Source organism: Phocoena phocoena, chromosome 15 (genome assembly GCF_963924675.1).
Source record: "Phocoena phocoena chromosome 15, mPhoPho1.1, whole genome shotgun sequence".
In the NCBI taxonomy this organism is placed as follows: Eukaryota; Metazoa; Chordata; class Mammalia; order Artiodactyla; family Phocoenidae; genus Phocoena; species Phocoena phocoena.
This window is the reverse complement of record NC_089233.1, coordinates 72263203-72406506: the sequence shown is the minus strand read 5'-3', so window position 1 is coordinate 72406506 and position 143304 is coordinate 72263203. Positions and strand designations below refer to the sequence as shown.

The following is a 143304-nucleotide window of genomic DNA, read 5'->3' as shown; positions in this document are numbered from 1 at the left end:
ATAATTTAATGTGTGTTGAAATAACTGCAAATGAAAAAACTACCAGTATTTCCAAGAACTCTCTTTTGGAGTTCAGAATAGCATGGTCCTCCCCTCAGAGAGCTGAAACTCTCAGGGTAGGAACATGAGAAGGGAGGGCAGACATATTTAAAGATTATAAAGCTTCCCCTTGAAGAAGCAACCAGGTAGAATTCAAAGGAGGAGGTTTAGTTTCAAAGGGGCTGGTTCCTGACTGGTTTTATGGGTTGGAGGGGTTCTGTGTAGGACAGAAAATGGGGGCTCCAGGAAGGGACAAGAAATACAGATGTATGAATAAAGTGCATGTATGTTTTTTTAGATGAAAAAGAAATCACAGGCCAAAGTAGATGAGGAACTGAGAAGAGTTAAGAATCTGGAGAGAGGAAACTGACAGGAGCGCCTTAAAAATCTAGGCTAAGGGTGGGAGGGAGGGAGACACAAGAGGGAAGAGATATGGGAACATATGTATATGTATAACTGATTCACTGTGTTATAAAGCAGGAACTAACACACCATTGTAAAGCAATTGTACTCCAATAAAGATATTAAAAAAAGAAAAATCTAGGCTAAAAAGTTCCATGGGGTAAGGAACTGACAGTAAATCCTGAAGAGCATTCACGGACAGACCGCCCCAGACACAGCACCCACAGCACCGTCAAGTCAAAGTTACAGTCCTGGAGTCACTCTGCTGAAGGAAAAGCAGATGCCAAACTACTGTGGGAGGGACTGAGAGAGTCAGTGGGGCCAGGTGTCTAGTGGGTGTTACCAAGAAAAAATGAAGTACTCCTGGCTCTCAAAGAATTTTAATACTCAGTGAAAAACACCGCTCTAAAAACGGGTCTGTGTGCCATTCTACACACAGAGTCCTTTAATAAATTTAATTCTATTCACATGCTTGCAGGCTCTTTGTTAGAAAATGAAACACAGCATGTCTAAAATACAAAGGCAATAGCTCTGATATCGTGCCAACACTGAATTGTGGAGGGAAACATCACTTCTGCTTCAAAATCCCTTCCTTCTTTCATATCAATTGTTGAATATCATTGTTAATTATGTCCAATTAGCCAGAATTAAACCTGAAACAATGGAGGTGTTAAGTGATATGCCCAAGGTCATACAATGTGAATCAATAGCAGACATGACAATAAATTGACCTCTTGGCTTGAAGTGATCAATGGAACAGAATAAAAAATTAAAATATGCTAATTCTGATTCATAAAGATAATCCAATTGGTCAACCTTGTGAATAAGTTCAAAGGCTTTGGGCCCACCAACATAATGGAACCCAGTCCAATTTACCAGTACTACACACCAACTCCATACATTACCTGATCTCTTGCGAGTCTCAGTTTTCTCACGCATTAAAATAGGCAAATCTACCTAAGAGGGTTCTTGTAAGGAGTAAAATAGATCACGATGCAAAACATTTAGCACAGTCTCTGCACACGGTAAGCACTAAAATGGCAGCTACAGTACATTCCACACAGAAGTCTACAAACGGTCAGCCAGTGAAGGGACACTTACTACACACCTCATTTCTTTTCAACCCAGATGGCTTTCCCTAAGACTTTTAAAAGGAAGGCACATGTTAACTTACATATGCCTATTTCTAAAGTAGCACTGATCAGAATTTAGTGTAAATGTCTTTGTTGGCTCCCACATTGGATTGTGAGCTTAAGGTAGGAACCCAAACTTCTATCTTTGGGCACCCAACATGTAGCACAATGCCTGCCACACCGAATGTGAAACTACCTGATCAACTGATGCAGGTTTTTAAAGTGAAGTAAGGCTGCTGTTTCCTATGTGGCCAGAGGGAAGCAGACCACTTCTGACCTATAAAATACAGACTATATTTAAACTCTGTCTTAGACTACTCTTTGAAAAAAGCCATCTCAGCTCCAGTCAGGAGACAACACTATGCTCTCTGACCAATCGTTTCTCAGGTACCCATTGTTATATCTATAGGTTCAAACCGAGTTTCAAAAAGCCCTTGAACTCCTCTATTCAAAAGGCCAACCAATTAGTTATACAAAAAGCCACACCAGCGTATTGGTTTAGTAAATAACAACAAAATACCCATCATTTATGGTCTGCCTAAATGTGCAAAAAGTTAGGGGTTTATATCAACTCCTTTAATCATAAGTGTCCTAAGGGGCAGGTGTCATTGTCCCAATAACCTGTTACACAGGTATATTTGGTACACGCTCTTTCCTCTGTGCAGCACCGCCTCCTAAAGGTCAATATGATTCTTAATGATTACTTAAGGAAAAGAGAGAATGAACACTTTTTTGAAGAACCATACTAAGTTATTACAGTCAGGTTTGAGAATTAGACTTAATTTATCTAGCTTTACAAATCAAAATAAAATTAGTTTAAAACGGCATATGTCAAAAACTCATCAGACTGTCAAACAAGCTTTAAGGTGAGCTTTGTGGGCAAACAATAACAATGGCCGGGGCTCATATCAACTTTATTGTCTCCTCCAATCTCTGCTCTGGTCAAGGCCATTCAGAAATAACTTTTATTGTTGGGTCTCTTAGGGAAAACAATGAAATAAACTAACCAGTACAGGAAAAAACTTACACAATAGAGGGCTGGCCAGATTATTTTAAAGTCACCTTACCAACCTACAGTCTGCTGGATATGCCTTGATCTGAAGGCCATCAATCAATTTCATCTCATTGTAAGTATCAGAAACATATAATTATGCTTATGTTAGAAGATCTTTTAGCAGAGAAAGAGGAAAGATGATTGGCTTTTAGCATACACATGACAAAACAGAAAGTACTTTCATCCGTTTTTCCTCCCTAAATTAAGTAGTCCCTTTAGAAAAATCCCCTCAGAATCCAGCTCTGTTAGTTTCTCCATAATGACACAGAGAAGACTAGGATCTATTCATGTAGAGACCAAGATGGTTTTAAAGCTTAAAAATTGCTATTATGGACTTCCCTGGTGGTGCAGTGGTTAAGAGTCCGCCTGCCAATGCAGGGGACACGGGTTCGAGCCCTGGTCCGGGAAGATTCCCACATGCCGCGGAGCGACTAAGCCCGTGTGCCACAGCTACTGAGCCTGTATGCCTAGAGTTCACGCTCTGCAACAAGAGAAGCCACCTCAATGAGAAGCCCGCACACCACAAGGAAGAGTAGCCCCCGCTCACCACAACTAGAGAAAGCCCGCATGCAACGAGGACCAAACACAGCCAAAAATAAATAAATAAATAAATTAAAAAAAAAAAAAAAAATTGCTATTATACAACTAATTTCTTGCCTCCTAGCTAGTGTGAGTTGCGGTCACCTGTCCTTAGAAAAATGTAGGAACCTAGAACTTAAATTCCCTTTACAAGTAAATTTTAATTCATTCTCTATGGTACCCTCATTTAAGGAAAACTGCTTAGTTTAATGCCACTGAAATAGTGGATAGCATAATAGGACATTTTAATTTAGAATTCTTTCTCTACTTACGTAGATATAGATACTTGGTCCTGACCAAATTCTACTAGAACCTAGGATTGGATAAATCAGTGTGCCACAAAGCAGCTGATGAATTTTCTCCCTAGTATGAAGCAAATACTAGAAAAACTGGGTTTTTCACAAGCGTGCTTCCTAATGCACACCAGCAGTATCCTCCCTGTATGCCAGGATAAATATACTACCGCCCCCCAAGAAACTACACTATATCTATTTCCAAAAATAGCTAAAATTCCTGTCCAAACACATTTACTTGAATAAGATACAGGTAAAGAAAAATTAACTACTAGATGGTATTCACATGAAGAATATATAGAAATCTATCATTAGAGCCAGACTGCCTGGGTTTGATTCCTGGCTCCAGCACTTACCCAGTGCCGGGTGTGTGTATGCCCCCAGGAAAATTATTTAACTTCTCTGTGCCTCAGTTTCCTCAACTGTAAAATGGGGCTAGCAGTACTTACCTATCATTGGCTGTTATGAAGGCTCAGTTAATATGTGTAAAGTGCTTAGAACAAAGCCTGGCACATACAAATGGTAGCTGTTATTATTACAGCTTGATGCTACCTCATCAGTTGATGAATAAATCATATGGAAGGACTTTGTATGTGCCTATGCTCTATAGCATATATGCATATGTCTTATGTATATATATATATATGTATATTCAGGAATGTAGTCAAGCAACATTTATTAAACATCTGGTATATCTCACACCCTTATTTTAATTATTGAGTTTGTCACAATAATACATCAAAGACTATTACCATTTGCATTGATCAGATGAGAAAATGGGCTCAGAAAGACTGAAGATGCTCTACACAAAACTGTTCCAGAAAAATGTATCGTTTTTTGAAAGCAACATGTATACAAAGTAGAATGCAACCAAGGGGGGAAAAAGCCCTTAACAGTGAACTCTGTGATGAAAACACAAAACCGAAAGCTTATATTTAACAATTTACAGTCTGTAAAAAGGTCTCTTGACAACTCTGGAGACGGAGAAACCAGGAGCCAGAGATTAAGCAGCACACTGAAGACCACATAACTATAAAATGCTGCAGGCAAGAGTGGAATCAAACTTATCTGACTCCAAGTCCAGTGCACTTTCTGCTTCTATATCCACAGCCAAATGGGTAAAATGCACTTTTTGCAGTGGCCCAAACCTCTGGAGACTCTGCCTCCAGAACTAGCATTAGGGGAATGTGCTCAGCCTGGTTTTGTGGAGGCTGCTTCCCTGATCCACAGAGCTCCGGTTCTAAAATGGCTCCAACGTAACACAAGCACGGCATGATGGGAAATGTACAGAAGATTATAGGGTAGGAGCTGTACTCCAGGGGCTGATAGGCCGTAAATATTTGCTACTGATGAAAGAGGAGATTCAACCTGGAAACCAGGTGTGTGGTCTAGGTCAGATCATCTCATTTCTCATAAGGACTTCATCTGTAACATGGGTGAATGGTTTCTCATCTCATTGAAAGGAGAGGCTTGGGAAATAATTCAGCAGTTGCTACTGGTTTATAAGCATTCCACTGTGAAGATCACCTGTAAAATTCTAACTTGGGTCCAATAAAACTGACAGGTTTTACCCTCACCATGTGTGCTAAGGACACAGATCCTAGAAAAACGAGGGTTCCGGCAACTGATATATTCCTAAATAAGAAACGGGGTGCCCTAGAAGCAGTCAAGAAGGAAATGACTGAGAATCATTAACACATATAAATTTCTAACATGAAAAGGCAAAAAGCTGAGTACCCATGTGTCTAGTTCTATAAACTGCGTATGTGTGTGGTTTTATACGAACAATTGAGACAGAGTGAGAAATGCAGAAAATTTTTCATATTCTCCCAAGTGCTTCATCTTTCTGTTTTGGCTCCTGTGGCCGCCAGATTTTATATGTTCATAACAACATCTTGCCAGATTCTGTCTCTCACACAGGGCAAGCAAAATCAGAACCTGATGCTATGTAGCCTTACCAAAGGGAAAAGCAGTGACGACAAGGGCAAGAGACAGGAATTTTTACAGAAAGGTTGGCGAACTGTCTTACCAATACTGCCACCTTTGAAAACCCCATTACACGTGAGTTCTCCATTTGCAGTAGACAAAGATGTACTACTCATCTTGTGCAGAAAAGGGGCCTAATCACTCCCACCCCTTCGCCACCACCAGGGAGGCCACCAGGAAAATTTCAGTCCTAAAAACGTGCTAACACACAGTATGGGGGAATTTGGGGCGAGGACACAAAAGACTCTGGCATTAAATGACGGTAAATACCGTGGGAAAATATTCCGATTCTCAGCTTCCGACATTTTTTTTCCTGGGGATCGCGCCTGACTCAATAACCAGTTCCAACAAATGCATTTTCTTGATGCAAACCTCAACCCTGTGCCTCCCAGGGAATCTCGGGTCCTGCCAGGCTCCCAAACCAGCGAACGATGATGAAATGGCTTTACTGCAAAGTGGGAGGGGGTTTTCCCTCTGCTCTCTCCCAAGGTTAAACCCCTTACCCATCCAGAGGGAGTCCAGCAGGGGCATTGGGGATCGAGAGCTCGCCCGCATTTGGTTACATTTTCATTTGTGGAAACCGGAAAGCGAGGAGCAGGGGTGACAGGGCTGAAAGGGTCGGTTCTGGCTGCTCAAGGCGCAGGGAGGGGTCGCGCGGGGATCGAAGCTGGGTAGTGAGGGAGGTCGGGGGTCCGCGGCTCGATGTCCCTTCCAGCCCGGTACGGTGCCGCACCCCGCCCGCCGGGCGGGGACGCAGGCGGCGAGGGCGACCCGGGCCTCTCCCAGAACGAAGGGCCCGGCCCCGGAAACAGGGAGGGGCCGCGGCGAGGCCGATCCCGCGTCGCAAGCGGCCGCACGGGGCCGAGGAGGCCGCGCGCCGCCGCCCCGAGGGCTCACCCGCGGGGTCGACCTCGTCGCCACCGCCGCGGGTGGTGGGGGAGCTTTGGGCTCGGGCCCCCGGGGGCCCCAGGCGGACACCGCGCTGCACTCACCGTGGGAGGACTGCAGGGGGGCAAAGACGCTTGCGAGCGGAGCGAAGGAGCGGTGACCGCTTCCTTCCCAAGTCCACTCCTCCGGCGGCGGCTGCAGTGGCGGCGGCGGCAGCAGCTACCCCGGCTCCGGAATCGGCGGCGGCGGCGGCGGCGGTGGCGGCGGCGGCTCCACTTCCGCTCCGGTCACCACTTCCGCTCTGGCCCGAGCCCCGCCCCTGCGCCGCCTCCTCATTGGGCGAGCGGCGCACGGGGTTGCCCCGGCCGCCCTAGAGGGGCGCCGACCGAGGGAGGAGGAAGGAGAGCTGAGAGCTGGGATGCTGCGGCCGGGGGAGGGCGGGGGTCAGGGCCGGGAGCAAGGAGGAGGCGGGCGTAGGGGGACGGAAATGGGGGCGGGGAGCGGAAAGAGAAGGTGGAAGGAGTGGAGGCGGAGCTGAGGGGGAATCTAGAAAGGGGACGTGTGGGAACGAGGGAGACGGGGCGAGGTTTGGGGTTCGGCGGGCCTGAGGCTTAGGCTTGGAACTCGCCTGGGTCATGCTCAGAGTCTCCGAGGTCATCGGTTCCCACCGCACCCAAAAAGTAATCTTCACGAGGTCGGAGGTTGAAGTCAGTCCCCTTTTGCTGTGTACTTTGGGAATACTGGATTTAGGGAAGGACAGACATTGCTCATCCCTAAATTTTCGCTTAGCCCTCCCTTCAGTCCTTCAAGGTACTGATCATTTCCTCCTTTTGTGGACTGAGGAGGCCGGTAATCGGACCGGCGAAGGCCTTTTCTTGGAAGCCAGTGTGTGTGATCTCTTAATTGAATACCCCTCCCCAGGATCTTAGAGGAAAGCTTAAGGAAAGGAACCAGGTCTCCACGGGCCCCCCCACTCCTGTGACTGCTCTTCCCAAGGCAGTTTTTCAAAATGCCTCACCTCTACTCCTTCCCTTTCATTCATTCTTTTCAGCAGATATTTATTAAGCAGGCTTTATGTTTAGTGCTGGAGACACAAGACAGACAGGGCCCTGCTGTCTTGGAGTTTACAGCCTGGTAGGAGATAAAGTAAATGGCCTTTGTCAATTCTCCTTTACCTTTACTTAGCTTATTGATGACTTCTAACACATCACCCCAGCCTCAGTCCTGCTCCCATCAACTGCCAAAGTGATCTTTGAAAAACCCCATTCTGATTGTGTCCTTTTGCTTAAATCCTTTGGTGATTACTCAGACCTAGAAGACAATTGATAAGCTCCTTGAGTGCGACAATCAAGGTTCTCCAGAAGCTGCCCTTATCCTTCAGCTTCTCCCTGCTAGTTGTTCCCCAACACAAACCCCCAGTTCAACTGGATGATTCCTTATCCTCCCAGTATGCCAGCTTTCAGTCTTTCTAAATCTTTTGTGTTAGTTGCCAACATTTTTTAAAGACTGAGAGATTTCTTTGTGAACAAATTTGCGGTCTGTGCCTTGTCTGGCAACACTGTGTCCACATTTCTGTGTGGCAATTGGTTGAAACCAAGGAATGGCTGCCCACTCTAGATCAGGTCTGGACTTGTCAAAGTGCCAGGGTCCCCTCGCCCACCCCCAGGCTGCTTTCTTCATTTACATTGTCTGTCATATAGGCGTCTGTGCCAGTGACCCCTTACTACACCACCTTTTTTTTTTTTTAACATCTTTATTGGGGTATAATTGCTTTACAATGGTGTGTTAGTTTCTGCTTTATAACAAAGTGATCAGTTATACATATGTTCCCATATCTCTTCCCTCCCTCCCACCCTCCCTATATACCACCTTTTAACTTGAGCAAAATTGAAAGAGGGTGTTGGGTAATGTAAACAGCATGGATTTGACATCAAAACCATAGGATTTGGACCCAAGTGCAAAAACTTCCCCGTGGGAATCCATCTTTGGCAAACCAAAGATCCATAATCCAGAGACTGCTCAGGTCGAAGTAAACCTTAATGTAACATGACCTTAGGCCCCCATCTAATAAATACCCTAGAGGGTCGGAGAGCTCATGGTAATTACACCACAAATGACAACAGTGCATGGAGGGAACAGAATTGCTCTTTGCCAGGCATCCCTGGGTGCCTGCTAACGTTGCACAGATTAGCTGCTTTCACCACCTCTGCATTCTAGGCCAGGGGTCGGCAAACCACAGCTATTAACTAACAGAGACACAAAGAAATATTAAATACAATGTGGCCTATGCAGCCATAGGAATATATATGGCCAGGGTATTATGGGAGTCTGAGGCAAGGGCACCTAACCCATCTTGAGAATATGGTGGGAGAGCAGGAAAGACTTCCTTGAAGAGGTGATACTGGAGCCTTAGATTCCGTAATGAATTTTTTTAAATTAATAGGCTTTATTTTTTTAGAGCGGTTTTAGGTTTACAGAAAAATTAACCAGATAGTACAGAGAGTTCCCATATACCCAATTTCTCCCCACCCACAATGTCCCCTATTATTAACGTCTTACATCAGTGTGGTACATTAGTTACAATTGATGAACCAATATTGATACATTCTAAACTAAAGTCCATAGTTTACATTAGGGTTCATTATTATTGTACAGGTCTAAGGATTTCAACAAATGGATATTAGGTACCTACCATGACAGTATCATACAGAACAGTTTCACTGTCCTAAAAATCCCCTGTGCTTCATCTATTCAACTCTCACCCTCTCCTCTCACCTCAACCCTTGGCAATCACTTCTCTTTTAGTATTGCTTTTTCCAGATGTCATACAGTTGGAATCATACAGTATGTAGCCTCCACCGACTGGATTCTTTCACTAAACACTATGATATAGGATTCCTCTATGTCTTTTTATGGCTTGATAGCTCATTTCTTTTTATCACTGAATAATATTCCATGGTATGAATGTACCACCATTTGCCCATTCACCTACTATTATGGATTGGCTCAAGTCCTCCAAAAAGATATGCTGAAGTCCTAATCTCTGGTACCTGTGAATGTAACCTTATTTGGAAAAAAGTCTTTGCAGATGTAATCCAGTTATGATGAGGTCATTAGGGTGGGCCCTAGTCCAATATTATTGATGTCCTTATAAAAAGAGGAAGCGGCCATATGGACACACACAGCGGGGAATACCATTTGATGACAGAGGCAGGGATTGGAGTGATGTAGCTATAAGCCAAGGAATGTTAAGGACCCGTAACCACCACCAGAAACTAGCAATAAGCAAGAAAGGATTCTACCCGAAATCTCAGAGGGAGCATGGCCCTGCTGATACCTTGATTTCGGACTTGTAGCCTCCAGGACTGTGAGAGAATAAATTTGGTTGTTTAAGCCCTCAGTTTGTAGTACTTTGCTAAAGCAGCCCCGTGAAACTGATACACTTCCTGAGAGACATCTTGACTCAGCTTTTGACAGTTATGAATAAGGCTGCTATCCACATCTGTGTGCAGGTTTTTGTGTGGACACAAGTTGTCAACTCATTTGGATAAACACCTGGGAGCATGACTTCTAGATCATGTGTTAAAATTATGTTTAGCTTTGTGAGAAATTGCCAAGCTGTTTTCCAAAGTGGCTGCACCATTTTGCATTTCCACCAGCAGTGAAAGAGCTCCTGATGCTCCATACTCATGCCAGCATTGGGTATTGTCAAGTTTGGATTTTATTTTGTTTGTTTTTGATTTCATCGGTTCTTACATAAATGTGTAATGTAAGATCCTGGTTTGTCTCCCCCAATGTTTCTTTTTGTTCCTAATATTCTGAAATTTTTGTTCCTAATATTCTGATTAATGGCCTTGAGTCACCCAGTGGGTTTCCTTCCTTCCTTTCTTCCTTTTTTCCTCCTTACCTCCATCCCTCCCTTCCTTTCCCTTTCCTTCTTTTCTTCCTCCCTCCCTCTTTTTTTTTTTTTTTTTTTTTTTGGCAGTACGGGGACCTTTCACTCTTGTGGCCTCTCCTGTTGCGGAACACAGGCTCTGGACGCGCAGGCTCAGCGGCCATGGCTCAGGGGCCCAGCCACTCCACCGCATGTGGGATCTTCCCGGACCGGGGCACGAACCCGTGTCCCTTGCATTGGCAGGCGGACTCTCAACCACTGCGCCACCAGGGAAGCCCTGAAATATTTTTGTGAATTATTTCTTCAAGGATTTCCTTCCTTCATCTCCCTGTTTTCTATGTTTTCACTTTCTGGAACTCCAATTATTTGGATATCTGAGCTCCTGGAATGATTTTCTAATTTTATTTTTTTTCTCCCTCTCTCTTACTTTTTTACCTTTTTGTGTTTGGGTCTACTTTCTGCATAGTATCCTTCAACCTGTATTTGGTTAGAGTTCTGTGCAGGAGACAGGATCAGAAACCACTCTAGGTATTTTAAGCAGAAAAGGATTTATTATAGGGAATTCGGTGCTTGCAAACTCGTTGGAAGAGCTGGGGTTGCTGAAATCAGGGGGACTTTTGTTTCAAAGTCACCATAGCTGTGGTTGAGAGGTCACATTTGCTACTCTTGCTGCTGCCACCGTAACTTCCTGACCACATGAAGCTGGGGACTGGGCACTGGATCAGGGAGTCTGGCCACTGACATTTGGCTCAAAGGTAAAGTTCAAAGCCAGCAAGGTTGTTGTGTGGCTTGAATAAGAAGTTCAAACTATGGGGTAGTCTATGACATGTCAACTTACATGAGGACTTTGATATTCATCCAACTGATATTCATCCAACCAATTTTGGCCTTTCATTTTAATGAAACAGAAGCTGAACTCCTGACGGAGTGAGTTCTATAGGTGTAATCAGAAACACAGCTCCAATAGCTTCACTAACTTTGCCAGACAAGAGTAGGCTGTGTCAAGGAGGCCAGAGTTCTCCAAACTCACTGGGTTGAATTTTGGTCACATAATCACCCTGGCTCTCACATAAATGAAGCCACTGGAAAGGTAGGCATCATTAATGAAAACAAATACGAATCTGTGTTTCAGTTTCATGATAGCTGAATCAGAAATAAGTTTCACAGTGGTCTAGGTTTTGCAAGTTTCTACCTGTTGAGGAAGTGGCAAGGCATCGTCACATTCCAGTATTTCCTCTAGCCTTGGAAGGTTCACAGAACTATCCTCCTCCAGTCTCTTTCTTCAGAGTTCCAGCTGGGCAAAAAGAACCATGAATTATTTGGGTATTTGTGTGTGTATTTTAAGAATGATATTTTGTAGCATTTAATTTTAAGTAAGCAAACACCTGCTGTATTCATTTTAAATAATATATTTTTATTACCTGGTAATGCATGAATATATCTCACTGTAAGACAACTAAAATATTAAAGATAAAAACTGAAGTCTCCTGTGATCACCACCCTCAGTACCAGTTCTCCTCCCCAGAAAGTAACCAAGTATCAATTATATAGCAGCATGCATTAGTCAAGGGAGGTTAGGTTTTGCTGCAATAACAAACATCTTCAAAATCTCAGTGCCTTACAAAAACAAAGGTTTATTTATTGATCCTTACATGTTTGTCATGGGTTGGCTTCAGCTGTATCTCTGGACACAGGTTGAAAAAGCAGGTAGGTTATGCTAATCTTAAGGCAGAGAGAAAAGAAACAATGGTGGAACCTCTTAAATCTCCCGCTTGGAAGTCTCATGTCTCTTTCACCCACATTTCCTTGGTTAAAGCAAATTATATAGCCAAACCTACTTCAGTGAGAGTGTATAATCCTTCCATAGAGAGGGACAGTGAAAAATTTCCTGTAGTTTTATAGAGTACATAAAACTATAGAAACAGGTATCATTTTAATATAATTTATTGCAATACTGAACTTTACTTTCTTCATGCAAAAATATGTCTTAGAAGTCTTTCCACGTTATACAGATAGACCCATCTCCTTTTTATTTATTTATTTGTTTATTTTTGACTGCGTTGTGTCTTTGTTGCTATGCACGGGCTTTCTCTAGTTGCAGCAAGCAGGGGCTACTCCTCATTGTGGTGCACAGGCTTCTCACTGCGGTGGCTTCTCTTGTTGCAGAGCACGGGCTCTAGGCGCGCGGGCTTCAGTAGTTGTGGCACATGGGTTCAGTAGTCGTGGCACATGGGCTCAGTAGTTGTGGCTGGCGGGCTCTAGAGCGCAAGCTCAGTAGTTGTGGCACACGGGCTTAGCTGCTCTGCGGCATGTAGGATCTTCCCGGACCAGGGCTCGTACCCGTGTCCCCTGCTTTGGCAGGTGGATTCTTAACCACTGGGCCACCAGGGAAGTCCCTCCATCTCCTTTTTAAACAGCTGCATTCATATGCCATAATATGGATATACTATGGTTTATTTACCTATTTCCCTATTTGAAAACATTTAAGTTGTTTCTAATTTGTTATTACTGCAGACAAAATTGTAGCAATATCCCAGTACTTGCCCCTTGTACATATGTGCAAGCGTTTCTCTGGGGTGGGTACAGAGAAGTGGAATTGCTCATGAATAGCTCATGAATAGTTCCAAAGGAACTGCCAGTTTTCTCTCTGTATCCTAATACGGCATACTCATTAGGAGAATTTCAAAGGTTTAATAAAAGGACTACTGACAAAGAATAGGGTAGTATCCCAAGACTGATAGCAGTGAGGCTAGGCCTGAACGAGCAAGAGCAGGGAGCAGTTAGCAGAGACATGTGGAAAGAGATGGGTGAAGCCAGCAATATGGCCCTATAGTGAAGGAGTCAAGGGAATAAATGCCTCAAATCAGTTCTCCCTCTGGTCTCCTACTGGGCTGACCTCAAGCAGGTGACAGACAGCCAAGGATTCTATTTATCTAGCCCGTCCTGGCCTGCCTCCTGGAACACAGAGGAGGTGGAAGGAATAGAAAGCCAACCTGGAGGAGCAAATAGAAGATATCTATCCCGTTCTCTTCCCCACAGAACAGGAAATGACTTAATTGTTTGCCGATATGGTAAGCAAACAAAAAAATGCTACTTAAAAGTGCACTTTTAATTTGCGTTGCCCTAATTATCAGTGAGGACTTCTGCTGCTAATGCAGGAACCCAGACTGTCTTTTCCAGCACAGCTTAGGTTTAAATAACCTAACCCTAACTGATACAGCATCCTACTATTGACAGTTCATAGTCCTTACATTTAATTAGAAGGAAAGAGATCTTATTGCTACTGTTTGTAGGAACAATGGGGTTGATTTGGTGGTTTGTGCCATTAAGTCTTCTGGAACTTAGGCTCCTTTAGTCTTGTTGCTTCATCCTACATTAACTGCTCATTTGGACCAAGCTCACCTCATGGGTCCAAAATGTCTGCTCCAACTCCTGCCATTATATCTGCACCCAAACCAGAAGGAAAAAAGAAGAGACCAGGAGGGAAAAGGTGGAGGTGTGGGGTGCAACCCAGTGCTCTCCTAATGAAGGTTCTAGAATCTGCTATGTGATTACCTGATTTACACCTTGTTGGACAGAACTCAGTTACATAGCCATACTTGGCTATAACGAAGGTTGGGAAGATTTTAATTTTATTTGGGGAGCTAAGTGCCTAGGCACAAGGGAGATGATCTATAAATACTATTTTTAAAAGTCCAGGAATTGGACAGACACCCTTCTCTGGCAGGTGAGTTTGTCCTGCATTCTAGGAGGAGTGTACCTGTACTTTGACCTCCATGACCCCTGGCTCTTCCCTTGGGGACACTCTTCCTTGTCCAGTATCCTCATGGCCAAATTTAATAGATACTAGTGTCACCTTTTTGGGGACTCCACAAATATTATATCCCTGTTTCCTGATAGTTTGGGGTCCCTGGAGTTTCTCATTTTTTTGTAGAAGAAATAAATGTGAAGATGTTTATTAGGGGACATTTAGTGCTCTCTGCCACAGATGCTCAGAATAATGCCTGGCCCATGTTTTCCATGTTTAAGCTCAGGAGTCATATCCTATATGACTATATCCTATATCCTATATGGAGACTAAGGTCAGTTTTTAAAGAAAAATCATACACAGTCAAAATTATTATTGATACATCCATGTGTGTTATCCTCCACAACTTTGTAAATGTGTATCAATTAGCTAAGGCTGCCTAACAAGCCACCTCAAAACTCGGTGACATACCCATTCATCTGTCGATGGACATTTAGGTTTCTTCCATGTCCCGCCCATTGTAAATAGTGCTGCAAGAAGATGTGGTATATATATATACAATGGAATATTACTCAGCCATAAAAAAGAATGAAATTGGGTCATTTGTAGAGATGTTGATGGACCTAGAGTCTGTCATACAGAGTGAAGTAAGTCAGAAAGAGAAAAACAAATATCGTATGTTAACGCATATATGTGGACTCTAGAAAAATAGTACTGCTGAACCTATTTGCAGGGCAGGAATAGAGACACAGACGTAGAGAATGGACGTGTGGATACAGTGGGGGAAGGGGAGGGTGGGATGAAAGGGGAGACTAGGTTTGACATAAATACACTACCATGTGTAAAATAGCTAGCTAGTGGGAACCTGCTGTAGAGCACAGGGAGCTCAGCTCGGTGCTCTGTGATGACCTAGATGGGTGGGATGGGCTCAGGGAGGGGGTTCAAGAGGGAGGGGATATATGTATACATATAACTGATTCACTTCATCGTACAGCAGAAACTAACACAACATTGTAAAGCAATTATACTCCAGTAAAAAAATACTCAGTGATATAAAACAACAATCATTTACTTTCATGTAAAGTAAGTCTGCAGTCTGGCTGATCTAGCAGCCAGAGCATGTTCTCCTGCATAGCAGAAGCACTAGAGGGCAAGGCCAACCACGCAAGCACATTTCAAGCCTCTGCTTGTGTCAGTGACTGCTAACATCCCATTGGGAAAAGGAAGTCACATGGCCAAGCCTAAGGTCAGTGGGTGGGGAAGTATATACATACACGACCAAGGCCAGCATCCCCCAACATCAAATTCCACTCCTCCTATGGAGGTGGTGTGGGAGAGGGAGCGGAATGTTTTTAAATAATTTAATTTGCCATAAAATGATTTTTAAATCAATTGCTCTAACGTATTTGTCAACTTGTGGCCCTCGATTCTTCCATTTCTTATTTGAGGAGGTCAAGGAAGCCATCACCAACCACTTGCCCAGTTAGTCGAACATTGCATTTTACTTCTTTGTTAACAGCTTGACACCCATAAAATAATCTATATATTATTTCTGTATGAATTGGTCAAAATACATCCATTATTGCAGTTGGATGGCAGGTATGGCCTGGGTCACAGGTTCACTGAGTGGATGGTGGGTAGAAATATTTTCACTCTTCAAATCCCCCCTCCCACTACCCATGCCATTGACCTTGGCTACCTGTCAGCTGTTCCCCCTATCTGAGCAGCAGTGCAGATGGGACAAGTACATGGGTTCTGTAGTGGATACTGTGGCATGCTGCCCAGACCCCCCACTCCAGGACTGAGGCACTTATATCCCCCCAGCTGCTGCTAGCATAGGCTGCTGACAGCTCTCAATCGAGTCCCTCTTGAGGATTTGCCCTTGGTTGAAGAAAGCAACCTAGTCCAAGTTCTACATCCAATGACTGGATGAAGTGGGAGTCCCAAAGTCCTGCCTCCATGCCATCGTAGCTCCATCCATACCCCTTGGCATCAGCTAAGGCCTCTGCTGAGGCTGCATGCAGTTTGATTTTTCCTTTCCACGTATGATCATGAAAGCACTCTGTAATAATCTTCCTGCATGCATACCTCCACGGAGTTTTATTCCTGGGGAACCTAACCCACAACAGGCTCTGAAGTCAGACGGAACTGGGTTTTGAGTTTTATCCCAAATACCCACGAGCTGTGTGGCTGTAGACATTATACATTCACTATAAGCCTCAATAAGCCTCAGATTTTTAATCTCTAAAGATGAAATAATGATAGTATATGCCTCTTATGGTTACAATGAGGATGAAGATAAATAATGCTGTAAATCATATGATATCTGGCACGTGTTAGATTTTGCTGAAATGTATTCCATTTTTGCTCAGCCCGTTGCCTGCATTTCCAGAAGCCAGCGTCTTCAGGCCTCACTGAGAGAAATGGTCCTGTTGTGCTAACTTCTTTCCAGCAGATGGCGCCAGTGGACAAATCCTATCCAGCTCAGTTACAACTTTCCCTATTCACAGATTACATACCAGTGTCACATGCATCAGCTCATTTGATTCTCCTTCATCAATCATTTACCAAGTGCTGATTATTCCATCATTTATTCTTTCATCCCTCCCTCAACGCATGCTTGCTGAGACCTTACTCCAGCCAAAGTGCAGCTTTAAATCCCTTCTAAAACATCATGGTGACTAAGACACAAACAACAAAAGGAAAGTAAAAGAAAAGAAGAAAAGAAAGTTCCAAGCCCCAGCTAGAAAGCTGGATTTTGAGATATAAAAAGACAAGTTTTAGCCACTGATTTCGTTCTCGTCCTGACCTGGTGCCAACGTGCCTGATGGAGGCTGCTTTAATAAAACAATAAAGCGGAAGAAGCTTGATTTGAGTGAAACTGAGTCAGGAAGGAAATGATTCTTCTGCAGGAGCTGCTGAGGTGCCTCCCCAGAGACCATCCGCAGTCCTCCCCAAGGGCTATTGATCTGAAGGCACAGCAGTTGGTTCTTGGACTGGTTAAAATTGCCGAGTAGGAGAAAAAAGGAAAAAAAATCCATAAAGGAGGTGTTGAGGGCTTGCGGGGAGGAGGAGTTAGCTGGCCTGGATTCAGGAGCTCCCGATAGAAACGACTTTGTAGTTCCTTCTGCTTTGCAGCCGGCCAGCAAGCATTCCTGGAAGCCATGAGACCAGGCCGGCTGAGATCCTGGTGGGACAAAGGGTGCCCACCCTCAGCCTACTCTCACTCACTCCAGAGCCGTGGGGGAATAAACTCACCTGAAGATCACCCCAGCAGTGCAATTAGGGGTGCGAAGTAGGGCTCCCTCCATGGGTGAAATCCCTCTGTCTCTCAACAAGTCTCTGGACCCCAGATGCCACCATTAGTGATTCATTGTCCCTTAAAATGAAAACTGCAGGAATTAAGAGCTGAACTTCTATATAGGTGTGTGTGTGTGTGTGTGTGTGACAGAGAGAGAGAGAGAGAGAGAGAGAGAGAAAGAGAAAGAGTGAGAGAGAGAGATTATACTGACTTGGAGAAAAGTCTGTAAATGTTCACATCAGTTGTTGACATGGGTTACCTTGAGCCAGAAGGTGTGGAGTAAGTTAGAAAGATTAATGGAGGATGGGAAAAGAGAAGGAGAAGAATAGGTAAGAAAAAAAATCTCATTAAAAAAGGATGTCGGGGGCTTCCCTGGTGGCGCAGTGGTTGAGAGTCCGCCTGCCAATGCAGGGGACACGGGTTCGTGCCCCGGTCCGGGAAGATCCCACATGCCGCGGAGCGGCTGGGCCCGTGAGCCATGGCTATTGAGCCTGCGTGTCCGGAGCCTGTGCTCCGCAACGCGAGAGGCCACAACAGTGAGAGGCTCGCGTACCGCAAAAAAAAAAAAAAAAAAAAAAAAAGGATGTCGGAAATTCCCTGGCGGTCCACTGGTTAGGACTCAGCACTTTCATTGCTGAGGGCACAGATTCAATCCCTGGTCAGGGAACTAAGATCCTGCAAGCTGTGGGGCATGGCCAAAAATAAATTAATTTTAAAAAAAGGATATCCATGATTAAAAGTATTATTATTATTATTTTACATCACAATCAATATGACTTTACTCCAGGAATATAAAATTGGTTTAACATTAGAAAATGAACTCATATAATTTACCACTTTAAAAGAATAAGGAGAACAACCATCTCAGTAGATGCAAAGAAAGCATTTGATAATATTCAACATAAGTTTATGATTTAAAAAAAACTTAAGAAATTAGGAGTAGAAGGAAACGTCCTTCATATGGTAAAGATTTTCTACAAAGAACATATAACATATTTAATGGGAAAATATTGAAAGCATTTCCATTGAGATCAAGAAAGAAACAGATTCCCAGTATGCCGACTTCTATTTATTATTGTGTTTGAGATCCTAACCAGTGCAAAAATAAAAGATTTGAAAGGAAGAAATTTACACACATGAGGAAAAAAAACCCCCAAATCTACCAATAAGCTATTAGAATTAAAAGTAAATTTAGCGGGACCTCCCTGGTGGCACAGTGGTTAAGAATCCACTTGCCAGTGCAGGGGACATGGGTTTGATCCCTGGTCCAGGGAGATCCCACATGCTGCAGAGCAACTAAGTCCGTGCGCCACAACTACTGAACCTACTCTCTAGAGCCCGCGAGCCACAACTACTGAAGCCTGAGCCCTTAAAGCCCGTGCTCCACAACAAGAGAAGCCACTGCAATGAGAAGCCCCTGCACCGCAATGAAGAGTAACCCCCACTCACAGCAACTAGAGAAAACCGGCGCACAGCAACGAAGATCCAACGCAGCCAAAAATAAATTTATATAAAAAAGAAAGATCCATGGACTAAATACTCAGCCATTAAGAAGTATGAAATTTAAAAAAAAGTAAATTTAACAATCACCATACACAAAGTCAGTATACAAAAGTCAATTGAATTTTTATTTACCATAAAAATTTAACATAAAAGTTTGTTTAATAACATCAAAAAGAAAAAAAGTACCATTTACTTGTATCACAAAACCCAAATAGCTAGGAATAAATTTTAAGAAATATGTGCAAGACCTGTAAATTGAAAAACTTAAAACGTCACTGGGAGAAATGAAAATTCTAAATAAATAGATATTTCTTGCTCATGGGTCAGAAAACTCAACATTGTAAAGATGTCAATTCCCTCCAAATGGGTCTATAGATGCAGTGCAATTTTTTTCTTTGAAAAAGTAAGGAATATTTATTATTTAATTTCTGTAAAAGATTTCTTCTGTTGCCTGTGAGTGTAAAGATATGCCTGAAAGATGCCCACTAAAATATTAACAGTAGCTATATAGCGTGATAAGATTTCAGGGGATTTTACTTTCTTGCTTATAATTTTATATATTTAAAAATTTTATAGAGTGTGTTTAAATTTAAAAAACAAAACAAAACAAACTATTGCAAGCCAAATGGGAAAAGCAATGACAAAAACTGAGACTCAGTATCAGACAGGATTCAAATTCCAATTCCTCCATTCCGTAGCTGTGTGACTCAGAGGAAATTGCTTAACTTCTCTGGCACCTCAGTTTCTTCCTCTTTAAAAGCAGGGGTTGAGTGGACAGCTCTTGTTTTTGCCTGCCCAGCACCTTTCCCCTTGATCTCCCTTTGGGAAACATCCCACCTAATTCCTACCACAATCCATTCGATTTGTGCAAGAGTGGCGAGCTCAGGTACCCACGGGACTTGGTTTGGTGATGTAAATGAGGGAACTGGGCCAGGTGTGAGGAAGGAACATGGGTAAAAGAAATATTTTACTTTCTTCTTTAATCCACTGTAAAAAACAAACAAACAAACAAACAAACAAAACCAGTATTGCAAGATTTATGACAAATGGCTCTGACATGAGGCTTCAATGCTGAGACAACAGGATATGGTGGGGACTGTGGAGAAATGGAGAAACCATGCTCTATCCAAAGGGGACCCCCATCACAACGGTGAAGAAGTGCACCCATGTTGCTGGATTTCCAATTTGTCAAGAGAAGCCAGAAATCTGGATTTTAATGTGAAATCTCTCAATGTTTAATTTTTGGCAATGAATGCAAAAAAATTTTAAAATGTGATGTTGGCCCAAACGGTGCAGGCCATGATTCTGTCTGAGTGCCAGATCTGAGCCTGAGGGCCCATTGTATGATCTCCGGCCCAGCGGGAGAGACAGATGGGTGGATAGGTAGTTTTGACACAGCTTGATAAGTGTAAAGATGGAAACACATGCTGTAATAGGGCAGAGAAGAGGAGTGGGGGTGGGGAGGGGGTCTTTGAGGAGGAGCTGGCACTCCATCTGAGTCCTACATGAAGGCTCAGCAGGCCAAGAAACTGGGGTTGGGCAGTCCAGGCAGAGGTAACAGTCCAGGGGAGTTCCATGCTAGAGAACCTAGCAGACTGGCAAAGCTCAGGTGTCAGATGGGGGTGGGGAGCAGGGGGAGAGAAGGCTGGGGAGGTGGGCGGGGCCCAATGGAGAGTGGCCTTGACCATATCATGTGTCTGTTCAACCATTTCTCAATTTTCCCACGTTGTAATTTCTGCTGTTCTTGATAGAAAACCAGAGGTTGTTTCCATGCCCCCAAACCAACCATTTCCTGTGATAAAAAGAAGCCCTTTCAGCTGTCAAAGTTGGCAAAACTCCTCTTTCTCCCCCCCCCAACCCCCCCAACCCGCTCTGGCTCACCCTCATGTGCGTTTCACTCTCACCCCTGGAGTATCCAAGAAAATAAATACTTTTGACCTTTGTCAGAACACCTTGGACTGGCCAGTCTAAAAAGAAACAACTTGTACAGGAGGAAATGTTTCAATTCCTCCCAAATGGCTCTCTTCTCTCTAATGTCCAAAGCCAAATGCAGTTATGATTCTGAGACCACAGGGGTGGTGTACAGGGCCCTGGGCTTCAGGTCACAAGTCCATTCTCATCCTGGTCCCACAGCCTGACTCCTCCAATAAGACCAGGCCACACATGCCCAACTGGAGCACAAGCAGGTATGTTGGATGGTTTCCTAGAACCTTCTCCATCAGGACTCAGGGCCCAAATCTCTTGCACACAGAGCCAGTGTGGCTCTGATGTCAGTGATGGTGTCTCCCATCTAGCCAGCACGTGCCAAGCTCTCACCATACATAAGCTCATATAATCCCATAAAAGTCTCATCCCACTTTATAGGAAAGGAAGTTGAAGTCCAGGGAAGCTAAGTGATGGCTTGAAAGTCTGACCTCAAAGACTATGCTATTTGAAATGAAATGTAGTTCATTGTGATGATTCGTTCTATGTGTCAACTTGACTAGGCTAAGGGATGCCCAGATAGCTGGCAAAACATGATTTCTGGGTGTGTCTGTGAGGGTGTCTCTGGAAAAGATTAGCATTTGAATCAATAGACTGAGTAAAGATGGCTGTCCCCTGTGTGGATGAGCATCCTCCAATCCACTGAGAGCTCAGTTAGAATAAAAAGGTGGAGGAAGAGTGAATTTGCTCTCTCTCCAGAGCTGGGACCTCCATCTTCTCCTGCCCTTGGACATTGAAACTCCGGGTTCTCAGGTCTTTAGACTCAGACCAGATCTTAGATGTATACACATCTGTATCTATATCCATATCTATCAATACACATATATCTCCTGCTGGTTCTGTTTCTCTGGACAGCCTGAATACATTCATATACATGATAACATATTAAACAGCACGGGAATGTTTACCATGAAAAGCAAACTCTCACCCCCAACTCCCTTGAGGTGACCTCTTTTAATCATTTTAATTTTCTGGTGATTACCTCCCTAACTATAAACAATAGCTAGATAATATTTACTGTCTGTAAAGTGTGCTTATAATCCCTGCTTTCTCCAACTGCTTGATATTTATATACTTATTTTTCGTTCTCATTTCTCTTCATAAATTCAATAAGCATAACCTCTATCTTATTTTATCCCATGGACCGTATCTTTTGACACTCCACTTTCTAAGATGAAGGTATGAGCAGTGTTTCTTTTCTCTTGCTGTTTCTATTTTCCACATTTTGCCAGCCTCACTTTTGTTTTTAAAGCGTCATTTTATTTACTGTGGGAGAGACTTCCAGAGTTCCCCTCTATCGGGGTCTCTCCTTCCAGACACATGGAGGATTATGTTTCCCCACCCCTTTGAGTTGGTGTAACCATGTGACTAATTCTGGCCAATGGGTTGGGGGAGGAAGTGACCTTTGCTACTTCTAGGCTTGGAGCATTTAATGGCTGATGTGAGCTCCTCCCTCCCCCAACCCCCAGATGCAGATACCATGTTCTTCCACCTGCTGCCACACCTGGCAACATTCCATATGGAAGACCCTCTGTCAGCAACCCCCAACCCCGGCAATGTATAATCAACATGTAATACGAGGGAGACGTAAATCTTTGTTGTTCTAAGCCTCTGAGTGTTTGGGGATTATTTGTCACTGCAGCTTAAACATGCACTTCCTAACTGATGTAGTTAACATATTCTGTCCTGCAACTATTACAATCAAGAACTTTAATGTTTTTGTCCATCCTTTAAATGAACAGATTACAAAAAAGATAAACTATTTCTGTCCTGGCGAGTCTGAAAATGTCTTTATTTGCCCTCACACTTGATTATGTTTGCCTGGGAATAGAATTCTAGGTGAAAAATCTCTTTTAGAATTTTCAAGATACTGCACTATTGGCATCTGGCTTTTGAATTCTGGTGAGAAATCTGATACTGGTCTGAGTCTTTTTCCTTCACAGATGATTTTTTTTTTTTTTTTTTTTTGGCCATGCTGCGTAGCTTGCAGGATCTCAGTTCCTCTACCAGGAATTGAAACCGGGCCATGGCAGTGAAAGCACTGAATCCTGACCACTAGACCACCAGGGAACTCCCTAGATGAATATTTTTTAAATCCAGGGAAAACTTAGAATCTTTAAACTGTATTGCATCTGACACAGCTTAGTTTTTTTCTCACATTTTCTCTCTCTTGGTCTTTTCCGTCTCTGTCTTTTTGTTCTATGTTGGGAGGACTTTCTTCAACTTTAAATTTCAGACATCTATTAAAGTTTACATTTTAGCAATAGTGTATGTTTGAGAAATTTTAACAATATTTATATCAGTATAACAAACAGAAAAAAATCATGAATCATAAGTGTACAAATGGATGAATTATCACAAAGTGAACACACGCGGATAAAGACACCCTAGCCAAGAAGTCGATTATTACCAACAAGTCGTTGTCCCCTTGTGCTCCTTCCCAATCACTACCCACCCTTTTTCTCCAAAGGTTACCCATTCTACTGTTCTAACCCTGTCAATTAGTTCCTCCTGTTTTTTGAAACAAATAAGTGGAATCATACAAGTCATTTATCCTCTTGAAGCTCCAGTTTCCTCAGCTGTAAACTGGGAGTAAAAATATAACTAAAAGAACATGGCAGATTATAGGTGCTTAGGACATGTTTGTTTAATCTGTGTAGCTCATTGTACCTTAAATCACTTGCACAAGTGGTGGGTTTCCAGCATAAAAAGAGGTTATATCACCAATGAACCAGAAAACCTATAGTCCTAGGATCTGATATGGGCAGAGTAGGAGGTGAAAAGCCACTAAGTAGGAAAGGAACATTTTCTTTTGACATGAATGAGAATTCCTCTTGATCCACATCCTTACCTGCATTTGGTGTTGTCTGTGTTTTGGAGTTTGGCTGTTCTAAGAGGTGTGTAGTTTTAATTTGCACTTCCCTGATGACATGTGATGTGGAACATATTTTCCTATGCCTGTTTGCCATTAATTTGTCTTCTTTGGTGAGGTGTCTGTTAAGATCTTTGACTCACTTTTTTTAAAGGCTTTAAAAAAATTATTTATTTAATTTATTTTTGGCTGCTCTGGGTCTTTGTTGCTGCGTGTGGGTTTTCTCTAGTTGCGTCGAGTGGGGGCTACTCTTCGTTGCGGTGTGCAGGCTTCTCATTGCGGTGGCTTCTCTTGGTGCGGAGCACAGGCTCTAGGCGCGCAGGTTTCAGTAGTTGTGGCGCACGGGCTCAGTAGTTGTGGCTCACGGGCTTAGTTGCTCCGCGGCACGTGGCATCTTCCCAGACCCGTGCTCGAACCTATGTCCCCTGCATTGGCAGGTGGATTCTTAACCACTGTGCCACCAGGGAAGCCCATTGACCCACTTTTTAATTGGATTGTTTGTGTTCTTATTGGTGAGTTTTTGTATAGTTTGGATAACAGTCCTTTATCAGATGTGTCGTTTGCAAATATTTTCTCCCAGTCTGTAACTTGTCTTCTCATTATCCTCACATTGTCTTTTGCAGAGTAGAAGTTTTTAATTTTAATGAAGTCCAGTTTATTGATTATTTCCTTTGAGGATCGTGACTTTGGTGTTGTATCTAAAAAGTTATTAGCACACCCAAGGTTTGCTCCTATTATCTTGTAAGACAGTGGTCCCCAACCTTTTTGGCACCAGGGACCGGTTTTGTGGAAGACAATTTTTCCACAGATGGTGGAGGGGAGGATGGTTCAGGTGGTAATGAGAGCCAGCGATGGGGAGCGATGGGGAGCGGCAGATGAAGCTTTGCTCCTTCACAGCCACTCACCTCCTGCTCTGCCACCCGGTTCCTAACAGGCCGCGAACCGGTTGGGGATCTCTGTTGTAGGAGTTTGGTGCATGTGTGGTTTTAACCTAACCTGTGGCTTTTGCCCCCATCCAGCTGGTTTCCAATAATGCCCTTGGCTCATTGTCTTTTTTTTTTTTTTCATATTTATTTATTTGGCTGCACTGGGTCTTGGTTGCGGCATGCGGAATCTTTTAGTTGCAGCATGTGGGATCTAGTTCCCTGAGCAGGGACCGAACTCGGGCCCCCTGCATCGGGAGCTTGGAGTCCTAGCCACTGGACCACCAGGGAAGTGTCTCATTGTCTTCTTACAGTCACGGCAATGTTAACATTCTATAACCTTCTCTTCTTTATCTTGCTGAGGAGGCAGTTTCAGCCCAGCTTTTAAAATCTCCAGGTACTTGTGCTCTCCAGATTACTTCCCTTTGCATTACAAGTCTTCTTATCAGATTCAATTGAGACTTACACTTCCATAACCAAGATTTGTTTGATTCTACACAGGCTTAGGAGCTGATGTCTTCTCTCACAGGTGGAATTACATTTACCAAGCTCATGGGACTGATGTGGAAAATGGGAATGTCAATGTATTCGCTGATAACAAGAAATAGGATTAAGCATACTGCAATTTTCTCATCAGCCTAACCAGCACATTCTTTCCTGAAGGCAGATCTAAGTGAAAAGTAAAATTATGTAAAATAAAGGAAAAGAAGATGACTTGGTGAGCATTTGACAGTTCAGCCCTATTGACTGAGAGCCTGTTACATGTCAAGCATCGTGCTGGACACAAGGCTGGACCCCAGGCGGAGAACAGCCAATAAGAGAGATGGGGCTCTGTGTTCACAGATCCTAGGCTACACAAAGAAGTTAATGAAACGTCTAGGTTAAAAAAAAAAGGATAAAAACCCCCAAAACTGTGCAACGTAGCCTCTGCTTCCCCTCTGAAACTACTAAGATAAGAGTACAGGGATTTTTCTTTATAAAATACAATGCCCTGGGTGGCGGGGTGGCGGGGGGGCGGGGGGAGGGATAAATTGGGAGCTTGGGATTGATGTATACACACTACTATATACTATATATAAAATAGATAACTAATAAGAACCTACTGTATAGCACAGGAAACTCTACTCAATACTCTGTAATGACCTATATGGGAAAAGAATCTAAAAAAGAGTGGATATATGTACATGTATAACTGATTCACTTTGCCATAGACCAGAAACAAACACAATGTTGTAAATCAACTACACTCCAATAAAAACTAATTAAATTTAAAAAAATACAGTGCCCTAAGACAAAGGTCAGCAAGCTATGGTCCATGAACCAAATCTAGCCTGCTCCCTGTTTATGTACAGCCCATAAGGGAAGAATAGTTTTGCATTCTCGAACGGTTGGGAAAAAATAAAAAGCAGAATAATATTTTACGACACATGAAAACGTTAGGAAATTCAGATTCCAGTGTTCATAAATAAAGTTTTGTTGGAACTTAGCCATGTGTTCCAATGCATGTTCCACGTATTGTTAATGGCTTCTTTCATGCTACACTGACATAGTTGAGTAGTTGCAATGGAGACCATATGGTGTGCAAAGCCAAAAATACTTACTATCTGACCCTTTACAGACAAGATTTGCCATCCCTTGCTCTAGAGCAGCTCTATTCCACAGAACTTTCTGCAGTGACAAGGAATGTCATGCACTGTCCAATATAGTTGCCAGCCACTAGCTCCATGTGGCTATTGAGTGCTTGAAATGTGGTTAGTGCGATTAAGGAATTGAAAGTTTGTTTTATTTTATTTTAATTAATTTAGATTTAAATAGCTGCAGGAGACCAGGGTCTGCTGTGTTGTATAGTACAGCTGCAGAGAGTAACAGAAGCACATCTGGATTAGGAAACACCAGGCACAGTGGATGATGGGGCATCATCCTGAAAGCGGAGGGATGAAGTGAAAGTTTATATATGGAAGACCGAGATGCTCTGCCCAATCTCCTTCCCTCAGGCTTCTTTCACAACCTAGATTCCACATTGTTGGCCTGGAGGATTGTGCTCTCCTAAAGAGATGCTATAAGAGTCTTCTCTGGAGAATTTGACCAGCTCAGGAGGAAAACCCTAAGGATGCTGACAAGGGGAGCTCCCTAAAGGACAGTCACACCAAAGCTCATAGTTAATAATTAGGCCTCCTCACGTGCATCCCGCGCCCAATCAATTTCAGTCTAGGTTCCACCCTTCAATGTGAGCAGACAGCCAAGGATCATCACACGTTGGCGGAAAGATGCAAAGAACAAAGAGATCAAATGGACAGACTTAAGCAAAGACCTATGGGAGAACATAATTTGTTAAATTTGGAGATCCATGAAGTTGGACGGGAAAAATGGTCCTTATCTTTAAGTTCAACTTGAATTCAGCATTTCCTTCACTTACGAACATAAGCAACAAACCAGAGTAGTATTAGCAGTTCCCATGGCTTCACCAATAGAAAACATGTATTTTCCTATCACAATGGTCTTACCGAAGGCAACTCAAAATATCATTTCTGCTTATCATGACTTTGAAATTATGCTAAGTTATTAGACATACCACTAAATCTTCTAATATAGAAGCACATATGTTACTATATGACAGATTTGTTTTTAAAATATTTTGATAACTGCATTTTGATATAAATGATTCCCTCTGTAATCTTCTGTATGGAAGTTTATTCATTGAAAAATATTAGGCTGAGAAGAGGTCCATGGGCCTCACCAGGCTGCAAATGGGTCTGTGGCACAGGAAGGGTTAAGAATCCCCGTGTTGGGCTTCCCTGGTGGCGCAGTGGTTGAGAATCTGCCTGCCAATGCAGGGGACACAGGTTCGAGCCCTGGTCTGGGAAGATCCCACATGCCGCGGAGCAACTAGGCCCGTGAGCCATGGCCGCTGAGCCTGTGCATCCGGAGCCTGTGCTCCGCAGCGGGAGAGGCCGCAACAGTGAGAGGCCCGCGTACCACACACACACACAAAAACTGGGTGACATCAATAAGGGGGCAGTACAAGAAAAAATTTAGTCCATGAAGAAAACATAAGAATTCAGTTAATAAAAGTTATGTTCAGGGACACTGTGTAGGAGTGCTGAGCCCCCTTCTCATGGTTCCAGCCCCAGGGACAGAGGTTGTCCAGTGTCACTGTGGGGAGAACCTTTCAAGGGAGGAGTGGGATAAGGACATAAGGGGAAGACGGGGAGAAAGTTCTGCTGTCCCCAGTGTGGAACAGGCAGGGATACGGGGCTGGAGGATGTGCTCACAGAAGCCTGAGGAGGGGGTGGGGAAGCAGGGGCTTTGTCAGTTCTGTGGGTTTAGAGCCCATGCTGAAAGGGATTCCCGCTGTGTCCAGCTGTCTCCCACTCTGCTGTGTTGAGTCTGCGAGCCTGGGCTATGCTAACTCAGGGGTGATACAACCTGGAAGAAGAATTTGAGGCTGTCTTGGAAAGATGCAAAACCATCTCAGTTGCAAGGGGCCAAGGTCACAAGGTCCTGCTGCTACCTGAGGGGTCTGAAGCTTTGAGGGCAGGGGCTGGGGAGTCACAGTCCTGTGAGGCAGGGAGAGAGAAGAGTCACAAACCCAACTCAGAGCTATTCTCCAGCCCTATAGGTGCTTTCACTCCTCAGTGCCCTGGAAGTCACCAGCGGGTGTCAACTGGGAAGACAGGGACAGGAAGACAGGGATGGCCCCGGGCTTTTACCCGTTTGATTTTAGGCCTGTTTCTCCGTGAAAGGATGGGGGCGGCAGGGTGGAATGAATGGATGAGTCACACCTCCAAGCGACAGCAGGAAGGAACAGCCTCTCCCCGCAGTGACAGTACCCTAGGTGAGGGCCCTTGGGGCTCTGACAGGGAAAGGCAAGATTCCCCCACTCAAATGCCCTGGGTTAGGACAGGTAGGAGGGAATTCTATAAAGCAGCTACAGGGAGTGTGGTGAGAGGGAGCAATACTAAAAGAACAAAGTCCAATACTGATGCGGACCCCCTACGAGGGAGTAAGAGAAGCACTGAGACAGCAGCCCAGTCCAGAGGGCTGCAGACTGACCTGGGGCTCAGTGGAGCCCCAGAACCAGGATTCCTTTGGTGCTAGAGGGCAGCAAGTGAAGGGAGAGTATGCTCCAAACCTGTGGAGGGAAGGAAGGAAACTGGATTCTGTTATCAGGAAAGCCAAGATCAACTAGCTTATAGAGGGCCCCCAGGCTTAAGTCTTGGAGAAGGGGCTAAAGCTCCCAACTCCTGGGTCTCTGAAGGGCAGGATCAGTGTAGCTGGTTCCCTTGAAGACCACTTGGCCTTAGGCCCAATCCATTCAATGCACTGATTACCACTACCGGTTCTCTCTCTAATCCTATCTAGAGGTCCTCTGCAGACCAGGGGAGGGTACAGGCGCATGGGAACTTTGTGGGGCAAAGGGAAGCTGCGGGTAGGAAGGGATGGAGTGGGAGAAGAGGGTAACAGGTATCACGTGAGACCCTCTTCATTCTGGTGTTGTCCTAGAGCCAACAGCGTCCCCTGGAAGGTCCCAAGCAAGACCAGGGAAGGTGCTATGAGGCAGCACAGGGCCCAAATAAAGAAATCGGTGCAGGCAAATCGGGGCTGTGGGAGAAGCCCTATGTATTTCGGATTCCCAGGGCTTGCTCTAATTCTTGTCGTGTCTGCTGTACCTTGGAACAGAAGTATTGGCATACGGCCTCCTGTGCCCAAGGCTGGAAGTAGAGCTCAGCTCAGTGCTCCTCCTCTGGGTTACCCACCACATCAGTCATGGTCTTGAGGTCCCAGCACTGGGACTGAAGCCAGTCATTGATGAAACCCTGAGGGTCTCTGGCAAAGCTCAGCATGAACTCTCGCTGGGTCTTCAGCTGACTGATAGTTTCTATTGTCTCATGGATCTTGCTGTCGAGAGTAGCAATCTCCTGCTGGCTGGCAGTAGACAACAGAAGAGAATTCATCTGGGTCTTCAAAGTATCATCCACTTCCACATCAATGTCATAACCAGCTGCCTTTTCCTGACCATTCGGGTCAACACTAATGACATGATTAACGATGATGGGCTCTGGTGGCATAAGCAAGGCATGGAGCCGTTGCGGGATCTCTGAAAAACTTCATACGTTGAGACTCAAAGATCTGCTGGAGGTACTTGTCACAGATGACAAACTCCCGCTCAGGTGGGTCCTGGAGCTTACGCGTCTTAATATATTGCCACAGTGCTTGAATGGTCACTGGACGGGTCTGGGTGTGGATGCCCAGCGGCCGAGCCAGAGGAGGGTCTAATTTAAACTGAGGAGGCTGGTAATCCAGCATCAGCGGGACAGTACACCGTACATTCACATCTTCTGGCCACTTCACTTTGAAGCCATCTGTCTCCTGGGTAGTGGCGGCCCTGTACCATTCTACCAGATGGTTGTCTGGCCCGTACAGGTCCTTGTCCAGTTCGAGCACCAAGGACTTAAAAAAAGAAGAGAACTTCCTCTTTTGTTTGGTGGCATCATATTTGGACACGGCTGACTTGATGGGATGTTTCAAGGCCTCCTGGGTATCTAGCCATTTCCTCATGATAGTCTGGTCCAGTTTCCTTTCAAAAGCCAACAGATCCATATAGGCCTGGGACTCTGGTACCAGTTCACGAACACTTTGAGATAGAATTTTGTCGGCCATCTTCTTTTTCTTTGCACTGTGGTTCCCATTCTGGACCGCCTTCTGCTGGACCTGCTAGATCTGCTGAGGAACAGGTCTCCTGCGGGACTGGTCCATCCCTGACTGGGCCAGGCCAGGTCTGACTGAAAGGCTCCCCTCATAGCCAGGGGGTCCCATGGAAGGTCCCTGAGGTGTCGTTCGGCTGCCTGGTAGCATACCTGGTCTCGGATAGGCCACTCCGGGCATCGGGGAGCGGTACAGCCCTTGACCCGGTGCCGGGCCCATTCGTACCGGAGGCCCCGGAGTCCCACCTGGGCCCAGGGCAGCCTCCGCGCCCACCCCTCCTGAGGCTCCAGTGCTGCCGCTCGGAGCCACAGACTTGAAACCTGCCCCAGCCTCCATCTTTCCCGGAGCCACTGCTGTAGCTGCACAAAGAACCCAAAAGTTCAGTTTTCTATTGTAAAAATTGTACGAGCAGGGGGACTTCCCTGGCGGTCCAGTGATTAAGACTCTGCGCTTCCAATGTAGGGGGTGTGGGATTGATCCCTGGTCGGGGAACTAAGATCCCACATGCCGAGTGGTGAGGCCAAAAAAAAACATAGTACATGCACATCGTAAACAAGTTAGAGAAGTACAAAGAGGACAGCAAAAATCACCTCCAACCTCACTACCTGTTTGGTGAACATTGTTTTAGACAGCACTTCATGCAGATATACGTAAATATACATACACACCCATACAAACTTACATGAAGATAAATATATGTATTGGTGTAAAGATATATACATAGTTTTAAACAAAAACAGGATCAAACTACACATTTATTATTTTATTTTTATTCTTTTACTAAGTAATACATTGCATTTATCTTCCATAGCAATAATAAGAATTGAGGCAGGTAATTGTCTTCACCATACCAGGAAGCTGAGACTTGTCCATGATCACACCTGTTGAGAGAGGAAGAAATCTCTTTGTCATCCCAGAGCTACTTACTCTTCAAGGACCTCATGTCTGTGAGGGGGTAAACCCTGGAGTTCAGCTGAACTGGGAAGCTTTCACCCTCTCAGCTGCATTTACTTAAAAGCTTGTAACTTATGTAACTGGAAATCTTAGAGATTTCAGGGGATGCTAGCTCCGGTGCAGGTCCCATATGCTGAGTCCCAACAGAGATCTATTGCTGAAAAACTTCAACTCAACTGTCACACTTTGGAGGCAGGAATCTGGCGCATCCTGGGCTCCTTTCTTTATCTTGGTTCTGATTCTTCTGTGAAACAAATGGGAGCAAGGAGCCAGTTGTCTCCGTAACCCTCAGTGCAGCAACTCACCACTAGGTGTCTCCATGGCACCACGTGCTGTAGTCCGTGGATAGAGAGCCACGCCCACAAAGGTTGATCTCTTCATCCTGTCTGGCTTCCAGGAACGGGAGGGAAATGAGAGACGGTAGATTTCCTGAGCTTGGTCCCAGGGTTTATTTAATCTTGGGTTTAATCTTCAGGATCCCAAAGCTCAGAATGGCTGCATCAGAGTCACCTAAGGAGCTTGCTGAAAGCAGTGATGCCAAGGTTTCGCTCCCAGAGTAGTGGATATCAACCTTGCCTACCCATTAGAATCACCAGGGAAGCTTTTTTTTTTTTTAACATCTTTATTGGAGTATAATTGCTTTACAATGGTGACCAGGGAAGCTTTTAAAACACAAAATGTTGGAGCGTGTTAGGGACTGAACGTTTCTGTCCTCCCCAAATTCATATGTTGAAACCTTACTCCTCTCTCCCAACATGTGATGGTATTAAGAAGTGAGATTTGGGGAGGTAATTAGGATTAGATGCAATCATGAGGGTGGAGCTCTCATCAGTGGGATTAGTGCCCTTATGAGCCATGAGAGAGCTTGCTTCCTCTTTCTGCTTTCTGCCATGTGAGGATACAACTGAGAAGCTGAGAAGTTGGCAGTCTGCAACCCAGAAGAAGACTCTCACCAGAACCCGACCACACTGGCACCCTGATCTTGGACTTCCAAGAACTGTGAGCAATAAATTTCTGTTGTTTACAAGCTGCCTAGTGTATAGTATTTCTGTTATTAGCACCCCAAACTGCTGCTGAGACAAGGGGCTCCAAGCTCCTCCATAGAAACACTGAGAAAACAAGCAGATACTGTCAGAATCAACTTTGTAAGAACTTTGGAAAACCATCAAGGTTTACAGCAACCAACTGAGCGCTGAATCAAAAAAAAAAAAAAGGCAACTTAAGAATGGCTCAGGGGACTTCTCTGGTGGTTCAGTGGTTAAGAACCCGCCTACCAATGCAGGGAGCACGGGTTTGAGCCCTGGTCCAGGAAGATCCCACATGCCGCGGAGCAACTAAGCCCGTGCGCCACAACTGCTGAGCCCATGTGCCACAACTGCTGAGCCTGCGTGCCTAGAGCCCGTGCACTGCAGAAAGAGAAGCCACCGCAATGAGAAGCCCGCGTACCACTACGAAGAGTAGCTCCGGTGCAGCAATGAAAACCCAACACAGCCAAAAATAAATAAATTAATTAATTAAAAAAAAACAAAAAAGATGGCTCAGTGCAAGCAGGGAGTATGGGCTAAAGCAGAGCTGCAAACAGCCTCCACAACACAAAGCCCATCTGCAAAGCCTGAGAGGTATGTTTTGTTTTAAGTTCCAGGTGTGCCAAGAAATCTCTGTCAAGGTACTTGTTGAACATGAGCTGAAGGAACAGACTTCAGCAACTACATACGACGTGAAATACAGCCTATGTAAAATAGTTTGGGAAAAATCACTAAGCAAATGGATGACTGCAGCCTTCATCAATCTAGATCAGCAACCCCTGGGGAAGGGGGAGAATCTGATTTTCAGTTACCATATTACAATATTCAAATGCCCAATCTCAGAAAAAAACAATCACAAAGCATCCAAAGAAACAGGAAAGTATGGTCCAGTCAAAGAAACAAAATTAATTGACAGGAACTATCCCTGAGAATGACCTCCCATTGAACAGATGAGTCAAAGACTTGAAACCAACTGCCTTAAAAATGCTCAAAGCCTGAAGGAAACCATGGACAAAGAACTAACAGAACTCAGAAAAACAATGTATGAACAAAATGTCAATATCAATATTCTATCAAAAGAGACATGGAGAATTCCCTTGCCGTCCAGTTGTTAAGACTCCATGCTTTCACTGCTGTGGGCCGGGGTTCGATCCCTGGCTGGGGAACTAAGATCCCACAAGCTGCGTGGTGTGGCCAAAAAAGAGAGAGAGAGAGAGAGAGAGAGAGAGAGAGAGAAAGAGAGAGATGTGATAAAAAAGGAACTAAATAGAAATTCTGGAGCTGAAAAGTATAATAACTGAAATAAAGAACCTGATGCCCAGGGCTCACCCCAGTCTAATTACATCAAAATCTCTGGGGTTGGGCCTCCAACATCTGTACCTTCCAAACCTGCCAATGTTGAGAACCATTATCACAGAGATTCTGTTTTAGGAGGTGCAGGGCTGGAAATCTCAATTGTGGAGGTACATTAGTGTCACCCGAAGAGCTTTAAAAAATACTGATGGCTAGCCTACTCCCCAGAATCTCTGAGAGTAGGCACTGTGTATTGGCATTTTGAACAAACTCCCTTATAATTCTGATGGCCACTCAAGGGTAAAAACCATGGAGAATCCCACGGTGTCCAACCATCATCTCTGTGAAAGCTTTCTGTTCAACTGAAATATTATCAAGAACCCCAATATCTAAAACGTAAGTTAGTAACATTTGTTTATTCTAAAATCCATCCATGAGGCTGTTGAGATTGGCATCGTTCATACATGCATGCATTTATTTATATTAATAAAAAATGTATTGAGTGCCCCACTATGTGCAAAGGACAGCAGTGCACAAAACAGACAGCGCCTGCTGCCACCAAGCATTCATTCTAGCACGGAAGCCATAAATAAACAAAAAGTTATATGTGGGCTTCCCTGGTGGCGCAGTGGTTGAGAGTCCGCCTGCCGATGCAGGGGATGCGGGTTCGTGCCCCGGTCCGGGAAGATCCCACATGCCGCGGAGCGGCTGGGCCCGTGAGCCATGGCCGCTGAGCCTGCGCGTCCGGAGCCTGTGCTCCGCAACGGGAGAGGCCACAGCAGTGAGAGGCCCGCGTACCGCAAAAAAAAAAAAAAAGTTATATGTGTGTCAAGCAATAAGAGAATTAAAGTGAGACAAGAGGATAGCGGGGGATGAGAGCAGCTATTTTGGATGGAGCGGTCATAGTGACATTTGAGAAGTGGCCTGGAAGAAATGAGGGAGTGAGCTTCGTGCTAGAGAATGTCTGGAGAAGTGCTGTCAGTTGAACAGAAATCTATGAAATCTTGGTTTAAGGATGATAGTCACAGCCTCCCATCAGCCAGTTTCTTTCTTTTGTTTTGGGTGCATCTCTCAGCTGAGTCTTACTTACCTCTGCTTTCCAGCAGCCATGTGGATTTCAGGCAAGCCACATCATCCCTAAGACTCATGGTGTCTTCATCCGTAAAATACACATCGTAATCATAATCATACCCACCTCGCCGTAGGGTTGCCGAGATAGGGAAGCTCAGTGCCGTGCTTAACGGCATGGCCACTGCAGCCAAACAGCCTGCGTTGGGAGTCTGCCTATATAACCAGACTATGTATAGCTATACAACCACGGGCAAATTACTTAGCCTCTCTGGGCTTTTGGTTTGTGTGGTGGGCACATTAATGACTCCCTCCAACATATCCACATCCTAATCCCAAATGTGTGAATATGCCAAGTTATATGGCAAAAGGGAATTAGGTTGAAGATGGAATTCAGGTTGCTAATCAGCTGGCTTTCAGATAGTGAGAATAATCTGTGTTTTCCAGGTGAACCCAGTTTAATTGCAAGGGCCCTTAACATTGGAAGAGGGAGGCAGAAGAGAAGGTGCAGAGGGATGTGACCACAGAAGAACTGTCAGAATGATGTGATGTGAGAAGGACTTGGCTCATTGATGCTCGCTTTGTAGCTGAAGGAGGCCACAAGCCAAGGAATGCAGGGGGTCCCTAAAAGCCGGAAAAATCAAGGAAATGGGTTTCCCCCTAGACCGAGAGAGAGGAATGCAGCCCTGCTGATACCTTGATTTTTAGTAAGGCCTGGGTAGGACTTCTAACCTTCAGAACTGTAAGATAATACATTTGTATTGTTTAAGCTCCTAAGTTTGTGGTAATTTGATATAGCAGCAATAGGAAACTAATACACCTTGTCATCTGGAAATCAACAAAATAATAGTATCTGCCTCATAGGTTTGTTGGGAGAGTTACCTGAATTCACAGCAGTGCCAGGAATATCACAAATTCTTGTGGTAGATGGAATAATGAATGGCTCACTGAGGATGTCTGCATTCTAATCCCCAGAACCTATGAATGTTACCTTCTCCCCCCACCCCGACCCTGTACGGAAAGCGGGATCTTAGTTCCCCGACCAGGCATTAAACCAGTGCTCCTGCAGCAGAAGCGTGGAGCCCTAGCCACTGGACCTCCTGGGAAGTCCCTGTGAATGTTACCTTACATGGCAAAAGGGACTTTGCACATGTGAGTAAATTAAGGATCTCGAGACGGAGAGATTAGTCTGGATTTTCCAGGTGGGCTCAATAGAAGCACAAGGGGCTTGTAAGTGAAAGACGGAGGGAAGAGGCTTAGAGTCTGAAAAGGAGATGTGCCAATGAAAGCAGAGGGCAGAGAGACAGAGAGGTTTGAAGATGCTGTGCTGCTGGGTTTGAAGATGGAGGAAGGGGCTCGCAGCCCAGGAATGTGGGCAGCGTTTAGAAGTTGGGAAAGGTAAGGAAACGGATTCTCCCCCTGAATTCTCCAAAATGAGCATATTTTAGGACTTCTAACCTCCAGGACACTAAGAGAATACCTTTGTGTTTCAAGTGTTAACTTTGTGTTCATTTGTTACAACAGTGATAGGAAACTGACACAGTTCTCAATAAATGTTAGCTCTTTCCATGAGGTATGGCCTTTGGTATTCTGTCAGACATGTGGTTAGTGTGCTCAACAAATCCCAACCACCTCCTTGCTTTTGCTTTCATTTCTGCCAGGAATGTAGGTGAGATTTCTGGAAGTAAAGCAGCCATCTTGTGACTATGAGGGTGAGAGCCACCTGCTAAGGATAACAGAGCAGGAAGATAGAAGGAACTTCAGTCCTGAATGGTTTCTTTGAGCCTCTGTACCAGCCTGGACTGCCCACCTCTAGCCTTTTTGTTACATGAGAAAAAGAAAGCTTTATGTGGGCAGATTCCTGTTACATGCAAATCCATGCAATCCTAACTGACAAGTTCTCCAAGAAAAGTCTCTCCTCTGCCTTGCAGTCCTTACATGTGGCCTTAATAAGCATCTGTGGTGGCCCAAAAATAAACCTGGGTGGGGAGGAGGGATTGGCCATGGGTGTGATTCTGAACTTGCTGAGTCATCACCTGTTCCAGCCATGCTCTGGAGAAGAGTGCTATTAATTATACTCTCCCCGGCCAGCGGGGCACAGGAGGCTGCGTCTGTGTGTTCTCAGGGAAGCTCAAATATAGCTCAGGCTCCTCCACTGCTTTTGCTGGGCGTGCAGCATCTTCACGGCTAGCAGCCCCAGTGAAGAATGGGGAAGCTTCTCCTGGGAGGTTAGGGTCTGAAAAGGCACTGAAACCAGGGATGTCAGCAAGGCCTGGCTCAAGGAAACAAGATCTCTATTCCTACTGCCTCCTGCAAGGTGGGTACCATACTGCCACCTGCTAACTTCCTAGTTAGCAGGTGACAAAACTCGCTTGAGGTCCAGAGGGTGGAGTGACCATATGTTACATTATTTGGTTGCGTGCAACCAACTGGACTCTATAACTGGGGAAAAAAATAATTTGGGGACTTCCCTGGTGGCACAGTGGTTAAGAATCCGCCTGCTAATGCAGGGGACACGGGTTCGAGCCCTGGTCCGGGAAGATCCCACATGCTGCGGAGCAACTAAGCCCGTGTGCCACAACTACTGAAGTCCACGCGCCTAGAGCCCGTGCTCTGCAACAAGAGAAGCCACCGCAATGAGAAGCCCGCACACTGCAATGAAGAGTAGCCCTGCCTTGCTGCAACGAGAGAAAGCCCACGCAGCAACGAAGACCCAATGCAGCCAAAAATAAATAAATTTTAAAATAATAATAATAATTTGGGGGACAAATATAGTATGGCTCACAGAATTGCATAAGAGGATAAAAAACCAACTTGGACACAAAGGCAGACAGAATTCCAGGGGGTCTGGGTGGCAGAAGCAAGCACTGGGTGACAGCTTGGGTCATGAGCCTATTCCATGGTTAAAGGAGGGCTGGACACCTTGACTGACAGTCTTTCTAAATGGTATTGGGAAGAGTGATTTTTTAAAAAATTTGTTGAAGTATAGTTGATTTACAATGCTGTGTTAATTTCTGCTGTACAGCAAAGTGATTCAGTTATACATATATCTACATTCTTTTTCATATTCTTTTCCATTATGGTTTATCACAGGATATTGAATATAGTTTCCTATGCTATACAGTGGGACCTTGTTGTTTATCCATTCTATATATAATAGTTTGCATCTGCTAATCCAAAACTCCCAATCCATCCCTCTCCCCCTCCCCGTCCCCTTGGCAACCACAAGTCTGTTCTCTATGTCTGTGAGTCTGTTTCTGTTTCATAGATAAGTTCATTTGTGTCATATTTTAGATTCCACATATAAGTGCTATCATATGGTATTTGTCTTTCTTTGACTTACTTCACTTAGTATGATAATCTCTAGGTCCATCTATGTTGCTGCAAATGGCATTATCTCATTCTTTTTTTATGGCTGAGTAATATTCCATTGTATATATGTAGGGAAGAGTGGTTTTCCTGAAGCATCCTGAGGGTTCAAGTACCAGAAGATTGGCAAGAGGAAGTTGGGTGGTAGAAACAAACAAACAAACAAAAATGTCCCCTGCAGGTAGTATAGAATCGGTCAAGGGCATGGGTTTGGGGAGCTAGCTGACCTTAGTTAAAATCTTAGCTCTGCCCTTTACTATCTGCCTTTGGTCAAGTCAATTAACCTCTTTAAGCATCAATTTCCTCACCTGTGCGTGATGGGAGTGAGACATGTTTAAACCCAATAGGATATAAGCTCTTGAGGGTAGAGATTTTTATCTTTTGCCCCCGCTCTTATATCCCCAGCGCCCAGACTAGAGCATGGCTTGTAGTTGATGTTCAATGCATGTTTGTTGAATGAGTGAATGAAATTTACATTTGTCCCAGAATATCTCTTAGGTAGTGAACTATTTTGTTGGAAATCTAATTTGATAGAGGGACTCGGAGTGGAAAGTGAGCAGCCCCTGCTGCCTCATTGCCTCACTCCGGGGAGGGAGAAAGAGGGAGGGAGGAGATCGAGGCAGACACTGATGGAGTAAGGAGATGCGCACTCTGTAGACTCTTCCTGACAGGCTCCCCACCAGCATGGTGACCTGTGTGCTCCCATCAGTCACCTGCCCTCATCCTCACAAGCAAGGCTCTTCAGCTGAAAACAACAACCCCATGTTGAGGGCAGGAGGGATCCGGTCCAGCTATCTCCAGGGCTCTAGCACAATGTTGGCATATTCAACTCGGCTCACAGGTCTGACAGGTTAAGACGTCTGAAAGTCACCACCCCGCTACATTTCACAGTGAACTGTGGCAAACAGAATAAATAACAGCCCTGTGGAATGTGCGGCTTATTTAAAAAAGCACACACTGCAGGACTTCCCTGGTGACCTGACGTCGACTCTCAGTCATGTTTTTCATCCATAGCTTGACAAGGTGAAATTCTAAGCTGTTTGGTTCCCCAGGGCCATGGCAGAAATACGAAGCATAAACAAAAGAGGCAAACCTTGAAGAAATGAAGATTTGGGTATCTTCGATCCCTCTAATAACCAGGACCTTTGCCATATTGCTCACCACCCTCAGAAGCGTCACCATCACCAAGCCCCCAATTACCACCACCACTACCATTTTCCACGACTGTTACTCCACCATTATTACCGCCATCACCACCACTGTTACTCCACCATTATTACCACCACCATCACCACCACCATTTACCATTTAGCCTAGCCCACCTTCAACGTGTTCAGAACACTTACACTAACCTACAGCTGGGTAAAATTATCTAACACAAAAACTATTTTATAGGAAAGTGTTGAATATCTCATGTGATTTATTGAACACTGAACTGAAAGAGAACAGAATGGTTGTCTGGGTACAAAATGGTTGTAAGTGTATTGTTTTTTTACCCCCATGATCTCATGGCTGACTGGAGCTGAGACTCACTGCCACTGCCCAACATATCACTAGCCTGGGAAAAGATCAAAATTCAAAGTACAGTTTCTACTGAATGAATATCACTTTCACACCACCATCAAGTTGAAAAATCATAAGTCCAACCATTGTAAGTCGGAACTGACAATATTCGTGCTCCAAAGCCCTCTGTGGGATCAGGCTGAGGCTAGACTTCAAAGGAGCCCACATTTTTGGCCTAGCTTGGCCCTGTCCTATTCTGCTTCCTTCATTTACTAACAGGGTTCACCTGAGAAGTCCCTTGATCAATCACTTGTACAAGAATCCCATTTCAGACTTTGATAAACCGCACGTAATACACACTACTGCCACTTTGGTGACTGCTCTAGAGGACACATTTTGGATTGCTTTCCCTGCCCATACCCCTCCTGGAGGCAAATCCACCTGCACGGACAGGGCTGTGCTGGAGCTGGCCAGCTCTAGCTCATGAGGGCCAATCGCCTACATTCTTCCCAACTCTGTGTTCAGGGACATCACACTGGTAGCTTGAAATCAGCCATGGTGGCAGTACTTACACCATGGAAATTGGCAGAAACATTTTGCTGTTATTGTTTGTTTGCTTTGGAGTGCTGGTTGTTAAATATTTACCAGCATACCACTCGGCACAGGTTGGCCATACAATTGCAAACCCTGGTTGGAATTCCAACCCTAAGTTGTAACTTAAGGGGCTGAGATAGACTCCTACCCCTGGGGAGACTTACCCATAAGCTGCCAGTGACGTACGAATTATGTGGCCTGGTGAGAAAAAATGGCTTAGGCCAGCAGATGTCTAATGGAATTGGGAAATCAATAAACTGTGGCAATTAGAGTTGAATAAAGATAATCATCATAGCTACTATTTATTGCAGGCTAAGCTAAAGTTGTGATGTACTAAGCACATTGCCTGTGTTATTCTTTTTTTTTTTTTTTTTTAGCTATGCCACACGGCTTGCGGGATCTTTGTTCCCCAACTAGGGATTGAACCTGGGTCCTCGGCAGTGAAAGCGCAGAGTCCTAACCACTGGTCCGCCAGGGAATTCCCTGTAATTCTTATAACATCCCTTACAGGAATATTATCATCCCCTTTTATCAGATTGCACAAGTTCAAGGAGGTAAAGTCCTTGCCCAAGACCCCATAGCTTGGTGGAGGAACTGGAATTCAATCCCCTGTCTTTCTGCCTTCAGAGCCTGTATTCATAACCACTCATGAAGCAGAGCTGGGGAATCAGACAGGCAAAAAGCACAGACACGGTGATGTTAGGAGGGAGTAGAAACTAGAGGAAGTAGAATGTACTCATCAGGATACTTGGCTTCAAGTTGCAGGAACAAATCTTGAACTAGATTCAGTGAAAGAGTTCTTCATTGGTTCAAATCTGAGGCTGAGGTACAACTGAGGCTGGCCTTAGCACTGACTCAAAGAAGAGTCTGGAATCCAAAATCAACCATTTTCCTTTCCCCACCTCTCTCTTTTTCTTTTTTTTTTTTTTGCGGTACGCGAGCCTCTCACTGTTGTGGCCTCTCCTGTCGCGGAGCACAGGCTTCAGACCCGCAGGCTCAGTGGCCATGGCTCACGGGCCCAGCCACTCCGCGGCATGTGGGATCTTCCCGGACCGGAGCACGAACCCATGTCCCCTGCATCGGCAGGCGGACTCTCAACCACTGCGCCACCAGGGAAGCCCCCCACCCCACCTCTCTTTTTCCCTCTCCCTTTTCTCCATCTCTTTGTTTCTCTCTGCCCCTAGGAGGGGCTAAGAGAAGGCTATCCCAGCCACCCCGGGCCCTCAGCCCCATCTGATTGCAGACAAGAGTTGTTCAAGGCACCCAGAGGGTAGTGGGATCCTGATCCCAGGGATTCACGCCCAGGCGATTCTCTGATCAATGAAGAGACAGAGAGATCCTGAAGAGTCTGAACAATCTTATGGATTGGGAACAGTTGCCAAAGTTCATCGTCTTTCCCACGATTGAAACTCTTTCACCCACAGTTCTTCCTGGGCAGCAGGTGCTGTGGGGTGGAAGGGACACAACGTAGGTTTGATGTCACAGAGTCCTAGATTCAGACAGTGGCTTTCCCGTGCACACCCAGGGCACTGCCTGAGCGATATGTGATGGTTAACTGGCTTTGGGCAAGTCACTTCCCTTCTCTGAGTCTCAATTTCCCCATCCATAAAATGGAGAGGACCGTGGTACTTAACTAGAAGACTTGTGAAGATTCAGCGAATGAGGTGAAGCACCAGGAACACAGATGGTGCTCAGTGAACGTTCATTTCCATATCCACTCTCTTTTCCAGTGGAATCAGTTCTCCTCTGTTCTGCCATTTCCAACTGGGCTAGTGGGGTGGCCTCCATCCTTACCCAGGGCTGTAGGGTAAAGGGAAATCTATTATATTAAAGATATCTGGATGAGGCCCTAATTCTTTGCTAGCAGTTACATAAATCCCAAAGTCATCTCCATCTTTCTCTGCCCTGGCTAGCCTCCAGAGCAATTAAACATTGATGCTGTAGCTATACTTATCTCCTCTTCCCTCTTCCAGCCTTGGACATCAATTCTCTTGATCAAATAAAAAATTTAACCCTCACATTTGTGGAGGTCTTCGGTTTATGAGCATTTGCAGATTCACTGTTTTCACATACTTATTATAGGAACTAAAGCAATATGGAAAAGTACAAATAAGAAAGTTTAAAGAAGTAAGGTGATCAATTTCAACATTGCCAATGGTGAGTCATGTCGCAGTCGTATGCCACTGATAAGATGTAAAGAGAAGGACACGTCACTTCTGTGGTCTTCTTCCCCAAAACCTATAACCCCTGTCTAATCATGAGAAAACATCAGACAAGCTAAAATTGAGGGATAGTCTACCAAGTATCTGACCACTACACTCTAAAAGTGTCAAGGCTGTGAAAGACAAGGAAAGATGGAGAAACTGTCATAGGCCAGTGGAGACAAGGAGACATGACATCTAAATGCAAAATGGTATCCTGGTTTGGAAACTGGGACAGAAAAAGGACATCAGTGGAAAAATCTGAATGAAGCCTTTAGTGTAGCTAATAGTGTCATACCAATTACCAAGTTAACTTCTTAATTTTGATAAATGTACCATGCTTATGTAAGATGTTAACATTAAAGGAAGCTGGGTGAAGAGCAAATGGGAAGATACTTTCTGTACTATCTTTGCAACTGTGCCATAAATCTACAATCATTTCAAAACTAAAAGTTAAAAAAAAAAACCCAAACAAGCCTGAAATTTGCATAATTCGAATGAGATGAATATCATGCCAAACATTTTTCAATGCATGTATACAGATAGATCATCAGAAATAATTGTATAAATATTGTTTCACATTATAATACTCTTCTTAAATTTTGAAATATATTTTATTTATTTTACTTGGGTTTAACAGTATTTTAAAGATGAAAGAATTTCTGAACTTTAGATAGCTGTTTTTCTACACCAAAAGAGATATTAGCTCCCCAAATGACCCTCTGGAAAACATCAAGAGGTTGCAGCCATCATCATTTTTAACCATATATTTCAATTATAGATGGTGACTACCTGCACCATCTATACTGCAGTGAAACATTGGCACTGTTACACTTTTCCCCAAACGTCCTGTTTTGTATTAGTTATGTTATTATTTTTACATTGTTGGGTGAATCAGTTAAAGATTGCTTTTAGTAATGAAACCTGAGCAGAAAACCTGCTGAGCAGACAGCAGCTTAAATAAACAAATAGTGAAGAGCTAGGCAGTTGCTGTTACTGATTCAGTGCCTCAAGGATGTCAGGACTGGGTTCTCTGCAATTCTCCAAGGATTTTCCTCACGATTGCAAAACAGCTGCTGCAGCTCCAGCCATCATGTTTTTGTTCCACTAAGGAAGCAGAAAAGACTCTATCAAGAAAGGAATGCTTTCTACAATTTCCCAGTCTCTACCTCATTGGACATCACTGTGTTAAATGCCACCTCTAGCTGCAACAGAGGCTAGGAAATGTTGGATTTGTTTTACTAGGAACATTTGATGGCCCTAATAAAATCGATGTTTCTTAGGAAGGAAGAAAGGAAGAACTGCTATTTCTCAGTTATTTTTTCTTATTTTATATTTAAGCATATTTAATATTTATAATATTAAATATTATAATATTATATACCAAAGCTTCTTTATACTTAAATTCATTATTTTGATTCACCTCTTGGTTGGCAGGATTTCATTGTCAGTGGTGATCTCAGGAAGTGCCCACCCTAATTTCTCTACTGCCCTGGAATCAAGACGCTAAATGGAAAGAAAGAGTTAAATGGCCCAAACCTGGCTCCCTTATTCAGGCAGAAGCTGTCCCTTTAAAACAGGCAGTAGAGGTGTCTCACTGATGCCAGAAAGACTTGACTGACAGCCAGTGTGCTCCCTGGAGGCCTGATGTCATCGCCAGTGAGCAGCAAGGCACCCAACTGGCAGCGGAATGAGGAGTTATTGCTGTGACTGGAATGGGAGTGAGAGTGCAGTACCCACCTAGCAAGATTTTAAAGTTGGAGGGATTTGTCTCAAGGGCATTGCTTTTAGTCCATCCCAGCTCTTCAGGGCCTGTCGCTCAGCTTTACCTTTCAAATAGGACTGGGCACTGGGCTTCTCTCCTCCCTTCTCTCTGTCCTTGGAACCATGGCATCCTGCCTGCAAGACCAGACTTTAGGAGGGTGCCCAGGACTGGAGACCCTTGAGAAGCTCTGTCCACCCCCAGAGTCCCAGGTCTGGACCACAGATGGTTCTCATGTGCATGTCCGTCTCCCCTACTCCCCTCCAATAATAAACTGGGCATTTTTTTTCTGATTATAAATGTAATACAGTCTTATTATTAAAAAAAGAAAGGAAAGAATAATATAAAGAATAAAATGAGGGAATACCCTGGTGGTCCAGTGGGTAGGACTCCATGCTTTCACTGCCATGGGCCTGGGTTCAATCTCTGGTTAGGGAACTAAGATCCTGCAAGCCGACTGGCATGGCCAAGAAAAAAAAAAAAAAAAAGAATAAAATGAAACTTATACTTAGCAACAATCACTGCTAACATTTTTCTGTTCTTTTCCTCCAGGATTTTTTTCTATGCATTTATGAGTTTTTTTTCTTTTTTAGTGAGATATAAAATTTAGTGACATGTAAACTTTCATAAAGCACACATTTTAACTATACAACTGGGTACACCAAGTTGACCACAACCCAGATCAAGATCTAGAATATTTCCAGAGCCCCAGCATGCTTCCCAACCAATGACCACCCCCCACCCCAAATCTTGATCACCATAGGCTTGTCTTTCCTATTTTTGAATTTCATAAAAATGGCATATATGCATCTTAAAAATGAAAATGTGACATCTTTTTTTTTTTCATTTAGTATATACTATGACTGTTTCCCCATATCCTTATTTTTTCACAACTTATTTTTAATGGCTATGTATTTTATCATATGAGTCTACATGATTTATTTAAGTATCCTACAATTCTTACACAATGAAATGATTTCTGAATTTTTGCTATTTCAAGGAGTACCATGCAGAGCATCATTTTTTTTTTTTTTTTTTTGCTGTACGCGGGCCTCTCACTGCTGTGGCCTCTCCCGTTGCGGAGCACAGGCTCCGGACGCGCAGGCCCAGCGGCCATGGCTCACGGGCCCAGCCGCTCCGTGGCATGTGGGATCTTCCCGGACCGGGGCACGAACCCGCGTCCCCTGCATCGGCAGGCGGACTCTCTACCACTGTGCCACCAGGGAAGCCCTCAGAGCATCATTTTTATACACACTTTTCCAGAGGGTGATATAGAGAGGTGGCTCAGAGCATGGCTTTTGGAGTTAGAAATCAGGGTTCGAGCCCCCAGCCTGTCACTTACCAGTTGCTTGAACTTGTGCAACTTACTACAGCTCTTTGGGCCTCAGTTTCCCCACCTGAAAAGGGACACAATAGTACTCATTGTACGTCGTTGCAAAGGCTAAATGAGTAAAGTGTCAAGTTCTTAGCATATTGTTTGCACAGAGTGAACACCCAGTAAATGCTAAGCTGCTATTATTCATCTTTGTGTTCATTTCTAATTACTTCCGTAGGAAAACTTCCTAGAAATAGAAGTGATGGATCAAAAAGAGTGCTGTCTGTAGGGTTTTTAATACAGTCTGCCAAATTGCCCTCCAGATAAGCTGGGCCAACTCACAGAACTACCAGCTGTGTGTGAGAGTGCCCTTTCCCTACTCTCTCAACAGTGAGTATCATCATTAAAAAAAAAAGAGAGTAAGAAAGAACAAAAAGCAAGAAGAAGGAAAAAGAAAACAGAAACCTTGCCAATCAGATGGGGGGGGGGGGAAATCCCTTATTGTTGTTTTGCTTTCTAGTGAAGTTGAACGTTTTCTTTTTTTATATTAGCCATTTGTTTTTCTTCATTTGGAAATTTGCCTGGTCGGGTGTTTTGCCATTTTTTTCTCTCTGGGAATATGCTGGTGTTTCAACAGCAGGGCCACTGTTCAATTCAAGAGGTCTCTGTTCCATCCTGCACGAGCTGCAGTCCCTGTAAGAGGGCTTTGGCCTTGGTCCCTGTTCCTAAGTTTCCATCTGGGTGGTCTACCTAATCTCCTGGTTCTTCTCTGCTTAGCCTTCTGTTTCGTGCTTGCTAGGATCCCAGGATATCTGACTATTCTTTTTCCCCACCCCTTGCCAGCCTTCAATGTGTAGGTGCCCAGAGCAACTAATAATTCTGTGTCTGTTTTTTCCTTTAAAATGTTTGCTCAATGTTTGTTTAGAAGAGAGGCTGGGTGATGCAGGAAGGAAGAGCTGAGAAGGAAGACTCCTTGTGGCAACAAGCAAGTCCGCTCTGTCCCGGAACTTGCACATCTGCTTAATGAAACTGGCTCCCTGCAGTTAAGCAGACCCGTCTTCCTTAGAAGGCAGTTTAATAGTCCAAAGCATCTCCTCTCTCTCCCAACACCCAAGTAGTTTTTGAAAGTATCACCTTCAAATAGGTATAGTGATACCCCTGAGAGGAATTCAGGTCATTATAATTCTCTCTGTCTCGTTTCATATCTAGAGTTGTTTTAGAGCCCCGAGGATGCTTAGCACCTTCTGTAGATGGATACCCTTGGCAACTTCCCATTTCACTAGTGCGTTACTGGTTTTGCTTGGTTCTCGCAGGGCCCTGGGTTTCTGAGATCTTTCACTTTGCCAACGAGGTGATCCAGGAAACACAGTCATAAGGGGAAGTATATAGAAAAACTTGGCGGTCCTGAAAGAAGATACCATTCCCATCTATTAAACTGGAGAAATTTTTTTAGAAAAAGAAAAAAGAGAAAATGAATTATCTAGAAATTAACTTGGCCAAGCATGCCAGAGAGAATGTACTAAAGGAGATTTTTACCTCCTGGATAAATGGAGAAATATACTATGTTTGTGGAAGGAAAAGCATAGCATTGTAATGGTGTCAATTTATGTAATTCTCACTAATATTTGGGGGAGAGGAATTGGATAAGCCAATTCGAAAATTTGAGTGGAAGAATAAGTTTCCACAAGTAGCTAAGACAAGTCATCTCAAAAATAAAAGCAAAGGTGGGAAACTTACTCTACCAGACATTAAAACATAAAGTCTAATTTCTCAAAGTGTGCTATTAATGCTAGACCAATGGAACAGAAGAAAAGAATCCAGAAACAGACTCATGTATATGGATATTTGGTATGTGATAGAGGTGCAGGGGACACGGGTTCAATCCCTGGTCTGGGAAGATCCCACATGCTCCAGGGCAACTAAGCCTGTGTGCCACAACTACTGAGCCCACATGCTGCAACTACTGAAGCCTGTGCGCCTAGAGCCCGTGCTCTGCAACAAGAGTAGCCCCCGCTCGCCCCAACTAGAGAAAGCCTGCTCACAGCAACGAAGACCCAACGCAGCCAAAAAAAAAAAAAAAATCTAGCAACCCAAGAAAAAAATAGGCAAACTCACTTTCTGAGGAAGTTACGTAGTAAATAAACATATGAAGAGAAACTCAATTTATTAGTAACCAGAGGAAGAAAAATTAAAACAACAATGACACACTGCTTTACATTCATCAGACTGGCCCCTCCCCCCCAAAAATAGATAATTTCAAGTGTTGAGTAGGATGTAGAGAATAAAGAACCTAATGCCTTGTAAATTAGCATAGCCATTCTGAAGAGTAATTTCAAAGTATGTAGTGGAACCAAATACATTTTAATCTATTATTTTTCAAATTGTGAGTCATGGCCCATTAATATGTTAAATAATCTGTTTAGTAGGTTGTGATCAACATTAAAAAAGGAAAGTTGACTTAAATAGAATAAAACACATCAGAATGCTTTTGTCATGATATGGATAAGTATTATCTCATGAAATTTTTGTTTTACTTGTATGTGTGTGGGGGGAACCTTACCAGATTATGATATAAAATGTATTTCTTATCATGGCTCACAGTCAAGTAAATTTGAAAGACACTGCCAGCCCTGCCATCCAGCAATCCCTCCTCTGCTTAGGTACTCTAGCAAAAACAAAGAGATAGTATAAAGATATCCACCACAGCATCGCTTGTAATAGCAAAGTGAAGGTAGCCACATCAGTCTGAAAACGTATTTATAAAAAATGAAGACAGGTGCTTCCCTGGTGGCGTAGTGGTTGACAGTCCGCCTGCCAATGCAGGGGACACGTGTTCGTGCCCCGGTCTGGGAAGATCCCACATGCCACGGAGCGGCTGGGCCCGTGAGCCATGGCCACTGAGCCTGCGCGTCCGGAGCCTGTGCTCCACAACGGGAGAGGCCACAACAGTAAGAGAGCCGCGTACCGCAAAAAAAAAAAAAAGACAAAAATTAAACAGTAGTTACATAACATAGAGTTAACAGAAATCTCAAAACCAGTATTGGTTGAACAAAAAGGGACAATAGAATAAAATACATAACACGATAGAATTTACATGAGGTTTTAAAAATGCCCTCCCAAAGCAATATTATATATTGTTTGTGGATACACATACATGTAAATAAATGTTTTGAGGGTGGATTGTCTAAGTTTATACATGTGACACATACGAGTGAGTGGGTGTCTGGTGGGAGCTGTGAAATCATGGCATTGTGATGGCAGACAACAAAAAAAATCACATGAGCTAGTTTTAGAGAATGGGGAATAGTGTATCGGCTCCTGGAGAGAGTAAAGGGTGTTCCAAAATTGTTAGGGGAGATTTGTCAATAGTTATTAAAGGCCTTGGAAACATGCATCCTTTTGACCCAGTGGTTTCACTTCTAGTGAACCCATTATGGATGTGCCAGCAATTTAACTGGGAGAGTATTTCTTTCTTTCTTTCTTTGGCCACACTGCACTGCTTGTGGGATCAAACCCAAACCCGAGTCCCTGGCAGTGAGGGCATAGAGTCCTAACTACTGGACCATCAGGGTATTCCTGGAGAGTATTTCTTTAAATATTAACATGAGCGTAAAAAACAGTAAGGATGAGTTAAATAATATGGAATGTTATTCAATAATTTAAGATAGTGACATAGAGGTATTTATTGCTGTGGGAAAATGTTTATGATAGAAAGCTAAGTGGGAAAAAATCAAAACACAGGCCATGAAACTACTTAGGGTGTGAGACCTTTGAAATGCACTTACATGAAAAAAAAAAAAAAACGGAAGAAAACATGTCAGGCTTAAAAATGGCAATCTCTGGGTGGTTTGATTAAGAGGATTTTCCATTTTTCCTTTGTGCTTAGTTTTTCCCTAAATTTCCTAAAATGTGCAAAAATTATTTCATAAGAAAATTTACTTATTTTGATTTGAAAAGTGAGCAGGCTATCCAGATGATTTGTTAAATGGAAGGAACTAGTCCGAGAAGAGAACCAGGCACAAAACTCTCAGGACGGGACACCCGGAGATGGGCAAGAAGGTCAGAAGCAGGGAGGGTGAGAAGAAAGGCCTAGAGACCAGAGGGCCTTGCGATGGTGACTTATCCAGACTCTGCAGTTTGGGGGCTTGGCTGGAAGGGAGGTGTTCAAGATGCAGGATCTTGTCCCCAACTCCAGCCCAGCAGCTGGAACACTACCTCCTGCAGTCTCCAGACTCCCAGTGGCTGGACCCCAACAACTCCAGGCCTTGATTTCTCATCACTCTCCTGTTTGCCAGGCTGAAAGCAATGATCCCCCAAGTGTGGATATTGAATTCTGTCCACCAAGTGGACCCTGAACCACTGTCAGCCTCAGCTGGGTGAAGACAGAGGGAAGTAGGGCAGGGTTCCTTGAGGGTCAGATGCCATAGCCTCAGGTCTACAGGGTGCATACATGAGCCAAGAAAATGGTCAGCACTGGGATGGAAAGAATGTCTTAGTATGTACAGTGGTTCCCCCTTATCCGTGGGGGATACATTCCAAGACCCCCAATGGATGCCTAAAATTGCTCAAGTACCAAACCCTGTATATAATTTTTCCTATACGACATACATATGATAAAGTTTCATTTATAAATTAGGCACAGTAAGAGATTAACAACAATAACTAATCATAAAGTCGAACAGTTAAAACAGTATACTGTAATAAGTTATGTGAATGTGGTCTCTCTCTCTCTCAAAATATTGTACAAATTTCATGTCTTTTCCATCATAATGAAGCACTTATCATGCACTGTGGCCACAAACTGCAGTTTGCGATGTGACAGCAAAACTAGCACACATGTCTTCCCTGTGGCATGTGGGATCTTAGTTCCCCGACCAGGGATCGAACCTGTTCCCCTGGCTGTGGAAGTACGGAGTCTTAGCCACTGGACCGCCAGGGAAGTCCCTAGCATACATTTCTTTTTCCTTCTTCACAATTTCATGGATAGAAGATTCATTCTTACTGTAGATCTTAGCAACTTCAGTATGTTTTTTTCCTTTCCTTATAAAGTCAAGACCTTTCATCTTTCCATTAAAGGAAGCACTTTATGGCATCTCTTTGGTATGTCCGAATTGCCAGCATCACTACTCTTGCACTTTGGGGCCATTATTAAGTAAAATAAGGGTCGCTTGCACGCAAGTACTACAACATTGTGACAGTCAATCTGATAACCAGGACAGGTGGCATAAGCTGGACAAAGGGATGATTCATGTCCAGAGTGGGACAGCATGAGATTTCATCACACTACTCAGAATGGCATGCAATTAAAAACGTATGAATAGTTTATTTCTGGAATTTTCCTTTTAATATTCTTGGAGCTACTGTTGACTACAGGTAACTGAAGTTGCAGATAAGGGAGGAACTTCTGTATTGTTAAGTATCAAATTACCACAAACAGTCTTGAAAATGCGCATGCATACGTTTCTTGTCTCACAGTTTCTGTGGGTCAGGAGTCAGGACAGGGCTCACTGTATCCTCTGCTTCATTACGAGGCTGCAATCAAGGTGTCAGCCAGGGCCGGGGTCTCATCTGAAGGCTCGAAAGGGGAAGAATCTGCCTGGTTAGAAGCAAGTCACAGGTTGCACCCTCTCTCAAGGGTGTTCGTGGGTGCCCTGTGTCTGGGTACGAATCCAGGAGGCAATGGTCATCTTAGAGTCAGCCCACTACAAAGGACAACCTAGAGAAACCAAGCCTAAGCAAGATGGTCTGAGGCTAAAGAGTGGGATGGGGACCCCCAGTGGTAGGATGACCAGTCATCCTGGTTTCTCCAGAACTGTCCCAGTTATGAAAGTACATCCTGGGAAACCCCTTAGTCCTAGGGAAACCAGAACTGTTGGTCACCCTACCTAGAGGAACAGATGATTTTCGATCATCTCCATTTCACTGAGAAAGTCTTCATTCAGTGCTACTGTGTCTTATCACTTCTCTAGAGTGTCAATCAGTCTTTTATCAGAGAGACTGCTGACTTCAGATCAAGCCTTCTGCAAGCCGCAGTATCTCCCTATAATTTAATATTGTTTCAGTTTTGTCCTATTTATTTACTCGGTCACCTTCTATTTATGGTAAGTGATACTGGTTCTTCATCTAGAGTAGTAGTATAAAATTTTCACCTCAAATAAATGTATCTAAACAAGAAGTCAATTTAAGGAATAGTAACAAAATAGTAATATTTGTGGCTTATGACTACTGCACAAATCAAGGAGGCCTGTACCATCTTCCCACTCCTCTCCATTATTGCCTTTCTGATTGCATGTTGTACCACCTTCCCCCTTCATTCATCTACACCAGCCACACTGGCCTCCTTTCCTTTTTCCCAACACGCCAGGCATACTCCCACCTCAGGGCCTTTGCACTTGCTGTTTCCTCTGCCTCTAACACTCTCTGGTTATCTGCATGAGTTACCCCTTCAGATCTTTGCTCAAATGTCACCTTCTCATGAAGCTTCCCTGGCCATCCTGCATAACGTTATAAATCCTTCTCCAGACACTCTCAATTCTCCTTCTCTACTTTATATACATTTTTTTTCAACATCACTTCCGACCATCTAAACACTATACACAGTTTTTTACTTATTTCTCTTCTTCATTTTCTGTTTCTCTCCACCAGAATATCATCTTCACGAGGACAGAAATTTTTTGTCTGTTTGGGCATTGTTTTCTGCTCTTCCTGGGACCTAGAGCAGTGCCTGACTCAAAGGAAGTGTGCAGTAAGTATTTACTATCCAAGGGCTCTGTGATGTGGGAGTGAGTCATCCCAGTTCAGAGGTACAGGGCTGGGGAGACGGCTACCATTACCTTCCTCGTCCCCCACGTGTTTCTCCCATGGTCCAGGAGAAACCTGCATCCACTTTCCTCCCTCCTTCCTGCACCTTTCTTCCCTGTATCAGAAACAAAGACAGCTGCCATTAAAATCCACATTTAGAGGTGTCCTGGAGAAGCTCTGGCTGAGTCTGGGGTTACTTGGTTTCAAGAAATAAGACAAGGAGTGGGTTTTATTGAAGGGATGCCGGGCAATGTCAAAGACTCATTGGCACAAGATATAGTCAGGTGAGTGTATCCGCTGGGATGCTTTTGGGTGACTGGAAACAAAATCAGAAAGCTCAAAGCAGTACGTATTAAACAGTAATGAAATGTACATGCTAACAATTACACTAAGCCACCTAAGTAGGGCAGCTCCAAGGTTGGTTAATTCAGTGGCTCAATGACATCATTAAGGATCTGGGTTCTTTCTTTTACCTGCTCTGCCATCCAATTTTTCAGGTTTGTCCTAATTTAGCTTCCCTCCTGGTTGCAATAACTATATGCCCAGCAATGGAAAAGGCAGTGTTTCTCTCTAATGTGTTTATTTTTTAACTGCGAGGGAAGCTTTCCAAGGAGCTGCTTGTCCCCAAAGTTTCACTCACATCACGTTGGTCGGAATTGAGTCATATGCATAAACTTAAACACTGGCAGGAGGAATGGCTGTGTAGTGGAGGGTGAATTACCCAGATAAAAACAGGAAGGGTCAGGAAGATGGATTTGGGTGGACAACCCAACATGTATGTCTCAGACAATCTCATGAAGAAATGAAATCGAGAACTGAAAAAATCAAGGCACCAAGTTTGTCCTTTCCTTATTTCCACAGCTTGATTTTTTTCTGTTCATCTCTACAGAGCTTTTTTTCACCCTCTTGCTTCTCTGGGAAATCTGGCTTTCCTCGCCCCACATGGCCCATGGCCCCGACAAGGCTCCTTTGGCCCCAACTTAATTTCTGCTCGCAACTCAAGTACAAGACTCAGTAGTGAATATATTAGGCAGGATAGACTAATGGCTGCAACAAAGAAGTCTAAAATCTCAGTGACTTCAGACAATAAAGTTTTATTTCTTGCTGATATTGCAGTCTAATTTGCATGTGGTGTGTGCGTGCTCTGCTCTATGTAGTCATTTAGTCACCCAGTTAACTTCTGTTGGCTCTGCTGTCCTCTAAGTTTTGGAGCACTCTGCATTCAGCTGGGAGATGGGGAAAGCTCCAGGGTTTTATGGGACAGGCTGTCCCATGGGCCCCTTCTAATTACAAAGGAGGCTGGGAAGCACAGTCTAGCAGTGCCTATAAGAAAAAGTTACAGAAATCGTATGGACTCTATGAACTCTGAGAAGACTTTGCCTCAATTAGTTACTCTGTTTTATCAAGATGGTAACCTGAGCTAAGAGGCAGGAAAACGTAGTCTTGGGAAGGTCAGCGTCTGGGGGATGAGATACTTTTTAATTCTGCCGTGAAATCTATTTTTTTTAATTGAAGTATAGTTGATTTACAGTGTTGTTTCTCATGTACAGCAAAGTGATTCAGATAGGTAAATAGATAGATAGATTCTTTTTCATATTCTTTTCCATCATGGTTTATTACAGGATATCGAATATAGTTCCCTGTGCTATACAGTAGGAACTTGTTGTTTATGTATTTTATATATGGTAATTTATACCTGCTAATTCCAAACTCCTAATTTATCCCTCCCCCACCCCCTTCCCCTTTGGTAACCATAAATTTGTTTTCTATGTCTATGAGTCTGGTTCTACTTTGTAAGTCAGTTCATTTGTATCATATTTTAGATTCCACGTATAAGTGATATCATATGATAGTTGTCTTTCTATTTCTGATTTACTTCACTTATGATAGTCTTTAGGTCCATCCATGTTACTGCAACTTCTACTATTAAATCTTTTTTAAAAAAATATTTATTTATTTGGCTGTGCAGGGTCTTAGTTGCGGCACACAGGATCTTCATTGTGGCGTGTGGGATCTTTTAGTTGCAGCATGAGAACAGTTAGTTGCAGCATGTGGGATCTAGTTTCCTGACCAGGGATTGAACCCAGACCCCCTGCACTGGGGGAGAGTCTTAGCCACTGGACCACCAGGGAAGTCCCTGTCATGATATCTTACACACTAGTGGAGGATACAACATTTCAGATGGGCAGTTTTAGTTAGTGTCAATATGTAACACGCATATACTCCTTGAATTTACTTTGCCACTTCTAGAAATACATTCTAAGGAATTAATAGGCCAACAGCGCAATGAGATATATGTGGGGATGCACTTCACAGAATTGTTTATAATATTCTAAGTTAGATACAGCCTAATTGTCAATAACAAAGGAATGATTAAATTATAGGGACATAGAGACATCCCCATGATGGAACACTATGCATATTTGTTGATACTAAAATATATCCATGTAATAATGAATAATTTATAAGAGGTGACAAAACCTGATCTTGTTTACATAAAAGCGAATGAAATTTTCTGCATGATGAGAGGTCTGGAAAGAAGTTCATCAAAATGTTTGTCATTTATATCCAAAACACGCACCCATATAATCCATGATTGATGACAAAGGGGCCACAGTGGGGAAAGATGGTATTTTCAATAAATGGTATTAGATCAGTTGGATCTTCATGTGGAAAAAAAATAAACCTTGACTCTTTACCTTGCATTATACATTAAAACAATTTAAAATGCATCATAGATGTAAATATGAAAACTAAAACTCACTACAAAGCCACAAGAATAAGTAAAATTTAAAAAGATGAATAATACAAAGTGTTGGTAAGGATATAGAGCAACTGGAACTCATCCATTGCTGATAAGAGTGTAAATTGGTATAACTACTTTGGAAACGGTTTAGAAGTACCCATTAAAAATAAACACAGGGCTTCCCTGGTGGCGCAGTGGTTGAGTCCGCCTGCCGATGCAGGGGACACGGGTTCGTGCCCCGGTTGGGGAAGATCCCACGTGCCGCGGAGCGGCTGGGCCCGTGAGCCATGGCTGCTGAGCCTGCGCGTCCGGAGCCTGTGCTCCGCAATGGGAGAGGCCACAACAGTGAGAGGCCCGCGTACTGCAAAATAAATAAATAAAATAAACACATGACCACACAATATCTCAGTAATTTGACTTGCAGGTATATATCCAAGAGAGATGGGTGCATATATTATTCATCAAAAAATGTTCATCATAGTAGTTCATATATTTGTTCGTTTATAATACAGTCATTTCTTGGTATTCAAGGGGGATTGGTTCCTGGACCCCTGTGGATACCAAAATCCATGGATGCTCAAGTCTCTTATTTAAATGATATAGTACAGTCATTCCTCCATATCTGCGGGTTCCACACAGTGTAGAAATCTGCTGTATCTAACTGAGAATATTATAAACAACTCCGTGAAGAACAGCCACAAACGATGCAGAAACTGTGGAAACAGAGGGCCGCCTGTAGTCATAAACTGGAATCAACCCAAATATCTATCAATTAGTAGAATAAACAAATAAATTGTGGTGTAGTCATATAATGGAGTACTATATAGCAATAAAAGAGAATGAATTAGAATTATGTGCAACAATATGGATGAATCTCACATCCACGATGATGAGAAAAATTAATTAGAAACAAAATTAAATAATGTATGATTCCATTAACACGAATGTCCAAGAACATGGGAAATGTTGCAAACAGAGGAGGAAAGAACACTTTCCAACTCATGCTATGGAGCCAATGTTACTCTGATCCCAAGTGAATGGACTCTCACTCCTGCTATGCCTCATGTACTTTTTTTTTTTTTAATAAAGTGTTTTTTTAATTTATTTTTTGACTGTGTTGGGTCTTCTTTGCTGTGCATGGGCTTTCTCTAGTTGCCGCGAGCAGGGCTACTCTTTGTCATAGTGCGCGGGCTTCTCATTGAGGTGGCTTCTCTTGCTGCAGAGCACGGGCTCTAGGCGCACAGGCTTCAGTAGTTGTGGCGCGTGAGCTCAGTAGTTGTGGCACACAGGCTTAGTTGCTCTGTGGCATGTGGGATCTTCCCGGACCAGGGATCGAACCTGTGTCCCCTGCACTGGCAGGCAGATTCTTAATCACTGTGCCACCAGAGAATTCCCCCTTATGTACTTATTTATTCAGTAATAACTGCTACAAGGATGAAGTAACATCATGGATGGGAAAGCAGTTTGGAAACTGCCCCTTTTTTGAAGATGGGGAAGTAGAGGACCAAGAGGACATGAATGCCATGGTTAAGGAAGGACACATGGCACAACAGTGGGAGAGAGGCCACTCTCCTGGTATCAGGATAGGATGGGTATGGGACGATGGAGGAATATCCAGCTACTTCTCAGTAGGGACCATTGGACATGGAGGTGAAATCAGAGCTGACCCACGTAGCATAATTTGTTTGGCACCAAAAGTTTTCTTTATGCCCACTTTCCCTTAATCTTAAGGGCTTGTTACAGCATCTTGAAGGAAGAGATCACTCTTGGAAAATATATTGCAAATGAAGCTCAGATGAATTCCAAGAGGCCCCATTCCCAAATCTTTTCTGTCCACCTCCTTTTGCTGACCATATTGGATGCTCAGCCTTTGTTAGTTAATAATAATACTCATGGGTGATTTGGACACGCATTAACCCGTGATATCACATGAATTCAGAGGCAAGTGCTAGGTTTTATGCTGACTGATTCCTTTCTGGCTCAGGAGAGCTTTTGGGTGCAGAGTGGGAGGCAAGGTGGGAAAGGCCCTTAACTGGGGCTACTTCTGAGAGGGACAGGTCTAAGTGAGACTGGTGAAGAAGAAGGAGAAGAAGGGGAAGAAGGAGAAGAAAATTGATGGTGGCTAATATTTTTTTATTAAAGTGAAGTGGATTTACAATGTTGGGTTAATTTCTGCTGTACAGCAAAGTGATTCAGTTATACATATACATACATTCTTTTTCATATTCTTTTCCATTATGGTTTATCACAGGATATTGAATATAGTTCCCTGTGCTATACAGTAGGACTTTGTTGTTTAACCATTCTATATATAATGGTTTGCATCTGCTAATCCCAAACTCCCAGTCCATCCTCCTGCATCCCTCCTCCCCCTTGGCAACAACAAGTCTGTTCTTTATGTCTCTGTGTGAGTCTGTTTCTTAGATAAGTTCATTTGTGTCATATTGTAGGTTCCACATATAAGTGATATCATATGGTATTTGTCTTTCTTCTTCTGACTTACTTCACTTAGTATGATAATCTCTAGGTCCATCCATGTTGCTGCAAATGTCATTATCTCATTCTTTTTTATGGCTGAGTAATATTCCATTGTATATATGTACCACTACCACATCTTCTTTAGATGATGGCTAATATTTATTGAGCTACTACTATTTGCCAACTATCTTATGAGGTGTATTATTAGTTTTCCTGATTTACAGATGAGCAAACTAAAGCTCATAGAGGTGAAACAACTTGCTCAATATTACACAGCTAGTGACTTTCAGAGGCTAGTTACTTCCAGAGCTCATTTTCGAACTCCTGACTATCCAACCCGAGGGAGTTACTCACAGAAGTGGAAAGAACATCCAAACCAGCTTGGACTCAAAAAGATGTCAGAGCAGGGAGGGCATTTAGTGGTCATCTTATGCCACTCCCCTTTTGACACTTGAGGCCCGGAGAGAGAGACTGGCTTCCCCAGGGTCACACCAGGAACTTTTGAAAGAGCAAATCTTAACCTTGCTCTAGGCTGCTAGATCCCAGCTGGCTCCTCCTTTTGATCTGGGTGCCATCAAAGGAGAGCTTCAGATGTCAAGGTTGCCTGGTGGGAGAAGGAGTACAGTAGGAAAAGGTTCTGGGTCCTGGAAAGAAGGGTCCACTGTTTACACCCAGACAGGGCCTCCCTTGGCTTGGGAGAGCAGATGACGGCTTGTGAAATGGCAGGTGGTTGTTCTGGGCAGCTTGGGCTACTTCCTCACTCCCAGGAGACTGGATATTCACACATGCTCCCACTTAATCCATGTTGCTGGACTCAGTTAGCAGGGAGTTAGTGTGTAGCCCTGGCCCAAGTAACACACTGACACTTCAACTATTTTCGAATTGTTGATACTCACACCTTATTAGGTGAAAAATGTGTTTAAATTTTTTTGTTCAGAAAAATACATGCTCGTAGTAAAAAAAAAACCTACACCATAGAGAAGGGCGTAAAGCAAAATATACTGACTCCCACCTGAAAGTTTTCTTATTTCCCAGAGGAAACCATAGTTAATAGCTTCTTGTATATTGCTCCTGAAATTTGCATGTCTATTCAAAGATATTTAAATATGAATATATATGTATATGCATATATACACATATGTGTATAAACACATACACACAGATGGGATCATATTATATATACTATTCAGATTTTGCTTTTTTATTTAATTGTATATCTAGGATATCAGTGTATATGGAGACCTACATTGTTCTTTAAAATGACTGTAGAATTCCCTGTATGGATGTACCATAATTTATTTAATGGGCCTATAGCTTGTTTCCAGTCTCTTGCTGTTATAACAATGCTGCAACAAACATTCTTATACATATTATACATGTGCATATATGCAGGTAAATCTGTAGAATAAATTCATAGAAGTGGAATTGCTGAGTAAAATGGTGAATTTCTAAATTAAATGATTTGTAGATGTGAATATTTGATAGATACCAACAAATTAATCTCCAAAGAGTTTCCATCAATTAATATATACTCCCACTGACAGTGTGTGTCTGTGTCTATTTCCCTGCTCCCACTTCCATACAGTTTATTGTCAAGCAATTTCTTCTTTGTTAGACTGATAGGTCAAAAATGATGGTTCGCTTTTATTTTAATTGACATTCCCTTAATTGTGAGAGATACTGAATAACATTTTGCTATTTATGTCATTTACAGATTATATTTATATGTCTGTGAACAGTCTGTTCAAGTCCTTTCTCCACTTCCTATTGGAGCAATGGCCTTTCCATATTGTTTTGTAAGAGCTCTTTATATATTGAAGAAATTCATCTTTTTTTTTTAGCCTTTAAAAAACTTACTGTAGTTTTATAATGTTTTATTATCTGATAGAGCTTATTGTCTCTCATTATTCTTCCCTACTCTCCCCAACTCCACATTTCCTGACAATTTTTACATGTTTGTTTTTCCTTATGAACTGTAAAAATCAGCTTGTCTAGTTCCAAAGGTTCTTTTCCATTTTTTTCTCCATTATTTCTAAAACTCTTTTACAGGATTATCTCATTTAGCCTTGAAGCCACTGAATGAGGTTTGTGGGCTCATTCTCCAAATGAGAAAACTGAGACCCAAATTGTGTCTTAGCCTTGCCTAAGGTCACACAGGAGGTTTCTTATGGCAAGAATCTGCCCCTACCTCAAGAACCCTGCCTCCTCCTCCACCCCCTGCTTTGTGTGTGTGTGTGTGTGTGTGTGTGTGTGTGTGTGTGTGTGTGTGTTGGTTGGTTGAGGATGACTCAGGAAGTATAGCAGCCCTTGAAACAGAGGCGGCCCAAACCAGGTGTGCAATGAAGCCTAACTTAATTCCTTCTGTCTTCCTATCTCTAACGATCTCTCTCCCTCTCTTTTGTTCTCTGCCTCTTGTGTCTCTCTGTTATTATGTCCCTCTTTTCTAGTCTCTGACTCTTTCTACCCTTTGTTTCCTTCTTTCTCTGTCTCTTGTCCAAAGGGGTGGTTTATTGGGGCAGAAATCACCTCCCTTAACCAGTTCCTTTATTTATTTTTCTTTTTCTTTTAAGCATAAGTTCCCTCACCAAATAGTAAGTGAAGATGCTCTTGGTGGACAAGAGGAAGGTATGTTCCTGCCCCACTTCGCTCCCTGTTCCCTCACACGCTTGTTTCCTGCCGTGAGAGCACATCAGGTTCTTCCCCAGAGGGAAAACAAAGGCTGGTAGTGATAGGAACGAAGTGACAGGAAGCAGTGGATTGAGCCCTGCAGTGACAGTGGGTCCTGGCTTTGTGTCAGCTCTGCCTGACCCTCGAGATGACCCAGGACTGGGCCCTGCCATTCTGAGGCTTTAGGGGATCCCCTGGCGTGCTCCATAACTGTGCATAGCTCTTTGCAGTTTTTAAAGGGCAGGTACACTCAGAATCTCCATAAGGGAGGTGGGGCAAGGGTGCTTTATCCATTCTATGGGTCCAGAACAGGCATAGGCTTTATCCAAGTTACACAAGAAAGTGGTGGCAGAGGCACTTAATGGCCTCTGCTGTACTAGGACCCTCCCACCCAGCTTCTAGCTGAGCCCTGACCCTTAGTAAAGTGCTGATGAGAACTTGCTGAAATAGACTGTCTGCCACAATGATGATGATAATAGTTAATACAGAAAGCACTTACTATGCACTATGCAATGTGCTAAGTGTTTTATATGCAGTATCTCACTTAACTCCCCCACTTCCCCACTCCCAGCCCCATCAGGTATCATCCGCATTTTATAGATGAGAGAACAGAGACACAGAGAAATTAAGTAATTTGTCTAAGAGAGATAACTATATAGCTAGTAAATGTTAGTACAATTGAGATGAATGGGTGGGTGGGTGGATAGTTGGATGGATGGATGGATGAATGGTTGAATGGATGGATGGATGGTTGAATGGATGGATGGAAGCATAAAGTAATGGTTAGGATGGTTAGGTAGTAGGCTAGGGGACTTGGAGTTACTAAAAGATCTTTATATGCCTATCCCCATCAGCTCAGCCATGTATTAGCTACTTAAAGGCAAAGATTAACCCAAGAAAATATGAGTCCCCTCTCAAGCTGTCAGTCCACATAGAGAAGTCCACACACAGCAGCATTCACACACAGTCACGGATAAATTCACAGTGACCAGGATGTAGGGAGCCAGATACACACTCACGTGGACAAGAACAGAAATCTGACATTGATACCTAAATATAACCAACACAGCCCAGTTACATACACACACATGTAGACACTGATACACTAAGAGGTAAGGCAGACACTGAGAAGGACACACTATTAATAGGAGACACCAGCACATACCCACTCAAGCAGATACAGACCCACACAAAGATTGGGACACATGGCTCATGCACACAGTGGATGGATAAGTGCTCTCTTGTGTCTCTGTCTCCGTCTTTCTCTGTCCCTCTGTCTCTGTCTCTGTCTCTCTCTCTCTCACACACACACGCACACACACACCAGTGCATACAAAGACCAGGAGGCGTGTTGTATTTAAAGCCAGTCTGGATTCACTTAACACAAGGATATGCATCTTGCAAGGACATGTTTAGAGAAAAGGTCATTCACAGACAAGGACACAGATAGGCAGAAGTGCCCATCTATTCAGAGACATACACACAGAGATGTTTTACACACACACACACACACACACACACACCCCTACCCCAACAGGCAGAACACGAACAGGATCAGTCTTTTTCTCGCTGACAAAGCAGCAACCAGGGCCCTCTTGGGTTTAGCTACATTCCAGCACCTTTTACTTCTAGAAAGGTACTTGCCCGGGTCTTGCTACGCATGCAAAGTTTTGGGGCCACTTCCCTCCGTGCTTCATCTTAGAGGAGAGATGCTGGAGAGGAGGAGTTCCATCCATATGTGCTGTTTTCTCTTGATGCGGCAAACCTTGGCAGTGCCTCTGTTCCCCTTTCCTTCCCCATCCCCACCCATCCAGCCTGTCTCTTAATCCTGCCTAAGTTATCTTAGGAACTTTCTCAGGCTCAGCCCTTCCTGCCCTCCTCAGCCTTGGCCCTTGTTGCCTTCCCCTCAAGGCCCACAGCCTTCCATCTGGCCTTGCTTCCCCTCCTCCTCCACTTCACCTTCCCACGGGACATTCTTTCTCAGCCTCCCCTGCCATTCACATTTTAAAAACAATCAGTGTCATTTTGGTTCAGATCAGGATTTATCTGAAGAGAAGGAGGGAAGCAACCCTCTAAATCACTCCAATCCATTCCTCGCAGAGCAGCCCCAGAGATGATTTAAAAATGCAAATGTGAGGGCAGTGACTTTATTTCATTTGCTGGTATATATATATCCCCAGGGCCAAGAACAGTGCCAGGCACATAGCAGGTGCCATTTTCAGCTAAAATGTCACCTCTCCAAAGAAGTCTTCCTAGATCCCCTCGGTTTGGGTAAGATATACACACACACACACATACACACACACTTGTAGGTGCACACACATGAACACACATGCACTATAAAGTACGTATACATATATATCTTGCAAATGATATATATATGATATATACATAATATGTCATATAAGTATCATATATATCTCTTATAAGTGTCAAGCTATATATATATATATGTATGGATGTATGCATATTTTCATAATATGTCATATAAGTATCATATATATCTCTTATAAGTGTCAAGCTATATATATATATGTATGTATGTATGTATGCATATTTTCATAATATGTCATATAAGTATCATATATATCTCTTATAAGTGTCAAGCTATATATATATATATGTATGTATGTATGTATGCATATTTTCATGTAGACTTAATCTAATCACATGAGCACTTTAAAAGCAGAGAGTTTTCTCAGTCCAGTAAGCAGAAGGGAAGTTAGAGGGATTCTAAGGATGAGAAGTGTCTGACATCCTAATAATGACCTCGAAGATGGAGGAGGCCGTGTGCAAGGACCAGAGAGCTGCTTCTAGGAACTCAGAGTGACTTCCGGCCAATGGCCAGAAAGGAAAGAGGGGCCTCCATCCTACAGCCACAAGGAAATGAATACTGCCAACAACCTGAATGAGCTTGGAATCTGGCCGATATCTCGTGAGGCCCCAAGCAAAGAACCCAGTTGAGCCTGTTCAGACTTCTGACCTAGAGAATGGTAAACTAATAAGTTTTTTTTAAGCCTCTTTGTTACACAACAACTGAAAGCTAACACACGTGTTATCTTACTTAATCCTCACAACCATCCAAAAGGGAGGGTTTGCATCCCCCTTGTACAGATGAGGAAACTGGCAGGTGAGGTAAAGGACTTTGCCTTAGACCACATGCAAGGATAGCGCCACAGTCTGGATCAAAACTGTGCTCTTGACATTTCAGCAGGCTGCTTCAGGAAGCAGATGTGGAAGCAGCTGGGAGAAATTAGACATCTGGGCCTGACTAGGTGGGGACTGAGGTCTTGGGTCAAGGCCAGGGAATGGAGTGCGGGTTTCCGATTGTGATTGTGTTCACCTGCGAGGCTCTGCATGTCTGAGCCTGTGTGTGTGTGTGTGTGTGTGTGTGTGTGTGTGTGTGTGTGTGAGTCCCTGGGGGTTTATATGTGGGAGTGTCTGGGTGAATGTGTGAGTCTGGTGGAGTGTATCTGCGTCCATGTATGAGTCTGAGGGTGTCTGTGCATCAGAAGGTATCCATCACCAGGAATGACTAAGTCTGTGGGGCTGTGTCTGAGTGTGAACCTGTGTGTGCCCACTGAGGCGTGTCTGAGTGTCTCTCTTTGAGGGTCTGGGTCTGAGGGTGACTTGTGTGTGAGTCTGACAGGATTTGTCACGGTATTTCTGGGTGTATGTGAATGGGTGCTGAGGGGGTGGTCAACGTTAGGAGGGCCACTGGTGTCTCTGTGTGCAGGTCTGAGAGTGTATCACTGAGTATGAGTGTCTGTGTGTGAATTCTGTGAGGAGTGTGGGTTCATGGGGGTGTGTGTGCCCACCTGAACTTCTCTGTGGGTTCGTGTGGGATCGGAGGGTCTCCCTGTGTGGTTAAGGGTGTCCCTGTTTGTCGCTCTGAGTGTGTCTGCAGGTCTCTGGTTGTGAGTCTGTGTGTGTCCGTGGATGTACCTACCTGTGTGGGTCTCGGAGGTCTGGAGTCTAAGGGGGTCTGTGGATTGGTTACCCCAAGGGTCTCTATGAGTGAGTGAGTCTGGGTGAATCTCTTTGGGTGTGTAAGAGTCTGAGGGTGTCCGTGGTGTACATTGCAGAGTGAATGCACTCTTGTGGGTGCCTGTTTGTGCTCCTCTGCCGGTTCATGTGTGAATCTGAGGATCTCCAGTGCCGGTCACTGTAACTGTGTCGCTTTCCAGCGAGTCTGCGTCCTGGGGGGAGGCCAGTCTCAGTCGGGGACTGGTCGCCTGGATTCGTGGCGAGTATGAGGTCTGAGTGTGGGTCAGGGGAAAACTTGGGGGGCGCGGCCCCTGGACTGGGAGCGAAGCAGCCCAGCGCGCTCCTCCCTTGGGGCGCGCACACCTGGCGGCCTGGGCGGCGAGCAGGGGCCCCGCCCGCGCCCTCCGGCTCCCACGCCCCGCGCGCGGCGCCCCCTCCCTCGGGAGGTGCCGATTGGCTGCGGCGGCGGCTCGAGCCCGCCCCTCGCGTCCGGCGATGGGCGCCGCGGGCCAGAGCGAGCTGCGCCGCCACAGCTGCCGCTGCCGCCGCCGCCGCCGCCGCCACCGCCACCGCCGTTACCGCCGCCGCCGGGAGCACAGCGCGCCTAGGGTCCGCGGACCGCCAGGTCCCGGCCCGCTCTCCGGCCCAGCCGCGCCCGCCAGCCCCGCCGCGGAGCCCCGGCCCGGCCTCGGGCCGCCGCCACCACGCCGCGCGCCGTACTCCGCGTCAAGAATGGGGCGGCCAAGCTGCCCAAGCCGGCCGCCGCCGCCGCCGCGGCCGAGGCGCCCGGCGCCGGTGCGGGCATGGAGCGCTCGCAGAGCCGCCTCAGCCTGTCCGCTTCCTTCGAGGCGCTCGCCATCTACTTCCCGTGCATGAACTCCTTCGACGACGAGGACGCGGGTAAGCGCGTGGCCCGCCCCCGATCCCCGGGGGGCGTCCCGGGAGCCAGATCCCGAGGCCCCCTCCCCGACCCAGTGCTCCCTAAGAGGTGGCCACTCTTTCCTCCCCACCCCCAATCCCAAGCACGCTCGGGGATGCGCCCCCAGGGTCTTCTTTCCCACCCACAGGACCTCAGATCTCTAGGATGTGGGGTCTCCGCGCCTCCCGCCGCCCCCCAGGGACCCCTAGATCATCTGCATTCACCCCTTTTCCGCAAGTGGGCCCTTTGGGTCGCCTGGACTTAGCTGTCCCTACTCACCTGCGCCTACTGAATGCTCCCGGTCTTGTCCCTGGATCCGACCCGCCACCCTCCCCGGGCCTCTTTTCTGTGCCCACTCCTCAAACCCCGGGGCTTTGGCCGCCTCACCCCCGGGGCTCCGACGCGCCCCCCGCCATTGGAGGTGGCGCGCAACCTTACCGCTCCATCTTTGTCTTGGCTGCATTCATTGACTCCCTGCACAAGACCCCCGCCCTGCGCCCAAGGCCTTGAGCGCCCCTGTTTGTCTTTCCTCCTCTTCCCCCAGTCCTTTAAGGACTGAGGCGGACCGCAAGGGGACCGGTCGGGTGACGGCCTTTCCTCTCGGTTCTTCCCGGCGGTTCCCCGAGGGAGGCGTAGGGCGGCACCGACTCTACACCTGCGCGCCCTCCGGAGTGAGCCCCTGACCCCGGGTGCTCTTGTGCCTGGAGTAGCCCTTCTAGGTGGGCTGAACCGGACCACCATACAGCGGCCCGAACCTCAGGCTCCCAGGCCTGCGCGCAACCCCAGCCAGAGCCCAAGGGGCGGGGAAATGTAGGGAAAACAGCTCTTGGGGGCCCTGGGACCAGGCAGAGGAAACAGAAGGGCTTCAGATCTGGTTCTGCGGTGAGGAAGCGAAGCCACCAACAGGTGGGGTACCTAGAGGGCTTGGGTGAGAGTTCCCCAAAGAGTGCCAGATTGGGAGTTGGAATGAGGTTCCAGTCTTGCTTCTCTCCGTATTAGCCATGACCTTGAGCAAGTCATGCCACCCCTAGCCTCCACATCCCGATCTGTAAAATGGGATGACAGTACCTCAGACATAAAGGTAAAGTTAAAAGTGTTTTGTAAGCTGAAAATCTGAGAGTATTTTAATTCAATGAGGGGATGAAAGGGAGAGGGGTGTGTGTGGTGGGGAGGAGTAAAATGGTTTCATGGACGCTTTTGAGAACTTGATGAAAATATGGACAAGTTCTCCAAAAAATACACATAGGCAGCATCCAAAAATTTTTGTCCACAGTTTTAGGGAGTTCATGGGCCCTGCTTAAGACTCTCTGCCTGCAGGGACCCTTATCTGGTCACCCCGTTATCTGATAAGCCTTGGATGGAACGGTGGGTGATGGCTGTTCATGTCTTTCTGCTGGTGCAGGAGGCAGGTGGGGAGAAAGGGAGAAGGTTCTCCAGAAGAAAGTGTTGGCTGAGTGAGTGAATGGGGCTATGTGAGGCTGACCCCTGACAGACCTGTCTTGCTGTTGACCTGGAGATGGGGGTGGAGTAAAGATGGTTACTGCAGAGCCATTTTACAGAATCTACATTTTACAGAAAAAATAACTGAGGTTCAGAGGCTTAACTTCCCCCGTGATGCAGCTGAGGGCGGTTGTATTATTATTCTGGACAAGGCAAAGTGAGGAGAGAGGTGGAGGGGCTCTCCTAACCCGGTGGCAAAATCCGGAGAGGAAGTCCCGGCTAGCATGGGGGCTTGGGGAGGGAGCCCCACCTGCCTCGGTGAGCTGGCTCCCCCACGCCTCACTTGACGTTCAAGGATGCTCCTGAAATCCCAACAGGCCACTTGGGTCTCAAGAGGCAAGGTGCATCAGTGGCGGGGACAGGTGGGTTTTTCTTCAAAGTCATGCTCCGTGTCATGGTTCAGATGCCTTGGTTATTATTGTTGGTTGCTGGTGACTTGCTCTGGTCTCACGTGAGTCAGAGTAGATAACTTCATGGAATATTAGAGATTTTTAAAGGTCCCTATTTTTTTTTTCCAGCGGGTTTCTTCAAATTCTTAAGTTTTTCACTTGGAGCACCTAGAAATCATCTTGTCCGACCCTTTTTCACCCCCACATTGGTGTGTGTGTGTGTATTTGTGTGAATGTATGCATGTGTGTGAGATTGAAGCCCCAGTGTGTGTGTGTGTGTGTGTGTAAGTAACACAAGGTCACCCAGTGAGGCAGGCACACAGCCAAGACAAAAATCAGGTCTCTTTCCAGTAAGACACTAGCCCTCTCTCTGAAAGAGGATTTTTTAAAAAGTCAAATCTCACTGTGTAGAAAATGGTTCCCAGGTGAAGAGGTCCCAGGGAGCGGCTGGCAGCCAGGAGTTGGGTTTGGGCATCTCATGCTCACTGTCTGCTCATCTTAAGGGATGCTTCGAGTTTGGGAGGGGGAGGGAGAAAGTGAAGTTTCCTTTCAGGAAGACTAATGAGTGTCTGGTGAAAACCGGAAGTAGGGAACGTTGTCTTGGTGCTTAATTTCTCTTGTTCTTCTCAAAGTCATTCATTTTCTCCTAAAAAAATAAAAAAGCCCCTTGGATTTATTCTTTCAGAACGGCACCACCCTGAACTAATTTCGAAAAGCAGTTTGAATATCTCTCAGATACTGTACAGAGACTGCTCCAGTTGCAGGGCTGTCAGAATTGGCTTTGCTTTACCTTTCTCTTCTTTGCTCCGTCCCCTCACCAGTTTCCTGCCCCTCTGTCCCCGATGACTCAGAAGTGTCCCTGATGGGCCTCTGGCTCATCTGGGTGCCTCCCCTTTGTTGCTGCTTCTGACTCCTGTCCAATGCACCTTTTTCATCAACCGGATTGACTCAGAGCCATCTTCAGGGCTTACATGCCACCCTTCAGCTGGTTTCCTGAGAAACTGTATGAGGAGGAGACTTTCATTAGCCTTAACTGGGCCAGAGCACTTTCCTGCCTCCGGCTTGGGAGCCTTGGACATTTTGTCAGCAAAGGAAGCTGCCCCTTCCACCCCTTTCTAGCCACCCTGTGGTTCAGGATGCTGGTCATTGCAGATTCCTAGAATTCCTCCCAAGGAGCATCTTCCATCGTGCACTCCGAACCCATTACTTACACTGCTTTTGCCCCTTTTCACAAAGATGCTGAGGCTTTAGAGAGGCATGCTCTTGGGAGGCATTTTTTGTGTCTGTGTCTTCATGGCTCAGCCTTGCTGGTGGTACTGGCTTTATAATTGAGGAGGGGTGGGGCAGGGAGGAGTTAGACACGTGACCTCTGCTTTTTCACATCTATATTGTTGGTTGCTGGTGACTTGGAGGAAGAAAATAATAGCACGGACCACAGAGGGTCAACATTTTTTAAACGATTACCTTTCTCTAAGTATCCTCCTAGGCACTTACAATATTGTTTTCTTTCCTCACAGCAATTCTATAAAATTAACATTTAATATTCCCCATTTTCAGATGAGAAAACTGAGGCACAGAGAGAATATTCTTCAAGGCCACTGAGCCGGGAAATGAGGTGGTAGGACTTGAACTTGAGCATCTCGGGCATCTGTGCTGTTGATTATTATGCTGTTTTGTGCTACGAAAAGGGCTTAGTACGGTACCTGGCACTAGACAGGCTCTCAATACCTGTTAGCTCTTATCTTTCTTATTACCAAGTAAGACTTATTTCTGAGCACGACTGTAAAAAAGAATCTGTGGGCTTGAGGAGGGGGGGTAGCCTGGTCCTCAAAATGTTAGCTTTCATAATTTTAATAAGCTAATTTTATTGTACTGTTATAGCTATTAAGGCAGAGTTGGGCCCTTCTTCTTGGAGGGGGTTTAAAGATGGGATTTGGGGGACTTGCATGTGGAACAAGAGGGTGGGGAGCACCTAGCTCCCCATTTCCCTGTTCTCTTTAACAGTTAATTTTCATTGCATCTACAGTCCCAGCCCTGCCACTCTGCCTTGGGGCACAGCTGGGGAGCAAGAGTGTCTTCAGTATCCAGCAGATGCCAAAGGGCGTTGCTATATCAGGGTCTGGAATTGAGGATGGTGTCCCTGAGTCTGACCAAGTGGTTTTGGCGTCCAGTTCTCCCCCACCCGCCCGGGAGAGGGGCGGAGAAGCTGGAGCAGCCAGCTCCGATTTGCCCATAGGATGCTTCTATCCAGCGCAAGGAGGAAGTTGCCATGGCAACACAGGCCGGCTACCGGTCCCTCTCCTAGCAGTTTGGGCCACATTTCTGGGCTGGAAAGCCCTTCGTGGTACTGCCTTCTTCCGCTCAGACCAAATCTGGTGGGTGGGGTGGCGTGGTGGATGGGTCCCACAAACTAGTGCTAAAGCCCATTCCCCTCATTTTTGGACAGAGGGGAAATGGAGGGGGCTGTCTGAGTTACTTCTCCTGGCTCGTGGGGTGGAGATACTCCTGTCTTGCCAGACAGATCTCAGCAGGGGTAATGAGAGCTCCAAATCCCGCCCCACCCCAGGCACCTGGAATGACCCCGCTGGAATCCCCCCTCCCTTCCCCAGTTTACTCCTTTTGGCAAGATTTTCTTTCCCAGACCAAGTGCTAACTTTTGTCCTTGAAATTTGACCTGAGCTTTTTCTGGGAAACAAAATGTCCTGCTGTCCCATCCCTTCCCCCTGAGATGGTGGGAACAGAGTACTTCAGCCCTAAAGGGGGGCTGGGGCTGGGTGGATAAGGGAGAGTGGTGACGGGGGAGGCCTTAAAATACCCTTCAGGATTAGGGCCACTTGAGGGCATGAGGTGGAGGCTTTGAAGCCTCCATTCCCACCCTCGTCCCTAGGGCAGGCCACTTCCTGTCCCCCCTCTGCCCCTTTCCCTAATTTACCACCTAGCACTGTAATCTCCTTTATGGGCTGGGAATTGGGCAGAACTCTTCTAGTGTTAGATAACTGAGGCATAGTAAAGAATCGAACCAGTTGTTCCCATCGTTCAAGTTGTGGGTGTGTGAGCGTGTGGACCCAAACTACTTTATCGTAAATTACTCTGAAAGAAGTAGTTCAGAAAAATTGGGTGATGGGGAGTCATCCCTTCCCCCATTACACAGATCACTGGCCTGTGGATCTGCTCTGATGCAGTTCGAGCTCTCTCCTAAAATTCTGTCTTTCTCTGGCACCCTCTCTTCCTTGTCCCCAAGCTGCCAGACTCATGGCTTCAGCTTCCTTGGCTTTTGCAGCTGCCAGAGGCCCACCTGGTTCTGTTTGGTGGGAAGGGGAAAGGAGGGGCCCCTTCCCCTTGTCTCCCTTTGAGAACTAGGCTCTGCCTTCCTCCCCACCCACCTCCATCCCAGAGGCCGAGCCTGTTCTAACTAATTGAAGGCGGAGTGAGGGCAGGGCGGAGGTGTGGAGGAGAGCAGACCGCAAGCCAGCTGACCCTCTCTCCCATCTCAGGGCCTTTCTTTTCCTCTGCCTCTTCTGACATCTCTTCATTGTGGCCTTAACAACCATCGCTTCAGCATTTCTTTTAAGAATTGTTGGAAAGGCACAAGTTTTGGAGGACATGCTCGGAAGGGTGCAGACATCTCCCCCACTGTAATCTGTGTACCGCCCTCCCCCCCCACCCCATGATGTTTTCCAGTCAAACCCACTGTCTTACTGTCAGAGCTCCAGTTCCAAACCCCACACCCAGTCCCTTGGAATGACCGACTGGAATTCTCTCCTTCTCCCACCCAGTTTACTCCATGGGGCTCGGATTTGACTCCACTTTGGTGCTAGGACCTCAGGCAAGTCCTGGGCCTCAGTTTCCCCATCTTGACAAAGGGGTTAATTATCCTTGTCTGAGCATCTCTTGGGGTTGTAAAAAGAAAATGATCAAGAGGCTTGCTTGGCTGTGCTCAGTGCTTTCCATAATCTTACTGAATCATATAGCAGCCAAAAGGGGTATCAGCTGTTGCCGATGTACCCATTTTGCAGATGAGGAAAAGCCAGGCAGCTTGGTGTAGTTTAGTGACTTTTTTGGGTTTCATGGTGGTGATTCAAACCCAGGCATGTTTGACTCCAGAGACCACCCTCTGCCTCTTGGCCTGAAATGGGCAGTGTAAGCCCCAGGGGCTGTGCTTGGGCTGTCAAAACAGCCACTGACAAAGGCCAGGGTGTGAGGGCCTGTTCACATCCAGATACATCCCTCCAGGGTCTGCCGTCCCACTGCATTGCACCCCAGCCCACTGGAGTGCCTTCCTGGCCATCACTTCCGGGATGATCCCCATCGGAGGGCTGCCTGGCCTCCTTGAAGAATCCAGTTGTCTGCCCTGGCCCTGGGGGCTGAGCCATCACCTGCCTCTCCAGACCGATGTAGGCCAATGCTGGATTATATTTAACGCTGTGCTATTTCCACTTGACAGCTCCAGAGAGCCATCCCCCCTCCCCTTTTCTCCTTCCTCCCCCCTCCCCTTCTGATTCACTCGGAAACTGACAAGGCTGATGTCAGCGCCTTATTCTTAGCCCCCGTAATTGTAACTGCATTTAGCAGTGCGCACTTCATTAAGTTTCTGCGAGGGGGCAGTGAGATGACTGCGTGGCTTGGGCAGGGACACGGGTGGGGGTGGGGAGGGGGCAGCTGCTGCAGGGACCCTGGCCAGCTGCCTCTTCTGAATGGACCAGCTGGGCAGGTTCCAGGCCTGGCTTTCCAAGGCTAGCAGTCTTGGAAGGCCCCTTGGAGAGCATCTAGTCCACTCTCCTCATTAGGCAGGGAGGGAAACTGAGGCTCAGTGAGGCAAAGCAGCTTGCCAAGGTCACGTGTTAAGGATCCAGGGCTCTGGCCTTTGAGTCTAGGTTTTCTTCTTTGGTATTATTCATTCAGCTAATATTTAATTAGCTGCTCAGTGCCAAACAGCATTCTAGGTGCTGGGGCTATATCGGGGGAACAAGGCAGACACAGTTTCTGCACTCGCGGAGTTATGTTCTGAGGTGCAGGAGACAGACAATAAGCAGGAAAGCAATTAATAAATAATTTCAGATTGTGTTAAATGAAATGAAAATAAGACAGGTTGATGGGATGGGAGATAACATTAAGTAAGATAGTCAGGAAAGGCTCACTGAGGAGGTGACATTTGAGTTGTGACCTGAATGACAGAGCCAGTAATGGGAATATGAGGGGGTAGAGGGATCTAGGCGGAGGCAACAGCTGGTGCAAAGGCCCTGAGGTCAGCGCGGAGTTTGGGTGTTTAGGAAAGAGAAAGCAGACCAGCGTGGTTAGACTGCATGAGGGGAAACGAGGTCAGAGAAGTAAGCTGGGGGCAGATCACTCAGCCTGGTAGACAATGATAAGGAGTATCAGGTGGGGAAACTGAAGTTCAGATTGGGAATGGAAAAGACCCCCAGCTGAGTAAAGACAGAGAGAGGCCAAGAACTGCCGAATCCCTGTCTTTTTAGTCCCTTAGACACAGGTGGCTGTGCCTTTAAGTGCATCACGTGGCTTCCTTTCACATTGTAGCTGGTAGTGTGGAGTCTTGGAAGGGCTTTTTCTGCCCTCCCTGCCTGCCCCTCTCTCCTCCTCAACTCTCACCCCACCCAGCTGTATAGCTTCTCAGGGTGACGTAGCTGTGAAACTCTGGGGAGCTTTCGTGGTGGGACAGAAAGAACATGGCTTTGGAATCCAACACACCTGAATTTTTATCCTGCCTCTACTGCTTCTAAATTGTGTGACCTTGGGCAAGTGGCTTCAACTCTCCGGGGCTCAATTTCCTCATCTGTAAAAGGGGGGCATAATAATAGCAAGTTCTTCAAAGGGTTATTGTGAGTAATACATTGATATAATGCACAAAACACACCTACCCCAGAGCCGGGTATGTGGAACAAAGATTTCCTCAGTTAAAAGGACTAATGAGATCGTTGGTTTAATGCTGGGCACGTAGTAGATGCTCAGTTAGAGGTTACTGCTGCAATTGTGGTTGTTACTGTTGGTTTTAATGGGTCAGAATCATCGAGGGGGCTTGTTAAAACATAAATTGCTGGGCCTCACCCCAGAGTTTCTCATTCAGTCTGGGGCGGGGCCTGAAAATCTCATTTCTTTTTTTTTCCCAAATATTTATTTATTTGGTTGCACCAAGTCTTAGTTGTGGCTCACTGGCTCCTTAGTTGCAAGCACATGGCCTCCTTAGTTGTGGCATGCGAACTCTTAGTTGCAGCATGTGTGTGGGATCTAGTTCCCTGACCAGGGATTGAACCCGGGCCCCCTGCGTTGGGAGCACGGAGTCCTATCCACTGCGCCACCAAGGAAATCCCCTGAAAAAAATCTCATTTCTAACAAGTTCCCAGGTGATGCTGATACTGGTCCAGGGAGCCTGCTTTGGGAATCACTGGGTTAGAGAAAAAGCTGGAGAGAAATGAAGGGTTCTTCTCAACTTGGGATGTCTCCTGGCTACCTGTGTCTTAGATGCTGGGGACGTTGAGTACCAAATTCAGGACCCGGGTTTAGTCTTCAGGCACTCATGTTTCCATCACATGGTCTCGGATCAAATGAGCCTCAGCTGCTGCCCTGCTTTGCACTGGGTTTAATGTGAAGGACCCCATCAATCCTTTTGGAAGTCATCTGTATAAATGATAAATGAGTCGACATGAATAACACATCAGACCATAATATCCTTTTGTGGAATATTGAGGGGCTCAGGTCTAGCACCTTTTACCGAAGGGAACAGGACGCGGTCCCTTTCCTGCATTGGGGAAAGGCAGGACTATGTGTTAAAACCAGGAGGTTCATTTGAGGACAGGTCTGTGCTGGGAAGAAGTAAATCAAAGGGACCATCAATGTTAAGGGGCAAAATGCTGGGAAATGCTACCAAGAGACTTTACTGAGTCAGTTTATTTAGATGTTTCTAAGAAAGGGGTCGCTGGTAATTTTCTAGGGAAGGTTGAGATTTTGCTTAGATTGGAGGCGTGGGGGATAAACCATATGATGTGATAAGATTCCCATCCAGTCCCTTAAAACTCAGAGTCTGAAGATACAGGCATTTACAAATACATTCCCGGTGGGACTTGTCCTCAACTGATGGGAGACACTTCTCCAAGAGGATTGGCTCAGGATAGCAAAAGAGCACAGACTTTGGAGGGCCCCAAACCTGGGTTGAATCTCTGCCACCTACTAGCTGTGTCTCTTGATTATGATACGTAACTATTCTGGGCCTCAGCCTCGTGCTTTGTAAAATGGAGTGAATAACTCTACCCTGTGAGAATTAGAGATAATGCATGTGTGAGGCATAGAAGGCATTCAGGACATGGCAGTGCGGCCTTTCCTGCTATTGTAGACTTCCTGGATGCAGGAAGTGTGGGATGGTGGGAGCGCATTGCCTGCGTTTGGGACTCCTGGCTCGGGTCTGGACAGCTGGTGCTTACTCTGTGCCCAGTGAGGCCTGAGAGGCTGCATTAGGAGTCAGGAGAAGAGGTCTCCGTTCAGCCGCCAAATCTCAGCATCTCCTCTGGCTGCTTCCCTTTGTCTTTTGGGCCTCAGGATCCCCATTTACACAGTGAGGTGTCTAGTGGGCTTGGTCTAGATACAACCAGAGTCTCCCAGAAAACAGGGGACACTTGTCCAGGCCCCCATCTCCTCCTTTGGATTTCTCCCCTGCTCCTCTGCCTCTATGGTCGTTTTCATCCCCAGAGCATCCCCTCCTGCCAAAGTTTCTAGCTGATCCTTGGCTGATTGGTCATTGAATACTTTTTAAAAGAATAAGTATTATTTGGATTAAGTAATATATGCAGTTGGTACAACATTTTAGAAGCACAAAAAATATCCAATTAAAAGGGCCCCAGGCACCTCCGTCTTCTGGGTCTCCTGTCCCCTCCCTAGGACAAACACTGTTTCTAGCTCTCACAACCCTTTATGCTGCTGTTACTGACAGTAACATGTTCTGTGGTGAAAAGCCAAACAGCGCAAAGGACACCCAAGAAAACATCAGTCTCCCTCACACCTCAGCCACCTAGTCCCACTCCCACAAACCACCAGTATGGTCTTTTAGGCTACCAGTTTTTTCTTTATTTTCCAGTTAGTAAATTCTTATTAAGCACTTATGGTGGTGCCCAGTCCCGTGAGGATTCAAGAGTAGTCAGATTATACCAGGCAGTATATAGCACAGTGGTGGTTATGATACACACTCCACAGCTAGATGGCCTGGGTTTGAATCCTGGCTTTGCCACTCATTGGCTGTGTGACCTTGAGCAAGTGACTTAAATTCTCTGAGCCTCAGTCTCCTCAACTGCGAAATGGGCCCATAATAACCCCTCCCTGCCTTGAAGGTGTCAGGAGGATTAAATGAGTAGGTATTTGTGACATGCTTTGTAGAGAGCCCGAATCCAGTAGAAGTGTGTTAAGAGTATTAGCTATTACTGTCTCAGAGCCCTTAAGCCAGAAGTCTCTCTGAAGTTCTCTAGCATCTTTAGTGGAGGCCCAGAGAGGGATCTCATGGTTTGCTCAAAGCCTTACAGCAGGTCTCTGGTAAAACCAGGAGTAGAACTGTTGTTTCTGGACTCCCAGTCAGGGCCTCTTCCTCTCCCAGGTGACCCAAGTGGCTACTTTGCACCCTATTGGCACCTGAGGCTTCAAGTCCATACCCTGCATTTCCGGTACTTGGTGTCCCTGAGAAATGCCGCTTGGAGTTGCCTTGGGAGTGGGTGGGAGGATATGTCACTAATTGGGGCCTGTAATGGAAATTAATTAGTTCCTCAGCAAATGTCGAGAAACATCTCTCATCTGCCTGGGCCCAACACCAACACTGGACCAGGTGCCTTGGGGGCCCACCCAGACCCAGGCCAACCCACCCCCAAACCATCTGGCCCCTGGAAGCTGCAGCCACTTCTCTCTAGCTTCTGTTGGGTATGCTGGGTCCTGGAGAGGGACCCCCAAACTGGGATGCCTGGCCCTGATGGGAACTGGGTGGGTGCTAAGAGGGAGGGAGAAATTAACATGTGTAGTATTCTTAGACTCCTCCCAGCGGTCTTCAACTTGAAAAGAATATAGAAGATGGGAGAACTCTCTCCTGTTTCCACTGTCTTAGTTTGAGACGTGGATTCTTGTGTAGGTGATATGCTATGCAGTGCTGTCAGGTGAGACCGGGATGCAGGATGGGCAGGAAAAGATGCAGCTAACGATGGGCACTCAGCCACAGGCTGGCCTCAGCCTGACCCATGGGAAGCTCTAGAGGGTGGATGGCGTCACAGAGTTGACTGGCCTTCTGGACTCGCGTATCAGTCAGTCATGGGCTGTGGACAGTCCCCCCGGGGCGGCGAGGGAGCGGAGACATAACTTTTGGGGCACGGCAGCTCCCATCAGCTAAGAGCAGCTCTCCAAAGAAGGGGCAGCTGTGAGCTGGAATTGCAGAAACTCGCAGCAGTGTGAGATGGGTGTCCTGCTTGGTAAAGGGGCTCTGGCTGGGCTGGGTCCACCCACCAGCTGTCTGGGAACTTCTGACGACAGAGTGAGGAGAGCAGGTGTGGCCAGCTCTGTGCTGGGTAGTGCCTACCCCTATTACAGGTCACCCTCTCCATGGTCCCACAAGGTGTGCGTGGTCATTACGTTAGGTGGGGCTGGAGGAATCGAGTGTCCAGATGGACTCCTGGCTTGGCCAAGGTCAAGTTGGTGAAAGGTAGGACAGGGCTGCAAACCTGGGCCTGCCTCCAACCCTTGTGGTCTTTCCAGCATTCTGTGCTACATTTAATTCTTTCCATGAATATACGTGTGTATTTTGTGCTTCCTGGTGGGTTTCTTTCCAGGTACCTCTTTTTTTTTTTTTTAATTTATTTATTTTTGGCTGCGTTGGGTCTTCGTTGCTGCACGTGAGCTTTCTCTAGTTGTGGCGAGCGGGGGCTACTCTTCGTTGCAGTGCATGGGCTTCTCGTTGTGGTAGCTTCTCTTTGTTGCAGAGCACGGGCTCTAGGCACATGGGCTTCAGTAGTTGTGGCATGTGGACTCAGTAGTTGTGGCTCGTGGGCTCTAGAGCGCAGGCTCAGTAGTTGTGGTGCACAGGCTTAGTTGTTCCACGGCATGTAGGATCTTCCCGGACCAGGGCTCGAACCTGTGTCGCCTGCATTGGCAGGCGGATTCTTAACCACTGCGCCACCAGGGAAGTCCCCTAGGTACCTTTGGAAGGTGTCTATCTTGGTTTTCTGTTTTGTACCTTGCAAACATAAAGACCTTTGGGCCTGACAGGTGTTTGCCTATTTGAGCTCACCTGATCCTCATGGAAAATCGGCTTTGATTCCAGAGATGTGGGCAGGGGACCTGACTGACAGACTCCTTGAGGTGAAAAGTTAAGGGGTAGCTGATTTGTCATGGAATGAGCCCTGAATTTGTCATAAGGAAACCTGGATTTGAGACCCCATTTGTCAGCTGAGTGACCCTGGGCAGGTCTCTTCGAGCCTTGCTTTCTTCTTTAGGTGAACAAGCCCACAGCTATAAGCCTCGGGTAGCCTGGCAGGTGTGCTAATGATACTGCATATAGCAAGGACCTGGCAAGGCTTTGACTGGGTTGGGGTGGGGAGTCCAAAACCAGACCTGAGGGACTTCCCTGGCAGTCCAGTGGTCAGCACTCCGTGCTTCCACTGCCGGGGGCCCGGCTTCCATACCTGGTCAGGGAACTAAGATCCTGCAAGCCGCGTGGCATGGCAAAAAAAAACAACAACAACAACAAAAGAAAAAAACCCCCAGAGCTGACGTCTGTAGCGTGTGCGTGGGAACCGTGTCAGATCAGGGCCCATCTGTGAAATGGGCACAGTGACGCTTGTCTTCCTGTCCTAGCTTGGGCTCCCCACGAAACAAGGATCTGAGTACAAGTATTAGGTTGGACCACAGGAAACTGCCATTTTTAGGAGTCAAAGCAGTCAGATAGCAGTTGTACGTGGTTCATGTGGTTCCCGAGGTGATGGATGAAACTCCAGGAGGGGAATGAGAAAGTCACTTAGGGAAACAGTGTGTTATCAGCCAAGTTACCCCGGACCGAGGGCAACCGCGTTGAGTCTTCCTGGGGGCTCTGGGACAGGGCTTGGCAAACTTCTGTAGAGGGCCAGACCCTGGATGTTTTAGTCTTTACGGGTCATAAGGTCACTTTCCCAACTGCTGGATTACACAGTTGGAGGGCAGCCACCGACAATATACAAATGGATAGGTGGTGCTGTGTTCTAACAAAACTTTATTTACAAAAATAGGCAGTGAGAAGAGTGGCCCCCACTTGCCACAACTAGCGAAAGCCCTCACGCAGAAACGAAGACCCAACACAGCCAAAAATAAATAAATAATTAAAAAAAAAAAAAAAATAGGCAGTGAGCTGGATTTAGCCCATGGGCCCTAGTTTGCAGGCCCCCGGAGGAGAGCATGTACCTCCGTTATCCCACCCAGGAGTGAGGGAGCTGGGGTGCTTATACACCAACTCCCATCAGTCGCTGGTTGAAGGCCAAGTGTGGGGATGGGGATGGAGTGGGGGCAGGGCGTTGTCTGTTGCCCTTGGCCAAGAGAAACAGGAGGTCCGCCGGAGGTCAGGCCAGCGGTCACTGAAATGCTAAAGGGATGTTGGACAGGGGATGGCTCCTGCCAGTTCAGAGGCCTGACTGTGTGTGGAGAGTGTACCCGAGAGAAAGTGACAGGATGAACAGGAAAATGAGTTTGGGGTAGGGCCAGATGATCTAACTTCGCATTTCTAGCCTTTTCAGCCAGTTGTTACTTCCAGGCAAAACCTGGGTCCTCCATTCTTGGCAGGCTCGTTCGAATTTTCTGCTTCCTGTACCTCTGCTTGGGCAATTTCGTCTTCTGGATGCCCCCACCTTCCCCCTCAGGGCTCCGATGCCACTTCCTCCAGGAAGCACACCTCTCTTCTCTCGGGCAGAGTTGATTGTTCCTCCTGGGCATTCACATGGCACTCTGAGCTTCTCTTCTCTCTCTCCAGCAGTTGCAAAGTCTGGCTGACATCACTTTTCACTGCCACACTGAGAGCCCCTCCAGGTCAGGGACTGTGTGATTCTCTGCTGCATCCCACCCAGGGGAGCCCTGATTTGGGAAGGCGGAGCTGAACCCCAAACCTTCCCAGACTCTCTCCCTCCCCCTTCTCCCCTCCCTCTCTCTCTTTCTTCTCCAGTAGGTGCTGATGACCCGAGACAAGCCCAGTCTTTGCCCTCATGGAGTTTACAGTCTGGTGGGAGGGGGTTAGACATAAGACAACCCAAAGGAACAACTAATCATTTGATCATTACTGTGCTTAGTGCCGCACAGGTCAAGTGCAGGGTGCCGGGGGAGGCTGGAGCTGGAAGAACTGAGCTGGGGGAGAGGAGGGGAGGAGACAGCGAAGCTGAGACTTAAGGGATGAGTGGAGTCGGCCAAATGAAGGCCGGGGAGTGGCGGAGTGAGACAGGATGCCATGACTCTGAGAGCACGGACTTGGGGTCGGTTATGGGAGTTGGGGGTGCAAGTCTTGGATTCTCTCGGTCTTTGTGGCTGTCTCCCCCTCCCCTCATCTGTCTCTCTTCTTCCTCTCTCTCTCTCTCATTCTTTCTCTCGCACACACACATATACACGCATGCACACGGATGGAAATATTGACCATAATTACTTCTACGGGGCAGAATTATGGGTAGTTTTTGTTTTCTAGTTTGCACTTCTTTGGTATTTTCCAAATTTTCTACAATGGACAAGTCATGGCAAAAATTGAAGTCTTCAGCATCCGGAGACCACACTCCCACTGGTAGCTGTGTGACCTTGACCACGTTGTTTAATCACTCCTGCTTCTGTCTCTCTCTGTAAGATGAGGACAGGTGTGGTTAACACACAGTACCCATCACATCCTGACACTTCACCTCCCTTAACTCATCAGAGCTTCACAACTACGCCGTGGGGCAGGTGCTGTCACTATCCCTGTTTTATAGATGGGGAAACAGGCATGGAGAGGTTAAGTACATTGCTCCAGATCACACAGTAAGAGACAGAAGTAGGATTGAAACCCAGATGCCTGACTCCAGAGTCTGAGCTTACCCACTTGGCTCTACTGCCTGCCTCCCAGGGTCAGGATGATAATCGATAAGAAGACACCTGTCAAGCCCTTAGCACGGTGCCTGGCATACAGTTAGTGCTCTGTAGATATTAATTCTTGTTATTATTAGCAGCTGTGCAAAGGCCCTGGGGTAGGAAAGGCACATGGTGTTTTGAAGGCACATGTGGTTAGTGAAGCAGCAGGACTGGGTCATACTCGGTCTTTAAAGTCAAGAACCTTGGATCTGAGCTTAAGAACAGTTGAGTTGAACCCTGTTGGGTTTTTAGCAGGGAGGTGACAGGCTCAGATCTGGGGTTTACAAAGACCTCTCTGGTTGTGGATGAGAAGAATGGGGCCAGGAGGCCCAGGGATGGCTCCCTTTGTTATAGTGACTCTTCCCAAATGGGTCAGACCATCCCAGCGTTGACTCCTCAGACCCTGGCAGTGATGGTGTTTTGCTGTCTAGGCTGGCTGTGTGGGCTAGAGCACAAGACACGGAAGTCAGGAGTGTGTCACCAGGCAGGTCTGGTGGTGAGGCGAGGCTGGGAAGTGCCAGTTTGAAGGCAGGAACAAATTACTCCCCTGGAGATGAGGCCGGGCCAGTTCCTGTCATGTTACATTATTAAATTTGTAATCTTCATTCTAATACTTCCCAGCAGTGAATAAGAACCAAATTTAAAATGGTGACTTTACATTTCTGGAATGAAGCTCTTTGTCAGGAACTCTTGAAACCCATAATTTCTCTCCAGAGGTGAATGTCTACATCCTTTAAAAAAAAAATTAAAATAAAAAAATAATAAAACCACTCTTTAGTTAAAGGTTGGGTCTGAAGGTTTGTCTGCAGCCCAACTGTGGCAAGAATTGAGAGTGGGGTCTGTATGTCTCCAGCCCCAGAAAAGGCTCAAAGTAGGGCTGGGCCTGCAGATGCCCTGCGCCTCCCAAGATATTTAAACCCCTAAATCTGGGCCTCGCTAGGGAAGAAAGGTGGGAGAAGCTGCATGCCCACCTCACCCGCAAGTCTGTTGATTTGCAGGTTTTTTCTTTTTTATCGTTTTTGGCCGCGCCAGACAGCAGGAGGGATTTTAGTTCCCCGAACAGGGATCGAACCTGTGCCCCCTGCAGTGGAAGCGCAGTCTCAACCACTGGACCGCCAGGGAAGTCCAGAATCTGTTGATTTGTGAAAAGGTTTGGTAAAAAATTAGACTGCAGTCTTTAGGAGAATTGCCCTATGTCAGGCTGTGATGAGTTTTCTCATGACCTATTTGGGGGGCAGTAGACCTGGCTGCTGGTGGAACCATGGGCTGTGTCATTCCTGCCTTTACACTTAGCAAGAAGGGCCCTGATCTGGGGTCACCAGCACTACTGGGCTGATCTCCAGCCCTCCTCACTGGGTGAGGAATCTATGGGGCAATGGGGACATGCCCACCTGGACCCCCCTTTCTAGGCCTTGTTCCGGGTACGTGGGACCCTGGAATTCCCTGTCCAAACGGCCCTGAGTCAGCATCTGGGGTCTGTCCAGACCCCTTCCCTGGGCCCCTCCTCCATCACGGGTGTCCTGATACATGGCCGCAAAGTAGCTGTTTGTGGAGGTGAGAACAGAACACACATGTACAGAGTGGGCCCCTGGGTATGCGGGGGTGGGGAGGACGGGAAGGGATGGGCTACAGCAGAGGGCCTGTATTCAGCTCCTCTCTCCATATTCAGCCATGGAACTCAGAGGATTCTAAATTTGAACCTGTCCTGGCCTTCAAGGTCATTATGAAGGCATATTTGTCAGAATGGAAGGCTAGAGCATGTTTTATGTAAGAGCCTGATTTATAACTTTTAAACATTTAGAATGAGTATGACGGCCTCCATTGTACTTTTGCCCTGGGCCCTGGGTGGGGCCTTTGCATCATCCTTTGAATTGAGAGTGAGAGCCGCCCAGGGATGGCTCTTCCCCTCGTGATCCCACATGTGGGCTCTGGTGCACACACATGGCTCGTATGGCATGTTTGTGCTAGCCTCACCCCCACCCCAGGTGATTGAATTTAAATGGTACCTCCTGTAAAAGGATGAATTAGGAAAAGGCCCGTGGGTGTACCACCTGGCCAGTGAAAACAGGCTGTGTGTCCACCCAGCTCAGTCGGGCACCTTTGTGCAGGTAGCAACCTGTCCGATAGTTCACGGGGTCCCATGGACCTGAACCAGAGAGGGGCCCTGAGCAAGACCGCCAGGGAAAGTGCTGACACTCTGGTGTCCCAAGATAATCATTAAAGTCATTTTACATTTTCAATAATCATCCTTATCGTGACAGCAAATGTTTATTTTGTGTTTCTCACATGCTGAGTACTCTGAACACTGGATTATCCTATCAAAACATCAGAATACGAAGCGAGTACAACTGTCATGCCCGTTGCACACATTAGGAAACTGAGGCTCAGAGAAGAGATGCTCGTCTTTGGCTCAGGGTCATTCAACAGTAAGGTCAAATGCAGGTCTGCCTGAGCCCATGAATCTATGGGCCTAACCACTGCTCTGCACTGCCCTTTCTCATTTTAAAGTGTTATTTATGCAGTCAGCGTATTTACTGACCCCCTACTCCAATGTGCTGGATGCTGAGGTAGGTGCGGAGTAAGACGGGGGCCTCCCGCAGCCAAGGAGGAGAGACAAGCAGAGCAGATAACTGGGTGACCCCATTGAGCCGGGGGTGCTGAGTACAGCCTTGAAGGGTGAGAGGCTGTTTACGAGGCTGGAGTGGAAGGGGGGAGGGAGGTGCTTCAGACCCCTGGGGGTTCTGTGTGGTCAAGGAAGAGTGTCCTGAGGTTTATTGATGCCTTGTGGGTAGGTGCATTAAGAGATGGGTGTGGGTCTACAAAACAGAAATAAGAGTTACAGATGTAGAAAACAAATTTATGGTTACCAGGGGGTAAGGGGGGGAAGGATAAATTGGAAGATTGGGATTGGCATATACATACTACTACATATAAAATAGATAACTAATAAGGACCTACTGTGTAGCATAGGGAACTCTACTCAATACTCTGTAGAAATGGCCTGTATGGGAAAAGAATCTAAAAAAGAATGCGTATGTATAACTGATTCACTTTGCTGTAAACCTGAAACTAACACAACACTGTAAATCAACTATCCTTCAATAAAAATTAAAAAAAAAACAGATGGGTGTGGGGAGGAGGTGGGGTCAGGAAAGGGGGGTGGCAGGTTGGGAAAGGCTCTGGAGCTGTGTCCAGGACCTGGCCCTTCTTGAAGACCAGAGCTGTGTCATCCTCTTCAGGCATCTGCTGAGACGAGTGGTACTTACCAGTCTACCCACCAGCACCATCCTTTTCAGAGTCAGAAAGGCGAGACGGCAAGGGGAGTGAAGGGTCCTTTGGTGCATTTCTGGCCAGGTTGCGTTTGGAACCCAGGCCTCTGAGCCCTCCCAGGCTGTAGTCTAGTCCCTTCACGAGCCGGGAGAGTGGGAGAGTCAGAGAGTCACTCCTTATCATTTTAGTTTCTTAAAACAATCTTGTGCTTTCACAAGTTTCAAACGCTTGTAGAGTTATTCTAGCTTTGCATTTTCTGAGCATACGCCGCGTTCCGGGTGCTGTGCTCAGATTTCATGTGTGTTACCTTGGATAGCCCTCAGAGGGAACCTCTGGGGGGGGGGGTCCTGTTGTTGCTGTTCCCATTTTACCGATGAAGAAATGAAGGACCTCTCCCAAGGTCGCCCCCACAGCAAATGGCAGAGCCAGTTTCCTTGAGCCTAACCTTCTCAGGCTGTGCATTGTGTACCCAAACTTTGGGAAAATGCAGAGAAAGCACACAGAAAGAAAATTAAAATGACTCCAATTCTATATAATCCAAGAGCAGAATGTTTAACCATTGGGGCTGTTTCTCTCCAGTTGTGTGTGTGTGTCTGTGTCTGTGTGTGTGTACAATGCATGTGTGCAGGAATGCGTGTTTAAACCAAGGCAGGGTCACGCTGTGATACTGTTTTGTAAACCAAAGCCACTATTTAAGAATCACCTTAAAAGGACCTTCACGGCCTGGTCTCTACAGGGACACTGATTTCTAGGATCAGGTCTAGAACTGCATCAGACTTGCCAAGGCAGGACCAGGGACAGCACCAGGCAGCTCACTCAAATAGCCTCGGTTCATTTTTTCCCCCCTGCTTTCTGCTCCTGTTCTTGTAAAAAAAAATAATAAAATAAATTTAAAAACTGACAGACCTACCCAGGATTTTATTCCATGCCTGGCCCGGCATTTAAATGCAAGAAGCAGAAGGCTTGCGAACTATAAATAGACCCGGCTGCTTCTGAACAGTGGCAGGGAGAATTTGTAGGTCCTGTTTCCTCCGAACCTGGTGACCTGGATTACCTCCTTCCTGCAGCGGTTGCTTTCCTCTCTGTCTCCTCTGCCCATCCTTTGTGGAGCAGAGCAAGTCCCTCTCTGCAAATGCTTGGTGACTGTCTACGCTGGGCCTAGGTCCTGAGCGAGCCACCACCAGCCCCATCACAGCCTGGGGTAGCAGGGGTGGACATGGGCACACATGTCCACAAGTGAAAATCTCGTCATTGGAGAAGCCCAAAGAGGGGTCCCTAGTTCTGGGAGTCAGGAGGGGCTTCCTGGAGGAGGGGATGCTGAAGCTGGAAAAGGGAAGGAGGACACGGGGAACCCGGGGAAGGGGTGGCCTGGGAGAAGGAGTCTGTGGGGCCGTGGGTGTAATGCTTGGCACAGACAAGTTTTTGTGGTTAGTAAGCGATCACACGCTTCTTGAGGGCACATGCTGGGTTCCTTTGGTGGCTCCCATGGCTTCTAGGATCCAGCAATGCTGAGTGCAGAGGCTGCTCAGCATTTCAGTAGCCCAGTGATTCCTCACCTGCTCTGCCCATGCGCTTCCATCTGCAACCAGGATCCTGAGCGACTCAACTGAAAACCTCAGCTGGAACCTGGAAATCTACTGCGTCACTAGCTCCCCAGGTGATTCTGATGTTCTGCCTCATTTGGGATTCACGGTGCGGACCCAGGCTCCCATCTGGGGACCATGCCTCAGACCCCCAGTCCAGTGGGGGTCCACCCTCGGGTGACAGTGAAGGGAGCTCACACCCTCTCAGGGCAGCTCCTTCCGTTGACAGAGAGCTCGACTGCAGAAAGGCCTTCTCCCCTTGTGCCGAGTCACCATCACCATTAATCCTAACACAGCAATGATATGGAAAATCTAATTTGTGCAGTCCTTTGTGGTCTACAAAGTACTTATATGACTCGAGAGGCGATAGATTTTAAATTCAGCCAGACCTGGATTTAAACCCTGCCCACCCCCCCGCTTCTTTGGTCCTACCCTGTTGGCTGTGTCCTTAAACAAATGACTGCTCCGTGTCTCAGTGCTTATGTCTTAAATGGAAATAATAATAGTACTTCCCTCTCAGGTCATTGGGAGAATTGAGTAACGTACATGCTCAGTACAGCAGTAAAGCACTTACTCTGTAATAGTTTATCATTATCATGATTACTGCTACTACTGTTACGTAAAATATTTACATGGTAAATTCAACATCCAAGAGGTTTTTATTGAGCGCTGAATGTGTACCCTACTATAGGTGATGAGCTGCATCGTCAAAAAGTTCTCACTAAATGACAGTCATCATTGTCAGTATTATTAGGATGATTTGAGCCTTACAGAGTTGGAGTAGGTGGTAAAATCACCCACCTTTTACGGATAGGAAGATGAAGCTCAGAGGGTTAAGGGGTTTCTAAAACCTCCTCAGCTGATAAGAGACGGGATGGGAATTTAATCCATGTCTTCCGTCTAATCCTCTTCTTTTCTCCCACCTTCAGTAGGCTTCTGGAACAGACAGTTGTGAAGGAAGGAAGGAAGGAAGGAAGGAAGGGAAGGAGGGAGACCATTATATTACAGGGTTAAGGGGCTCCTCCAGCCTTAGCCCCCGTGGTTTTCTCCACGGCAGGCAGGTCCGCAAGGTCCTTTCTCTTCTCTCCCTCCACAGTGTTCCACCAGGGAAATCCAGCTTTGTTGCGTTTGAGCATCTTGCAGGCATAAAAGAGTCCTCGGGGAGCACTGTGTGGCCGGGCGGCTCAGCACGCTTGCCCCAGGCTGGTTTTGCAGCCGGAGTGCGGTTTAGGTCTTCTCATCTGCTCTGGCAGCTGCGGGTGCCATTGACACCTTGTCCACTGTCTGCGGCCCCCACTCCACCCTGAGTCACTGCCCGGTACCCACACCAACAGATTTGTTGGGTCCAGGGCTTGCCCTGGCTGGCTGCGGAATGCCCCCTGCTTTCAGTCTCCTTCCTGTCCCAGGAAAGTGAGCAGGTGCTTCAGCCACTGAGTTCTCTCTCCCAGGGAACTGGCCGTTCAGCTGGATCTCTCTCCACTGGATAGAAGGCCCCGTCCCCGTTAGAGAAACTGCAGACTTCAACAACGCAATGGGAATTGTAGCTAGCAGAGGGTCCCTGTAACCAGACATATGGGCGGGTTCCTTGCCGGCAACGTGGGTCCCAAGCCAATGGCTCTCGTGTCTTTTATTCTGTACAAGATGTCGGCTGAAGCTTCCCTCTCACAAGCCTTTCTGAGCTTGCTCTCTCCCTTGCACAACTTCAGCTGCCCTATTTCCGTCTCCCTTTCCATTCACTTCAGTAATCAGGCAAATCTAATTTCTAATAGCCTCTGACGGTAGGAAAACGCCGGGTTGAGGGTCAAGAGACCAAATTCAAGAGCAGTGCTGTCCGATAGCAATTTCTGCGATGGAATGTTCTGTTTCTGCGCTGTCCAAAATGGCAGGCACTAGCCACATGTGGCTGTTGAGCACTGTAACTGTGGTTAGTGCAACAGTGGCACCAAATTCTTAAAAATTGTAATTAATTTAAGTGGTCACATGTGGCTCGTGGCTACTGTATTGGGCGATACAGCTCTAGACCCTGCTCTAAATATATTGAGCTCTGAGACCTTGAGCACGTGTCTTGCCCTCTCTGGGAAGATGAGGGGTGCAATTTGGGAATTCAGAAGGAGGCTGTCTGGAATAGAGACTGAGGTCAGGGGTCAGCTACAACTGGAGTAGGTTCCAGTTCTGCCAGATACCAACATGTGATCTTGGGCAAGTCACTTAACCTCTCTGTGCTTCAGCGTCCCCATTTGTAAATGGGGCATAGTAACAATCACCTCACAGTGTTAAATGAAATACCATGAATCTCTTAAGTGCCTCACTCCCAGTAGGCTCTTGACAAATTGTAGAAGTAGGAACACATGCTCTCTCCCGCCTCTTTGGACAGCTCTGACAATTCTTGCTTTAGCTACAAATGTATATATCGTACTTCCTTTTGGGACCAGAAGTCATCACCTTGACCTCTTGAAATTATGTACAAGTTGTGTCATTGTGCATCTATGTTTTGTTTTTTTTTCTGGAGAAAACCAGAATTTTTTAAAAAGAGAGATAAACAGCTTTCAGAAGATTCATAAACGAGTCCAAAAGGTTTAAAAACTCAGGGAAGGAAGGAAACTGGTACTCACTCACTCGCAGGGCCTGGGCAACAGGGCTGGTAAGATCAGGAGACATCAGATTCTGGCCCCAGACTGCCGGCATTCCGGTTCGAGCCCTGCCACCTCCAAGATGCATAAACCTTGTTGAACTTCAGCTTCCCCATCTGTAAAATGGGGGTAATATAGGAGCTGTTTCATGGGTTGTCGTGGGGATCAAATAAAAGTCCATGTTAATTGTGTAGCACAGCACACTGCCAGTGCCCGGTGCTTTGTCAGCAGGGCATCGTCGTCATCACCATCGTTTCCATCCACTGTGTGCCAGGCTCGATGCCAAGTGTGTTTGTCTCCCCAGGTCTGTGCTTTCTTACCTGCCGCGTCATCTCAGACTTCCTCTCAGACCGCCCCTTTCTCATTCTGCTCCAGCGGCTCTGGCCTCCTTGTTTGTCAGACATAACAGATGTAAATCCACTTGGGGTCTGTATGTTTGTGTCCTCTGTGCTGGGAGCACTTTCCCCCCAGATATCCAGGTGGCTCATTTCTTTACCTCCTTCACGTAGCATGGTGACACCTCCCTGACCTCCGTCTAAAACCAAAACACCCACCCCTGCACCCATCACCTTCTGACACCCGCTGTGTCTTCACGTATTTGTGCACTTTGGTGTTTGCTTGCCTCCCCTGGATTGGAGCTTCAGGAGGACAGATGGTTTCCCTTATTTTTGTTCCCTGCTTTAGCTCCAGTGCCTAGAGCAGTACTTGACATATAGAAGGTGCTCAGAAAAATGCTTGGCGAATGAGTGAATGAGCGAATGAATCTCATTCTGCCTGAGATAGGCTCCTGTGGGATCCTCAAACCCCAGGCGATGTCTCCTGTGTAATATGTCCAATCGATAAGTATTCCCTGTGTGAACCCTCCTCCGTGCCAGCTTAATCTCTGTGCCAGGGATAGAAGGATGAAGAACACCCCAGCTCTTGAAGATGAACTCGTAGGCCTGGGGGCGGGGGTGGGGTGACCACAGCCATGTCCTCTTCCAGGCGCTTACTGCAGTTGTAACTACCAAATTGTCTTGCCATCCCGTGTGTGGTCTGTCTTCCACCCTAGACTGGAAAGGCTCAGTGGACAAGGACCCCCATCTGCCTTGCTCGATGCTGTGTCCTCAGCACTAGTACAAGGCCCGGCACGTGTATGTGGACTGGATGCATGACTGAACAGGATATAGGGTGTGGTGGGATAGGAACGGGCAGAGGGTCTGTGGTTGTACCGAGGAAGGGCGGAGCCGTGGAAGGATTCACATGGGAGGTGAGGAACTTTCCCCGGTCCCTTGGCAGTTTGCCTTGACCTTCACTTGGCCAACGATGGAGCGTCTTGGGAGGATGGGAGGGTGGTGGCTTCCCCTCCCTCAGGAGGCTGGGTGGCCTGCCGCAGCCCTTCTATGTTTCAGCTTCTGCCTGCGCCTCTGTCCTTGGAGTTAAAAATAACCAAAGATGAGAGTGCAAGGACACACTGTCCTTCTTTGCTGTGGAGCAGGGATTCTGCTACCTCGTCTCAAAGGGGGCTGCAGGGTGGCAGGTTTGAGAAGCCAGCAGCTTAAAGAATTATCCCTTCCTGCTCCCTTGAGGACAAGCACAGACCTCACTTTCCCCAATCTGGGATGACTCTAAATGAGTTATGGAATGTCACAGCTAGAAGGGCTCTCCAGCCTCCAGGTAGGCTGGTTACCTGGCAGGAAGCCCATAGCCCTCCAGGCCTGGGACCTTGGCAGACATTACCAATCAGTTAAGCCCCCCCCCCCCCACTTTCCTGGGACCATGGCAGGCATCACCAATCAATCACAGCACCCTTTTCTGCCAAATCCAGACATAGTCTAAGAATTCTTAACACGGGATATTTTAGGCAACAGCTACCAGAGTTGGCGTAAAAAGAGAAAACCTGTTTATCATCGTAATCTAATCCAGTCCCCTCATGGTGGGGAAACGGAAGCTCAGAGAGGTGCAGAAACTTGTCTGATTCTACACTGCAGGCCCATAGTGGAGCTAGGACCAGACCCAGGAGTCCTAACTCTGCTGGGACTTCTTTCCCGCTGTCCCCTACTGCATCCTCTTTTCCATGAGAACTAAGGTTTGTCCAAAGGAAGGGTTTTTTAACCCATGGACTGCAAGCCTCAAATTTTTATACAACGTACTGTGTGTATGTGCTGACAGGTACTTTTCTAAGGAAAGTGAGAATAGCTTCCATCAGCTTCCCAAGAGTATCCTTGCACAACCAAGGAAGGCAAAGAAATCAGAAAAGAGAGTGAGTGGAGTGGGTTAGCGTCTTGCTACTCAGAGTGTGGGCTGCAGACCAGCAGCATCAACCTCACCTAGGAGTTCTTAGAAATACAGACTCTCAGGCCCCACCCAGACCTACTGAATCAGAATGTGCATTTTAACCAGATCCCCAGGTGATTCATTTTCATATTAAAGTTTGAGGAGCGCAGGGCTGGAATTGGGAAGTGTAGTGTTTGGTTTTCTGCAAATGTATGGAGTACTTGCTGAGTGCCAGACACCCTTGCCAGTCTACAAGAGGCCCATGGTCCTTGCTCTCATTTGAGGGAGCAGAAAGGAACCTAGGCTTCTTAGCCAAGATGGGGCCCAGCTGCTCTGTAGCTCAGCTAAGGCCAGATCAAAGGAGGGATTTGTTTAAACTGTTCGAAGGTAAAGGATGGAACTTCCATCCAGCGAATATGAAACCCCAGCGTGCATTAAGCGAGTGTGTGGGGAGGTTCTCGCCTGGAAAGCGTTAGGTGGGTGCTGGGGTAGCTGGTCTCCTGTGCAGTGGTGCTGAGAGGGACTGGTTTTTGAGCAGTCATGGGATTTGGATGGGTTGCGTGGCAACTGAGAAGGTATGCTGCTTGAGGCCGGCTTCACCAGCAGCCTCTGGTGCCGAGAGCCACTCATCTAAGGTAGGCTTGCTCTCATGAGGAATGGCGCCAGGTGGTTCCAGCTGGTACCAATCAATGGGTCTCAGGTGATCCTGGCTAGTTCTTCTGGGTCTGATAGGCTCTGAAGGAAGCTGACCACGTGTCGACCGGGGAAGGTGGTATTGCCGGAGCGGGGGTGGGGGGCGGTGTGTGGGGGGGTGCCCAGGGGCACAGAGGAAAGTTTGCCCTGGTGGGACTGTCATTAAGGAATTCGACCCCTGTGCTCCATGTAACCACCGCATATTTCATCCATGTGCCATTGTGGGGATCCGAGCGCATGTGGGTGCTTTGAAGATGGCACACCTGGGGTCCAAACCGCCGAGCCCAGGCCTCATCTGGCCTTCGCAACAGGCTTTGTGCGCTGGCCCCTTGCTCAGCTGGAGCCCTTTGGGGCCCCTGGCAGAGGCCAGTGCTGACCTGAAAAGCCTACTCACCCGATACTACTGGGTCCTTGATTCTGTGAGGGTCAGTGTAGAATAAGGGTTAACAGCAGGGCCTGGGAAATGATACACACACACACACACACACACATGCACACGCGCACACACACACACACGCACACGCACACACATATACATGCACGCGCGCGCACACACGCAGAGCTTTACTGAGATAATTCACACACCATACAATTCACCTATTTAAAGTGTACAATTCAGCGGGTTTTACTATATTCTCAGAGTTAGGCAGTCATCACCACAATCAATTGTAGAACATTCCTCCCTCCAGACCCGCCAAAAGAATCCTGTACCCATTAGTCGTCACACTCCAGTCCCCCCTCACCCCAGCCCCTAGCAACTACTACTCTGTTTTTTCTACCTCTGTGGATTTGCCTCTTCTGGGTATTTCATATAAATAGTCACATAAATAGAATATGTGGTATTTCATGACTGGCTTCTTTCATTTTGCATATTTTCAAGGTTCATCTCTGTTGAAGCGTTTATCAGTAGTTCATTCTTTTTTATGGCTGAATAATATTCCAACAGATGGATATACTACTACACTTTGCTTATGGAGTCATCAGTTGATGGACATTTGGGTTGTTTCCAGTTTTTGACTGTTATGAATAATGCTGCTGTGAACATGTGTGTTCACCTCTTTGTGTGGATAGGATGGGTTTGTCTTGCATTGTCTCTCCACCACTCACTTGCTGTGGGGCCTTGGGCAAACTGCTTCAGTTCTCAGAGGCTCAGTTTTCTGAGAATTTCTGGGAATTAGGGATGCTGCTGTCTATCTCAGAATATTATTGATAATAGTAGCTATAATTTACTGAGTGCCTTTATCTTTTTAAAAAATTTTTTTCTTTTTTTGGCCATGCCACATGGCTTGCGGGATCATAGTTCCCCGACCAGGGATCAAACCTGGGCTCCTGGCAGTGAGAGTGCCAAGTCCTAACCACTGGACCGCCTTTATCATGATAAGATAAAAGCACCCTGAGTGCCTTTATCTTACCATGACAGTCACTGTCCATATGCTGTGTTCTTGAGTTCAGCCCCACAAGGGGCATGAGAAGATTTATTTCACGTTAATGTGGACTTGTGCTATAATAGACTGACATGATGCCTTGTTCCAGCAAATCATTTTGGTAGCTTGATGAGTTCTCTTTCCAATGTATGTGCCTAGAGAGAGAACTTCCTTACCTCCCCTACACCTTTGGCCTTTTTACATTATTAGGGGCATTTTTTTTTTTTTTTTTTTTTGTGGTACGCAGGCCTCTCACTGCTGTGGCCCCTCCCGCTGCGGAGCACAGGCTCCGGACGCGCAGGCTCATCGGCCATGGCTCACGGGCCCAGCCGCTTCGCAGCATGTGGGATCCTCCCGGACCGGGGCACGAACCCGTGTCCCCTGCATCAGCAGGCGGACTCTCAACCACTGTCCCACCAGGGAAGCCCAGGGGCATATTTTTATCTTTACTTTTGTATATTAAAAAAAATTTTTTTTTTTTTTTTGAAATATACATAGAGAAAAGTGCAGTAATTAGAAGAGCTATCTCATGGTTCCGTCATTTCTATTTTCTCTCTGCCATGAGACTAGCACGTCCTAGATAGGGCTTGCTCCTCATCCTGGATTCCAGAAGAATCCATGGAGTAGAGCCATAGCTAACTCACAAGGGACATTTAATATGAGCAAGAACTAGACCATGGTTCTATAAGCCACTGAGATTTGAGGGTCACTTGTTACTGCAGCACAACCTAGCGAGAGCTAACCAATACATTTAATCCTTATAACAAAGTAAGGTGGGTTTTATTACTATTTCTGTTTTTTGAGGGAACCAAGGCTCAGAGAAGTTCAGTAATTTTCTTTAGTTTGCCCAGATAGTCTCAGAGGCCTGCTTCTAGTCCCAAACCCAGTTATTCAGACTCCAGAGCCTGTGCTCTTAAGAAGATGGAAGTACATGGGCTGTTTGGTGAATGATGAGTAATCCAGTGTGGATGGAACACCTGGTATGTGCATGATGTCAGACTTGTAGTATAGATTTGGGGCAGATCCTGGAAGCCTTGAAAGCTATGTGGATTATGAAGCTTCCTGGTGCCAGATGGGACCACAGACTGTACCTTTTGCTCACAACCCAACTTCTCCCAGCGCTTGCTCAGCTTGTCCCAAGAGCTGGTGGGAATGGCTTCCTGGGGAAACTGGTGGGAATTGTAAATTGTCTTCCTTCCAGTGATTGCTGAGATGCCCCCTTCTCCAGAAAGTCTTACCACTCTGGAGTCTTCCCATGCTCTCAGTAGACCGGGAGCTGGAATAGAGTGCATGACGTTCCCCTGGCCATCCCTGCTAAGTGTAGGACCTCCCCACGCCCCAAGCGCATTTACTCTGCATTCAGAACTCTTTGTCCTCAGTTTATATTTTGGTTCCACATTCTTGCCCTCTCTCTACATGTTTTCCATTTGTCAGTATAGCCTTTGGTTGTGGTCACCCAAAATGTAGCACTTCCATGTACAATAAAATCTTACGATTTTATTTGTAGTCAAGTATAACTCAGCATTGAAATAATTATCCCTACAACCCGGACCCTGCCTCTACTTCCAGTGCTGTATTAATTACCTTCTCTTCGGCTCTCATAATATTGTGTATATCTTTGCCCTTGAACTATACTATCTTGTAATTATAACACCTTGTGTTAATATTGTCCCTTTACTTGGCTGACTCCTGGTAGATTGGGAGTTTCAGCCAGGTCTGGGTTTAATTCATCTGTGTTAGGAGTCTCCAGCACAGGCCCTGGCTCTGAATAGGCACTTAGTAAGAGTTTTTTGAATAAATGATAATTATTTATCTGTTTCATCTCCTCTCCCCATCTATTAACTGTAAGTTCCTTAAGGACAAGGACTGTGTCTTATTAGAATCTGCAAGATCAAGAAAAGCATGGTATAGGAAATGAGCTCAATAAATATATACTTCACTGAATAAGTGAGAATAACATTTCCTTCCGGAACAGAATCCTTTAGAGTCGCAAAGCACATTTATATACCTTACCCAGCTGATCCTCTCAAATCTTCAAATTCTCCCTGTCTAGTGTTCTCAAACCCCTATCATGTGCTCTTTGCCTCCCTTGCGCCTACCTGTTTCATCTGGGCATCTTCATGATTTCTCCCTCTTCCCCCTTCAGATCCTCTTGGATAAAGGTCCTCGGGACCCTGCCCCCCGCCACCCCCAGTGAAAAGCAGCCTAAAGGGCAAAAATTACTCTCTGGTCTGCACTGAACCAAGATCATGCTTCCATTTAAGGCTTTACCATCTTGGGGAGGTTCACTAACCTCCATGAGTCAGCTTTCTCTTCTGAAAATGGAGACACTAGTGGTTGTGAGGCTTGGATGAAGTAATGTCTGCTGAGCACCTGTCATAGGTTCTGGCTGAGCCCAGTAAGTGGGAGTTCCTGTTTTTACATGGAAGGGTGGAATTTGAGACATCAGCAAGCACATGGGAAAGAACTGTGGTCTTAAAACAAACAGGGGATAGGGTTGCTTTGTTCTGAGATCTCTGCTCCCTGTGAGGTGCTACCTCTGTTTCAGCACCACGGACAGTTCCTGCTGCATCTGGATGTCCAGCTAATTGCAAGTCACAATGTTATTTTATATGCCACCAAGAGAGAGAAAAACATGTCAGGATTTAACTATGACATGCTAATCAGCTGTCATTCACATCTTGATTTCAGAGATGTTGAAAAGTGTGTCTTAGAATCCATGAAATAATGACAGTTTTGTGAGAGATGGTATCAGTGAGCTGTTGACCCCTGACCCTTGAAGAGGTTAATTATAATCGCCAGCACTTTCTGAATGCCTACTGTGCTCCAGGCCTTTTTCACTCCTCCCTCTCCTGTCCTGGGTGCTGTCTGCCCTCTATACATTGACTTAACAAATACTACATTTGGGGAATATAGATGTAAGCCAAATAGACAGTTAATCAACAGTTTTCTCAGTCCTGAGCCTCATTGTTCCAGAGTATTGCTTCCTGCCGAAGGATAATCTAAGTCTTACTTTCCAGTCCACATCTTGCTTAACCCATTTAAAGAGCATGTCAAATGCCTGTCCTGTGGCCCAGTAATTTCATTCCTAGGTATGTGCCCAGAAGAGATGTACGCAGATGGTCACCAAAAGACGTGCACAAGATTGTATCTGGCAGAGCTGTGTGTAATGTCTCCAAACTGGAAACTACCCAACTGCTCATCAACAGTAGAAAGAATAAAAATAATTTTGATATATTCACACAATGTAAGACAATAAAGCCACAAGAATGAATGAACTGCAACGAAACAATCAACATGGGTGAATCTCACAAACATAATGTTGAGTGAAAGAAGTCAGACACTAAAGAGTAAATGCTAGGTGATTCTATGTATATAGAAGTACGAAATAGGTAAAACCAATCTGGGCTGTTAGAAGCCAGGATAGTGCTACTCTTGGAGGGGAAGTAACTGCTGCTCATGAGGGGCTGACTTCTGGGGACGTTGGTAATGCTCCGTTTCTTGATCTGGGCGCCGGTTCTGTAAATGAGTGCAGTTCGTAATATTCATCAAGCTATATACTTAAGAGTTGTTTACTATGTGATTGTACACTTTGTGTATTATGCTTCAACAAACAGTTGTTTTTAAAAGCATCTTTCTCCAGAGAAGAGAATGCTGAGACTTTCCTATGCAGGATGATCGGTAAGACATTTGGAGTAGCCAGTCACATGGAATATTTGGAATTACCTGAATTATTCAGTGTGAACGGAATGTAGATAGGGGATTACATGGGGATGGGGGAAAAAAAAAAGACTGGAAATGTTACTGGGGACCAGGTCAGAAAGGCAGTGTGTGTTAAGCCCATTGGAATTTATTCTGCAAGTAATGGGGTACCACAGTGGAGGTTTTATGCAGGCCACAGAGTGGAGAACTGATAGAAGAGGACACCAGTTAGAGTAGAGGCTGACCACCTGACCGAGTACTTGAGTTACCAGGGGATTTTCTAAAACTACAGATTCATGAGCCCTGCCCTAGACCTACTGGACCAGAATCCCCAGGAGAGGAGACCAAGGAATCTGTATTTTAACTAAGTTCCCAGCGTATTCCTAACTGTCAGACTCGCACTGGCCTCTGAGCAGGTGCTTGGGAGCCTCTGAGTTAATTGACTCTTACAGTCGTCCAGGCAAGCGTAGGTGGGGATGTGAGCTGTGAACTTGGTGATGCAGAGCAGGCTCAAATTTGTGTCCCCAAAGGAGGCATGGAGACAGTTTACTTAATTAACAAATATTTATATGTCATGTACTAAATAGTGCTTACTATGTGCCAGGCCCTATTCTAAGTACTTTTTAAAAAAGTATTAACTAATTTAATCCTCACAGACATCCTATGAGGCACATAAATTGCATTCTCCATTTTTTTGAAGAAGAAGAGGAAAGTGAGACACAGAGAGGTTTAGTAACTTGCCCAAGACAGCACTACTAATAACGTGACTGGGGCCAGCTTTACACCCCATGCCATCAGACTCCATCATCCATGCTTTTAACCACTAGGCCTTGCTGCTTCCTGAATATGCTTCAGAAATAGTCGTGAGTGGCTGTTTACTGTGAAATGGAGCTGAGAGGTTGGCAGTGAGGAGACCTGAATCCTAATGCCAACATGGTCATTACCTCATGTCCCTCTTGGGTCTCAGTTGCCATTCTATACAAGGAAGGCCTTGGTTTAGATGACCCCTGAGTTCCCTCCAAAAGGAATTTTCTCCGATTTTAAGGGAAGGCAGATATCGACAGCTCTGGAGAAAAGAGGGGGAAGGTAAAGGGTTCTCACTCAGGGTTTGTGCTTCCTTGGCCTGTCCTTGGAGATACAGCCAAAGGCAGCATCAGGGCTATGGAGGCCTGAGTGCCTGCATGTCAACTCAGCCCTTGGTTTTCAGATGAGTTTTAAGACCTGGGCAGGGGAGACATGTGGCGCTTGAAGTCATTGGGAATAGCTAGGCCAGGAAGAGGCTGACCATGGAGGAAGAAGAGGCAGTAGCCTCTAGGGTATTTATCTTGGAGGGACAAGAAGGGCAGTGGCCGTGGGAAGGGAAAGCAGTGAGCCCCAGGGGATCACCCTGGTTTGAAGTAGCCCACTGACCCAGAGCTCTTGTGTCTGGAGAGCTTCACAGGCTGTGAGATGGACCCGAAGGAGGCCGCTCACAGAAACGAGATTATACTCCGGCCAGTGACGTGGTTAGGGATTTTAGAGCCTGGGGACCTGCAGCAAGTCATATAACCTCTCTCAGCTTTGGGCTCCTCATCTAGAAAACAAAGCTGTAAAGACCCATTTTGGATAAAATGTCGAAGTGGAGAGTGGTAGTGTTCTTTCCCTCCTCTCCCTTCCACCACCACATTACTGAGATCTCTAGTGGTTAAGAGTGTAAGATCTGTTTTTACAAAGGTCTGGATTTAAAACCTAGCGCTCTCTTGTCTGGTGTAACCTTGGGCAAGATGCTGAACTGCGTTGGGTCTGGTTCCTTTTAGTAAAATTAGGGTAATGATACTTGACTCTCAGAGTTATGGCTAAATTTTATATAAACATACATAAAACATGGAAACAAATATACATTTATAAAGTTATAATTTACATGTAATTTATATTAATTTAAACATCATGTATATGAAATACTATATATAAAAATATTATATGTATATAATAGTGTCTGGTAAAGGGTAAGTGCTAAAAGTAATGTCATCTAATAATTTATTAGCATTTTATCCTGTTCCTTTATGAATACTTGCTTTTGGGAGAAGGTACATTAAACACATTCGTATTCAGTTATGGACAACTGAATGAGACTTACTTGTTTTCTTCACTGGAGAATTCGCACTTTTCTTGAAGACACATCCTAAAAATAAAAGCAATTCAATTAAACACTGTTAGTGGGATGGGCAATGCTGGGTGCTGTCCGTGGTGCGGAAGGGAAATGACGGCTGAATGAGCTTACACAGTAGACAGGGAAATCAGTAGGTTGATCAAGGACTGTGTTTCAAGGTGCAGTGGAATAGATACCCTAATAAAGGTGAAGATAAAGTGCCCCTGGGACTCAAGGAGTCTGATCAGAGAAGGGTTTGTGGAAGAGATGGCGTTTATATTCTGTGATAGAGTGCAGTGAGTTTAGTTTAGTGGTTCAGTAAAAACATGGTTATTGGAGTCAGAAAGACATAGGCCTGAATTCTAGTTCTGCCATTAGTAGTTTTGTGTGTCCTTGGGAAAGTTACTTACACCTTCTCTATCCTCATTTTCTTACCTTATAAAATGGGGTAGTAACTGTCTCACAACTTATTGTGAGAATTAAAATGAGAAGATGCCTATGTAAAACACTTGGCATAGCATCTGGCACAGTGGTAATATTATTCATAATAGCCACCTTATTGAGTGCTTACTGTGTGCCACAGCCCACCTAGGATGTCCTGAGGATTAAATGTCATTATATTATTACATTACCTTATTATATTTAATCCTCATGACAGCCCTAAGAGTTTGGCGAGTTTCTGATAAACTGTTATTTAAAACTTAACTCTGGAGTATGGTCAGAATTTTGATAGGGAAGGTTAGGAAGGCAGGAAAGTAAAGGAGAGAAAATGGGGATGAGGCAGTTCCTGAGGATGTACATGGAGCAAAGAGGTGCCTGGCTGGGCTGGAGTGCAGAGACTGAGAGGGGAATCAGGAGCAGATGGGGAGGGAATCAGATAATGGAGAGTCGTGAATGCCTGAGTGTGAAGCCGGTAGCTCATTGGATGGGCAGTGGAGAGCTATTCTAAGGTTTTAAATAGGATCATGGCATGAAGTCGTGATTTATTTATAAATTTATATTTTACCTTCATTTACGTTCTAGAATTAATACATTTAGCTGTAAAATAGAAGACACAGCAGCCTACAAAAGAGAAATAAAATCTCCCCAATGGGCTGATTGGAGTGTAAATTGGTACCACTACTCTGGAAAATCATTTGGCAGCATCTGCTAAAGCTGAACAGATGCCTGCCCTATGACCCAGCCGTTAGGTATATTTCCGCCCTTAGGTACACCTCCGAGAGACACAGGTACAAATGTTCCCCAAAGGCCACGCACTAAAGCAGCATTATTCCTGATAGCCCCAACCTGGAAAAAAAGGAAATGCCCGTCAACAGTACAGTGGGTAAGTAGATTGTGGAACAGTGTATTCATACGGTGGAATACTTTATAGCAGTGATAATAGGCAGTCTGCAACTACACACACCAATATGGATGCATCTCATACAGTCAACACGATACTGAGCAGAAGAAGCCAGCACCCCGCCGCCGCCAAAGGCCATGCTCTGTATATAGAGTTTAAAAACAGGCAAAATATTTGATGTTTGAGATCAGGATAGTGGCTACCCTTGTGGAGCAAGATAGAGCCTGGAAGACTGGGCACGAGTGGGCTTTGGGGACCCTGGTAATGCTGTTTCTTCATCTGGCTGCTGGTTACATGGGTGTGTTTACCTTGTGAAAATCCATCAAGCTGTACACTAAAGGTTTGTGCACATTTCTGTATATATCTTAAAGTTACAAAAATAATCTTCCACACACACCCTCTAGCAATCTTTCCCCCTACAGTTACTCCCCATTAATGGTTTGGGTAATATCCTCCCAGATTTTTCTATGTCTGTGCATGAAGAGAAAGATAAAGCTACGTTATCTGTGGCTTTGCAAAAATGGTCTTATGCTTTGCGTGGTGTCCTGCAACATGCTTTTTTAACTTCACAGTATGTTGAAGCCATCGTTTGTGTCACTGTAGTTGTAGGTCTAGATGATTCTTTTTAAGACTTGCACAGTATCTTATTATGGGGATGTGTCACTTAGTAAACCCATCTCCTATTGACAGACAGTTAATGTCAGCATTTCATTGGTGTAAATGATGCTGTGGGGAACCTCTTTGTGCATAGCTTGGTGTGCTTTTCTGACTATTTGTGAATTTATAAATTACTAGGAAGGGAATATCTTGGTCTGAAGTGGTATTTTAAGATAGTTAATCTGTTAATGACTTGCTGAGTGGGTGGGTTGGAAGCAGGGAGACCAGTTAGGAGGCTATTAAAATAGTTTAGACTTGGGGTAGTTAGGGTAGTTGGCTGTGAAAATAGACAGAAAGGGAGAGAGATAACAGATGTTAAGGGCAGAGACTTTATACGACCTGGCATCTAATGAGAAAGGGGGAAAGGTCAGAGAGGTCCTCGGGGGTTCTGAGTCTGTGGCTGGGAAAAGTGGGAACGTAAGTCAAGAGGGGAAGTGGGATGGGTTTCGTTGTGGCCAGCTCCTCATCCAGGTTCCTCATCCAGGTAGCAACGTCCAGAGTGCAGCTGGAAGTATTGGGTCCTGACAGAGTTAAGGGCTATAGATTTGAGGTATAGAATTCCTTTGCTTAGGGTGGTCCTCATGTTGTGGGAGGGGAATGAAATCAGTGATGGGAAGGCTCTAGAGAGAGAGGAAGAACCGAAGGACTGGAGAGCGAGGGCTCAATGTGTAGCGATGGCGGCAGTGGTCAGAGATGGGAGGGGATCTACTAGAATTCACTATCACAGAGGCCAAGGGAGGGATCTGAAGTGACTGTCATTCAAAGGACGAAGTAGTCAATAGCCTACATTAGTGTCCCTCCCACTGGGCCGCCAGTGGGTGCTGTCATTACATCTTTTACTTACTCCTCAAAGCCCTTAACACACGTGATTAATCAGTGTGATCATCTGTTTAATGTCTGCCTCCGCCTCTGAACTGTGAGCTCCATGGAGGCAGGGATCACCCCACTCTTCCTCCCTCTGCTGTACTCTCCATCAGGTGTGTGCTTGGCACACACAGGCGTTGGTATCCCAAGTTGTTCCTGTGTTTTGGTGGGACTCCAGTTGTCCACATACCTTTTGCCTGATGCCTACCCACCCCCTGCCACACACACACACACACACACACACACACACACACACTCTCTCTCTCTCTCTCTCTCTCTCTCTCTCTCTCTCTCTCTGTCAGCACAGGTTGAGAGGAGGGACTTAGAACCCACAGGGTACAGCAAGTGGGAGTGGGTGTAGCCAAAAGTAGGTCATCCACACTCCATTTACTTGTACATCACAGTGGCCAGCCTTGAGGGCTGTCTCACAATTGGTACCCAAAGTTTACAGGACTCAAACTCCAGGCCTCTCCAATGGAGCCTTAGGATAACCACGGACAAAGGAGCCTCTTGCTTGATCCTTGACTCTCCCTTCAGAAAGGGGGCCCCCTTCCACGCCTGCACTCTTGTGGAGCTGATCTTTTGATCACCACACTTCCTGGAGGGAATGGTATTTTCACTGTGATGCTGGAACCCACCTGTGCAGCTGTTTTTGAACCTTGACTTCCTTAGGATGCCAGCCAAGCCAGGTGTCTTAGGTCAAGTTTCCCCAAAAGGGCCCAGAGATGAGATGCGTGTGCAGGTGACGTACAAAGGAAGTGCTTCCCGAGGAGGCTGGGCACCCAGGAAACAAGCAGGGATGTGCTGTTGGGCAGATCCCACAGAGGGCGGCTTCAGCCCCTCCTGCAGGCTTCCTCGTGAGCCTGGGTTATGCCCAGGTCAGAGTTGTTCTGACCTGAGGCAAAGGACCCGAGGGTTCATTCTCTTGTTCCATTTAGGCTTTGATTAAGGGGCTTGGGGGCCACAAATTCCCAGGCACTTCTGCCTCTGCCTGTGTGGGGACAAAGTGGGCTCAGTAGCCCAAAGGAAGATCTAAAAACGGACCCCAAAAAAGTTGGCTTGTTGTGGCTTTCAGAAGCAGTGTGGTGGGACCTCATGAAAGTGGGAAGAAGGGAGATGTGTGGGGATGTGGGCGGAGCATCAACATCGTCCAGTGCAGTGGGTCACACCAGGACCTATTTCTGGGCTCCTGTGGACCGGAAGCAGGGTCTCCCATCCATGTGTGTATTGTCAGTGGAGACCAGCACTTGGGATTGTGTTTAACATCTTCAGGAGGACTCCCCACCAGGCATGAAGGCACTCAGTAAATGCTTGTTGAGTAAGCAGAAGGGCCATACTCTGGGGTTGGAAGCTGAGATAAGGCCCTTGTGCATGGTCATGAGCCGCTATTGGAGACTGGTGTAGTCAGTCCTGCGGTTGGGCATGTGGTGGCCAAGGCTGTTCTCTGAAGGAGTGTGTTTATTGAAGGGAGTGGGGAAGGAAGTGAAGCCTTGCGTAGGCTTGCAGGAGGGGTGGAAGGAGCCAGAAGATGGAGAGGTGGTAGATTCAAGACCCAGAGAGGACAAATGGTGGGAGGAGGTCCCAGTGACGGCGGGAGAAGGTGGGATGGGGAGGACAGAGGGCAGATCAGGCTGGGCCAGGTCAAGGATCGCTCCTTCCTCTCAGAGAGGGAGGGAGGGTCAAGGGGCAGGTGGAAAGGTCTCAGGATGGTGAAATTTGGAAGCAAGAAAGAGCAAGTCCAAGAGACACATCTTTTCAGCCAAGTGGGAGAAAGGTCATTTGTTAGGATGGATGGGATTATGAGATGGGGAGTGGGAAAGCATTGGGACAGTCACTCTGGGGACATCACTGAGACAGCAAGAGATGACAAAATGAAGAATTGGACCATGACCGAGTCAGCAAGAGATGACAAAAGGAAGGGTTGGATGGACAAGGTTAGGTGGTGGCACTGTGTGGTATGGTTGGGTACAATGGTGGTCCCCAGACTGGGGACTCTCGAGGTGGGGAAGGTGGCATGTCACGGTGCCACCTGACTTGCCTGAGGTCCCACAGCTACTGGCCGCAGAGCTGGGACTCTGCCTGGGCCACCTGATTGCAAAGCCACGCTCACCGGCGTGCTGAGCCAGGGCTGTTCTGAGGCCCACGGCGGGTACTGGATGTGAAATGCTTTGGGGCTGTCGAGTGCTACACAGACGTGAACCATACTTCTCCAAACCACCCCCTGCCCAGTCCCCTTAGGGACTGAGTTGTTTGTCATGCTTTGGTCCGCCCTCTTCCTGGAGAAATGTGTCAGACCTTGCTGAGTGAGGATGAGCCAGTGTGGGGCTCCAGAACAGGGCTCAGTGGGGAAGTGAAGGTCCCAGGCAAGGTATCTGCAGCCTGCCTACAGGGTAACCGGGTTGTGGGTCTGTATCCCCACTGGAAGGAGGGGGTTGTCCTTGGAGGTGACTATGCCCGTGTGTGTGTGTGTGTGTGTGTGTGTGTGTGTGTGTGTGTGTGTGTGTGTGTTGGAGGGATGTCTCTCTGTGCCTGTGAGTCTGTGTTTCTTAGTGAGCGTATGTGTGTTGCTGAGTCTTTCTGTGCCTCTGACCCTGCTATACACAGAGAAACAGAAATGTTGGGAGGGGGACTTCAGATACAGAGTAGGGAAAGAACAAAGTGTGGAATGACGGGAAACAGACACAGGGACACACACATTCCCCCACGTGTTCAGAAATAACCCAGGGTGACACACACACATACACGCGCGCTGTGTCGGTTTCTCTGTGTGCGTTCTTGAGTGGGTTGGTGTACACTTCTTACGGCCACGTGTCTGCATGTGGCTGGCACGTGCCCAGACACACATGCCCATTTAGCCTCAGAAACACAGAGTGACAGCTGTGTGGAGACCCATGGCAACACACAAATATAGACACTTAGACATACATTAACATACTATGTCTTTTCACATTTTCCTGTGTGTGTGTGATTTTCTGAGTATGTGGACATCTGTGTCTGAATTACGCAGATATATGTAGGAGAGAAACATGTGGGCGCACACTCTGAGAAGCACACACAGAGCACCTGTACCTCTGCGTGTGTGTGCACATGTCCATCTGCCGGCAAGTCAGGGAGGAAGGGGACACCGTCGTTGAGTTGGGAGGAGGGAAGCCAGGAGAAGACCAGTAGGAGGTGTCCTGGCCTCGCCCTGTTTCCTGGCACACAGGCCCCGCCCCCCATACTCTTAATGAGCAGGATCGCGGGGTTTGGGTGGCACCGCTGTCCCCTGATGGGTCAGTCAGTGAGCACTGGTGAAGGCCCTGGGGTCTGTCAGTTCATCCCGGACTCTGTGGGGAGATGGGGAAGGTCCCACTAAAGATCCGCCTCCACCTCTAGCAAACCCACAGCCCCTCCAGGGCGGTGGGAGACGGAAAGCTTGCCGTGATCTCAAGGATGTGGAGCACAGAGCCGAGAGGCCGCCCCAGGGTCAAACGGTGCCCCGCGTCCCCAGCCCCGCCTTCCGGCTCTACGCGCAGGCCAGTCCCTTACCCTCGCGCCTTAATCCCACGTGCTCGGTGCGAAAGCTGGGAGAGCGGTAGCCGCCGCTTCCTGGGCGGCTGAGGATTAAGACCAGTCTCAGGGCAGACACCCATTCATCCAGCAGTTATTAATTAAGCACCTACAATGGCTGGACTGTGTTCTGAGCCCTGGGGCTTCAACACGCCACACAGTGAAATGCATTGTCCTCACGGAGTTTACCTTCTGCGTGGAGGAAGCTAGTCAATAGACCAGTAGTGCAGAACATGTCAGGGGTCGTAAGTGTCAGGAAGAAAGCCAAAGCAGGGCGCTGGGTGGAGAAGGGCCTGGGGTGGGAGGGGCCAGGAGATGATCAAGGAGAGCTTGGATAAGATAACGTCTGATCACAGAGTGGAAGCGAAGGTGTGAGCTACTGACTGGGAGAGGGAATAGAAGGGCAGAGGGTCGTCCTCATAATAACCCTGCTCTCCCATTTTACAGTCGAGGAAAGTGGAGGCACAGGGAGACTAGTAATTTGCCCAAGGTCTCCCAGCCAGTAGAAGGAGATCCAGGATTTAAACCTGGGCAGGGTGCCAGTGGTCTAAATCAGTGGTCCTCAATCAGGGGTGATTTTTGCCCCCCCATCCCCCAGAGGATATTTGGCAGTGTCTGGAGACTTTTTTTTTTTTTTTTTTTTTTTTTTTTGCGGTACGCAGGCCTCTCACTGTTGTGGCCTCTCCCATTGCGGAGCACAGGCTCCGGACGCGCAGGCTCAGCGGCCATGGCTCACGGGCCCAGCCACTCCGCGGCACGTGGGATCTTCCCGGACCGGGGCACGAACCCGTGTCCCCTGCATCGGCAGGCGGACTCTCAACCACTGCGCCACCAGGGAAGCCCTGGAGACATTTTTGACTGCCATGACTGAACTGGAGGGAGGGTGCTACTAGCATCTAGTGGGTAGAGGCCAGGGTTACTGTTGGACCTTCCACAGTGCAGAGGACAGCGCCTGACAGCTAAGCAATAATGCATCCACATGGCCAGTTGTGCTGAGGTGGAGAAACCATGGTCTAAATCCACGAAAAGCACTTGACAGAGAATATGACACATAGTAGGTGCTCGGTAACTAGTAGCTAAAGAGGAGGAGGGAAATGATTTGGAGAAGGTTGCAGGGAAGAAGTGAGTTTAAGAAGCAGTACATGTGGGATGGACCTAGAGAATATTATACTTACGTAAGTCAGACAGAAAGACAAATACTATGTGATACCACTTATACGTGGAATCTAGAAATAATACAAATGAATCTACATACAAAACAGAAACAGATTCACAGACATAGACTTATGGTTACCAAATTGGAGAGGGAGGGAGGGAGGGACAAATTAGGAGGATAGGATTAACAGATAGATACAAGCTACAGTACATAAAATAGATAAGCAACAAAGATTTACTGTAGAGCACGGGATTATATTCAGTATCTTGTAACAACCTATAGTGGAATATAATCTGAAAAAAACAACTGAATCACTTTGCTGTACACCTGAAACTAACACAGTATTTTAAATCAATTATACTTCAATTAAAAAAAAAGCACATGTAAATGAATCTGCCAGCTAAGAGAACTCATGTGATTTCTGTTTGTTGGGTGGGTGTAAAGGGCAGGGAGGGTGGGTGCAGGTGAGGCCGGTGGTGGGAGGAGGTTGATGGACTGGGGATGGGGATGGTAGAGGCCGAAGCTGGGCCGCCACCAGCCTTTGAAACGCTAACCAGAGGACTGGTCTCTCTGTCCCCTGCCACCCCATGTCTCTCCCCCCATCTCTCTTGGCCACTCTGCCCAGAAGGGGACAGCCGGAGGTTGAAGGGGGCCATCCAGAGGAGCACGGAGACGGGCCTGGCGGTGGAGATGCCCAGCAGGACGCTGCGCCAGGCCAGCCACGAGTCCATCGAGGATAGCATGAACAGCTACGGCTCTGAGGGCAAGTGAGTGTGGGGCCCGCAGTTGTCTTGGGCGTGGGATGGGGCGGGAGGGACAGAGCAGCACCCTCCAGGATCCCTGGGTCAGCCTCAGGCTGGGAGGGGTGCTAACTCAGGGCTCCTGGGTCATCCTCATCCTCAGAAGGAGGTGATGAAGCAAGGATGATGCTCTGAGGGAGTGTGATGGAGCATGGACTCTGGTACCCAGCTGTCTAGATCTCAGTCCTGGCTCCACCGCTCACTGGCTGTGTGATCCTGGGCAAGTCACCTCTCTGTGCCTCAGTTTCCTCGTCTGTAAAACGGGGACAGTACTACCAGCCTCGTAGGGGGTGTTATGAGGATTAAATGGGTTAATATTTATAAAGCACACGGCACAGTGGCTGGCAAAGCAGTGTCAGTAAATGAAGACGGGGGTTGGAAGGGGTCTTGTTAGGCTCGTTGTTATTTCCTCTTCACTCTCTTAGTTCCTTAAATCCCAATTGGTTTTTAAAAATGTGTACTACTGCTTGATGAGGAGTTTCACACACATCAAGTCATAAAACATTAGGTCCAACTGGCTCCTTGCCTGTGTTTCTCTCCCCCAGATGTACATCAGAATCGCTGGGAACTTGCTACAAATACAGATCTCAGGGCCCCACGTCCAAGCTGCTGAATCACACTCCTTGACAGTGGAGCCTGGGAATTCCATTTTTAAAAGGCCCCCTGGGAGAAGGCCAGTCTAGACTGGGACTCTCATTGTTGGAACGATCATGGACCCCTCTGAGAATTTTGGGAAAGCTTTGAGCCTGCTTTCCCCTGATAAATATACACATGTGCACCTGAACACAAACAAACAGTCATTTTTTAAAAAAATTTTTCATATTTCATTTACTTACTCTTTTGGCTGCATCCGGTCTTCGTTGTGGCACGTGGATCTTCGTTGCGGCATGCGGGACCTTTGCTGCCGCATGTGAGCTCTGTAGTTGCGGCACATGGACTCTCTAGTTGAGGTGCTCGGGCTCAGTAGTTGTGGTGCGCGGGTTTAGTTCCCCTGAGGCATGTGGGATCTTAGTTCCCTGACCAGTGATCAAACCTGCGTCTCCCGCATAGGAAGGCGGATTCTCAGCCACTGGGTCACCAGGGAAGCACCCACAGACGCTCATTCTTACCCGCATAGTCATACAGACACACTTCGTGTAACTGTAGCGGGTTCCTACATTCTTCTAAACCCCATCCCTGGCAAGGAAACTTTGATCCAAAGTGACTTCTTAATTGTACAGATGACCAGGGCACTCAGAGAGGTTGTGGGGCTTGGCCTGGATCACACAGCACGTTAATAGGTCTGGAACCCAGGAGTCCCGACTCTCAGCCGGGGCTTGTACCACAGCACCCCATCGCTTCATTGTCTCAGCCGTCCTTGGCCGAGGAGGACAGGGGTTATCACCATCCTTGTCAAGCACAAGAGGAGACTGGGGCTTGGAAAAGTTAAGTCCCCTGCTGGACGAATGTGGCTGTTTAAATGTAAATGAATTAAGATTAAATATTCTTTTCCTCTGTTGCATTCGCCATATTTCAAGCGCTCAGTAGCAGCATGTGTCCAGCACCAACTGTATTGGACTGTGCAGACGTCGACCATTTCCGTCATCATAGGAAGTTCCATTGGACAGTCCTGGCTGAGTGGCTTGTCCAAGGCCAGACACCCAGCCAGGCCGCTGGGAGGTGGGACTGGGGCTCAGCTGCCACCTTCTGCTCCCGTCCTGTTTCTGGCCCTGCCTCGCAGCTAGGGGCACTGCCGCCTGAAAGCCTTCTCCCCCTCAGCCCCTCCTAAACGGGGCGTCTCCGGTCTCTGAATGGCCTTGCCTTGGCAGATTCTGCCGGTCCACCCACCTCCTAGGGAGACTTTCCAGAGGGCGAGAAGAGAAGGAGGACAGGCGGGAGGGAGAGGGAGAGGAGGAGGATGAAGAAGAAGGGAACAAATGTTTTCTTTAACCTAAGAAACTTGGCAAGGCAGCAAAACTTGGAGGAGGATATTCTAGGCATCTGGGTAGCAGTAGGTCCCTGCTGAGTTTCAGGGTGTCAGGAGATCTGGGTACTAGTCCTGGCTTGGCCACTGACCCCCCTGAATGGCCTTGGGCATGTCTGTAGTCCTCTAAGCTTTAGGGAGGTGGATAAACATCTCATCTGTTGGCCTCGCAGACAGGTCAGAAGACCAGGTCACGGGGGCGGCAGCATGGTGCAATGAACAACAGCAGGGGGTCAAACCCATATTCCCATTTTACAGAAGAGGAGCTGAAGGCTCGGAGAGACCACATGACCTGTCCGAGGGGAGCAGCATAGGAGGGTGTCGTGGAGAAGAAATGAGATGATGCCTGCACATGACAGGTGCTTAGGCGGTGCCTCCTGTTGTCATTTGCTGTCATGTGATTTAAGGGACCAGAGAGTATGCTATATTATAGATGTGTTCAAAGCCAGGACTCTGGAGTCGGACAACCCTGGTTTTAGCCTCATTTCTGCTTCTTAAGAGCTGTGTAGCTTTACGGAAGTTACTTTACCTCTCTGGTCCCAGTTTCTTCATCTATAGAAAGGGGTCCATAACAGTACAGACCACTAATAGAGTAGCTGTGACGATTCAATGAGTTAATATATGTAAAACACTTAGAACAGTGGCTGGCACATAGCAAGCATTATTATTATTAGCTGTTGTTATTGTTGTTTGTTGATTCAGCCACTGTGAGTTGAGTATTTTGCTCCTTGTGGCCAGTTGCATCCTAGTAGATAGAGTGAGCCACCCCCATTATAATTGTGTCTAGAATGTGCACGGGATAAGCACGGGATAAATGTTGGCTGTGATGATTATGGTTATTAAAAGGTTTGCGGTGGGTGTCTTGAGACAGTTGAGGAAGGATCAGGTGGTTTGGAGGGTGATTCGTCCAGGAGACGGGAGAGTCTTGCCCTCGCAAGAGGGGCTGAGTCTTGGTGGAGCCCAACCAGGTGCTACCCCCTTCCTCCAACACCTGGGTGAGGAAAGGAAGTCGAAGGGACAGGTGGGGACATTGAGCTGTGGTCAGCCTCCTCTTTGTTCTGGAGGTATTTTGGGCACTGGCAGGACCCTGATGCCAGGCTCTGAAACAGGAGGGGGTGTGACTGTCCTCCCCCTGGGCTCCTGCCAGCCCAGCTGAGGCTTATAGGGAGCCGGCATGTTTGAGGAGCCCCTGCCAGCCTGCAGCCCCTGGTGCTGCCGGGTGTGTTTATTCCTGCAAGTGGGCACAGGGGTTTTCATTTAGCACCTACACTGGATTTCATTTAGCACCTACACTGTAGTACCTACAGTGTGCCAGACAATTGGGCCGGGCATCTCAGAGACCCTGCCTTCCACTGACCATGCAACTAGCAGTGTGGTGAGAGATGCAAAGGGCAGGCACAGAGAACTTTGGAAATGCTGCATGCAGCCAGGTCTCAGGGCTGGGGAACAAGGGCTCCCTACAAGGGTTGCGCCATTCTGCCATTGACAGTGCTTGGGCTCCAGGCTACGCGATACCAGTTACAGTGGCTTTAGCCCTTGCTATTCAAAGTGTGGTCCACGGCCCAGCAGCATCCCCCGGGAGCTTGTTAGAAATGCAGCATCTCTTGGGACTTCCCTGACAGTCCAGTGGTTAAGAATCCACCCTTCCACTGCAGGGGGCACAGGTTCGATCCCAGGTCGGGGAGCTAAGATCCTGCATGCCACGTGGCATGGCCAATAAAAAGAAATGCATCATCTCAGGTTTCTTTTTTTTTTTCTTTTGCTATTTAGCAAGGTAGTATTTTTATTTATTTATTTTTAAACAAGTTTCAAAAGATTTTTTTTTTAATTGGGATATAGTTGTTTTACAGTGTTGTGTTAGTTTCTACTGTACAGTGAAGCAGAGTTCCCTGTGCTGTACAGCAGGTTCTTATTAGTTATCTATTTTATACACATTAGTGTGTATATATATATATATATATATATATATATATCAATCCCAATCTCCCAATTCATCCCCCGCCCCACTTTCCTCTCTTGGTGTCCATATGTTTGTTCCCTACATCTGTGTCTCTGTTTCTGCCTTGAAAACCGGTTCATCTGTACTATTTTTCTAGATTCCTCATATATGCCTTAATATACGATATTTATTTTTCTCTTTCTGACTTACTTCACTCTGTATGACAGTCTCTAGGTCCATCCATGTCACTACAAATGACCCAATTTTGTTCCTTTTTATGGCTGAGTAATATTGCATTGTATACATGTACCACATCTTCTTTATCCATTCGTCTGTCGATGGACTTTTAGGTTGCTTCCATGACCTGGCTACTGTAAATAGTGCTGCAGTGAACATTGGGGTGCATGTGTCTTTTTGAATTATGGTTTTCTCAGGGTATATGCCCAGTAGTGGGATGGCTGGGTGGTATGGTAGTTCTATTTTTAGTTTTTTAAGGAACCTCCATACTGTTCTCCATAGTGGCTATATCAATTTACATTCCCACCAACAGTGCAAGAGGGTTCCCTTATCTCCACACCCTCTCCAGCATTTGTTGTTTGTAGATTTTCTGATGAGGCCCATTCTAACTGGTGTGAGGTGATACCTCATTGTAGTTTTGATTTGCATTTCTCTAATAATTAGTGATGTTGAGCAGCTTTTCATGTGCCTCTTGGCCATCTGTGTGTCTTTTTTTGAGAAATGTCTATTTAGGTCTTCCACCCATTTTTTGATTGGGTTGTTTGTTTTTTTGATATTGAGCTGCATGAGCTGTTTATATATTTTGGAGATTAATCCTTTGTCCATTGATTCGTTTGCAAATGTTTTCTCCCATTCTGAGGGTTGTCTTTTTGTCTTGTTTATGGTTTCCTTTGCTGTGCAAAAGCTTTTAAGTTTCATTAGGTCCCATTTGTTTATTTTTGTTTTTATTTCCATTACTCTAGGAGGTGGGTCATAAAAGATCTTGCTGTGATTTATGTCGAAGAGTGTTTTTCCTATGTTTTCCTCTAAGAGTTTTATAGTGCCCAGTCTTACATTTAGGTCTCTTATCCATTTTGAGTTTATTTTTGTGTATGGTGTTAGGGAGTGTTCTAATTTCATTCTTTTACATGTAGCTGTCCAGTTTTCCCACCATCACTTATTGAAGAGACTGTCTTTTCTCCATTGTATATCCATGCCTCCTTTGTCCTAGATTAGTTGACCACAGGTGCGTGGGTTTACCTCTGGGCTTTCTATCCTGTTCCATTGATCTGTATTTCTGTTTTTGTGCCAGTACCATGTAGCCTTGATTATTGTAGCTTTGTAGTATAGTCTGAGGTCAGGGAGCCTGATTCCTCCAACTCTGTTTTCTTTTTTTCCAAGATTGCTTTGGCTTCATCTCAGGCTTCTAACAAGATCCCCAGGTGGTTTGTGGGTTAAGGTTGAGAAGCTCTGGCTTAATGGTAGTAATGTTCTAGAGCTAACACTATACAGAGCACTTGCTACGTGTGGGCACTGCGCTAAGCGTTTTACACATACTGACTCATTTAATCCTCCCAATAACCTGATAACCCTGGAACTGTTAATATCCTCATGTTACAGACGAGGAAATGAAAGCCAAAAGAGGTTAATTAATTTGCCCAAGGTCACACAGCCAGTAAGTGACTTCAATTTTGGGGATTCAAATCTAGCATTTGAAGTCTGCCCTTACCCATTCTACTCGACTCTTTCCCTCCTTTAATGGCTGCGTCTGTCAAGATTTCTGGAGGTGGATGCTTCCAGGATGGTTTGGTGGCTCAACGAGTCTGTCTTTCCCCTCCTCAGGCCTCAGCATGGTGGACCGATCCTGGTTTATCCCCTGGCACTGGGGAAGGATTTTCTCTTCCAGTGCCCCTTTCTGCCTGATTGAAAATTTGGTTCTGTATGTTAAGGATGGAAGGGAACAGTTATGGGTTGGGCAACCATCCAAGCTCCCACTCCCACCCCTGCCCCAAGCAGGCCCGTCTCCCCTAGATAAAGGGCAAGGATTCAAGCCCCCTGAGAACGGACCATGAGAACAGTACCTCCCCAGACCCCTCATCAATCCTGAGATACTCCCTGGTGACCATCTGTTTCAGTTTGGGTTCCCCAGAACCAGACCCAAGACATGGATTTGAGTGCAAGCAGTTTACTTGGAAGGTGATTCTGGAAAACCATGGTGGGGGGGCCCATGAGAGAGATAGGGCAGGGGAGGCATCCAGTAACATGTGTGTTGAGAAGCCAGCTGCCACTGTGGGCATCCGGAGCTTAATCCTGACGGGGACTCTAGGAGTCAGTGTGGAACAGGTGCCTGAGAGTCATTTCCTGGGAGGCCAGGGAGCTGGAGTATTTATACTCCCACTCTCGTCGGTTACTGGTTGATGGATGTTCACGTTTAACTCTCCTGCCCTTCCTGTGGCAGCGAGGGCTCTGGAGACCAGAGAAATTTCTTAGGGGCCAGAGAAACGTAGCCAGAGGAATGAGGGTGCCAACAGTTAGAAGTCACTGAGCACCGACATGGTGAGGGTCAGGGCACGTGGGGGACAGCAGCAGCGTCTGCTGTGCTTTCTGAGTGCACAGCGCCACCATCTCCCAGCTGCCCGAACCAGACGACTCTCGCAGACACCTCCTGCTCTTTCGCACTCCGTATCCAGTCCATGATTGGGCTCTATTTCACTCCTAATCGTCTTTGAGTCCATCCACTCCCCTCCCCTCCCCCAGCCGTGAGGCCACTCATCACTCTTGCCTGGACACCTGCAAATCTCGGTTTTGGTCTAACTGCACAGTCTGTCACTCAGCACTTACTTCCTCTGGATTCTGCCAGCTTCCCCCAGTCCGCAGCTGTGTGCCCCCTGCTCCACCACTGAACCTCTTACACTTCCCTCCGTCTCACCTCCAGATCTCTGCATACATTGCTCCCTCTACCTGGCACTCCCTTTCCTACCCCTGCTCCCTCTTTGCCCTCTGACTCATTCTTCCTCCAGATCTCAGCTAAGAACATAAGCTATATCTCGTGTGCCAACTTCAGCTAATCGATAGTGGCTCCCTGGAGCGCTGTGTTGAGAAGGATTCTGAAGTGCGGTCCGGGCTTGGCAGGAGTGTTGAGGTTGATTGGCAATGTCTGTCCTGGGAGTGGGCAGGGGAAGTGGAACGGCACAGGTCTGCCATTCCTCTGGCTGCATCAGCAGCTTCCACAGCCTATTCTTCCCCCACCATAGCACCCAGCAGTCTGTCTTACTTCTCTCATGTGTGTCTTGTCTGTCCTACTAGACACTGAGTGTGGTACCTGCTCAGCACAGGGCCTGGCCCACAGGAGATGCCCCACAAATTTGGATGAGTAATAGGTGGAGACTACGTACAGAAGTACATACACACACTTGCCTCTCCTTCCCTCCCCTCCCCAGCCTCCTTCATCACAGACCCAGGGTCTCAGCATCCTCCCCATAAACCCGAAGCCGTCCAGGCTGGCTGCTGGCGCCCCTCCTCCTCCTTCCCTCTGCCCCTTGTTGTCCTGTGGTGTCTGGGTCATCAGCAACCTGCTCCCCAGGTGTCTGGGTCACGGTGTCCACAGCTCTGGAGAGCAGAGTGTGAGCTGATGGCAGGGCCACTGTACCCAGCCTCAGGGTGGCTTCCTGTCAAGGCTGTTTCAGCCATCACCGAAGGCCCAGGAGAATGGGTGGGTGGTCAGAACCCCCTTTCCCTTTCCCACCTCTGCTACTTAGCAGTCATCGTGCCTGAAGGACAAGCAGGACACATGTGGGCATGGGCTAGGAGATGGGATTAGTTTGCTTCTGTTTTATAAGCAGCAGTATTTGCTGAGCACTTGACTGCACCAGTTCTGTGCTAAGGCATTCGTCTCATTTAATACGTACAGCAGCACCAAGGGTGGCCTACCACTGTTGATTCCTACGTCACCGAAAAGGAAACCCAGGCTCTGAGTGGTGAAGAACGTGCCTGTACAACCAGTGAGTGGGGGGAATCAGGATTCAAATCCAGGCCTGCCTGACCCCAAAGCGTGGACTGCAGATCCCTGTGCTCTGCCCTGGGCGAGGCTAAGGTCCCCTCGGGATGCAGAGACAGTGTAGCAGAGAGGTAGAGTAGATGAACCCCGGAACCAGACTCCCAGGTTCAAATCCCAGGTCTGCCACTCAGCAGCAACAAGATCTTGGTCGGGTTACTTAACTTTTCAGTGCCTTGGGTTTCCCCTTCTGGAAAGTGGGTATTAATAATAAGTACCTAGCTTGCACAGCATCGTTAAATGAGGTTTAAATGAGTTAATATGGATAACTTAGTACTCTCAGTGCCTGGCTCATGGCAAGCTTTTTGATCAATAAAAAATAGATCAAATCCCTGGCTTCACGCCTAGGAGCTACGCTCTCGTGGCCCGGGGTGGGGGGAGGGGTAGGTTTGGGAATGTCTCGAATACTTGAGAAGCTGGAGTCAGGACTGTGTGATGCTGTGTATCCTGGCATACAGTCAGTGCTGCTGCAGTGCTCGTTTTGAAAACGCAAATTTGTTCCAACACGATTGAAGTATTCTGGAATAATTTGAGCACAATATAAACTTCGCCTTTGCTCAGGTGTGATTTCATCCACGAGAAACGCGAGGTGAACTCGGGAATCTGCACCCATGTAGGAATGCACAAAACATACTCCTCGCTTCCTCCTGCCCCCCTCCCCACACACCTGGTGTTACAGCTTCCCACCCGTCCGTTTCAGACAGCCCTCCGTCACCACATTGCAGCAACTCACACTGCAGACCTGCTGACACTCATTTCCAAAAGCAAGCGTCAGGCTGTCTTCACGGTAAAGCACCATATTTATTTTAGTATCTGTGCGTTTCTTAACCATTTTACATGTAGAAGACTGTGCTACCATTTTTATTATATCCCTGTCCCTTTTTTTTTTTTGATACACTTTTTGGGTGTTGTGCCCCTAACCGTGTTTTCCCCATAAGCTCTGTGTTTGACTGCAGGACTTTGCACTGCACTGTGGTTTTTAGGAATGTATGTTTTGCGTTACAGCAGAACCGACTGTATTGCAGGCTCAGCGAGGCTGTGGGAGGGTGGATGGATGGACGATGGACATGTAGGGGCAGGTGGTGAATGGATGGACAGAGAGCCTGTGAACCTTTCAGAACCAACATAACCCATACTCACCACGAGGGCTGGGCCGCCTTTTAATTTCTGATGAGTTGAGACAGGTGATCCATCTGGAAAAGAGAGTAGAAGTCAAAACCCCCGAATAACCCAATTATTTCTTTAACCATTGAGAACATGGGAAAACCAGAGGCCAAACTGAGCTCAAAGGTTAATAATAAAAGACAAATGGGTTTCAGCTCCACAAACAAAACTAACAGGATTTGAAAGGCAGGAAATCTCATTTCACCAGTAACACAAAATAAAAGGCCAGCAGAACAGAGGTTTTAATCCTGTTTCAGGTCTCTGCCTCCGCCTGGTGGCATGTGTCCCTTGGAAGAATCAGCTGCTGTAGCCACCCTGCTCCCCCTCCCACCCCGCCCCAGATGACCTGGCCTCTTTGTCTCAGGCATCCAGATGCTGCACTTCCTAATAGGTCTGGAATTGGAAGTGCTGTGAAAGCACCACAGAGGGCTTCCCTGGTGGCGCAGTGGTTGAGAGTCCGCCTGCCGATGCAGGGGACACGGGTTCGTGCCCCGGTCCGGGGGGATCCCACATGCCACAGAGCGGCTGGGCCGGTGAGCCATGGCCGCTTAGCCTGCGCGTCCAGAGCCTGTGCTCCGCAACGGGAGGGGCCCGCATACCGCAAAAAAAAAAAAAGAAAACACCAGGCAGCAGGGACCCGCTAGCCACGGCATCTCAATCCTTACTCATTCAGCAGATGCTGTGTGCTAGGCCCTTTGCTAAGCACCTTGCCTGCGTCATCCTGTTGACTCTCCCCAACAGCTCAGCCAGGTGACTATAATTTATTTCCATTTTATACATGCAGCTCAGAGAGATTACCAAACTTACCTCAGGTTGCACAGCCCTGGAACCCAAGGTCTGTGTTATGCCGAGTTCAGTCTCAACCAGTATATTTTCCCAGTTTGGGGACAGCCCAAGTGTTTGGCAGTAAACATCTATTGAGTTCCTACTGAATAAGGCACGGTCTAAGTAGCAGCAAGTTTGTGGCATTTACTAATTCAGCACACTCTTTCCTACCCCTTTGGGAATGGATCCTATAAGCAGAGATTTTCAGAACATTTAAAACTGGTACAGCACAGGCACCCAGCAGTGGGAGGGCTGCACTTCTGTCTCTAGAGTAGGTGTGGGCTCGTTTGCAGGTAAGAAGGTTCAAGTGCAGAGCCACCAGCCGCTGGCCAGAGGTCACACAGCAGGCACTTGACCAGCTCTGACTTTGTATCCTCTGCCTTCCGTCCTCCAGGGGAGTCCCCGAGGTGGAGCGGGGTCTCTGATGCAGTTGGTCCCCTGGCCAGCAGGGACCTACGTCCATTTTATTCTTCCTCCCTCCAGCCCCATTGGAGGATGGGGCAACCCGTTCAGGGTTTCTGGGGAGTCAGCCTGGTTCCTTGGCAGCCAGCGAGGCACCCTGGGATGGGAAATCAGGCCGCCACCCAGATATTATAAACAATCACCGCTGGGCACCAGGCCTGCCAGTTCCCCATTGTCTGCTCAGAATCCCACCAGGAACTGAGGGGCAGACAGTGACGATGTTGGAGGAAACTTTCAGTTTCAGGCTGCAGAAGGCCTTGCTCTGCCTTGGGGGGCTGGGCCCCTTCAGTGCCTTAGATCCCACGAGGTACCGCTATTTCTCGAGCTTTTAGAGCCCAGACCCTCCTAAGAGAATGGATTCTGGACCCTCAGGAGGCTGGGGTGGAAAAGAAACGGGTGTGGAGGAAAGGCCAGGTCACCAGCTGTGAGCGAATCTAGGTCTTAGCTTTCGTGCTGTTAATTCAGGTTCTTTGGGTTTGCAAGCATAGCAGGTATCCATTTCTGTCCCCAGGTAATTAAGTTATTTTCCCCATACTTTCCCTATAACACCGTTGCATGATTGTAGAGATAATAGATTCGGAAGCTTGACTGCCTGGGTTCCAATACCACTCTGCCACATCTTAGTTTGGCCCTCTCTCAGGTGCAGTGGGAACACGTGCTCCTCTCCAGGGCGTGGAGGGACACACAGAGCCTCAGAGACGCTCCAGAGTCATTTGACAAGACACTAGACAACATTTCTGCAAAGCATCACGCCCTTTTCTCAGCTCCACCCAATAAGAAGCATGGGCACGAGTCCCCTCTGCTTTCAGAGTCCCCAAACCTCTGTGGAGTTTCCCATCATCCCTTAGCACTGCCAGCCCGGCCTGGGGACCCAGACCTTCCTCAGTTCTCTTCCCTCCCTGCCTGACTCCCTCTCCTCTCCCTGGCTGGGGATTTGGGGTTGGTTTGTTTACTCACGGGCAGGATGGCCGGGTTTTGCACCTCTCCTTCCAAGACTGCTGCTTCTTAGATTTGAAACTCAAAAGCTAAGAATCTGACTGTCTTGTTCTCTGCATCCTACAGGGTCATCCCTTCTCTGAGGCAGTAGACCTAGGATACCGTGGCTCCTGCCTGAATGGGGAAAGGGTGGCAGCAGGTAGTAGGAAATCGTGAAAATGGAAAAGTACTCAGGCTAAAATCTCAAATTATTATCCTTCCATTGACTCTGCCAATAACTTAAGTCAAAACAGAATTTGTTGGAATGATTGTGGGACATCTCACGGGCTTGAGGAAAGAACTGGGTGGACGGGACTGGGTGGCTAGTAGTTTGGGGCTCTTTTCGAGGACAGGCCATTCACATGGCTCAGTTCTCATGACTGTTGGTCTCCGGGCTTCTCTTTTATTTCCCAGAGAGAGTCTTTGCTTGACTGAGCTTGGGTCAGCTGTCTGACCCTGGGTCCCTCAGCTCTGGCCAGGGGACAGGGTCACTGCATTCATTAATACACCAGCTGCTGTAACTGGCCTCTTCAATCAATGACTTATGGCTTAATGACAGTGACTTAATACAGACATTTGTAGTTTGCTCATGCAGACTTCAGTGCAGGTGTTTCTGGTCATTGCTCCCAGCCAGGCTCCTTTATTCTCGTCTTTTTTTTTTTTTTTTTAATCTAATACGTGTTTATAATTCCTCTACTGTCAGATATTTAGGTTGTTTCCATTTTTACTATTATAAGTCATCCGTGGCTAAATACAGTCCTTTTCTCCTCAATGTCCAAAAGCTTAAAACGGTTGATTTCCCTCTTTTCTTCCTGGATCTCTGTCCTTTCCTGTCTTCTGTGACATTGTATACACCTGCAACATAGACCTTCTCCAAGGTCTTGAACTAGACTCTCTTGCCCCTGCCTTGTCTCAGTCACCCTCCTGGGCGAGGGACAAGTACTTACTCTCTCCTGCTCTTCACTAGGCTCCTTTACTCTTGTGGTTTCAGCATCCTGAGGACCTCAGGACCCTCTGCTGGTGACTCTGGTCAGGATAGAGGGAACATAGTATGTGGGAGGTGGCCTTCCTTCCTCTCCCCTTGTTGCTGGACCTTGTGTATCCTTTGGCCCCCAGTTCAAATTCTCCTCTCCTGGTCCATTCTGGGCCACTGCAGCCAGCAGTGCTTTCCTCTCTTCTGATGACCCCTGGGCTCCCACAACCCGAGGTGGGCGGGTGGAGGGCCGGTTGTGCCTCATAAGAAGACAGTAGTCTTTTTTAGTTGTTTCTTTGGGGGGCAATATGTTTGTTTGCTCAGCAGAATGGTAAGTTGTTTGTGCACTGAGTCTTCTCTTGTTTCTTCCCCCAGCTTGCTTGGAATTTTATACATAACGGCCAAATAGTCTTGGGTGACGTGAGTTGGGCAGTGGCCTCGTATGGTAGCAGGCACTGCCATCATATAGCCCTCGGACAGGTGTCTTTCTCACTCCTGGCCTCAGTCTTCCAATCTATGAAAGAGGGAGTCTGCTGGCTTGGAGGACACCTTCCAGTAACTGTTTGCAGAGCCAGCAGGTATATCCTTTGCCAACTGTGAGGTTTTGTGAATTAGCAAGGAGGTATAAAGGCGGGCAGCTGTGGTTCAGGCACCAAGGAGCATGTCTAGGGTGTGAAGAGCTGGGTACAGGCAGAGGAGACCATGAGTGAATTGTTCTCTCTGAAGAACTGGGGCAAAGGTAGACTAGCAGAGTGGTTTGGAAGCAGAAGGTGGCACCCTCGGAGTGGAACCAGAGACCCCAGAGGCCGAGAGCTCAGCAGGTTCCCTGAGAAGGGAGCTGGGGGCAGGGTGGCAGCTGCTCTCAGGCTGGGGAACAAAGTGTGTACAGTGCCCTTGAGGCCCAAGGCAGGCTCCCCTTCCTGTTCAAAAAGCCCCTGGCTGCTGCTGTGAAACCCAGCTCACAGTACGTGCTTATTAAAAGTTAGCTGTTACTCTTGGAACATGCCCAGGTGGAAAGTCACCTGCGGTTGGCCTTAGAAGTGTTGTATCCAATGTTGAGTCTGCCCTGTGAGTTCTGGCTTTAGGTTGGCCTGAACCTGCTTCCTCATCTGAATAATGCTGATAAAATCAAAACAAAACAAAACAAAACAAAACAAAACCAACCTCCTTTGTTTGTGGCAAGGTTCCTATGAGAATGCTTTGCTCCTGAAGGTAATAGGGGCACATCAGGCATGGTACTTAGTGCCTGATCTCATTAAATACAACAGACCTAGGAGATGGGAAAGAAAAAACTAAAATTGGTTTCAGCCAAATAGTGTAATAATAATTGTTGTTGTTGTTGACTTACGTGACAACAACAACAACAAAATAGTTCTTGCTTCAGGCAGAGTTTGATCCAGGAGGTCACGCTGTGCCACCTGTGTGATGTCTTCCTTCATGGGCTCCAGACGGCAGCAAGAGAGCTGCCAGAGGCTCCAGTTTTCCGTCCCGGGTTCAAATCTGATGGGAAGAGAGAGCTTCTCACTTCCTACAGTTCGAAGAAATCTTCCTGGGCAGATTCTTGTGAGCTGCATTGGGCCACACGCCCAACCCTGAGCCAGTCACTGGCTAAGGAAGGAACGTCTTGATTGGCTAGGCTGAGCCTACGCCAGCCTCTGGAACCAGGTCTGCTCTGCTCCATGCAAATCAATGCCTTGGGGGAAGGGGCTCCCCAAAGGAGATTTGAGGTCTTGCTCCCAAAGGAAGGCGAGTGGACATTGGGCAGCTCTATGGCAAGAGCAAGTGCGAACCTTGGAGGCTGAGCCGCCGGCGCCGTGCATCTCAGACTGTCCAGTGCAAACAGGTCTTCTGGGGCTTGTGTTAAAAGCCAGTCGCTGATTCAGCAGCAGGGGAGTGGAGTGGGCCTCAATTCCCTTTCTAATTAGCTCCCGGGTGACGCTGCTGGTGTCTGGACCACACCTTGAGTATCGCAGCTCTCACCCATAGAGCCAGGCATTGACAAACATCATCTCCCGTGAGTCCTACAGCCACCCCGAGAGGCGGGTGTCACCATACCCATTTCATGGAGGGGGGAACCTGAGGCTCGGTGAGGAGGGGTAGGACAGGGAAAGGTACGGGACACAGAAGCTAAGCCCTGGAATTTTGGAGTCAGAGCTGAGATTTCAGGGCTATTAAAGTAGAAAGGAGGCAGAGATAGGACAGCGGTCTGCCTGAGGCTGGGTGATGGATGTGGACAGAATCACTGTGGAATGAGGGCCATTCTGGAGCTGATTGCCTGAGTCATCAGAGTCCTCAGTCAGCCCCTGGGAACGTCTGCTTTTGTCTCATTCTTTCTTCTTTGCAGCCTTAACTATGGGGGAGTTTGCCTGGCATCGGACGCCCAGTTCAGTGACTTCCTGGGCAGCATGGGGCCAGCACAGTTTGTGGGCCGCCAGACCCTGGCCACCACGCCGATGGGTGAGTGTCCCAAGACCTGTTCCAAATGTTGGGTGGGGGGAGTCCCCACCAGAAGCCCCGTGTCCCTCCCTCCTTCCCCTCTGCCTTGCCTCCACCTGCTGAGCACCCAGCCTGGAGCCCAGTTCATACCTGCCAGGCGCTCCGCAGAGCCCGGGCGCTTGGTGTGGGAGTTGTTCTGGTCTTGTTTGGGGCTGGGAGCAGGGGGAAGGGATCTCATCCCTCAGCGGAGAGGAGGAGCTGAGTCCTTGATGGAGCTCCCAAGCCACTTCCCAGTCTCAGCTCTTGGGGCCTGTTGCAGGGGATGTGGAGATCGGCTTGCAGGAGCGGAACGGTCAGCTTGAAGTGGACATCATCCAGGCTCGGGGACTGACGGCCAAGCCCGGCTCCAAGACACTGCCAGGTGTGGAGGCTGCCCTCCCGTCTGCAGGGTGGGGGCTGGAGGTCAGGGGGATGTCCTGAGGGCTGTCTGGGTCTAGAAGAGAGAAAATTGGGTCCAGCTCTCAGGGATCCCTCAGTCCCAAAGCGAGTGACTCTTGTGTAACTGGTGATTTAGGATTTTTTCTGGACACCCAGTTGAAATTGTCCATTGACCTTGTCAGCCTCCCCGACTGGACTGAGCTCCTGGGGGCCAGGGACTGTCTTTCCTGTTTGTGGTTCTACCGTAGCACCTGGTAGGGCTCATGGAATACCGTGGGTGCTCAGCAAACATCTGAGTGAATGAGTCAACCATGAATATATAAGCCCGGGAAGGGTGGGCAAGCCAGGGACTGAGAGAGGGAAAGGGTGAGCAAAGGAAAGGGGAGGCAGGCAGGACCACCCGAGGGGGCCGAGTAGGCCCCAGCTAACCCTGGCTGCACCCCACCACCTACCCCCACCTGCCCCTGTTGCCTCTTCTGCAGACCCCCTGGGGGGACTCTGACCCCCAGCAGCGGGTCCCACTGCTGCGCCCTTCGCCCACCATGTGGGGCTCAGGCTAGAACTCATCCTGCTGGCCTCTGTCCCCAGCGGCCTACATCAAAGCCTACCTGCTAGAGAACGGCGTCTGCATTGCCAAGAAGAAGACCAAAGTCGCTCGCAAGTCGCTGGACCCGCTGTATAACCAGGTGCTGCTGTTTCCAGAGAGTCCCCAGGGCAAAGTCCTGCAGGTGAGGGGCTCGGGGGTGGGTCGGGGTGCAGTATCAGAGGGAGAAGGAGGCCCTTCTTGGGGGTGGGGGACTCCCTGTAGGGCCTCATCTGGAGGAAGTAGAGCACTGTGGTTAATCTGAGCGCCACAACTTGGTGTGCGACTTTGAACAAGTTCCTTTCTGAACCTCAGCTTCTTCATCTGTAAAATGCCGATACTAATAGTACCCACTGATAATGTTACTGTGAGAGTGGAATGTGTGCTTTGTGCAAGAAGAGTATTTGCAAGTTTGGCTCTACAGGTGGCTGCCGTTAACATCACCATCACCACCACCACCAACAACAACAACCTCTGGAGGCCAGGGGCTTGGCATGGAGCTCAGTGGCAATAGACTGAGAGCCTTTGGAGGATCCAGAGAGGTCTTCGGCTCCGTGGCTTTTAGGAGGATCCGGGAGCTAGAAATAGCTGCCCATCGTGGGGCCGGCAAGGCCCGGGTTGGCTACCTGCAGGAGCCATACGCCTGCTCTCTCAGGGCTGCTGTTTGGACGCCTCTAGCTTATACCTCAATTTCTTGCTCCTAACCTGGGCAGGCAGAGCAAACAAGGGTAGGGCCAAGGTTACAAGTCGCCAAGACAGTGGGACTTCTGCCAAACTGGGAAGCCCAGGTCCTGTCTAGGCATAGTCTTTCAACCTGTGGGTTGAGACCCATCAGTGAGTTGTGAAATCAATTTAGTGGGTCTCAACAAGTATTTTTTTTTTTTTAATGGAATGGAATAGGAAATAGGAAAGAAATAGGAAATAGGACTAGGAAAGGTAAGTCTTAGTAAGATAAGTCTTATTTGGTGGAGCACTTGCTTCAATTATGAATCCCATGTGTTTACTGGGTGATGATATAAATGTCTGTCTTGCTGTATATACTGGTCAAAAAAGTTTGGAAAAACCCTTCTGGTCTAAAGACATTCAGAGAAAATTTAAAACAACCAGAAGACCATCTGGGGCCCACATCTGGTCCACTGGACAAAGGTTTGTGCATTTTGGCCTGAGCATCTTTGGAGAAGCTCCAGAGCACATCCCTATCTGGGTTGCAGAGGGAGTGGGGAAACAGAAATCTGACGTGGGGTCCTTGCTACTGAGCCTCCTGACTAATGTCAGAGCAGGACAGGCCCACTGCAATTGAGGAATGCCAGTTGTATTAGTCTGCTAAGGCTGCCATAACAAAGTACCATAGACTGGGGGGCTTAAACAACAGAAATGTATTTCTTACAGCTCTGGAAGCCAGAAGTCCAAGGTCAAGGTGTCACAGGTTATGTTTCCTGAGGCCTCCTTGGGCTGCAGACGGCCACCTTCTTGCTGTGTGCTCACATGGTCCAGGAATGCAGACATTCCTGGTGTCTAGCTGTGTGTCCTAATCTCCTGTTCTTATAACAACACCAGTTAAAACCACAACCACCCTAACGGCCTCATTTTAATGTAATCACCTTCTTAAAGGACCAGTCTCCAAATACAGTCACATTATGGGGTTAGGGCTTCAACATGAATTTGAGCGAACACAGTTCAGCCCATAACACCAGTGAAAACAGACCCATCCACACACCAGACATGAGCTTCTGATCAGCTGCCTAAGGGGTGTTGAAGACTTATTAGTTGAGTGACCTCGGACAAATGATTTAACCTCCCTGAGCCCCAGTTTAAACCGCTGTGAAATTGGAATCCTTTTTTGTAGGGTTGTTGGGAAGGTTGAATCTAAGGCTGGTTTAGCCTTAGAACGATTCCTGACATGCGGTAACCAATAGCAGTGGCCCATGTTGTTTTCATATTACCCTGCATGCTTGAAGAACGTCTTACAGCTTACAGCGAGCTTTCACATCCATTATCTCCTGTGATCCTCGCTTGCCAGGTAAGCTGAGTGCGGGTGATTCCATTTACAAACAAGAACTCTGAGACTCTGTGAGGTTAAACAAACGACTTTGCCCCAAACCACCCAGCGGGCACTGGGATTAGAACCTGCGCATGTCTGACCCTAAAGCATGCGCATTAAGACAACAGGCTCTATGTGTGATAAGCCAGCCCACCTTTGGAGAGGGGCAGAGTTAGAACCTGAGGTGCCGGAGAGCAAATGAGGGTCCTGTAGCCACAGACCATCCATCTGGCCACTCTAAGAGAGGAGGTTGACCAAGAAATGAGGAAGGCACTGCAGAAAAGAGTCTGTTGGAAAAAAGGAAGGAGGCTACCATGTACACTATACACGTAGCAGCCACTTTTTTAAAAATTGAAGTAGAGTTGACTTACAATATTGTGTCAATAGCAAAGTAATTCAGTTATTTTTTTCAGATTATATTCTACTATAGGTTATTATATTGAGTATTCTTGTTGCTTATCTATTTTATATATAGTAGTTTGTATCTATTAATCCCATACTCCTAATTTATCCCTCCCTCCCTCCCTCTCCCCTTTAGTAACCATAAATTTGTTTTCTATGTCTGTGAGTCTATTTCTGTTTTGTAGATAAGTTCATTTGTGTCATATTTTAGATTCCCCATATAAGTGATATCATATAGTATTTGTCTTTGATTCACTTCACTAAGTATAATATTCTCTAGGTCCATCCATGTTGCTACAAATGGCAATATTTCATTCTTTTTTATGGCTGAGTAACATTCCATTGTGTGTGTGTGTGTGTGTGTGTGTGTGTGTGTGTGTGTGTGTATGTACACCACATCTTCTTAAGCCAATTGTCTGTTGATGGGCACTTGGGTTGTTTCCACATCTTGACCATCGTAAATAAAGCTTCTATGAACATTGGGGGTGCATGTGTCTTTTCAAATTAGAGTTTTCATCTTTTCTGGATATATACACCCAAGAGTGGGATTGCTAGATCATATGGTAGCTCTATTAGTTTTTTAAGGAACCTCCGTACTGTTCTCCATAGTGGCTGCAACAATTTACATTCCCACCAACAGTGTAGAAGGGTTCCCTTTTCTCCACACCCTCTCCAGCATTTATTATTATTATTTTATATATATATAATTTATTTTATTTATTTTTGGCTGAATTGGGTCTTCGTTGCTGCACGCGGGCTTCTCTCTGGTTGCGGCGAGTGGAGGCTGCTCTTTGTTGCGGTACACAGGCTCCTCATTGCGGTGGCTCCTCTTGTTGCAGAGCACGGGCTCTAGGCGCGCGGGCTTCAGTAGTTGTGGCTCACAGGCTCTAGAGCGCAGGCTCAGTAGTTGTGGCGCACGGGCTTAGTTGCTCCGCGGCATGTGGGATCTTCCCGGACCACGGCTCGAACCCATGTCCCCTGCATTGGCAGGCGGATTCTTAACCATTGTGCCACCAGGGAAGCCCGCATTTATTATTTGTAGACTTTTTGATGATAGCCATTCTGACCAGTGTAAGGTAATAGCTCTGACCAGTGTAGGTAATTGTAGTTTTGAATTTTTCTAATAATTAGGGATGAGCATCTTTTTATGTGCCTATTGGCCATCTGTATGTCTTCTTTAGAAAAAAAATAGTGTATTTGGGTCTTCTGCCCATTTTTTGATTGGGTTGTTTTTTTCAATATTGAGTTGTATGAGCTGTTTATGTATTTTGGATATTAACTCCTTGTCGGTCATGTCATTTGCAAGTATTTTCTAGATTTCTGTAGATTGCCTTTTTGTTTTTTTGATGGTTTCCTTTGCTGTACAAAAGCTTTTAAGTTTGATTAGGTCCCATTTGTTTATTTTTGCTTTTATTTCTCTTGCCTTGAGAGACTGATCTAAGAAAATATCGCTGCGATTTATGTCAGAGAATGTTTTACCTAAGTTCTTTTCTAGGGGTTTTGTGGTGTCATGTCTTACACTTAGGTCTTTAAACCATTTTGAGTTTATTTTTGTTTGTGGTGTGAGAGAGCGTTCTAATTTCATTGATTTACATGCAGCTGTCCTACTAGCCACTTTTTAAAACTTTGTTTCCGAGGATCTGGAAGCAGAGGGCCTTTTGGGGGGTGGGTGGCAGGTAGGACACTCATAATGTAGGGTCAGCCCTCAAGGCTTGGGCTCAGAGGTGGGGCGGGTGGAGGATGGAAAGAAATGGCAAGACCAGAGGCCGGACGCCAGTCATCCAGGGACCAATAATGGTGGCACTGGAGCCAGGAGAATATGGTGGGACTCGAGCCATTTTAGGCGGTAGAATTCCCTGGACTCAGAGACGAATGGGGCGTGGGGTGACCCCAGGTTCTGCTTCTGGGCCCATGAGTAGCACTGACAGGATTTGAACCACTGTGTCTCTTCCCCGCAGGTGATCGTGTGGGGGAACTACGGGCGGATGGAGCGGAAGCAGTTCATGGGTGTGGCCCGCGTACTGCTGGAGGAGCTGGACTTGACCACCCTGGCCGTGGGCTGGTACAAGCTCTTCCCCACCTCCTCCATGGTGGACCCAGCTACGGGCCCCCTGCTCCGGCAGGCATCCCAGCTGTCCCTTGAGAGCACCGTGGGGCCCTGCGGCGAGCGATCTTAGTGCCAGGGAGGGGGAGGGGCTCCCCAAGATGGTCTGGAGACCGCCCAGCCCCGACCTGGGACCCCAGGCCCAGGGGCACATTGAACAGAGGAGGATGGGGTTCTCCCCCCACAGCGGGGAAGCAGAACGGGGAGACCTGCCCCCTCAGGGCCCCTCCTCACCCCTTCTTCTCCTCCTATCCCCTGAGACCTTCCCTCTCCCAATGGGATTGGCTGCACTTTTGACTTGGCTGGTTCTTGACCTGGTGGGTGTGGCTGCAATCCGGAGAAAGGAAAGACCGAGGTGGCAGAGCAAACCATCCTCCTGCCCCAGACACTGTCCGACCGCTCCCCCTTTTTGCCTCCTTGGAAGCTCGCTGCCCGGAGCCAAGTCCAGAACCCAGCGGCCATCTCCATGGTGCCAATTACCAGCAAGTGTCTTTCCTGCGGCACCGGGTTCAGGCAGCTACTCCTGCCCCAGAGCCTATGGGGCAGCTTTGCAAGGATCCGGAGCCAGCTCCGGGGGGCCCCAAGCCCCTGACTTGAAGAGGAGCTCAGGCCTCCCTCCACCTGCCCGTGGAAGGAGCTTTGCCGCAGCCTGTTCGAGTCCATCTGTCTGTCCCCTGCCTGCCCCTCTTATGGTGGCTCTAGGACTTGGGGTCCTTCAGGGACCAGAGGATAGGAGGGGTGCCCTGGGCCTGGCACAGACCCCCAGGGTACCTGCCTCTGTGGGATTGCAACAACCTAGTTTGCAAACCGTTAGTGGACTGGACAGAACTCTTGTCGCCTGTGTTTTAGCAGAGGAGCTGTGGGACCCCGATTTTTGAGAACTCCAGCTCCAGAGAGCTCACCGTCTCTGAATTCGGGGGATGTGGGATTGGAGAGGGAGTCTGAGGAAAGCTGGGCTTGGGACTGGTGGTGCCCAGGCGAGGGTTTCCCAAGTAGGAGAATCCCTCCTTGCTGGATGAGGTCAAAGGTTATCTTGTCTGGCCCTCTGCCTCCAGGCTAAGGGTCTGGGGAGGCAACAGAGCTCCCCAATTTTAGTCTTTTTAAACAAACCATCCCGTACTAAGGGCAGAACCCACTGCCCCGGCCTCAGTGACCTTGGCTCAAGGAGAGAAAGAGAGTGAGGAGAGGCATGAGTGTGAGAATTGGGAGATTCCTTCTCGAGCAGGCCTGGGGCCCTCCCCGGGGCCTTCACAAGCCCTTTTGCATGCTGGGGAGGACGCAGGCTGGCCCCCCTCTCTAGAAGCACATTTCTGCCACCTTCGCCCAGCCGCCCACTCCCCATACCCCCCTCATTACCCAGTCCTGCTGTGTAGGGCATAGTCCTGGTTAGCCGGGTAGGGTTAGTGTGCCAGGCCCTGTGCCTGCTCTTAGCTCACATAGAGTCCTTACAGAGTCCCCACACGGGGCGAGAGGAGATGGAGTGCATTCCAGGAGACGGCCTTTCCCTCCTCGATGGCCTGGCCTGGGCCTCGATCTGGAGCCTGGTTCACACGGGAGGCCGCCCCCCGCCCCCCGCCCCCGCTGCCCCCCTTCCTCCTCCCCTCTTCTCCCTCCCCCTCCCCTCCCCTCCCCCTTCTCCCCTCCCCTCTCCCTTCTCCCCCTCCTTCCTCCCCTCCCCATGTAGGGTTGTAGCCAGAGCTGCCCATGATACTCAGATGTTCTGATTTATTACCCTTGGTACTGATTTTATTTAGGAAGCACTCCTGAGGCTGTGAGCCTTGGCAGAGGGGGCCTGGGCTCCATCGGAGGAGGTCGTTTCCCACTGGGGATGCCCGGCTGTGTTGAGACCCACCTTCCCCCCAGTCCCCCTCTAGGCTGTTGACCAGGTGATTCCTTCCACCTGGAGCCTCCCCTCCCCTCAGTCTTTTTGAGCCCTGGGCACCCTTTAAAATTCTGGAGGAGGTATGGCGCCCCCATGCTCTGGGAAGGGGAGATGGAGGTCCCCTTTGATCCAGGAGGCCTTCAGACCTTCCTGGGATTGTGGTGGCTGGAATCCCAAGGCTGGGGCAGGAGGCAGACGGCTCTGGAGGCCCAGAATCAGCGCCTCCCCCGTGTGTTTTTTTTAAACCAGTGTGATTTTTCTGCCGTTCGTTTATTACTCACCATTCGTAATATTTTGAGCCAGGAGAGCGCCTTCTCTCTCCAGCTGTCACTGCTCTGGTAGTTCAGGGGTAGCTTTTCAAAGACAGGGCGGAGCCTGGCTGTTTCAACCAGAGGGGAGGGGGTGTGGTCTGTGCGCCCCAGCGTGATCCTGCCCTCGGGTGTCTGCACAGCCTTTATAAAGAGAGAGAGCGTGCTCCAAAGCAATAACATCCAGAGGGTGGTCACCGAGGGCCCCCCTCAATGACTTTCTTGTTTGTTCTGTGAATTCTCAGCTCACCTCCTGGAGGGGTGGGCTGGGGTGAGGGCTGGAGCCCTCTTTCTTTGTATCATCGTTGTGAGCACATGGCCACCTTCCAAGGGGCCCCGACCATTTGGCGTGGGAACCACCGTCTGTCCTCACCAAGGGATGGGGGTTTGGGGAGGGGTGACTATTCTCATCATTAGCTTTGGGGAACCTTCAAGCCTGCTCCTGTCTGATCCTTTGCCAGCTCAAACTCCCCCATTTGGAGAAGAGCAGAGAGGGTGGAGTTGGGGGGATTAGGAGTCGGCGGGCTGGGGTCTCCAGGGGACAATTCTTTTTTCAATCCTTGGGCCAAAGGTCACATGCAGGGGTATGGTGGAAAGGAGTCATCTCCACTTTCCTTCTCCAGAATCTGCCTGTCGCACTAAAGCGAAAGGGGCTTTGGGACCATTGGTGAAATCATTTCCATTTTACAAAGAGATCACAGGCCTCTAGGGTCACCTGTGAGTTTATGGCACCCCCAGCCGGGGCCTCCTCTTCCCACCAGAGGCTGAGCTGGAGCCACCATTTCCCACAATATTTCCTCCGCTCTTCTCTCTGTGTCCTTCTCCCAGGGGCCTTGGAAAGATGGGCAGTGCCAACTGTAGCCCATCTGAGAGGGGAGAAAACTGAGACTCCGAATCAGTAAGTGACTTGCCCAAGATGAGACCCCTCAGCAAGTGAGCCAAAACCAGGGCTCCACTGTCCCTCCTTTGTGGGACAGAAGACCGTCGCTCCAGGGCACATCTGCCATGATAAATATTTGTGACCTTTAAGCCCTGGGCCACCCAGCCCTGCTTGGTTCCATCTTGATGGGCCAATAACCTTTCTGGCCCCGGGTTTGGAGGAGAGGGTTGCCATAGAGACCTCGCTCTCCTGGGGTTCTGGCCTGACTGACTGAGGCTGTGCAGGATTTGGTCCAGGCCTTGATGTCTAAGTGGGGACTCCCGCCAAGGGGCCACAACCCCTCCGAGACCAACCTGAGGGAGGCAAGACACTGGTTCCTCCCTGGGGCTGTGCGGGAGTGAGCTGGCTGTGGTACACCTCATCTTAGGGAAATCCTCACCAGACCCTCAGACATAATAACAGCTGATCTTCCTGTTGTGCTTTTCAAACTTTTTTTGTTTTCAAAGTGCTTTTACCTTGCGTGTAACCTCACAAGAGCCCCTGGGCAGTCGGTGGGCACCTGTGTTATCAGCCCCATTTTACAGACGAGGAAGCTGAGGCCCTGGGAGGGGGAGGCACCTGCTAAGGTCCCACTGTGAGCTGGTGGCTGAGCCTGGATGAGAACTCGGTTCTCCAACAGTTCAGAGCTCTTTCTTCAACGTGGGGTGAAGCAGAGAGCTGAGGTCATGCACTTTACAAGCTGATCTGCCATCCGGCTCCTTATATGAGGAGCTCACGGGCACACCTCAGCGTTCAGAGGCGCCTCTGAGCCCCGCTGCCCTTGGAGCGCGGCTGTTGCGTCCGGCAAGGCCATCTGCATTTATTTATTGAGCAGCAGCCCTGTGCCAGGCCCAGGGGACTGGGGTGCCCCACCTCCATCCCCCGTTGCCCTGTAATGACTCCTTTGGGCTCGGGGAGGCTCTGTGTCTGCAGAGCAGCATCTCTTGAGTGGACGGGAAACGTTCATGTCCCTGAGCTCATCTGACTCACAAACCCTGACGGGGAGGCACTGACTGTGCCCGTTTGACGCATAGCTTCTGTGAGGGCAAAGTGGAGACTTGAACACGGGGCCTCAGGCATCACCTCTGGAGCCCTTTCACTCTACCACTGCCTCCTGAGGGGTGGCAGGAAGGCAGGACCCCTGGTCCTCAGGCCCACTCTCCACTCACTCACCTTTCCCCCCCTTCCCTCTTTGGCAGCAGGAGCCCCTCAGGCTTTTGGGGAGGGAGGGTTTCCTGGGCCCCTGGGTTGGAGCGGGTCACATTGCATTGTGTTCATGACCATGTAGCTCACGTTGAAAATTAAAGTTTTTGGCTTTTCTAACGTGGCTTGCTCTGCTGTGTGTTGACGCACTTCTCGCTGGGACACTAAAGGCCCTTAGTTTTAAGGATCTGAGTGCTCTGGGATGTCAGCTTTGTTAACGTCTCCTTACGGGGCTGGGGCCTGGCCCAGGAACCCTCCCAGAGATGCACAGGAGGGAACGGGGTACTGGGTGAACCCAGTCATTTTACAGATGTGGAAACTGAGGCCCAGGGAGGGGATGAGACTCCCCGAGGTCACACTGTGGGTGATTGGCAGTACCCAGGTCTCACAGTTCCCAGAAGAGACTGTGGTCCAGGTGTCCCCGTGACACGGGTGTCAGCAAGGCCCCCCCTTATCCCAAAGTGGGGCTGGCCAAGGACAAAGAGCATCAGGTGTGGGGGTGGGGCCAATTCCACTCTGCGCGCCTTAAATAGTGCGGAGATTTGCCCACTGGTGCACGCTGGACCGTCGATGTTGCCCTTCGGTCCGTCCGATCCCTGTGCTTCTCGTAGTGGGAGCAGCTGGCCTCACTGGTAGGATTCCAGTGTTGGAAGTCATGCATTTCCCCACAACACGGAAAGCCCACCTCTTCACACAACAGAAAAATGGGCACCTGCTTCCGTTCCGCAGGGCTAGCTAGGGACGTGGGCCTGTGGCGAGCCTCTCCTCAGTGGCGGGTGTGGCCACGCCTTCTAAAACAATTTGGATCACAAGTGGTTTGCACCTACAGGGCGAGTTTAGAGTCATGCTTGTGCTTATGATGCGACTTTAATACATTTTTGGAGAGGAGGGAGGGGCTTGCCACAGAAGGAAATGAGAAACTACTCGTGGCAGAGGACGGCATTGAGGCTACGGCCCCTCACCCCTCTCCGAGGTCTGGGGAGGGTGTACTGACAGGTGAATCCAGACCCTCCGGCTCTAGGATCGACCCCCAGCCAGGGTAGGGCTGTCAGATGGACTTACGCCGGGCCAGGGCCCTGCCTGCCCTGCAGCCGCCGCCGCCGCCGCCGCCTCCAGCCCCAGGGCTCGCGGGGGGCGAGAAGCCCAGATTGTCGCGGGCCCGCAACTCCAGCTGGTGGATGCGGTAGGAGATGGAGGTGGAGCCGGCGGGGTGGGCGGGGCGGCGGGGCAGGGCGGGGCCTCGGCTCTCGGGCGCCCCCCGGCGGAGCGGGCGAGCAGCACGCTCGGGCGCGTCCGCGCTGGCCGCCAGGAAGCGTAGGACCACCAGGTTGAGGAAAGCGCCGATGACCGTGAGCCCCAGGAGGATGTAGAGGAAGCTGAAGACCACGTAGGGCGGCTTCCTCTGCAGCGCCTCGTCGTTCTGCAGCGCCACGAAGTCGCCAAAGCCGATGGTGGTGAGGGTGATGAAGCAGTAGTAGTAGGCGTGGAAGAAGGTCCAGCCCTCGAAATGCGCGAAGGCGGCGGCCCCGAGGGCCAGGGTGGCCGCGCACACCAGCAGCCCGGCCACCACCATATTCTCGGTGGACACGTGCGGCCGCCGCAGGCCCAGGCAGCGCTTGGCCGCCAGCAGGAGGCGCCGCATCAGCGCGTTCAGCCGCTCACCCAGGCTCTGGAAGGTGACCAGCGTCAGGGGGATGCCCAGGAGCGCATAGAACATGCAGAAGACCTTGCCCGAGTCCGTGCCCGGCGCGGCGTGACCGTACCCTGAAGGTAGAGAGGAGGGGAGGGTTGATGAGAGTCCGGCTCCATCTCACACTCTCGCGCGCTGCCGGGTCTCTCTCCCCATCCCCCATAGCCGGCAGAGCATCTTGAAATGCTAGTTCGAACTAGGTCGTTCCCCGGCTTTAAAAACCTTGCGTGGTTACTCATAATCGACCCAAATTGTAAACAATCCAAACGTCCCTCAACTGGGGAATGCATAAACAACTGTGGTACATCCATACAGTGGAATTCTTTTCAGCAATACGAAGGAATGAACTACTGTTTCCTCAGCAACAAAGGATGGGTTTCAAATGTATTCTGCTGAATCAAAGGAGCCAAGCTCAGAAGGCTACCTATTGCATGGTTCCATTTAAATGACATTCTGGAAACATTCTGGTAAAACTATAGGGACAGAGAACAGATCTGTGGTTGCCAGTCCTCGGAGTTGGAGGTGGGGTTAACTAACTAAAAAAGGACATGACAGGGGGCTTCCCTGGCAGTCCAGTGGTTAAGACTCTGCCCTTCCAATGCCGGCAGCGCAAGTTTGATCCCTGGTCAGGGAACTAAGATCCACATGCTGTGCAGACAAAAAAAAAAAAAAGCATGACAGAATTTTGGGGAATGATGGACATGTTCTATGTCTTAATCGTGGCTGCAGTTACAAGACAGGTTTTCATTTGGCAAAACCCGCAGAAGTGTACACTGAAAAATAGTGAATTTTAATGTCTGTAAGTTGTGCCTTGAAAGAAAAAAAACCAAAATCTTTTGTGTTTCCCCAGTCCCCACAGGGTAAAGTCCCAGTTCTCAGGTGATGTCCAAGCTCCTTCATGATCAGGACCCCCCCTCACCTCTCCAGCCTCGCCCCATTTTGTTTCCCCAACCAGGTTGTCCTTTTCTCATGGTTCCCTTCCCCACCACGATCTTCTCCCCCTGTCCCAGTCCACGTTTCCCTTCCCAGATCCTGCTCCAAGCCAGCTCTCACAAAACACCTCTTCAGTCGGGTGGAGCTCCTCGTTGAGTCCCCTCAGCTGTTGTAGGGGACACAAACATGAGTGGGCTTCCCTGAGTCTTGGCACACCGTGCCATCACCATGGAAATAGTGGATATGTGTGTCTTCCAGGATTGAGAAGAGAAAGCTTTCATGGTATTCTCAAAGGGTCCCATAACCCAGGAAAAGTCAGGTGGCCCTTCCCCAACAGAATATGCCTCCTGTAGCAAATTAGCTCCATCTGCCAAAATGTAAATACACCTCTGGCCTGTGCAGTTCCACACTGAGGAAGGTAGTCCTCCAAAATACGTACACGTGCAAAGTGATGTATGCATGTGAGTTGTCGTTGCAGCACTGTTGGTCATAGTGAAAACTGAGAAACAGCCTAAGTGTCCCATCAAAAGCAGCCTGGTTAAATAAGCCACAGCGCCATTCAGACGATGGCTGTGGTTCCCACGGGGGGCAATTTTGCCCCCGAGGGCACAACTGGCAATGTCTGGAGACATTTTTGGTTGTCACAGCTGGGAGGTGGTGGCTGTGTGCTACCGGCATCTAGTGGGTACAGGCCAGGGTCCCGCTTAGCATCCTTTGATGCACAGGACAGTCCCCACAACAAGAATAGGCAGCCCAGAATGTCGCCGGTGCTGAGGCTGGGGGGCCCTGCTAGTCCGCCATGAAAAAGAGGACACAATTCTTCAGGGACTGATGTAAAAACATCACCAAAATATATGAAGTGAGAAAAGCAAGAGGCGAAACCGCATGTATAATATAATGTATTATAACATGTTTGTGTGTGTGTTAAAGGAATATATGGAGAAGATATTTGGAAGGATCCTCAAAAAGCTGATAACTGCATTTGATCCAGGGAAGGGATCCAAGGGTTGAGGGACAGGGAGAGAGGGAGACTTCCTTTTCATTCTATACCGTTTGTACCCTGTGTGCATATATAACATTTGAAATATCAACCATATATATATGTGTGTGTGTATATATATATATATATATTATATTATATATATATATTTAAAGATCTATGGCTCCACTTCCATGTTTTTACTTTATGGCCCTATCAGTCTGCCTCTATCTATTTGGCAGTGGGGGGAGGGGACGACTCTGCTGCCACTAGACAACTGTGAGGTCCGTGAGACCAGAGACCATGCTGGTCATTTCTCTGTGTCCCTGGTCACCAGTGAATGCCCTGCACAGAGCCTGACACAGACTAAGGGCTCAATGAAAGTTTAATCATCAATGATAGGGACTTCCCTGGTGGTGCAGTGGTTAAGAATCTGCCTGCCAATGCAGGGGACGTGGGTTCGAGCCCTGGTCCGGGAAGATCCCACATGCCGCAGAGCAACTAAGCCCGTGCGCCACAACTACTGAGCCTGCGCTCTAGAGCCCGCGAGCCACAACTACTGAGCCTGCACGCCACAACTACTGAAGCCCACGCACTCTGGGGCCTGCATGCCGCAACTACAGAGCCTGCGTGCGGCAACTACTGAAGCCCACGCGCCTAGAGCCCGTGCTCTGCAACAAGAGAAGCCACCGCAATGAGAAGCCCACTCACCGCAACAAAGAGTAGCCCCCACTCACCGCAATTAGAGAAAGCCCGCACGCAGCAACGAAGACCCAACGCAAACAAAAATGAATAAAATTATTTAAAAAAAGAAATGAAAGAAATAATCAATGATAATAATGATAGACCAGATTGAAGGAGGTGCCAAGTGTGAGACAGAGGAGCCACTTTAGGAATAAGAGGCCGGACGGTACTGTTTCTAGCTGTTTGGGGGTATGTCAGGTTTTGACAGAAAGAAAAATGAATAATGGTAATAACTAAACATGCTAGGTACTCTACATGGATTATTTTATTTAATCGTCCGATGACTGTATGAGATGATATTATCCCCATTTTACAGATAAGGAAACTAGGCTTAGAAGGAGGAAGCTGCCCAAAGATCACAGGGCTGAGCTATTAACCACTATCCTCCATAGCTTCTCCGTGCCTCTCTTCTGTCCTTACAGAGCTCAACTCCTAGATTCTGGCGCCTGGCTCTCTCTCTGCAAGGCTGGCTTATGCAACCTGGACCACACAGCCAGTGCTGGCGCCCCCAGGTGGCCAAAAGAGGCAAAACTGCTGTTTCCACAGTCCCTTCCCCCCACCCTCCCAGATGCAGGTCAGAGGGGAGCAGTCAGAAGAAGAGGCCAAATCCAGCTGGGAGGACTCCAAAAAATGTGGCGGAAGGCAGAGGAGGTGGATAGGGTCCCACACCACTGGGCACAGTAACAGGGAGGGTCTTAGGCTAGGCCAAGATAGGCAAGCAGGGGTGCCCGCTTTGACAGGAGGGGTCAAAAGGGCTGAACGGGAGCTGGGCCCACAGTTGGCAAATAATGAATTGTTATTATTGTTAAGTAATAGTCGCTATCTAGCCTCAGGCCTGTGCTATGCATTTTACACAGTTGACCTCACTTAAACCTGGTAATCACTCAGTGAGGTAGCAACAATTGCACTTTGTAGTTGAGGAAACCAGGGCTCAAAAAGGTACAATCAATTGTCAGAGAAGGCAGGAGGCAACAGAGATGAGAACAGAACTCTGGTCGATGTAATTGCAGAACTCAGGCTTCTAACTCCATTGCTAAACCCACAAACTCACATTGGCCTGCAAGAGCATTACGGAGGAACTTTCTCCACGGCACTGCAGGGTGGTGGTCTAAGCCCAAAGGGACACCTGGACACCCTCAGCTGGGGCCTGGGGAGTGTCTGGCACCCAGCGTGGAGCCCTGCAGAACCTGCTCCTCCCCTTTTCTGCTTCCCCAGGCTTTGGCTCAGCAGGTACCGGCCAGACAGTAGCCATGGCAACGGCTGGCGGTCCAGCTACTGCAGAGGAAGTGCTCTGGATCCCCGAGGGTGAGGTCCAAAGCTGGTGGTAATCAGTCATTCCTTCAACAAATATTTATTGAGTGTCTACTACCGGCTAGGCACTGGCCATACTGCAGGGACTAAGACAGAGTAGATGCCCATTCTCTTTTGTGTCATAATACAAAAAGCAATCTTTTTTTTAGTGCTTTCTGTGTGTCAGGTCCTGTGCTAAAACTTTCTGCATATATTATCTCCTTAATGATAACTGTCTCACTACAGCCTTGAGATAGGGCCTATTAGCACCCCTATTTTATAGAGGAGAAAACTGAGGCTCAGAGAGGTTAAGCAAGTGGTCTGAGGTCACACAGCCAGCGTGATGCAGCCAGGCAAGGAAGCAACTCCAGCCATTTGGGCTTCTGGCCCCATTCCATCCGTCTGCCAGCCCCTGTGGCGTTTTCTGACACTCCTGCGGGCCAAGCCTCTTGGCAAACGGGACCTACTGGCTCCTCCCAGCCTTGCCTGCGTGGAACGACAGACAGCCCATTCGACAGAGGGAGGCGAGTGAGGCTCGGCGAGCTGAAATGACTGGTCCAAAGTCACCCAGCTGGACAGGGGCAGAAGTGGGATTCAAACCCAGGGACGCCGCGGGCAGCTGGGGATGGAGCGAGCGCTGAGGGGAGGCGCCGGGGCCGCTCACCGATGGTGGTGATGACGGTGATGGCGAAGTAGAAGGAGCCGGCGAACTTCCACTGGCGGCCGGCGCGGTGCGGCTCGGCTTGCCGCGCGAGGCGCTCCAGCTCGCGGTAATCCTCGGTCGAGAAGCCGTACTTCCTCCGCAACTCGCTCCGCTTCTGGGCCAGCAGCCGCTTGCGGCCGTTCTCCGCCTCGGACTCGAGCGCGTCGAAGACGGCGGCGCCCACCAGCAGGTAGGACAGGATGCACAGGATGAGCGCGGCGGTGCGCACGCTCTGCTTCCTCATCGCTGAGCCCCGGGCCCCGCTCGCCGGCCCGGCACCCTGCCCGCCGCCGCCCCGTCCATGCGCCCCGACGGCCGGTCCGCGCCCCACGCGGCAGGAGCCGGGGCTGCTTGCGGCTGGGGTGCGGTACCCAGGGGCGGGGCCTCGGCGGGGCGGGGCGAGGGGGCAAGGAGGGCCGAGAGGGCTCCTGCAGCTGCCCCTTCCCTGCCGCCTCCCGCACACCTGCCTTTGTTTACCCGGTGGGGCCCCGGGGCTAAGGTGTCTGCAGATAGCGACAGTGGGAGCAAAGCGCCCAAAGCCCAGGTCTGCAGGAGCCCTGTCTCCACCACTATCTCGTCCTGTGACCTTGGGCAAGTCATTCATTTATCCCTTCGGTCAGTCATCCAACAAATATTTACCAAAGCACCTACTGGTGCAAACAAGATTTCTGGTGTAAATAGACCTGATATCCTAGGATGGAGGGTTGGCTAAAAATCAAACACACAAAGAGATAATTTAAGAAAAGTGTGAGAAAGAAGGAAAACTTCTTTTCTTGCGGGGGTGGGGGGGATCGCCAGCTAAGGTTGAGGGGAGAAAGCCTCCCTGGGGAAGGACTGGGGCGGAAGCGTCCAGGCAGCAAGTGCGGGTCCTTTAAGCAGAGAAGCCAGTGTGTCTGGAGCCACAATAATTGGGGTGCTGGGGGAGTAAGGGTGGGAGTGGGGATTGGAAGGAAGACAGAGAGTCCACTTCACACAGGGTTTTACAGGCCCTCCCGAAGGTTTATTCTTCAGTACAATGGAAAACCCTAGAGGGACTTCCCTGGAGGTCCAGTGGTTAAGACTCCGCGCTTCCACTGCCAGGGAACTAAGATCCCACGTGCCACGGGGCGCAGTGGAGAAAAAAAAGAAAAAGAAAACCCTAGGAAGGTTGTAAGCAGGAAAACAGACACCAACAATCTGATTGACATTTAGAAACAAAAGCATTCTGGCTGTCATGTGGGAAAGGGATGGTGGCCCAGAGTGAAGGTCAGTTAGGAGACTTCTTTTTTTTTTTTGGCCACGCTGCCAGGCATACGGGACCTCAGTTCCTGAACCAGAGATCTGAACCAGGGCCCCCTGCAGTGGAAGCACGGAGTCCTAACTGCTGGACCGCCCGGGAAGTCCCCAGTTTGGAGACTCTTGTCGTCCAAATGCGTGCTTAGGGTGGCCTGGAACCAGGGGCATCGCCCTGGAGATGGAGACAAGCGGGTGGATCTGAGATGCTGGGGCCGGGGGTGGAGCCGGGCACACACGGCCAGCCACATTTCCCAGCCTCCCTCGCGCTTAGGGGTGTCCATGTGACAATGGAATGAGGGCAGAAGTGACCTGTGCCACCTCCAGGCCTGGCCCATAAAGCCCTCCCACACGCCATGCCCCCACCTGTCTTCCCCAACTGCAGACTGAATGCGGACACCTAGTCTTTAGGAGAGGACAGAGCCACGGGGTGGGAGGAGCTGGGGTGCAATGACACATTGCAAAGGGTATCCCAAAGGAACACCTAGTTTGAACTTCTGTGGCATTAAGCCCCTGACGTCTGGGGTCCATCTGTTACCACAGCTAGCGTTACCCAGATGCGCACAGCAACAGGACTTGCTGAGGGGTTGGGTGTGGAGGGCGAAGGGGAGGATAACTCAGGGATGATCCCGGGGTCCTTGGCCTGAACAGCTGGGCACTCGGGGCACCTTCCATTGACCTCACTCCCTGAGGAATCTGCCCCTGCCCACCGCCCCCCCCTACCCAGCACCAAGGCGACACTCAATTCAGAGTCCTGGGTGAGCCTTCATGGAGAGTCTGGGCAGAGCACAGGCAGCCTCTCCTGCAGCTCTCTGGGGCACCCACCTTCCCAGGTCTCTGCTGCAGCCTTGACATGCATCACTTGTCCCCCTGTGACCATTCCAGCCCCTCTTCCTGCAGCCCCTTTGCATTTTTCTGCTCCAGCTCCATTAAACTTTCAGCTCCTTGTGCAAACTCTTGCTTTGCTTGGAACAGTCCTCTCCCCGGCCCATTCAACAGCCAACATTTATTGAATGCCTGCTAGAGGCTAGGCATTGGTTGAAGCACTTTACATGTATTCATGCATTTAATCCTCACAACCTCCTTATGTGATAAGGGCTGCTGGCTAATGCCCTATTCATCCTTCACCTCTCCCTTAGTTGGACATCTTTCCTGACTCCTAAGGTGTTCCTCCTCTGCTCCTCGAAGATTTCCCGTGCTCTTGCCATCTCTCATCCCTCCCACTGCTTTGTAATTCTCGTATTCCATATATGTGTCCCCCTGAGGACAGGGACCCCATCTTGGTCCCCCGCCTGTCCCCAGCAACCGGACCTAGCACAGAGCACACATCCAGTGATCGTTTGTGGATGAACAAGCAGCAGTATCAGCGTGTAGAGCGTGGACTCTGCACCTCCACTGCCTGGGAGTGTGTCCTACTTTCACTTACCAGTCGTGTGAACTTGGGATGCCTCAGTTTCCCCAGTTTAAAATGGGGTTAGGAAAGTTCCTATCTCATAAGGTGCTGTGGTCAGCAGAATAATGGCCTCCCTGAAGATGCCCACATCCTATCCCTGAGACCTATGAATATGTTATGTTATGTGGCAAAGGGGAATTAAGGTTGCAGATGGAATTAAGTTTGCTAATCGACTGACCTTGAGATGGGAGATTATCCAGATGATCTGGGTGGGCCCAATGTGATCCCAAGCATTCTCATAACTGGAAGAGGGAAGCGGAAGAGGGGGAACCAGAGAGATGCAAGGTGAGAAGGACTTGGCCTGACGTTGCTGGCTTTGAAGATGGAGAAAGGGAGCCACATGCCAAGGACCACAGGTGACTTCTAGAATCTGGAATAGGCAAGGAAACAAATTCCTGCCTAGAGCCTCCAGAAAGGAACGCAGTTCTCCCAATGCCTTGATTTTAGCCCAGCGTGACCCGTGTAGACCTCCATCCCACAGACCTGGAAGGTAATACGTTTGTGTTCAAGCCGCTAGGTTTGTGATAACTTGTTATAGCAGCAACAGGGCACTACTACAGTGGTTGTGAGGATTAAATAAGCGGGTAAACGTGCAGCCCTGAGAGCATCGTCTGGCCCTGACGACTCATCTAGAAGTGTTAGCCAGTGCTGCAACTATCACAACAGAGCAAAGGCCCAGGTCCACAGGGATGTTAGACTCAGTTCCTGCCCTGACTCAGTTCTCGGGCAGAATTGGGACCCCGTGCTTGGTAAGGGGAGCCTTGGACCCCTTCTTCCCCTGAGAAGCTAGAGGGGGGCAGCTCAGAAGCAAGTGACTGCTGCTACCGCCTCAGCTTTATTTTTAGCGATGGTGTCAGCAAGTTTGATTTTCTGATTCCTGCTCAGACTTCAGAGGAACAGAAACCTGGCCTACAGTCTCAGAGTGGGCCCGGGTGGGGCGCCAAGGATCTATAGCCCGAGAAGGGCCTGAGCGGAGCTTATGGGGCCAGTAGGGGTGGAGGGAGCTTGCTCTCAGGGGGAGGGCTGGGTCCACCCCGGGGACAGTTAGTGAGTCCTGGTCCTGAGCGCAGCTGGGTCAGTGAGGCCTGGGTTTAAGTCCCAGCTCATCCACTGTCTACCTGGGTATCTGTGGACAGAAGCCTTCTGCTTCTCTGCACCTTAGTTTTCCCATGTGAGAAATGGGGGTGATGGTCAGGCCCACCTCCTGCATTATAAAAGACACCATATGTCACTTCCCAGGTGCCCAGGAGCCACTTTTCCTCCCTTTTTACAGCTGACTGCCTGCTGATGTCAGGAATTCTTTTTCCAGAAGCAGGGGCAAGAGACTGTGGAGCGCTGTCCGCACTAGGAACGTTCACAGACATTGCTAAGGGAGCCTCACTCCCCAGTGCAGGAAGCCGGGCTGCAGAGGAGAAGAGACCCCGCTTGCCAAGTCCTCACAGCCAGGCAGCGGCTGAGTCAGAACTTGAACTCAGGGCTGTCTGGCCCCCCAGGGTCACGATCCTTCGGATACACGGTGCCACCCCATTAGGCAAGATGCTGAGGGCTTTATCACCCTCCAGTGGCCTCTCGGATCTCACTTTCCTAATCTCTAAGGTGGGTTTGAGGAGGAACGCTGGCTTCCCGCCCCCACTGTTGTGAGCATCTCTTGAGACGAAGCTGAGAGGTGCTTTGTCAGATGGGTCCGCTGGCGGGGGAGGTATTACTGGGGCCACGAGGAGCTGTCTGGCCCTGCCAGGCAGGTGACTCTGCCCTGTGCTTGGCATTTTCGGTTCCGCAGCTCTATTTTAAGCCAGAGGAGGTTAGAGTTTGTTATGTGTGTTTCTCAGCTTGGAGAACCGTCAGCTGAGCAGTCACCAAAAACAGCAACACCCCAAGGCACTCCCTGAAGCTCCCCCTCCCTCCACCTCTCCCTCCCTTCTTTTTCCTTTGGGAACCTGAGGGGACCTAGTGATTTTCCTCTGTCCCTTCATGCCAGAGTCGCACCAGGACCCATCAGTGAGGCTTGGATCGTCTTCTTCCAGAGCTGCAAGTTTGCCAGCCTTGAGGACAACGAGATAGGTGATTCCAGGCCCTAACTGGGTCCTCTACACCTTTCAAAGTGCTTCACGTCCCTGAGAAGGTCAAGGTCTTTCTGAAAGCTGTAGGAGCCAGCAGGCCTTGTCATTCCCACATCAGGGAGAGAAACAGACTCAGACAAAGAATAAAGGCTGCCGTCTAATGTGCCACATGGTAGATAGGACAGTGGTTAGGAAAGAACGTGAGTTTCTGAGTGAGCCAGACCTCAGTTCTACCTTGGGCAAGTGGCTTCACCTTTCTGAGCCTCAGTTTCCTCATCTGTGACATGGGGGCAAAAGTTTCTGCCTACCAGTGTTCCTGTGAGGATTAAATGAAGGCATGACGGGGCACTCAGCACAGATTAGGTGCCTAGCAAATGTTAGTGCCCCCTCCACCCAATTAATTTCTTCTTCTCCTTTTCTAAACAGCTTATTCCCCAGACCTACTGAGATCTTAAGGGATTGATTTTTATAGTTAGAATATAGTTCAGTAATTTTCCAGAAGGTCAGAAGCCCTGGGCATTTTCCCTGATAAGATCTCTCATCTCTCTTCTAAAAGAATGGATTATTTTGACCTCAGGGGATGATAGGTACCAGCTCCTTGAGATGGCAGCTGTGGCTTTTCTGTAACTTGAGCATCATTTAGGGATCTGGGTTGCAAGAAATTAAAAGCTGCCTCTTGCTAATTTAAAGAACATTATAGGTAGGATTTGGCGGGGGTGGGGGGGCTCTTCCAGAATCTTCCAGGCACTGGAAGACAAGCTACATGGCTTGGGGGACCCAGAGAGATGGAACCTATTGCCTGGGAAACAGCATAGCCACACCCATGTGTGGGCACCATGGTTCCCAGGCTGGTGAAGATATTACTTGGGGAGGGTAGGGGGGGCGACAGATGACAGCTGTCTGAGCATGCCCCTGTCTCTGGCTGTTGGGACCCTCCAGGGCTGCTCAGAGGATTCTAACACGTGTCTGTGGCCATTTGGTTGGAGCCATTGGGAGTTTGTTCTTCACCTTCCTAAGGATGGATATCTTTAAGTTACTGAAGATACTAAAGCCTTTATTCTGGTTAATAATTTAAAAAACTGATAGAAGTATGGGGGGCTTATTAAACCATTCTCTCTACTTTGATTTACAATTGAGAATTTCCTCACTGAAAGGCTTTTTTGAAAGAGCCTTTTCTCTCTCTCCAGCCCCACCCCCACATTTTCCCTGCTGTTCCTTTGGTCTGAGGATTGGATTGGATTAGAAGGACATTTACTGAGCAGTTACTAGACCCAAGCAGGGAGCTAGGCACTTAGCAGGCATCACCTCATGCAGTCCCCACAACAGCAAATACTTTTATGTGGCTGCGCCTTGCAGCATGCGGGATCTTAGTTCCCTGACCAGGGATCGAACCCATGCCCCCTGCAGTGGAAACTCAGGGTCCTAACCACTGGACCGCCAAGGAATTCCCAACAGCAGGCACATTTAATCCCACCTTCCAGAGGACGAAGCCAGGATGC

The 143304-nt window shown here is 47.7% G+C and overlaps 3 protein-coding genes and 1 pseudogene across 4 annotated transcripts in view; 1 reads left to right on the top strand and 3 right to left on the bottom strand.

The window, feature by feature from the left end:
• The window catches only part of YWHAB (tyrosine 3-monooxygenase/tryptophan 5-monooxygenase activation protein beta), a 19834-nt gene extending 13154 nt beyond the window's left edge, over positions 1 to 6680 (bottom strand). The window contains exon 1 of the mRNA XM_065893361.1: positions 6479 to 6680. The gene's annotated coding sequence lies outside the window, so the exon portion shown is untranslated. The remainder of the gene's footprint in view (positions 1 to 6478) is intronic.
• A 22535-nt stretch (positions 6681 to 29215) lies between these two features.
• LOC136134869 (SWI/SNF-related matrix-associated actin-dependent regulator of chromatin subfamily D member 1 pseudogene) lies at positions 29216 to 30641 on the bottom strand (annotated as a pseudogene).
• Positions 30642 to 64871: 34230 nt separating this feature from the next.
• On the top strand, positions 64872 to 126442 carry RIMS4 (regulating synaptic membrane exocytosis 4). 2 transcript variants are annotated; one of them, XM_065892564.1, is made up of 6 exons: positions 64872 to 64968; positions 105842 to 105980; positions 120710 to 120822; positions 121121 to 121222; positions 121828 to 121967; positions 126224 to 126442. In XM_065892564.1, the coding sequence occupies exons 1-6, from the start codon at positions 64872 to 64874 to the stop codon at positions 126440 to 126442; spliced, it is 810 nt and encodes a 269-aa protein (XP_065748636.1). The 2 variants fall into 2 exon arrangements, with proteins under 2 accessions (XP_065748636.1, XP_065748635.1); XM_065892563.1 differs by having other exon boundaries at positions 105839 to 105980.
• Positions 126443 to 131729: 5287 nt separating this feature from the next.
• KCNK15 (potassium two pore domain channel subfamily K member 15) lies at positions 131730 to 137264 on the bottom strand. The gene is made up of 2 exons (XM_065893358.1): positions 136982 to 137264; positions 131730 to 132445 (listed from the first exon to the last, which is right to left on the bottom strand). The coding sequence occupies exons 1-2, from the start codon at positions 137262 to 137264 to the stop codon at positions 131730 to 131732; spliced, it is 999 nt and encodes a 332-aa protein (XP_065749430.1).
• Positions 137265 to 143304: the final 6040 nt, after the last annotated feature.

Bases quoted from the DNA above. Each gene is read 5' to 3' on its own strand.
- KCNK15 (XM_065893358.1), bottom strand. From the start codon at position 137,264: ATGAGGAAGCAGAGCGTGCGCACCGCCGCGCTCATCCTGTGCATCCTG. The intron at 132,446-136,981 runs GTGAGCGGCCCC...CTCTACCTTCAG, and splicing joins CACCGTCATCACCACCATCG to GGTACGGTCACGCCGCGCCG.
- RIMS4 (XM_065892563.1), top strand. From the start codon at position 64,872: ATGGAGCGCTCGCAGAGCCGCCTCAGCCTGTCCGCTTCCTTCGAGGCG. The intron at 105,981-120,709 runs GTGAGTGTGGGG...TCTTCTTTGCAG, and splicing joins AGCTACGGCTCTGAGGGCAA to CCTTAACTATGGGGGAGTTT. The intron at 121,968-126,223 runs GTGAGGGGCTCG...TCTTCCCCGCAG, and splicing joins CCCAGGGCAAAGTCCTGCAG to GTGATCGTGTGGGGGAACTA.